The following is a 106887-nucleotide window of genomic DNA, read 5'->3' as shown; positions in this document are numbered from 1 at the left end:
GTCCCGTGCCACTTGAGAAACCTTGGCGTTGGTGTGCGGGCTCAGGTATGTCCTTTATATAAGGATATACTGGCTAATGTCTCAATTTTACATCAGTTTTGAGGGTTAGCCAATGTCATTGTTTACATCTACCACAGTAGTGCACCTAAATTCCTTCATAGATTATTTTAATATCTGATACTGGTCAGTTGTGGTGGCCCAGTATGGGAGTTGTTACCCCGTGCCCTTGCTGTACTGTCTGGCAGCCTCCCTTCAATGTCCCCATGTCCCCCCATGTAAATATGTTTACCATGTATTATACTGTGTAATGTGTTCAGAAAGCGTTGTCACTTTAAGACTGTTTGACATGTGAGTTGTCATGTAATTGTTACCCAAGAGGTATCGGTGACCAGGTGACCTGGGGGTGACCAATGGGACCCCACCAGGGTCTCCCCTATATAAGCCCTGGGTGGAGCCTTTGCTCAGACACTTGGAGCTTAGAGCTTTTGTTGCTGAGGTCCAGTGCAGTCGAGTCTAAGAGTGTGTCTGTAGTCATAAGAGGCCTCAAGTCAAGTCTGCAGCCACAAGCTACAAGTCTACAAGTAAGATAAAGTCACAGCATTGTCAGTCACAAGTCAGTCAAGTCAAAGTCATCTGCCAAGTCAGCGTGGTCTGCACTAAGTTGTCCCGTTCTACTACAAGTCCCAGCAAGCCTCATAAGGTCTCTGAAGTCACTGGTCACCTGCTTGGACCCTGGCTGAACTGTATAGACTTTTCCACCTGTCTAAGCTCAGTAAAGCCCCCGTTGTCTGTAACTTAGCGTCAAAGTCACTATTGCCCCCGTGCCTAGCCAGGATCCAGCGGTATACCTTCAAGTGGTATTGAGGATAAACCACGCCCAGGCATCACGAATACAAGGGGTTAAAGCCATCTGCCCTGCATCACATCCCATACCACACAGTGATGAATAAGGCACCCAGTGTGTATGGAGCAGGCTCAGCTCCTGAGCCTGCTCCATAGATTATTAGCAGGTTAGCCTACTTTGCATCCAATTAAGAGGCAGCATACACCTTCCCCTTCAGTTTTGTAGAGATCAAGTAAGACATTGTTTGCATAATAAAACTCCCGACCAGGAGCCTCAAAATCAGGAGGCCTCCTACTGTGGAACTGACCCTGTGACATGAAGTACGCACTGTGGTCATTGGTTATTTTCCTCTGTAACATAATAGTGACTATAGTGAAATTAACCATAGGAGACTGCAGGGGAAACTACTGTGGGGGTCGTGACGTCACGGTCACTCCCCCTCAATGCGAGTCTATGGGAGGGGGCACGCCTCCTCCCATAGACTTGAATTGAGGGAGCGTGGCATGATGTCAAGAAGGGAGTGGCTGTAACGTTATGACCCCCCGCTGCCCGCACCTAGAGACCGCGGGGGTCCTGCAGCTGGATAGAGGATAGGATGTCTAGGGATGAAGTACCCCTTTAAGGAACACTGGTGAGAACAATAATATGCACCAACTGACCTCAGCATTATATATTCAATAAATAATAAGAAGTAGAAATTATCAGATGGCACTCACCACTTCAGTAAAAACGTATTTATTGGGACAGAGTCCTGGGATAAAATTCCTGGCCAACGGGATGGTTTTGAGCTACACAGAGCGCTTAATCTTGACCTATCATGATGGCCAGAAATTGTATCTTTGTTCAGTCTGTCCCAATAAATTAACGTTTCTGCTGAAGTGGTGAGTGCCATCTGATAATTTCTACATATTCTCTATAAGATGTCTGGATTTCGAGTTGTGGAGCACCACCAACATAAACAGCAAGGATTAACCAGAGAGGATTGCTCAGGTTGCATTGCGCTGCTCTTCAGGGGAAGTAGTGCCGTCTGTGCTTATTTTTTATACTTGTACATTCATATATGCAGTAAACTTTTACCCAATGGCTTATTGATGGTGCTCATCCAATTTTTTCACCATTAATATTTGCCAGTCAGATAAGTCACTCAAAACAAAACAAAACAAAAATACAACAAAGAAAAAAAAGTGGAAAAAATCCAGGTTCTGTATCTTCAGGGATCAGACATACACACCCCAATAGGTGTATCTACCTTTCCCTATGGAACTGGAACTTACCTGAGTGCCAGGGGTATTAGGGCCATGGGGTGTTGTGCCACCTGCCCCAGGGGCATAGAAGGGATATCTACAGTGAGAGTCCAAAATCACACACCCCTCTAAACCTCAGCTTCCTAAACACCTGTGGATGTGAATGTAGAATGTTTGGTTTTCACTGCAGTCACCCCTGAGTTATAAGGTATTGAGTAAAGTTAGACATTCATAAAACCTGCATATCATGTCTGAAACGTTACCGTTTACACAGCACTACATTTCGTAGAATTTTTTAAATAGGTTTTAGGGGTGGTAAGTTCTGGGAACTATTAAAAAATAAAATATTTTCCTACATGTTAATTCATCCATAGAAGCCTTTACTAGTGACGTGTATGAAGGCCAAGTAATTTCTAGGACTAGGTTTGCTGTGTCACTGACCTGATTTCTAAGATTGCAACATGCAAATTCTGTGGTTCTAGTTCTAGGGATCACATCATATGTGGTTAAATAGAGAATTGTACCTTCCTTTGATGTTGCATGAGTACAGTATCCTATATTCACCAGATTGCAAGTTAACCCTTTACATCATCTTGTATATAGTGCATGTTGGTAGAACATGTGTGTCATCTGTATATAGTTATATATGTACAGCTGGTATAAGTAATATATCTCCTCTATATCGGGATATGGACCCTGCTGGTATAACCTGGGTATATACTGTATATAATTACATATGTGTGGCGGCCATTGGGTGTTCGTAGACGTACCTTGTTCACTTTGTGACGCCAGGGCAGTGTTTATCTGAACCACGCTCTGAAGGTGTATATTTATATATGTACAGCTGATATAAGTATATATCTCCTTAAAAATCATGATATGGACCCTGCTGGTATAACCTAGTTATATGCTGTATATATTAATATATGTGTGGCGGCCACTGGGTGTCGGTAAACGTACCTTGATCACTTTGTGACGCCAGGGCACCGTTTATCCGAGCCATGGTCCGAAGGTGGGAAGCAGTCTTCCTGGGCCAGACACGATGAGCAAATAAACACACCAATGTAAGGTTATGGTCCTATGCAGAGCTTGTGAAGTTGGCATAACACAAACAGCTGGCTTTAGTGTGAGAGTGCAGCGTAACCTTTGTGAACCTTGTTGCCGTTCTGAGACTTGCGGTGCTTTTCACCGGACGGAATTGTGTGGTTCTGGTAGCTAGGGTCCTTTCAAAGCACTGTAAATGATTGTAGGATGACCAGTAGAAAGATTAGAGCTGGAGTAGTCCTCTTAGGACACACAACTCAGCACACCTGAGCTTAGCTGTTGCTCAGGACTCGGAGTACACACCGGGTGACCTGACCGCGTACGGACTTCTCCCATACAGAGGGGACTTGTGGGGTCTCATTGGCTCACATAGTCACATGGGGTTTGCTGCTCACAATTTTAAAGGAACAGTAGTATATTAATGTACATTCATGTAACAATAATATTTATTAAAAGAAAATATATTATTCTCATTTTACAATATACACATAATTAATATTTATAAGAACATCAGTGGGCCAAGCACTCTATGCTGCCAAGCTGCCCAAGTCAGTGCTCAATCACAGGACAGCCATTTGTGCTGGGACACCACATATGTATAGCTGGCATAAGTTATACATCTCCTGTATATAGTGATATGGACCATGCTGGTATTACCTTGGTATATACTGTATATAATTTATATATGTACAGCTGGTATAAGTTATATATCTCCTGTATATAGTGATATGGACCATGCTGGTATAACCTGGGTATATACTGTATATAATTTATATATGTACAGCTGGTATAAGTTATATATCTCCTGTATATAGTGATATGGACCATGCTGGTACAACCTGGGTATATACTGTATATAATTTATATATGTACAGCTGGTATAAGTTATATATCTCCTGTATATAGTGATATGGACCATGCTGGTATAACCTGGGTATATACTGTATATAATTATATATGTACAGCTGGTATAAGTTATATATCTCCTGTATATAGTGATATGGACCATGCTGGTATAACCTGGGTATATACTGTATATAATTATATATGTACAGCTGGTATAAGTTATATATCTCCTGTATATAGTTATATGGACCATGCTGGTATAACCTGGGTATATACTGTATATAATATGTACAGCTGGTATAAGTTATTTCCTGTACGTCCTTAAGGTGGCACCGAATGGGTAAATGCTTCCCAGCTTAGGGTGGGTTCACGCTACGTTTTCTCCCATACGGGAGCGCATACGGCAGGGGGGAGCTAAAACCTCGCGATCCCGTATGTCCCCGTATGCGCTCCCGTATGTCATTCATTTCAATGAGCCGGCCGGAGTGAAACGTTCGGTCCGGTCGGCTCATTTTTGTGCCTTATGCGCTTTTACGACCGGACCTCAAACCGTGGTTGACCACAGTTTTAGGTCCGGTTGTAAAAGCGCATACGGCGCAAAAATGAGCCGACCGGACCGAACGTTTCACCCCTGCCAGCTCATTGAAATGAATGACATACGGGAGCGCATACGAAGGCATACAGGAGCGCGAGGTTTTAGCTCCCCCCTGCCGTATGCGCTCCCATATGGGAGAAAACGTAGTGTGAACCCAGCCTTACCCGGAATGAGAGCAGTTGCTAGCAATACAATCAAGACAAGTTAATCACTTTAGCTACACCCTAAGTGCCTCTATAAGTACATCCAATAAACACACAAACCACGTATTTTTTTCTCTCTCACTCGGAAGAGGATCAGGACAAGTACCTCATACTCGGGGCTTCCTGAGTTCTGAGGCCGGGTCAGCCGTATACCGGATGCTACTGTCGGTCCCTCAGCTGTTCCCTCCGCTGCCTCTCCGAAGAAGGCAGCGGTAAAATTTCCCCCAGTGTGTCCTACCCTTCATCCGCGAACCGTCAGCTGCCATACCCAGACGGTGAAGTTCCGGTCGGTGAGCGGGGCCTGCGACTTCCGTTCCTAACGCTGCTAGGAAAGCAGGTTAGTTCTGGGGGACTCCAAGATGGCACTGCGACTCGAATGCCTCTGAGGCCCATTGCGCATGAGCCAGGAGCGTCGCGCGCATGTCCGGATGAGACATCCAGGGCGCGACTATTTAAACAGGGCCCGATCTCTGTCTGGTTGCGTTCAGCCAAGGCAGCAGATCTCTTGGGCCCTGTAAGGTATCAGAGAACGCTGTTTTTTTCTGGCTTTCCTTCCATTAGCATATGTTATTTTTTATATATACTAATTATATGGCATTTTTTTCCTCAGAATGTCTTCTCATAGAGGCAAAGCAAAGAGGAAGACTAAGCACAATGTGTGTGCAGAATGGCAGCAACCTTTGCCTGAGGATTGTGAGCGGGGCATATGTGATTCTTGTCAGAATACAAAGGACATGCAACCAGGTGCCTTCCTAAAATGGTTTAAAGGCGAGATGACCAATACCTTTAAAGAGCTAAAAGAGTCACTTGTACCAGCCAGAAAGGAAAAGGCAACTAAGTGCACTTCTCCTATATCCTCACAGTCGGATTCAGGAGCTTCTTCGTCGGATGGGTCTTCTTTGGACGTTATCATGGATGAATTAGATGAGGACTTATACCTTCTTCCTAAGGAGAAGTTTCCGAAATTGTTGTCTGCGGTGAAGGAAAGGGTTGAATCTGAGAAAGATATTTCTCACAAATCAAAGAAAGATCAACTTTATTATTTTCCTCCGGTCTCAGCTAAGTTGTTTCCCTCACATCCAGTTCTTTCGGATTGGGTTAAGAAAGACTGGAACAAGCCAGAGAAGAAAACCGATGCGGGTGCCAGATTCAAATCTACTTACAGGCTAGATCCCAAAGTCTGTGCAGAGTGGCAGGAGCCCCCTAAGCTAGACCTGGTGGCTGCCAGGCTGGAAAAGAAGTCATTATTCCCGTCGGAGGAATCCATTAGGCTTTCAGATCCATTGGATAGAAGGGCGGACAGTCTTGCGAAGAAGGTGTACTTATCAGCATCCTCCTCAGCAAAAATAGCTTCAGCATCTGTTCCTGTAGCCAGAGCGTTAAGAGTGTGGCTTAGCCAACTGTCACAGGATATTGAGGACGGTGTTTTCAGAGAACGTCTCTGGAAGAGAGTAGAGACCATGAAACTGGCCTCGGAGTTTCTCTGTGATGCCCCCATTGATGTGTTGAAGTTTTCATCAAGGATCCTAGTCCTGTCAAATGCCACAAGACGAGCTATGTGGATTAAACAGTGGGGTGGAGATGTCTCTTCAAAAGTCAGATTTGTGGGTCTACCTTTCCAACCTTCTTCTATCTTTGGTCCCCAGCTAAAGGAGATATTAAAATCTTTCAATGAAGAGAAAGATGCCCATTTTCCCTTTAACAAGAAGAAACCGACTAGACCGTATTATGGCAGGTCTAGAGCCTCTCCCAAGAGGAGTTATTCCTTTCATAGGAATAAGAAACCGGACTTCAGAAAGAAGTCTGACGCCGGAGCTTTCAATAAAGACAAACAATAACGCCATAAGTACCGTGGAAGAGCCAGTAGGCGGCAGATTGAGGCACTTTTCAGACACCTGGAGGAAGACGTCATCGGACGCCTGGGTAACAGACATTGTTACCAAAGGCTATTCGCTGGAACTAAGATCTTTTCCACCGGAAAGATTCCTTGTGAACAAAGGCTCCGATTCTGTGATAAGGAGTCTCGTGCATCAGTTTATCTTGAAGAACGCACTGGAGGAGGTTCCTGTAGAGGAAAGGTTCAAAGGCCTATATTCTCCAATCTTTGCAGTTCCCAAGTCATCGGGGGATTGGAGACTGGTAGTTACATAGTTACATAGTTAGTATGGTTGAAAAAAGACATACGTCCATCAAGTCCAACCAGGGGATTGAAGGGAAGGATGTAAGGGGATAAGGGAAAGGGATGTAGTTTTATAATTCTGCATAAGCATTAATGTTATTTTGTTCCAGGAATGTATCTAACCCTGCTTTAAAGCTGTTAATTGTTCCTGCTGTGACCAGTTCCTGAGGTAGACCGTTCCATAAATTCACAGTCCTCACGGTAAAGAAGGCGTGCCGCCCCTTTAGACTAAACCTTTTCTTCTCCAGACGGAGGGAGTGCCCCCTCGTCCTTTGGGGGGGTTTAACCTGGAACAGTTTTTCTCCATATTTTTTGTATGGGCCATTTATATACTTATATACGTTTATCATATCCCCCCTTAAACGTCTCTTCTCAAGACTAAACAATTGTAACTCCTTTAATCGCTCCTCATAGCTAAGATGTTCCATGCCCCATATTAGTTTAGTCGCGCGTCTCTGCACCCTTTCCAACTCCGCAGTGTCCCTTTTATGAACAGGCGACCAAAACTGAACAGCATATTCCAGGTGAGGCCGTACCAATGCTTTATAAAGGGGGAGTATTATGTCCCTGCCCCTCGAGTCCATGCCTCTTTTTATACATGACAATATCCTGCCGGCTTTGGAAGCAGCAGCCTGACATTGCATGCTATTTTGTAGTCTGTGATCTACAAGTACACCCAGATCCTTCTCTACCAGTGACTCTGACAGTTTAATCCCCCCTAAGACATACGATGCATGCAGGTTATTAGTACCCAGATGCATAACTTTACATTTATCCACATTGAACCTCATTTGCCAAGTGGATGCCCAGACACTTAGTCTATCCAAGTCATCTTGTAACTTATGCACATCCTCTATAGACTGTACCGTGCTACAAAGCTTGGTGTCATCTGCAAAGATAGAAACAGAGCTGTTAATACCATTCTCTATATCATTGATAAATAAATTAAACAGCAGCGGGCCCAGTACTGAACCTTGGGGTACACCACTAATAACCGGGGACCAATCAGAGTAGTGGATCTTTCATTCTTGAACAAGTTCTTCCTGAAAAAGAAGTTCAGGATGGAGTCGATTCGATCTGCCATTTTGAACATTCAGAAAGGGGATTTCTCCTCCATAGATCTTCAGGATGCCTATTTGCACATCCCCATCCTTCCAGCGCACAGAAAATTCCTCAGGGTTGCAATCTCCCATCAGCATCACATCCAGCACCTTCAGTTCACCTGTCTACTGTTCGGCATTACTTCAGCCCCACGCGTGTTCACAAAGGTGGTGGTAGTCCTGACTGCAGCTCTCCGTCTTCAAGGGATTTCTGTCACCCCGTATCTAGACGACTGGTTAATCCAAGCTCCTTCGGAACAACTTCTCACTCACCATCTCAGCATCACTCTTCACTTTCTGAAAGCCCATGGTTTTCTGGTCAACCAGAAAAAGTCATCTCTGGTCCCATCCACAGTAATTCAGTACCTGGGCTTTATCATAGACACTCGGAAGAAGCGCCCATTTCTCTCTCATCAGAGAGTGGAGAATTTGAAAAAAGTGGTCCAAAATCTAATATCATCCAGGGCTTGTTCATTGAGGGAAGCCATGAAGGTACTAGGGATGATGACTTCATCTATAGAGGCAGTCCCGTGGGCTAGGATGCACTTCAGACAGCTTCAAGACCACTTTCTAAGTCATTGGAACAAGTCACAAGACTCTCTGGATACAGTGGTCAATGTTCCGGCATCCCTCAAACAGAATCTCAAGTGGTGGCTTCTTCCGAAACATCTTCTCCAGGGCAGCTCTCTCCAGAGTCTAGATCAAATAGTCCTCACTACGGATGCCTCAGGCTGGGGTGCTCATGTGGGGGACGCATGGGTACAGAAATCCTGGACGCCGCAAGAATTAACGATGTCATCGAATCTGAAGGAACTTACCGCGGTCAGGAAGGCCCTGATGCATTTCAAGTCTCAAATTCACCACAGGGCAGTCTTGGTTAAGTCAGACAACATGTCCTCAGTTTTCTATCTAAACAAGCAGGGCGGGACCAGGAGTCACCGGATGCAAGCAGAATGCACTCGCATCATGGGCTGGGCCGAATCTCATCTCCTATCCATCAGAGCGGTCCATATAAGAGGAGTGAACAATGTTCAAGCAGACTGGCTCAGCAGGGACAGGGTGAACCCTGGAGAGTGGGAGCTGAATCCCAGAATTTTCAGCAGATTGACAGAAATGTGGGGCTCTCCAACCCTGGATGTGATGGCCACATGCTACAACAAGAAGACACAACACTTTTGTTCCCTATCGAGGACAGGCGGTCCAGTGGCAGTGGACGGTCTGTCGCTCAACTGGAATCGGACTTTCATTTATGTCTATCCCCCAATGCCGTTAATACCAAGAGTTCTCCAGAAAATCAGACCAATCGCAATTCTTCCGTTCTGGCCAAGAAGGGCCTGGTTTCCCATTGCATTGAGGTTATCGAAGGGTCATTATTGGAAGCTCCCGGAGATCAAGGACCTGCTCGTCCAAGGAGCAATGTTTTATCCGGATCTTCACCGACTCCAGCTGACGGCCTGGATTTTGAACAAAGAGCTTTAACAACCAGGGTCTTTCTCAGGAAGTGATTGATACCCTGCTGGCATCCAGAAAACCTGCTACCCTAAAAACCAATGCTAGGATATGGTCTCTGTTTCTGGCCTGGTGTCAGCGGAAAGAATGTTCCTTTGAAGAGATTTCGTTGGTGCTACAGTTTCTCCAGGAGGGGTTCCAGAAAGTGTTAAAACCCAATACCCTGAAGGTTCACTTCACGGTAATTAATTCATATCTGAATGGAGCCTTCTCTAGATCAGCATTGATTTCCAGATTTTTTAAGGCCATTAATAAGCTTAGACCTACGTTCCATAATCCTATTCCCTCCTGGGATCTCCCGCTAGTCCTAAGATGTTTGTTTGGTCATTCTTTCGAGCCATTAGAGGAAGCAACCTGGAAATGGCTGTCTTTCAAGTGTCTGTTCTTAGTGGCTATTGCATCCGCCAGAAGGCTTAGTGAGCTTCAAGCTTTGTCGTCTAAGGAGCCGTATTTAAGAATTGTCTCTGACGCTGTGATTCTGAGAACCATGCCGGGATTTCTGCCCAAGGTTTCTTCAGTAGTTAACCTCAACCAAGAGATTATTCTTCCAGTTCTAAAGAATGAGCACGACACGCTTCATCCTCTAGATGTCAAGAGGGCTCTGATGACATACATTGATAAAACATCTACGTTCAGACAGTCGGAAGGTCTATTCCTTCAGTTCCAAGGGCCCAACAGAGGAAAGAAGGCGTGCAAATCGTCATTGGCGAGGTGGATCAGGGATACAATTAAACATTGTTACGAGTTAGATGACAAGCAATCTCCTCTTTTGTTAAGAGCCCACTCAACTAGATCAACAGCCACATCTTGGGCAGAAAGGTACCATGTACCCATGGATCAAATTTGTAAAGCGGCTACCTGGTCTTCACCAAATACCTTTGTCAAGCACTACAGACTGGATGTAACATCGTCCGAGGGGTCAGCCTTCGGTTTGAGCGTTCTTCAAAGTGCCATGAGTTGCTGATTCCCTCCCTTTATTATTTTTGGTTTACTGCTTTGCAAATCCCATTCGGTGCCGCCTTAAGGACGTATAGGAAGTAGAAAATTTGTTCCTTACCTGAAATTTTCTTTTCCTGAAGTCCGTAGGCGGCACAACTTACCCACCCATTAAATATTATTGCTGTATACGATACATGGTTTGTGTGTTTATTGGATGTACTTATAGAGGCACTTAGGGTGTAGCTAAAGTGATTAACTTGTCTTTATTATATTGCTAGCAACTGCTCTCATTCTGGGTAAGCTGGGAAGCATTAACCCATTCGGTGCCTCCGACGGACTTCAGGAAAAGAATATTTCAGGTAAGGGAACATTTTCTACATATCTCCTGTATATAGTGATATGGACCTTGCTGGTATAACCTGGATATATACTGCATATAATTATATATGTACAGCTGGTATAAGTTATATATCTCCTGTATATAGTGATATGGACCATGCTGGTATAACCTGGGTATGTACTGTACATAATTATATATGTACAGCTGGTATAAGTTATATATCTGCTATATATAGTGATATGGACAATGCTCGTATGACCTGGGTATATACTGTATATAATGATATATGTACAGCTGATATAAGTTATATATCTCCTGTATATAGTGATATGGACCATGCTGGTATGACCTGGGTATATACTGTATATAATTATATATGTACAGCTGGTATTAGTTATATATCTCCTGTATATAGTGATATGGACCATGCTGGCATAACCTGGGTATATACTGTATATAATTATATATGTACAGATGGTATAAGTTATATATCTCCTGTATATAGTGATATGGACCATGCTGGTATAACCTGGGTTTATACTGTATATAATTATATATGTACAGCTGGTATTAGTTATATACCTCCTGTATATAGTGATATGGACCATGCTGGTATAACCTGGGTACATACTGTATATAATTATATATGTACAGCTGGTATAAGTTATATATCTCCTGTATATAGTGATATGGACCATGCTGGTATAACCTGGGTATATACTGTATATAATATATATGTACAGCTGGTATAAGTTATATATCTCCTGTGTATAGTAATATGGACAATGCTGGTATACCCTGTGCATCTTTGAAATCCATGAATTTAATCATATCTTAAGAAAGGAAAAGCCTATACAGAGAGCAAACATTGTCCTGTCTTATCACTAATTATTTACCTGGACGGCTGCCAGAAGCCTTATATCTACTCCTTGTATTTTTATTGAGACATTATGTCCTGAAATATAGGTCACAAACTCACATGTAATAATCTTTAACTTTCTCAATGACCTGGTTTAACCCAGTTCTTAATCTCCATTTTGGTCTCTATCAATACAATTATGCTTTACAATCTATAGACACTTGTTGGCTTTGAGCTTAGGCTACTGGGTTATATCAGGTTAATAAGAATATTAAGAGAACTATCTGATCTGCTTCACAAGAATCGTCCAAGAGACGGGCAATACCAGGACTTCTGTAGAATAGAAGGAGGCCAAATTCTGTTGGGGCATAGGCCCATGTGATGGGGTCTGCCAAGTTGGCCAAGGTATATGGATACAAGGGTAGATTAGGGAACCTTGTACAACTCTGGTATGAAGCTCAAACAATGTCACATCCAATGTCAGACTGGATTTACCTAAAACCAACCAATGGACCTTATTCTTGGGACCCAACCTACAGCTACATAGAGGAATTAACTGTTCCTTTTTTAGCTTGATGTACATGTGCAACACCATTCCCTATTATATATAGTCTTTTTTATCAGTCATTACGATAGCATTAATATATTCCAAATTGTTCATATAAACTATGAAAATAATTGTTGAATAATTGAAAATAAAAATCTAAACCGACTATAACTCCATACAGTGACTATATAGGAGTCAGTGTATATATAACTTATTTCTAGGTGTTTTGTAGAGTATATCACTCTGCAAACTAAACAAGACAATACAGTATTGATAAAACTTTTTCTGATGACCAACCAGTTTGCTGCCAAGTCATTTTTCGACTTCTCATTTCTGCAGCCCATTCCAAAACTTTAACCCCCCATCCTTTATTACTTCCATCCTGTGCTATCACCACTATCTTGCCTGCTAGTGCCTATGGTTCCCCCATTACTATTCCTAGAGTGTACTACACTGTCCCGCTGTAAACAAGGGCAAACATAGAAAATGCTGCAACTCGTAGCAAACTATCAGACTTCTAACTTAATTTAGACCCCAGACCAGTTGCCTAAATTCAGACACAAGATCTCACAATGAACCAGACCCCAGACCATAAACTAATTCAGACCTCAGACCAGACATCTGAATTAATCCAACTTACAGGTCAGATCCTGAAATGTATGAAGACACCCGACCTATAAATTCATTAGCTACCACAACAGACTTCTAGATTAATTCATAACCCAGGTAAATCCTCTACATTATTTTGTACCCAGACCAGACCCCAGACCAGACTACTGAATTAATGAGAACCCAGGCCAGAAGAAAAATTAAATATTACAACAGACCAAACTCCTTCTTATACTCATTATATTCTGTCCCAAGTCTTTTCTGCCTCAGATGTAGCCCACCACTGGGTCCTTATAACAAGCATCTGTATGTTTTGGGCACCACTGGACAACATCAAGACTCTGGAAGAGGCTCTGGAAGCAGTGGGCTAGTGTGGCAGCACTAACCACTCCCAAAGCCCAATATTGGTTCATTGGCCCTCCAGGGTATTCTCCAGCTCCCCTCTGGGTCAGTCTGTGCCTGGTCAGAACTGGCCCACGTTAGCTGGTCCATAGCTGTTTAACCTCCTTTGGACCCATTGCTTAAAAAGGTTGTCTCATGAAGACAACATCTGTTAACATACTCTATTAGGACGTACTTTAATTCTGATTGACTGCCAGGGAGATTTAACAGAGGGATTAGAGAAGATCCGCTGTTTGGCCAGGTGACTGAGAAATTAGCACAGTAAGATAATATGGCTGACAGGAAGTAGCTGTCACAAACTTCTTGTTCTAGGGCCCTATTACATTGACTGACATTGCTGTAAATGGGCACTGATCTTCTAGATAGGTCATGGTTTAAAGAGTCTATTACAAAGCTCAACTATCATTTCTTTGTATCTGTAATTTGTCGGGGAGATGTGTGGTCGACGAACAATGGTTTTTTTAACCTATCAAAAAGAAGCATTTGCTGGTTTGTCGCTGATCCCTGTCCCTAAAACATGGGGGCCATATTGGCCTGTTCAGCCAATAATTGTCCTGTGTTTTAGGGCCCTTATAAGCCATAGACACCAATGACTGGTTGTACAAAAGAAAGACTACACGTAGTTACCGCTCATCAGGAGGTGTACAAGGAAGTTTTTATATTTAGTTGGGGGTCCGACCCTTTGACCCGTGTTTAAAAGAACCAACATAAGAATGTGTGCAGTTCTCCTTGTTTTGGAAACATAATAAAAGCTCTTATTAGACGTTGTGGTCATGTGTCTTAATATAAAGTCTGGTAATCAAAATTAACCACCAAAGTTTCCGCTCTGCAGAAATCAGAGTCGAAAGAAGTTTTTTTGGTACCAGCAGCAATTTCAGCATTAGAACTTCATAGCGTTCATTGCATCCACAGAAAAACTTCAGGGGCATCTAATAGTAAGCGGATCCGCTGATGACCGTCTCTAGAGTGAGCTCCCTGCTTGTGCCCGTGTGGAGCAGCAATGAGCTACGAGCACACACAGGGATCTGCGCAGAGAGCGGCTGAAATTTCCGGGAGTTAACGGCGCATGCGTGCGCACTTTACTACAGTCGCGCAGATCCCTGAGTGTGTGCTTGTAGTGGCGGATTGCTGCTACGAGCGGGCACAGGCAGGGGGATCACTCTAGGGTCGGTCATCGGCGGATCCATTACGTGTGACCCTACCCTAATACTTTATTTTTCTTGGACATATGATTTCCACAAAAAAATCGGAGACAAGTGAATGTTGGAGTTTTCGGGGGTAATATGTTTCAACTTTCAAAAAAATCATGTTACTATTCCATCTAGTCATAGGGATGGGGCTAAATTCTCAAATTAGGCTGGCTGACTCATTTATAAAAAAAAAACAAATAAAAAAACACTTCCCACATATATTTACGTCCTGGGCAAGAGGAGGTTTACGTGGTTGGACATATATTTATGTCATGAATTGCGTGGTACCTTATGCTGCTGCTATGTGAAGCAGTAGATCAAGAAACATGTTGGAGGACCAATTAGAGCAGTTCTGTCCCTGTGAAACTCAGATTGGTCAGTTAGTGCTGACTGACCAATCACAGCATATGTAATGTGGCCTGGCTCCATCATCTACAGCATTCTGCCCTCTGACCTCCATTTCTGCCTTGGGAAAATGGGTGTTGCTTGCAGTCTTAAAGGAAATCTGTCATCAGTGTCACCTGCACTAACCTGTCAGTACAGAGAGGTAGTGCAGGTGAGACTGACGACAATGGTACTTACCTTTTCCTATTCCGTGCTGTGGTTCTCCGGATATCCTCTTCAGTATCTTCAGCTCCGGGCCCGACTTGGAGCATGGGCGGAGCTTAGTGACATCACCGCTGCTGTTTGCCAACAGTGGGTCCCAGCAGAGATCAGCAGCAGTGAAATGATGGGGTTTCGATCATTTTTACACTTCTAAGCCTCTATAATGGAAGCACGATGCAGTAAATGAAGCCAAAGTAGAACTGACATTTGGGTTGGAGCTATGTCTCTCCTGAGCCTTGCCGACTGCCCATTTAGGTGATAACATGTCACATATGGGATGCGTTCAGGAAAAATTGCCTAACAAAGTTTGGGGTGGTATTTTTCCAGTGTTTATTGTAAAAGCGAGGAAATTGGTGCTAACAGTGCAATTTATGCATTTAAAAAAATTATGCTAAAAACTTTTGTAAACATCTGTGGGGTCCAAATTCTTGCTACGCCCCTAGATGAATTGTATGAGGTGCTTCATCATGTCCTAGGCCTGTATGTACATCAGGTAGCATACAAGGGTAACATATGAGATACTTCTAAAAACTAAAGAATTGGGGAAATAAATATTGATTAGAATGTTTCTGTTCATACCTATTATGTTACAGTAAAATGTAATAAAAATTGAAAATTTGCAAAAACATTTATGAAAATGTATAAAATGTCCCCTTAATATTGCTTTATCTCTTGTGAACCTTGTGAAGCTTTGTGAATGTTATTTTGAATATTTCCATTGAAATGCTTATCATATTACAGTATAAGGCTTAGAATGCCCCCCAAAAGTAAAAGAATATTTTAGATATGATGCCACATAAAGTAGACGAGAATGAATAACTAATTTATTTGGTATGACTATTTCTCTTACATGTAGAGAATTTAAAATCTAGAAAATTCTCGCAAAAACCTCTGAATGTATCAACCAAAATTTACCTCTTATATAAAGTACAATATGTCATGAAAAATCAGTAAAAGCATTTCAAAGTTATTACCACATAAAGGGACACATGTCAGATTTGGAAAATGGGGCCGTCCATTAAAGGGGTACTCTGCCCCTGGACATCTTATCCCCTATCCAAAGGATAGGGGATAAGATGTCAGATTGCCGGGATCCCGCCGCTAGGGACCCCCACAATATAGCAAGCAGCACCCACCTGTAACTGCTTCCAGAAGCGCTGGAGGTTCTCTGGCTAATTCCTCCCGACCACAGGGACGGAAGATCATGATGTCACATCCCGCCCCCTCAATGCCCCGCCCCTCAATGCAAAACAGGCAGTGACCTTAAAGGGGTACTTTGTTGCTAGACATTGGATAGGGGATAAGATGTCTGATTGAAGAGGTCCTGGCAGCAATCTCCGTGCAGACACATGGTATTGTGAACTCTATGTTCAGGTGGCCAAGGTTGTGACTTCCTGCCATGCCCCATCGTGATGTCAAAGCTGTCACCCCCCTCCCATAAAAAATGAATGGGGGGGGGGGCGTGGCGTGACATCTTTGGATAGGTAATAAGATGTCTAATGAAGTACCCCTTTAAGGGGTTCAAATCAATGGGTTATTTGTATAGCGCATAAAATATTTAGGGTCCTCCAGAGACAAAATCTTTCTAGTTGCTCCGGCCAACAGATAAAGGTTCTGAATAGGGGACCACCTCCTTCCTATAAGCTAGATTCCCTTATAGGGTCCATTAAATGGGTTTTCTTAGCAAGACAGCTCTGTTACGAGGTTAAACTGTGGTTACTCTATAAATAAATAGACTACAGTTCTTATCTATAAAGGCAATGACTATAATTCAGTATACTTGGATGTGTGACAAGTAAAAGCTGTCTAGGCCTTTGTGTATTTCTTTGCTTTATTACCAGAGAATGACCGCATGTATTTTTAGATGGTGCCCTGATATGACTTATTTGTCATAACTTTGTTAGCATTAGGTGGCATATTACACTATTATATAGACAAAAGTGAATATCTAAAAGGTGAAAGTCAGAGACCTGACCGTGCAGAATGATGGCAGCAGCTCTGGGCACAATGATAATACAAAGTATCATGAAAAGGTATAGCAAACATGATCCCAACTATATAAACAGTTATAAAAACTAATGCCAAAAAATGCATTAAACACACAAAAAACATTAAAGAAATTGACAGATGGCTACAAACTGAGTTTGAGGACATGAACTGTTCATTGATACTTCTATAGACTGATTTCCATAGAGATTCTTAATGTCCTAAACACATGATGGGACCCCCGCCATCTCTGCACAGCCCCTGGCGTTAGTTTAGAACACCGGGTGCAAGCGGCGGGGGTTGTGATGTCACAACAAGTGCTCGGAATAAAATGTTCCAAATGCTGGGGCAGCGGAGTACCCATTTAAAGAAATGAAGTGTCTATATAGGGCACGGTCATGCTGGGTCCCCCAGAATAAGAGGTGCTCTCTGATGGGGACCTAACCTTGATCAACACTGCAGACCGAGAACAGAACCTGGGGCTTTAACCACCATCCGACCCATTTATGTCATGGGGAGGGTGAGGCACAGGTGAGATAGCCGGGCACATGTCTTAATAACTGAAATCAGTCACTTCCTATAACCATCAATAAGCTCCTTACACCTCTTAGACAGAATGTTGGACCACTCTTCCTTTGCAAACTGCTCCAGGTCTCTCTTATTGGAAGGCGCCTTTTCCCAACAGCAATTTTAAGATCTCTCCACAGGTGTTCAATGGGATCTAGATCTGGACTCATTGCTTCCTCTTCAGAACTCTCCAGCACTTTGTTGCCATCCATTTCTGGGGGCTTTTTGACATATGTTTGGGGTCATTGTCCTGCGGGAAGACCGAAGATCTCGGACGCAAACCCAGCTTTCTGACACTGGGCTGTACAGTACAACCCAAAATTCATTGGTAATCCTCAGATTTCATGAGGCCTTGTACACATTCAAGGCACCCAGTGCCAGAGGCAGCAAAACAACCCCAAAACATCATTGACCCGCCACCATATTTCACTGTAGGTACTGTGTTCTTTTATTTGTTGGCCTCATTCTGTTTTCGGTAAATCCAGGTAGAAAAAACAGACATGGCCGCACATCCACAATTTTGTATTATGATCTAATTGCTTCTCAGCATAATTTCAAAAACTAACAGGTTGTTAGTATATACGTTTTGATCAAAAAGTACAAGCCCACTCGCCACGTCAAGGCCACCTATTGAGAGTGGGTCCCTAAGGTCCCCAGCATAAAATGGCGTAGCACTGGGCGGCGCCCACCACCGCCGCGACACCAGTGCCCACAGGGGGAACGACCCACTGGCAGAGCGGCCCCAATGCCACCCAAACCAGTCTCCGGGCCGCACCCCCCGCATACACGGCGCCGCGGCAGCAACGGATGCCGCACAGCACCACACCAGTGTGAACAAGGTGTAACAGCACACTTACCATGTGCTCCCAGTCAGACTGGGAGACTGCTAGAGAATGAAAGGGCCCAGGTGTAGCTACCTGCCACTTATATAGGGTTGGGCTGAGGGGGTGGGGAGGAGTGCAGGCCAAGTGGAACAAAAAAAAGGAAAGGGATAGAATACACAATGTGAATCCAGGTAGAAAAAACAGACATGGCCGCACATCCACAATTTTGTATTATGATCTAATTGATTCTCAGCATAATTTCAAAAACAGGTTGTTAGTAAACATTTTGATCAAAAAGTACAAAGCCCACTCGCCACGTATTCTCCTTTCCATTTTTTTGTTTTTGCTTGGTCTGCACTTCACCCCTCCCCCCAAAGGCCTTGCACATATAAGTTGAGCAGGAAGTGCTCTAGGGCCCCTCCCTTCCTGGCTAGGCTTCCAGTCTCTGGCTGGAGGCACATGGTAAGTGAACTATTACACCCTGTTCACACTGGTGTGGTACTGCGTGGCGGCTGCTCCCGCCGTGGCACCATGTCTGCGTGGGGGGGGGGCATCCCGTGGGCTTGTTCGAGTGGCATTTGGGGCTGCTCGGCTGAGAAGTGTTAGATCATTTGTGCATATTGTGGATGTGCGACCGTGTCTTTTTTTTGTCTCTGTATCCCCATTTCTGTTTTTGGTAAACAGTAGAATGATGTGCTTTACCAAAAAGCTCTATCTTGGTCTCATGTGTCCACAAGATGTTTTCCCAGAAGGATTTTGGTTACTCAAGTTCATTTTGGCAAATGTAGTCTTGCTTTTTTATGTCTCTGTGTCAGCAGTGGGGTCCTCCTGGGTCTCCTCCATAGCGTTTCATTTCATTTAAATGTCAACAGATAGTTCGCGCTGACACTGATGCTCCTTGCGCCTGCAGGACAGCTTGAATATCTTTGGAACTTGTTTGGGGCTGCTTATCCCCCCATCCGGACTATCCTGCGTTGACACATTTCATCAATTTTTCTCTTCCGTCCATGCCCAGGGAGATTAGCTACAGTGCCATGGGTTGCAAACTTCTTGATAATGTTGCGCACTGTGGACAAAGGCAAATCTAGATCTCTGGAGGTGGACTTGTAACCTTGAGATTGTTGCTATTTTTCCACAATTTTGGTTCTCAAGTCCTCAGACAGTTCTCTTCTCTTCTTTCTGTTGTCCATGCTTAGTGTGGTACACACAGACACACAATGCAAATACTAACTGAACTTCTCTCCTTTTCATCTGCTTTCAGGTGTGATTTTTATATTGCCCACATCTGTTACTTGTCCCAGGTGAGTTTAAAGGAGCATCACATGCTTGAAACAATCTTAGTTTTTTCACAATTTTGAAAGGGTGCCAATAATTTTGTCCAGCCCATTTTTGGAGTTTGGTGACATTATGTCCAATTTGCTTTTTTTCCCCTCCTTTTTTTGGTTTAGTTCCAATAAACACAAAGGGAATAAACATGTGTATAGCAAAACGTGTTACTGCAATCCTTTTCTGTGAGAAATACTTCTAATTCTTGAAAAATTTCAGGGTGCCAACATTTACGGCCGTGACTGTACATATTTGGCATTGCTGAATGCTATTAAATGATCAAATTCCTGATCCAACGCGGCCAAAGACATAAACATAAAAAGAAATAAATAAAATATTCCAGAATTGCAAATTTTTGATCACATCTCATAATCATTTTTTAAATAAAAAGTGATCAAAAAGACAATGGGGGAGATTTATCAAAACCGTGTAGAGGAAGAGTGGTGCAGTTGCCCATAGCAACCAATCAGATCGCTTCTTTCAATTCTCAGAGGCCTCTTTAAAAATGAAAGAAGCGATCTGATTGGTTGCTATGGGCAACTGAACCACTTTTCCTCTACACAGGTTCTGATAAATCTCCCCTAATACCACTAAGTTTTGCCCTACCAACTGGAAATCCCTTTAAAGATGTGTAGAGGCAGAGATCTAGGTGACCTTAAGGAAAATCAGGTCGCGAGCCCTGCGGACATGGACTGATGTCAGTGAATATGTTCTGTTTGTAAGATCTATGTCTATGACACAACCATAGAGCGCTGAGATTTACACATGCCACTGCCAAAGGTCTAATAATAGCTATAAGTCATTCAACACGACACTATGGCCCTATAAATAGAAAGTTTAGGTGTTTTGGTGGTGCGCTGCCATTTATCTCAAATTCAGGTCTCTCACTTATGCTTTTAACCACTGAGGCTTCCTTGACTGAACTTTCCGGTAAGTATTCAGAAATCATGACATAAACAGTAGGTTTGTCTGGTCCCCTGCTGTACGGTAATGGAAAAAATAATGCAAATTCAGCACATGGTACAAAAAAAAAAACTTTAAAATGTATGGCTTGGTGGCCTTATTGTATATCTACTGCGCAGTTCTTCAAGTAGAATATATCTTACAACTTTTTGTTGTCCTGTAGATTGTAGAGGGTTCAAAATGTCCCAATAGAAAGGGACTTTGAAGCCTCCAGTCCATTGACCCACCAACATTGAAGACCACAACTCCCTCCTTCTGGACAATGTGAAACCTGATAGTAATCTCACAATTTTTTGTACAAATTAGCAGCCACCATTGAGTTGGGTTCTATCAGGCCACGTGTTTAAGCTAAGGGGGTCCGTGGACTTCTTGGTTGACCACTGTATGTACAGTAGCATTGACATGGTGAGAACATGGCAGATATATGAACATGTTGGCTTCAGTGAGTTCCATGAGCCCCATGCTGCGCATGATAGAAGAGTATATGCCAAACAATGGTTCACATATACTAAGACTAGAGTTTTTTATTTATGCCAGTCTAGGTAAAGGAGTTTTCTATTTATTCCACTAATCTTATCTAAACTTTGTCCCCTTTGAGGAACACATACATTTTTCCAGTCACATTTCACATTAAGCAAGTGAGAAAATACTCAACTTTGCTCCCTAAAGGAAATTTGTCATCAGTATCACCTGCACTAACATGTAGGTACAGACAGGTAGTAGCGGTGACACTGAAAACAACCATACTTACCTGGTCCCATTCCGTGCTGTGGTTCTCCTGCTGTCTTCCTCAGTTGTTTTTGTTCCGGGGCCGACTTGGAGCATGGATGGAGCTTCCTGATGTTATCGCTGCTGTTACTAGCAGCGGGAAATAGCAGAGATGCAGCAGCGGTGGCATCAGGAAACTCCACCCATGCTCCATGTTGGCCCTGGGATGAAAACAAGGAAGGAAGATAGCAGGAGAATGGGGGTCAAGGAACGGGACCAGGTAAGTATGTTTGTCATCAGTGTCACCTGCACTACCTTTCTTTACTGACAGGTTAGTGCAGGGGACACTAATGACAGATTTCCTTCAAATGTCATATGACTATTGTGACATTTTATCAACGTAGTTTAAGACAAAAACTTGTGAAAATCACTTTATAAATGAAGTGACTTATACTTAAATGGGCACTGTCAGATACACAAACATTTTATATGTTGTACATCTTGGCAAAACATTAACCTTTGTAAAATACTTCATATTCTTATAAAATCATGGCTTTGTGCAAGCTGAAGCACAGGCATGGACAAAGTCCAATAAGTGAGAGGGGGCTAGCACTGCTCTGTGTCTGATAGAACAGGAGAAAGCACGGAGGAGTACTATCAGACAGTAGTGAGCACAGAGGAGTACTATCAGACAGGAGAGAGCACAGAGGAGTACTAGCAGACTGGAGAGAGCACAGAGGAGTCCTATCAGACAGGATAGAGCACAGAGGAGTCCTCTCAGACAGGAGTGAGCACAGAGGAGTCCTATCAGACAGGAGAGGGCACAGAGGAGTACTCTCAGACAGGAGTGAGCACAGAGGAGTCCTATCAGACAAGAGAGCACACAGAGGAGTACTATCAGACAGGAGGGAGCACAGAGGAGTCCTATCAGACCGCCGAGAGCACAGAGGAGTACTATCAGACAGGAGTGAGCACAGAGAAGTGCTACCAGACAGGAGAGAGCACAGATGAGTACTATCAGACCGGAAAGAGCACAGAGGAGTGCTATCAGACAAGAGATAGCACAGACAAGTTCTATCAGACAGGAGAGAGCACAGAGGAGTGGTATCAGACAGGAGAGAGCACAGAGGAGTCCTATCAGACAGAAGAGAGCACAGAGGAGTGCTATCAGACAGGAGAGAGCACAGAGGAGTCCTATCAGACAGGAGAGAGCACAGAGGAGTACTATCAGACAGGAGTGAGCACAGAGGAGTGCAATCAGACAAGAGAGAGCACAGAGGAGTCCTATCAGACAGGAGAGAGCACAGAGGAGTCCTATCAGACAGGAGAGAGCACAGAAGAGTACTATCAGGCAGGAGAGAGGACAGAGGAGTACTATCAGACAGGAGTGAGCACAGAGGAGTGCTATCAGACAAGAGAGAGCACAGAGGAGTCCTATCAGACAGGAGAGAGCACAGAAGAGTACTATCAGGCAGGAGAGAGGACAGAGGAGTACGATCAGACAGGAGTGAGCACAGAGGAGTGCTATCAGACAAGAGAGAGCACAGAGGAGTGCTATCAGACAGGAGAGAGCACAGAGGAGTGCTTTCAGACAGGAGAGAGCACAGAGGAGTGCTATCAGGCAGGAGTGAGCTAAGAGGAGTGCTATCAGACAGGAGAGAGCACAGAGGAGTACTATCAGACAAGAGAGAGCACAGAGGAGTACTATCAGACAAGAGAAAGCACAGGGGAGTGCTATCAGACTGGAGAGAGCACAGAGGAGTGCTATCAGACAGGAGAGAGCACAGAGGAGTGCTATCAGGCAGGAGTGAGCAAAGAGGAGTGCTATCAGACAGGAGAGAGCACAGAGGAGTGCTATCAGGCAGGAGTGAGCAAAGAGGAGTGCTATCAGACAGGAGAGAGGAGTACTATCAGTCAGGAGAGAGCACAGAGTGCTATCAGACAGAAGAGAGCACAGAGGAGAACTATCAGACAGGAGAGAGCAGGAGGAGTGCTTGCGCACCCTCACTTACTACTGTATATACAGTGGTCAACCAAGAAGTCCACAGACCCTTTAGCTTGAACACATGACCTGATAGAATCCAGTACAATAGTGTCACCTAATCTGTACAAAAAATTGTGAATTTACAATCAGGCTCCACAAAGTCCAGAAGGAGGGAGTTGGGGTCTTCATTGTTGGTGGGTCAATGTACTGAATGCTTCAAAGTCATTTTCTATTCTGACATTTTGTACACTATACAATCTACAGAACAACACAAAGTTGTAACATACAGTGGGGCAAACAAGTATTTAGTCAGCCACCAATTGTGCAAGTTCTCCCACTTAAAAAGATGAGAGAGACCTGTAATTTTCAGACAGAATGAGAAAAAAATCCATAAAATCACATTGTCTGATTTTTAAAGAATTGATTTGCAAATTATGGTGGAAAATAAGTATTTGGTCACCTACAAACAAGCAAGATTTCTGAATCTCACAGACCTGTAACTACCTCTTTAAGAGTCTCCTCTGTCCTACACTCATTACCTGTATTAATGGCTCCTGTTTGAACTTGTTATCAGTATAAAAGACACCTGTCCACAGCCTCAAACAGTCACACTCCAAACTCCATTATGGCCAAGACCAATGAGCTGTCGAAGGACACCAGAAACAAAATTGTAGACCTTAACCATGCTAGGAAGACTGCATCTGCAATAGGCAAGCAGCTGGTGTGAAGAAATCAACTGTGGGAGCAATTATTAGAAAATGGAAGGCATACAAGACCACTGATCAGGGCTGCCATCAGAAATTTCGGGGCCCCTCACACAGCTCAAGGCCAAAGCCCCCCCCCCCCCGTTCCATGTAGAGATACATGGAGGGGGTGTGCTGGCCGCAGCTTCCTGCAGGGTACAGACGTCAGTTCCAGCAAACTGACGGGGCCTGTGCAGGAGATCGCAGGGGGGTCCCAGCGCTTGGACCCCCCCTGCAATCTATAACTTATCCCCTATCCTTAGGGGATAGGGGATAAGTTATTTTTCACAAGACTACCCCTTTTAAAGAGGGGCCTACCCAAACTATATGGAAGCAACTATTAACAGAGGGGCCTACCCAAACTATATAGGGGGCTCCATATAGTTTGCGTAGGCCCTTCTGTTAATAGTTGCCCCTATAGTTGTTGTAGGCCCCTCTGTTAATAGTTGCCCCCATAGTTGTGGTAGGCCTGGGCCCCTCTCAGAGAGGCCTACAACTATATGGGGGAAAACTATTAGCAAAGAGGGGCCTACAACAACTATATGGGCCGGGGCACAATTTGCAACTATATAGTTGTTGTACGCCCCTATCTGCTGTTAACCATTGCCCCCAATGCTGCATCAATGCGCAGTGGCCGCGCGCAGGGGTGTAGCTTGAAACCACAGGGCCCCGATGCAAAAAATTACCTCGGAGTTCCCTACCCCTCCCCCCTGACCCCCCCGGCCATTTTATAATAAGCAGCCCTTTTTTGGTGGGGGTCCGACTGCTGAGACCCCCACCGATCACCTTGGTTGAAGTGGTTCTCCAGCTGTTGGAAAGCTAAAACTCCCATCATGTCTGGAGAGCCTCTGGTAATGGGAGTTGTAGTTTTGTAACAGCTGGAGAGACACAGATAATCCTGCCACACACTGTACCCTGAATATAATTCTGCCACACACTGTACCCTGAATATAATTCTGCCACACACTCTACCCTGAATATAATACTGCCACACACTGTACCCCTCAATATAATACTGCCACACACTGTACCCTTCAATATAATACTGCCACACACTGTACCCCTCAATATTATCCTGCCATACATGCATACACATCATATATACATGTAAACCCCCTCTTATCCTCTGTGTCCTCATCACTCCTCATAACCCCCATAACCCCCTGCCAAACCTCTCCTCATCACCCCCATAACCCCTCCTGCACCTCTTATCACCCCCATAACCCTCCTGCACTTCTCATCACCCCCATAACCCCCCTGCACCTCTCATCACCCCCCTTGCACCTCTTATCAACCCCATCACCCCCCATGCACTTCTCATCACCCCCATAACCCCCTGCACCTCTCATCAACCCGCCTGCATCTCTTATCATCCCCATAACCCCCTGCACCTCTTATCACCCCCATAACCCCCCTGCACCTCTCATCACTCCCATAACCGCCCTGTACCACTCATCACCCCCATAACCCCCTGCACCTCTCATCACCCCCCTTGCACCTCTTATCACCCCCTATGCACCTCTCATCACCCCCATAACCCCCTGCACCTCTCATCACCCCTCTTGCACCTCTTATCACCCCCATCACCCCCTATGCACCTCTCATCACCCCCATAACCCCCTGCACCTCTCATCACCCCGCTTGCACCTCTTATCACCCCCATAACCCCCTGCACCTCTTATCACCCCCATAACCCCCCTGCACCTCTCATCACTCCCATAACCACCCTGTACCACTCATCACCCCCATAACCCCCTGCACCTCTCATCACCCCGCCTGCACCTCTTATCACCCCCATAACCCCCCTGCACCTCTTATCGCCCTCATAACCCTCCCGCACCTCTTATCACCCCCATAACCCCCCGCACCTCTTATTACCCCCATACCCCCCCCTGCACCTCTCATCACCCCCCTGCAGCTCTTATCACCCCCATAACCCTCTGCACCTCTCATCACCCCCCTCTGCCTCTTATCACCCCCATAACCCCCCTGCACCTCTCATCACCTCCATAATCCCCCCACCAACTCTCATAACCCCCCCTGCATCTCTCATCACCCCCCCTGCACCTTTTATCACCCCCATCACCACCCTGCACCTCTCATCACCCCCATAACCCCCCCCTGCATCTCTTATCACCCCCATAACTCCCTCTGCACCTCTCATCACCCCCCTGCACCACTAATTACCTCCATAACCCCCCACCACCTCTCTTCACCCCCCCTGCACCACTCATCACCTCCAACTCTCATAACCCCCCTGCATCTCTCATCACCCCCCTGCACCTTTTATCACCCCCATCACCCCCATAACCCCCCTGCACCTCTCATCACCCCCCTGCACCACTAATCACCTCCATAACCCCCCACCACCTCTCATCACCCCCCCCTGCACCACTCATCACCTCCATAAACCCCCCACCACCTCTTGTCACCCCCACTGCACCACTCATCACCTCTTATCACTCCCATAACACAACCCCCAGACCGACCCCCCCCCCCCCCCCGGCGCAAGTTCACCTACCCTGTCGGGGATCGGCGAAACCACGTGAGGCTTCTGCTGCTCCTTTCACTGCACGGGGAGGATGCTGGAGATTGCACGGATACATAGGCAGGGACAGGGAAAGTGATTGGAGTAGACGTGCGTGCCTGCGCGGGGCACGTGACGTCTCTACTCCAATCAGCCCTTGGCCTGTCCGGCCCTGCCATAATTCTTAAGGGGCCCACGCCCTAGAGATAGGTAATTTAATAGAAATTTGCAGGCCCCCCGGACTATGAGGCTCGGTCATAGTCCTTGCGGGCACCCAGCGGTCAGTGAGTGACAGTCGCAGTCACTTACTGACAAGCAGGGCCGCCATCAGGGGGGTACAAGTGACAAGCCAGTAAAAAAAAAAAAAAAAAGGTCCAGGGACGTGCGGGCCTCCTGAAGCTCCGGGCCCCCATACAGGTGTATGGGTTGTACCCCGTGATGTCAAAATGATCACAAGAACGGTGAGCAAAAATCCCAGAACCACATGGGGGGGACCTAGTGAGTGACCTGCAGAGAGCTGGGACCAAAGTAACAAAGGCTACCATCAGTAACACACTACGCAACCAGGGACTCAAATCATGCAGTGCCAGAAGTGTACCCCTGCTTAAGATAGTACATGTCCGGACCTGTCTGAAGTTTGCTACAGAGCATTTGGATGAGCCAAAAGAGGATTGGGAAAATGTTATATGGTCAGATGAAACCAAAGTAGAACTTTTTAGTAAAAACTCAAGTCGTCGTTGTAATGTCAGCGCTCCAGCCAGACACGCTTTCCTCTCATGTTCCTGCTGCCAGCGGGGCTGGGATGCGCATGACGGGATGTGCCCGCATGTGAGTCCCAGCCCCTGCCCTGGGCCGGATCTTTGTTGCCCTAGTGCCTGAGAGAAAGCTACTGTGTACCTGTGATTATGTCTATCCGTGTACCTGATCCTTGTTCCGTGACCTGACCCTGCTACTGTGTTGCCTGCCCAGGCCTTCAGCTATCCTGACCTCATCTTGTCCTTATCCTCCTGTATCACGCTGAACTCCAGATACCTGTGTGGCCGAGTCGTGACGGGGGTAGCGATCTGGATGCCGCCTGCCGCAGCAAGACAATCCCGCTTTACGGTGGGCTCTGGTGAACACCAGAGGCACCTTAGACTCCTCTCCCTGGCACGGCTCACATCATCATCCACACAGGCCCAGAGGATCCACCACCTGACGTGGCCATTACAGTAAGATGTGGCCATGGATCTCGCTGGGGTGCCTCTGCCAGATGTGTCGGATCTCTCCACCATGGCTCAACAGTCGCAAAAGTTAGCTCGTCAAGCTCAACAGATGAATGGTACAACATCTTCTTGCCACTCAGCAGCAACAACAGCAACAGCAGCAGCAGCAACCTGTTCATGAGCCTCCTCCTGTGTCAGCTGTTTCTTCCGGGTCCAAGCTTCACTTATCCTTGCCCTCAAAGTTTGACAGAGATCCCAAGCTGTGTAGAGGCTTTGTGACACAGTGTTCTATGCATCTAGAACTCATGGCAAATCAGATGCCGACGGGGCGTGCTAAAGTGGCGTTTGTGGTCAGTCTACTGTCAGGCAAAGCCCTGGCCTGGGCTATACCTCTCTGGGATCGTAATGATCCGGTCTCCTCAAACTTTTCTTGTAGAATTCCGCAAAGTATTTGAAAAACCCTCGCTAGCCTCCTCTGCCGAGACGGCTCTCCTGACTCTTTGTCAAGGTAACTCCTCTGTGGGCGACTACGCTGTTCAATTCCGCTCACTAGCTTCTGAACTGGCTTGGAACGATGAAGCCTTGTGTTCCACCTTTAAAAATGGACTCTCCAGTAGAATCAAGGATGTGCATTTTGCCGAGAGGCAGGAAGAACTTCATTTGGAAAGAGAACCTGCCTGAACACGGCGATTACCCTGACTGGCTCCTGTGTTCAAACCTCCACTTCCATCTTCTTTGCCTCCAGCCGAATAGGCTATGGAGGTGGATCACTTTAGCCTAATGCATCAGGAAAGATCCCGTTGACACAACAAGAATTTGTGCCTATATTGTGCTAGTCCGGAGCACTTTCTTAAAGACTGTTCTATACGTCCTCCACGTCCGGGAGAATGCTTGCATCTTGGACAAGTAAGAGTGGCGTCTCCAGATGTGAATATTACCTCTCCTCGTTTGACCATTCCAGTTCAGGTATTTTCTCCTGCCAAGACATCTTTCAATGCTTCTGCACATTTGGCTTCTTGTCTTGCCAAGCCCTTGTACATTTCCTCTGTTAATGGACAAAATCTGAATTGTAAGGCGCTATACCGCACTGAACCTTTCTTCATGCAAGTAGGAGATTTGCATAAAGAAAACATTGAGTTCTATGTGCTACCACATTGTACTTCAGAGCTTCTTCTTGGTCTTCCTTGGCTTCAACATCATTCTACTCAATTAGACTGGACATCTGGTGAAATCACATGGGCACAGTTTTTCCAAAATCATTGTCTTGTGCTGATCCAGTCGAAAACTCTTTCTTCACCTCCTCCTAGGCCTGCTAACAAAAACTTCAGAGCTAATGCTTTTTCCAGGTCCTCCGATGTCGCAGGTTTGGACTCCATGCTAGGGCATAATATTCCTCCTGAGCCTTTGATTCCTTCATGTCCTGCAGATGTTCAGCATCTTCCTCCAGGGAAATCCTTTTTTTCCCACCAAACTGAGACGTAGTCCTGAATTGGGGACATTATTCTTTGCTGCCTGTTCACCCTGGAAAATGGAAGACTATTCAACTGATCTCCCAGCATTACTGGTGGCCGCACCTTGAAAACGATGTCGCAGATTTTGTTCATTCCTGCATTACCTGTGCCTGCAACAAAGCTATTTTACAGAAACCTGCAGACCACTTACAGCCTTTGCACACTCCTGAAACCCTCCAAGAAGAGGGGGATACCAAAGGGGGGGGGGGGTTCTGTAACTTCAGCGCTCCGGCAAGAGTCGCTGGTCATGAGCGCTCTCCTCTCATGTCCCCACTGCTGGCGGGGCTGGGATTCGCATCGTGGGATGAGCCCGCATGTGAGTCCCAGCTCGTCACTCAACTCCCTTGTCTTTGCTGCCCTAGTGCTGGAGAGAAAGCTACTGTGTTCCTGTAATCATGTCTCTCCGTGTACCTGATCCTTGTTCCATGACCTGACCCTTCTACTGTGCCGCCTGCCCTGCCCTTCAGCTATCCTGACCTCTTCTTGTCCTTATCCTCCTGTATCACGCTTCACCCCAGCTACCTGTATGGACGAGTCGTGACGGGGGTAGTGACCTGGGTGCCGCCTGCTGCAGCAAGACCATCCCGCTTTGCGGCGGGCTGTGGTGAAACCAGCGGCACCTTAGACTCCGCTCCCTGGCGCGGCTCAATTCATCATCCACACAGGCTCAGAGGATCCACCACCTGCCGTGACCCTTACAGCCATGTTTGGAGGAGAAAGAATGCTGAGTTGCATCCAAAGAACACCATACCTTGCCATACCTTGCCATACCTTACCAGTGCCCATTTAAGTGTTTCTAAGCCCTTGCAGGACTTTACCAATAATTATTATTTTTCCTTAATATTTTGGTGAAATCACAAAACTTAAAGGGGTATTTTGGCTTTATACATCTTATCCCCTATCTAAAGGATAGGGGATAAGATGTATGATCACATGGGTTCCGCCGCTGGGGACCCCCGCGATCTCGGTGCAGTCCCTGGCATTGTGCCAGGTGCTGCCTCCGAGACAGGGATGTGATGTCATGGCCACGCCCCCTAGTTATGTCATGCCATGCCCCCTCCATTCATGTCTATGAGGGTTGTATCATGGTTCTTTTTCTTAAGGAAGAGTGACCTCCAAGGGGTTCAACAGACTTAGAGGCCACCTTGTATGAGAATCCCCACCTGGAAATAGACATGGGGCCAGAAAACACTGAGGCTGCTAGTGAATGTAGTAGCCAAGGTTACTATTATTGATTAGGAATTACGCTACCTGACCTATGGCAGGACCGGTTGATCGGATTGTTATGTAACTGCTCATACTGATAACATAGTCATGATGGGGAAGTATTTGGTTATGTTTATAGTAGCAGTAACATATACATAGCACAGATATTTAGTGGTACAATTCAACAGATTTAAAGAGTTTATCTTGTCGAAAAATTATGGTTATTAAAGTACCAAATAAATTAATATAGTACTTAATAAAGGGTAACTCTCATTAAAATTTATTTTTGCTATAGCACTCCTTATGGTAAATAAAAAATATTTCTAATATACTTTGCTTAAAAAAAATTAAGTTTTCTATGTTTTATTTGTGCTTAAAAAAGCTCAAGAGCACATTTCCCCCATCTTATACACAGACTTGGGACCGAGGTTCAAATACAGAAAGTGCAGTGTGCTGGGGGAGGGGGGGGGGTTTCAACCTCATCCAATCATAGCTCCTCTCACACTTGTTGGTTGGACACACCCCCCTCAGCCCTCCAGGCGGCACTTCCTGTGTTTGGGCTTCGGTCCTAAGTCTGTGTATAAGATGGGGGAAAATGTGCTCTTGAGCTTTTTTAAGCACAAATAAAACATAGAAAACTTCTTTTTTTTTTCCACCAAAGTATATTAGAAATCTTTTTTATTTACCATAGGAGTGCAATAGCAAAAAATTTTTTTATGAGAGTGCCCATTTAAGATCATTTAAATACCCAGTAAAGAAATAAGATGTTCACTCACATAGTAATGTGTATGTCCACCTAATGTGCTGAAAACTGGAGGACACAACCGCTCAGTCACTCTGCTCACTGCCAGGTCTCTATTTAGTGATTTAATAGAAAAAAACTTTATGCCCTGCTTGTGTTAGACTGAAAAGATCCTGTTCAGTAACATAACAGGATAGGTTAAAAGATTACTTTTGTAAATTAGGCAAGAAGGGGCATTAATATTAGCTGCCAGAGGAAGAAGGAGACTTACTTTATCTAGAGTTTGCCCCTAGTGGCGAAGATTAGCAACAGCACCATGGAGAACGCATGGAAGCCAAAAATGATGAAAAATTTTTGTTTGAATTATTTTACAACAGCTATTCAGGATTGTTTATGTGAAAATGGTTCATGGTAGCAATTCACCAAAAAGTAATAATAGCGTAGAAGAAAGGAGGGATACCCAAAGTTTTTATACGGATTCAATGGTCTATTTTAAATCTAAATGTAAAGGTATTAACACTTGTAGATCAATATTGAATCAATTTCTTCCCAGTTAAAATGCTGTTTGAAATACCTTCAGCGATTTTCTTAACTAGAATGATATTAATCTGATTAAAATTCCAAGTATGATGATATATGCCCTAAAAAGTTATGTGCACTGTATCTGTGTCACGCTGTTCCTGTAAGGTTCTTTTCACACCAAGTTTTTGGTGTTGGTTTGGTGTATGCTTCAGGTAATTTCTTGGCTCATACAGCAAGTGTATCCAATCCATGATCGGAACAGAAATTAGTCATCTTGGCATCCTTTCATATAGTTTCTGATAGGGTTTGCATTTTTCTGCTGGATGGAATGGCGCAGACCTCTGAGCAAGATCCAGTGAAAAAAGTATGCTATATTTACATAGATGGGAGACACAGCACAACAGTCTCGGCTGTTTCCGTAATCTCTGTCCTGCCTTTGCTTAGATGTGATTGTAATGGCGCACTAGTGCATCTGTCTGTGGTGCAGGGTTGTGGCTCAGGGTAATTAGATATATCACTTCAAGACGCCAGGGCCTACACGGTCCGAGGATGGGACAGCTTCTCCTGGGCCAGGTGCGGGATAATAAATACATTGATGCCAGGTTATGGATAACTGTCTTTACTGAGGCAGAAGATGTTAAAATCCTAACTGAGCAGATTAGAGTAGACGAGATGCAGAGTAACCCTTGGGAGCCCTGTAAACTTGCTGTGACTTGTAGTAATTTACTTGGGACTTTACACTTAAAGCGAACCCGTCAGATCCAACAAAAAAAATGTTTTTCTAAATATATCACTTAGTACCTAATCCTGACCATGTACATCTAATTTTTATGTGTCTAGCACATTTATTTATTTTTTCATTACACTTTTAATTTAGCTCACTAGTCTGAATTCTTCTCAAAGGGAGGGGGCGTGGCCTCACTGTGCAGGTCTCCGCCCCCTCCCTCAGTATGCTGTCTGTTCACATCTCCCCTAGCATTAGCAAAACTACAACTCTCAGCTTGTCCTCACTGACAGTAGCCGGACACAAGCTGACAGTGGGAGGATTTTTCCTCCAGCTGTGAGCCCTGCACTCACAGCTGTCAATCAAGGAAGTGTGTCCATGACATAGGTAATGACACATGGACACAGGAGGACTAGTAAGTGTCCAAGCAGACAGGGGGGCAGTTTTTTGACTGGCTTTTTCAGTATGAAATACTGAAAATGTTCTAATGAAAGCAATTGCCAATCCTATTGGTTTTGCATGTGTGATAGCCTGGGGGGTGTAGAGTATGGGGAGTGTAGCTGTGCGGGTAATCAGAGTGTGCTTGATAACCCTTGCTATTCGTGACGCCAGGGTGAGGGCCCCTCAATAAAGCTTTTCCTACCGCCTCCCTTCCCAGGAACGATAAGGAGGTAGATGATAATATGTTTGAGGTAGATAAAAATAATGGATTGTCCACAACCGGAGAGCCTCTGTAAACAGCGTTAACTTTTACTGAAGATTTTCTGTAAACTTCATTAACACAACAGTCTCTTAGCATAACAACTGCTTCCTTTGGAGATTGACAATGGTTGGGACGTTAGCATTAAGAGTCTTTTAGTCTATTGAGCTGTTCCACCTGATTTAGGGGAATAAGTTGAGGTCCATCAGTCACGCTAGCATTAGCAGGAATTTAGATTTGAACTCACGATTTTGGTTCTGCTGAGGCCGTAGGTTTTGAGGCCTAGCGTGTCTTTGAAAGTTGCGTAGCACACCATCCTGTTAGTCCGGCATACACGAGAGCAGCAACCTAAGAGAGACATAATTGGACGCAGCTCCCTTATATGGGCAGGGGCAGGACTAACGCTGATTGGTCCATACAGATGTCAATCAACATTACAGATATTTGTGGGTAACACGTGACCCAAGGACCTCCTAAGGTCCTGCAACATACCATAGAGGTTACTAGCATGGTCACATGACCGAAGGTCCTGCGACGCTGAACAAGGTAAGTACTATACATTACTATAAAAGATAGATATAATTATTAAATATAGACATTTATTAACATTAAAGTTATACTTAAGGAGAGGCGACTAGGGGCTGTCCCACCTGAGGAACCCTACCTGAACGTAGTTACTCTGACTTTGGGACCTCTACACTAGGTACTGGATTCAATACTGTACCGGGACACCACACATGCTTTACAACATATTAAAAGCTTTTGTATCTGACAGTGCCCATTTAATGTTAAGGCCTCCCATGCTGACTAGGATCCAATTAACGCTACACCACCAGGGTATGAACAATCACTGTGTGGCCCATCGACTCACCGGGTTTTATGCTCACAGTTAGGAATTTCCAACTCCACCTGGGCGGGGAACACTCGCCGAATGGTGTGGTCGCTTGCTTGAAGATTTTATTTAGGCTTCCCTTGAATCATCTCACACTCCTGCTGTATCTTCTCCAAACTGCAGCTCACACTTAGCTCTGCACTCACACTAGCCTGGAGATAGGCTAAACTTAAACTAAAACTCTCACTGAACTGAATAGCTCCTCCCCCTACACTACATATAGCCTAGCTAGGGAGCCCCCCATTGGGCAATCAGGGTCATATGGGTATTCTGCATCATGCCTCCTCACAAATATCCTGTATATTTCTTAAAGGTACAGTGCAAAATAATATAAATTAACAGACAAAGATTACAATAAATATCACAGCATCACCTAAGCAACAGGGCCTATCGCATGCACCTGAAGCAATGTTTACCTGACAGGACGCACTCCGGTGCTGGGATACCACACGGTCACCACAATATTGTGTCACCTTTTTACTCACCCCATGTTAGCATACAAATTATTTGAACCTATATAATAAGTCTTTTATATTCTGCTGTGTGCCAGGATATTTTAGGGAGTGTTTGATCTTCTGAATGTGAGTTATGATTGTTTAGGGACCATTTTTTTATCAGGGCCGGGTCTCTCAATAGAATGTATCAAAGTTTCTGGAGGACGATATACAGAATTACCCAGTCAGCAGAAGTTTACACAGTGATGACATTTAATTTGTGATTCCCTTAATTATCATGTTTCCTTTTTCTTTTCTTGTCAGATTGTTGCAGAAGTAAGATCTTAATAGTCCCCTAGGGTAGCCTTTTTCTATGAAGCACCAGTCTACAATTTTGACTAAGATAGAACTGGTAATCTAATTGTAGTCTCTCCATTGGCTTACACATTTCTGTTTGTTTAAAAATATATATGTACATACAGTGGGGCAAAAAAGTATTTAGTCCACCACCAATTGTGCAAGTTTTCCCACTTAAAAAGATGAGAGAGGCCTGTAATTTTCATCATAGGTATACCTCAACTATGAGAGACATAATGAGAAAAAAGATCCATAAAATCACATTGTCTGATTTTTAAAGAATTTATTTGCAAATTATGGTGGAAAATAAGTATTTGGTCACCTACAAACAATCAAGATTTCTGGCTCTCACAGACCTGTAATTTCTTCTTTAAGAGTCTCCTTTGTCCTCCACTCGTTACCTGTATTAATGGCACCTGTTTGAACTTGTTATCAGTATAAAAGACACCTGTCCACAACCTCAAACAGTCACACTCCAAACTCCATTATGGCCAAGAGACCAAAGAGCTGTTGAAGGACACCAGAAACAAAATTGTAGACCTGCACCAGGCTGGCAAGACTGAATCTGCAATAGGCAAGCAACTTGGTGTGAAGAAATCAACTGTGGGAGTAATTATTAGAAAATGGAAAACATACAAGACCACTGATAATCTCCCTCGATCTGGGGCTCCATGCAAGATCTCACCCCGTGGTGTCAAAATGATCACAAGAACGTTGAGCAAAAATCCCAGAACCACACAGGGGGACCTACCTGCAGAGAGCTGGGACCAAAGTAACAAAGGCTACCATCAGTAACACACTACGCCGCCAGGGACTCAAATTCTGTAATGCCAAATGTGTCCCCCTGCTTAAGCCAGTATATGTCTGGGCCCATCTGAAGTTTGCTAGAGAGCATTTGGATGATCCAGAAGACGATTGAGAGAATGTCATATGGTCAGATGAAAACATTTTCATCTTTTCAAACTTTTTGGTAAAAAATCAATTTGTTGTGTTTGGAGGAGAAAGAATGCTGAGTTGCATCCAAAGAACACCATACCTTCTGTGAAGCATGAGGTTGGAAACATCATGCTTTGGGGCTTTTTTTCTGCTAAGGGACCAGGACGACTGATCCGTGTAAAGAATTAACGGGGCCATGTATCGTGAGAGTTTGAGTGAAAACCTCCTCCCATGAGCAAGGGCTTTGAAGATGAAACATGGCTGGGTCTTTGAGCATGACAATGATCCCAAGCACACCGCTTGGGCAACGTAGGAGTGGCTTCATAAGAAGTATTTCAAGGTCCTGGAGTGGCCTAGCCAGTCTCCAGATCTCAACCCCATGGAAAACCTTTGGAGGGAGTTGAAAGTCTGTATTGCCCAGCGACAGCCCCAAAACATCACTGCTCTACAGGAGATCTGCATGGACAAATGGGCTAAAATACCAGAAACAGTGTGTGAAAACCTTGTGAAGACTTACAGAAAATGTTTGACCTCTGCCATTGCCAACAAAGGGTATATAACGAAGTATTGAGATGAACTTTTGTTATTGACCAAATACTTATTTTCCATCATAATTTGCAAATAAATTCTTATTCTGATTAAATAAAAAATCAGACATTGTTTTTTTTTTTAATTATTTTTTCTCATTCTGTCTCTCATAGTTGAGGTACACCTATGATGAAAATTACAGGCCTCTCTCATCTTTTTAACTTAAGGACTCAGGGCGTACCTGTATGTCTTGAGTCCCGCTGACGGGGTTTAAACCATTCTCACGAGCGGAGAACGGGTTAAACCCTGTGGGTCCCGGTTGCTACAAGTGCAAGTGCAATGTTTCAGCAGCAGTAGCCTTTGTCAAGCAATTGCTTGACAAAGGCAACTGCTGCCGAAACGTTGCTCTTGTATTTTGGGGATAATAAAGAATTCCAGCTTTTCTTCACAAGATCCGCTGGCTGCCTGGTTGATCACCTGCATGGAGGCCTCTGCTTGATGCTGTTTTACCTTTGTTCTATCTATCTAAAAAGCAGTGTGCTGCTGTAATTCTTTTGCTTGTGTTTGTAGTGCAGCCTCAACAGCGTGCACCTGTATGCCTGGTCCATACAATGGTTGTGTATCAGATGTGCAGGTCAACTTTTTTTTGTATTGGTCTACCTTTTTTTGTATTGCACATGTGGGGGAGTTGGTACCTCCATGTTGGTTCGTGCACCCCTCCCATTTTATAAGGTGCTGGATGTTTCAGACCTTACAAGCCTGGTAACTGACTGCTCAGAGGCATGTTCATAGTGTAGGGTCCATCCCAATGAGGTCACCTTATCGTGGTGGGATGGTACACACTATTTGGCCAAATGGTAAGCTAAGAACCTCTATCTTTCATATTTCATATCATATTTCATATATAGCTTTCAGTGTGCTGCTGTAATTCTTTTGCTTGTATCTATCTATCTATCTATCTATCACATATCTATCAATTTATCTTTCTATCTGATATCTATCTCATATCTATCGATCTATCTATCATAGCCGTCGTGCCCCTTCCCATAGACTTGCATTGAGGGGGCAAGGCATGACGTCATGAGGGGGCAGGGCTATGAAGTCACGAGCTCCCGGTGCTGGCTCCAGCATTTGGAACAGTTTGTTCCAAATGCTGAGCAGCGGAGTACTCCTTTAAGGCCTTGGCCAGGAAGCCCAAAAGACCAGACAGCTTTTTTTTTTTTGCAGTACTCCCAGATTGCTGAAAAAATAAAACCGTGTTCTTTATTTCATGCAGAAAATGTTGTCCATAACAGAGCGACCATAGTATTGGTTGTTCTGGGCAAAGGGGGAGATTTTTCAAAACCTGTACTTTTCTACTTTATAACACTGATATGTTAAAGAGATTTATCAAAACCTGTGCAGAGGAAAAGTTGACCAGTTTTCCATAGCAACCAATCAGATCGCTTCTTTCATTTCCCAGAGGTGTTTTAAAAATGAAAGAAATGATCTGATTGGTTGTTATGGACAACTGGTCAACTTTTCCTCTTCCAAGGTTTTCGATAAATCACCCCACATTATTTTCTTGCATGGAATAAAGAACACAGTTCCATTTTTTACCTATCTGGGAGTGCTGCAAGTATTTTTGTTTATCTATCTATCTATCATCTATTTATTTCTCTATCTATCTCTCATATCTATCTATCTATCTATCTCATATCTATCTATTTCATATCTATCTATCTCATATTTATCTATCTATCTATCTATTTCATATCTATCTATCTATCTATCTATCTATCTATCTATCTCATATCTATCTATCTACAGTGAGGATCAAAAGTTTGGGCACCCCAGGTAAAAATTTGTATTAATGTGCATAAAGAAGTCAAGGAAAGATGGAAAAATCTCCAAAAGGCATCAAATTACAGATTAGACATTCTCTAACAAAAGTTAGATTTTATTTCCATCATTTACACTTTCAAAATAACAGAAAACAAAAAAAATGGTGTCTGCCAAAGTTTGGGCACCCTGCAGAATTTAAAGCATGCATTGCCCCCTTTGGGCAAAGCTGAGACCTGCCAGTGTAATGGACTGTTCTCAATCATCATCTGGGAAGACCAGGTGATGTCAATCTCAAAGGATTTAAATGCCCAGACTCATCTGACCTTGCCCCAACAATCAGCACCATGGGTTCTTCTAAGCAGTTGTCTTGAAATCTGAAACTGAAAATAGTTGATGCTCAAAAAGCTGGAGAAGGCTATAAGAAGATAGCAATATGTTTTCAGATGTCAATATCCTCTGTTCATAATGTAATTAAGAAATGGCAGTCATCAGGAACAGTGGAAGTTAAAGCAAGATCTGGAAAACCAAGAAAAATATCAGACAGAAAAGCTCACAGGATTGTGAGAAAAACAATTCAAAACCCACATATGGTCTTCATGGAAGAGTCATCAGAAGAAAACCACAAAAATCAGCATTTGAACTTTGCAAATGAACATATAGACAAGCCTGATGCATTTTGGAAACAAGTTCTGTGGACCAATGAGTTTAAAATGGAACTTTTTGGCCGGAATGAGCAAAGGTACGTTTGGAGAAGAAGGGGAACAGAATTTAATGAAAAGAACCAGGATAAATCATGCTTTGAGGTTGTATTGCAGCCCGTGGCAAAGGGAACACCTCATGAGTAGAAGGAAAAATGGATTCAATAAAATTTCGGAAAATTTTGGATGCTAACTTGATGCCATCTGTGAAAAAGCTGAAGTTAAAGAAAGGATGGCCTCTCCAAATGGATAATGATACTAAACACCTCAAAATCCACGGGGAATTACATCAAGAGGCGTAAACTAAAGGTTTTGCCATGGCCTTCACAATCTCCTGACCTCAACATAATTGAAAATCTATGGATAGACCTTAAAAGAGCAGTGTGTGACAGGCAGCCCAGAAATCTCAAAGAACTGGAAGACTTTTGTAAGGAAGAATGGGCAGAGATACCTCAAACAAGAATTAAAAGACTCTTGGCTGGCTACAAAAAGTGATACTTGCCAAAGGGGGCAGTACAAGATATTAACTCTGCAGGGTGACCAAACTTTTGCAGACTCCATTTTTTTGTTTTCTGTTATTTTGAAAATGGAAATTATGGAAATAAAATGTAACTTTTGTTGACATATTATAAGAATGTCTAATCTGTAATTTGATGCCTTTTGGAGATTTTTCCATCTTTCCTTGGCTTCTTTATGCACATTAATAGTGTTGAGCGGCATAGGCCATATTCGAATTCGTGATATTTTGCGAATATATGGACGAATATTTGTGTTATATTTGCTAAATTAGCATATTCGTAATATTCGCGTTATATTTTCGCTTATGCGAAAATTAGCATATGCGAAAATTGGCATAAGCAAAAATTCGCAAATGCGAAAATTAGCATATGCAAATTTTCACATGTGAAAATTCGTACGCCAGTCTCACACAGTAGTATTGGAGCCTTCTTTACACCACACAAGCTGGAAGCAGAAAGGGATGATCACTGTGATGTGTACTGTGAAAAAAAACAAAACAATATTCGTAATTGCGAATATATAGTGATATATTCGCGAATATTCGCGAATAAAATTCGCATTGGGAATATTCACGAGCAACACTACACATTAATACAAATTTTTTACCTGGGGTGCCCAAACGTTAGATCCCCACTGTATCTATGTATCATCTATCCATCTCATATCTATCTATCTATCTCATATCTATCTATCTATCTATCTATCTATCTATCTATCCAGCTCATATCTATCTATCTATCTATCTCTCTATCTGTTTGTCTAGCTCATATCTATCTATCTATCTATCTCATATCTATCTATCTACTATCTATCTCATATCTATCTCATATCTATCTATCATCTATTTATCTATCTAGATCTAACTGCTTGAAAATGATTTCGTGAGCAGGTTGAAATGTCGCTTGCTGTGATTTTTCCCTTTTTTTGATGGAATAAAAAAGCACTTTTATATGGACTTTGTAGGGTGCAGAAAGATCCTTTTTGCTATCTATCTATCTATCTATCTCATATTTATCTATCTATCTATTTATCTATCTATCTATCGGTCTCATGTAATGTCCCAGTACAGGACATGGTCCTTTACTACCCTTAGGCCCTGTCAGGTTGAGACCCACAGTGACCTGGGGGCTCCCCTGCATGTTCTTCCCCTGTTGTTTCCAGAATGTTGTGTATGACACTTTAATGCCTAGACAGTATCTTTATGTATAATTAGTGTAAAGGACCTGTTAGTTGCTGTGGGAGGTCTCAAGAACCTGTGAGATTGTTACATGTTATCTCATGTTGTCACATGATTTGTTGTCACATGTTCTCCTAGAGAGCACCAGCTTAACCCATGACCGGCAGCTTAACCAATGGGCTTTAGTCCAGCCCCCCACTATATAAAGGGGCGGCCATTATAATTTGCTCTCTTCTCTTATCTCTGACCATCTGCTACTGAGACAGCAAACACCAGAGATCTCAGTGCATGTGATCAGCATCTGGAAGACCCCAAAAGCTACAGTCATTCCAGTAAGTCTCAAGTCTATGTCTGCTGTCACTGAAACTAGTCAAGTCCTGCACATAGTCAAGTCCAATCTGAAGTCAAGTAAATTACAAGTATATTGGTCCAGCAAGCTGCGAGGTCCTTCTGGGTCCTGGCCACCTCTCTGGGAAATCTGACCTTAGCTGTGAAGATAATTCCATCTGTCTTCTACTCAGTAAAGCCTCCGTTTGACCATAACTGGTTGTGGACTCTCATTTCACTACTAGCAACTGGGATAGCGGAGAAACGGGCGTGTGGTGTTTCGGAACCCCAAAACCACACTGGCGTCACGAACACTAGGGGTTAATACCATCTGATCCCACTACTCACACCGCTACACCCGTGGTCCCACCATACACCTGTGGGTCACTACACTCATATCTATCAATCTAACTGAAAGTTTCAGAAATATCTACAACAAATATAACACAAATATAATAAATTCACCCGTATGGAGACCTGGTAGGTCACGTAATTACCTGCCATTGTAATATTAACCTGTTTTCTCCTTTGTGTTTCTTTTTGCAATTCAGTTCTTACAAAAAGTTTAAACCCTGGACTTTTTTTTTATATTTTTACGATAGCGTGTAGAGAGAATAAAAAGTATGTATCAGTAATGCTGATACCTAGAAACACCTAATGTAAGACATAAATCAACGAGTAAAAAACCTTGTTACAGAAAACCACAACCTGGTTCCATTGTGACGTATCGTCTATTAATATGCAAATCTATTACTGAATCCTCGGCCCCGGCTCCTGACTGGTTAGTTATTAGCAGATTCCAGCTCAGGAAGCCTATGGCCGCTGTCACTTATCAGATAAGATTTTCCTATTTGACAAAACCTGGGGTTAGTGCTGAAATGTCAAAGGAAACCGCTCCACACTAAAACCACAGGATGAACCAGATAGCAATGGTGTGCGCTCTATATAATGGGAGGTCTAGACCTGAGCACCTCACAGCATTCACCTGCCCAAGACTAACAGAGACCAATACAGCAAATACAGCAGCACCATGGAAGTCCTGACAGCACCCGGCAAGGTGAGAGGCCGACTGAATGCAACTAATATATAGGAATCCTATAGGTGATAGGGGTGCAATGAACGTTACATATATGTATATATATATACATATATATATATATATATAATATTTTTATTATTTTTGCTTTATCTGATTTAAAATTTGTATTAATTATATTAGTTATTATTATATTTCCCTATAATTTTACAGTTGTTTTTATTTATTATTGCCGATTTGTTTGTTTTATTTGACTTTTATTATTTTATATATTATTTTATTGTCATGTTATTATATTGTATATTGTATATTGTAAATATCATTTATATCTATATTTGATTACTACTTTATTATGTATTAATTTTCAGATTTTTATAATATTATTAGGCACATGACAAAGTTTCTATTTAAATACATTTAGATAGGTATTTGGATTTTATCTTGCTTGGGGGGACGCTCTATGACAAAAAGTACTGTCTCTCCAATGCTACCATTGGTTCATATCTATCTATCTATCTAGCAAAGAAAAAATTGCAGCACTCCAAATTCAAATGCAAAAAAGTGTAGGATTTATTAGCCTATGAGATAGATAGATCTATCTATCTATCTATCTATCTATCTATCTATCTATCTCATATCTATCTATCTATCTATCTATCTATCTATCTCATATCTATCTATCTATCTATCTATCTCATATCTATCTCTCTCTCTCATATCTATCTATCTCATATCTATCTATCTCATATCTATCTATCTATCTATCTATCTCATCTCATATCTATCTATCTATCTCTCTCATATCTATCTATCTATCTATCTCATAGCTATCTATCTCATATCTATCTATCTCTCTCTCTCTATCTCATATCTATCTATCTATCTATCTATCTCATATCTATCTATCTCATATCTATCTATCTCATATCTATCTATTATCTATCTATCTGTTGATATAATCTAGACTTGTCATATACAGCTCTTTTTATGATCAATACACTGAATGTGAAGGAGATAAATATACCGTATTCCCTAATATTCTTCTCCCATTCAGTTGACAGCAGTGCTGCTTTTCCTTGGAGTTACCGCTTTCATGTCTGTCCATTGTGTGGATCTTCATCATTTAAAGAAAGCAGCATGTCCACCCCTCGCTAGATTACCCCCCACAGTGAAAGTCAGCCTGAACATAAGCGGACACGACTCCCTTCTCCTGACTGGTGATGTGAATAAGCGCTCCACCTCTCCATGGGAGTACAGGTAACGTCATTCACCTATATAATCATATATAATCCTTATGCAGTGCTTTATGAAAGCCTCCTGACATTGAGCTGTAAGTAAGTCATCCCATAATACAGATTACTGGACTTGGCTACAGAATATACAATTCAGATTTAATTAAACATGTCTTCTTTCTTTCAATATCAGCGCCACTCCTGTCTTGAGGTTGTTTTTGGTATTACAACTCGGCCCCATTCACTTCAATGGAACAGAGCTGCAATACCACACAAAAACTACAAGAGGTTCGCTTTTTCTGGAAGAAAACAGCTATGCCTTTCTAATTCTTGATAAGGCTTTTCTACCCTAATATTACTTATACATTAATGCAATCAGCAACCTGTAAGATGTTACAATAAGCAGGGGCGTCACTAGAATTAATACAGCCCAAGAGGAATTATAGAAAGCCCCGCCCCCGAGCAAGTTTGTAATAAACAGAACTGTAGTAATGCAAGCAGCCGCAGAACTACATATACTTGAGCAGGAATGGAATGGTAGTAATGCTATGTATAAGATGGATGGACATATAGTAGGATGACTAGGACATCAAGGCTTCATGCCGCATCACTAACTCCATAGGACCCTTTACAGCCACCTGGTAATTCATTATTGATCATATATAGCTATAGGAGTTATAGTCAAAATTGAAGAAATATCCTAATGTGACTTTCTCTATTTGTCTCCAGCTATGACAGAAACATGAACCGATACCCTGAAATAATTGCCGAGGCCAAGTGTAATATGGCCGCGTGTGTGGATGCCCAGGGAAACGTGGATAACAACTTAAATTCCGTCCCCATCAGACAAGAGATCCTGGTCCTTTACCGTGAGACGAATAAATGTGCCCCCAGCTCCAAACTAGAGAAAAAGCTTGTGACCGTGGGCTGCACCTGCGTACGACCCATCATCAAAGAGCAGCAATAGATAGAGAATGAAAGATCCCGCTCCGGCACTAGAGAAACCACCATGTTTTACGTTTATCAGACGTTTATCTGTTGTAGTCTTTTTTTTTTTTTTAATAAGGAGCATTGGATAAGTGCGAGTCTTCTGGTATAATGTAAATAGCAAAATTCTCAAACAGTATTTAGTATTTACATTATTTTTATTTATATATTTATCTTAGAAATTTAACTCATTGTATTTATTCTTATATGAAAAAATATATAAATTAAAGACATAAAGAACAAATGTTGACCGGTATGTGATTTTATTATGTCTAGGGGTTGTGAACAAAAAATAAAAATAAAAAAGAATTACATGTAATATACACAAATGCAAATGAATGCAAAACTAAGGAATTCATGCAAAATCTGTATCAGGCAGCATTCACACCACGTTTTGGAAATACAGTTCCCGTATACGTTTTCAATGTGAAAACCGTACGGAACCGTATTGAAAACCGTATGCATTGACTCTCCATTGAAAACTGTATGCCAAAAGATGTAAAAAAAGAAAATGGCAGCAGCACACTTGGTCAACAAAATGGAGGCTCTTAGCACACTTTTTGATCAAAACGTGTCCCCCATCCACCACGCGGAGGTGGCCTCTTATCGGATGGGTCCCTAAACACTCACCTACCTCAGGCTGGGTGACATGTTGGATCCACTAACGATCCAAACCACCTCCTGTGAAAATAGGGGAGGGGATGCACGGCTACAGAGGGAGCCACTCCCCCCAAATTTGCACAGCAAAGAAAAAAAAACTGAAAATGTAGCCAGCACCTAAACCCAATACACGGGTGCACGCTGCTGTGGCAAGTACAAAACATGTAAAAAAAAAAAAAAAAAAAGAAAATGGCAGCAGCACACTTGGTCAACAAAATGGAGGCTCTTAGCGCACTTTTTGATCAAAACGTGTCCCCCATCCACCACGCGGAAGTGGCCTCTTATCGGATGGGTCCCTAAACACTCACCTACCTCAGGCTGGGTGACATGTTGGATCCACTAACGATCCAAACCACCTCCTGTGAAAATAGGGTAGGGGATGCACGGCTACAGAGGGAGCCACTCCCCCCAAATTGCCAAAAGATGCCAAAAGATGCATCAGGTTGTGTCCATTTTGCATCCTGTACGGTTTTGTCAGTTTTTTTTCCCGTACCCAAAACCTAGCCTACTACGGTTTTTGGTCCAGGTGAAAAACTGTATTAAACTGTATCCGTTTTTTTTTTAAACATGGGAGTCAATGGGAACCGTACAGAACCGTATGTGCGTACAGTTCCATCCGGTTTTCACCATACGTTTTTTGACTTTGCACAGTTTTTTTTTCTTGGAATTTCAATCAAACAAGTGAAACTTTATTCAAAAAGGAGTGAAAAGTTAAAAACGTATACTTTTTTTCTTAAAAAACGGATGCAACCGGACATAATTTTTCAAACCGTATACGGTTTTTAACCGTATACGGGTTGAAATTTGTATACACGTTTCGATACAGTTTAGTCAGGTTTTGAGGAATCTGTTTTTCGTCAAAAACCTGATACGGGAATTGCAAAAACGTGGTGTGAATGCACCCTTAGTTCCCACCATGGGCCATTACTATTGATAATATTGGTGTCTTCTTATGTGGTTTTGATGTATTTGGGCACTCTCATATCCCTTCCTCGTATCTTGTCCTCAAATCCCATCCTCATATCCCAACCTCATATCTCGTCCTGATATCCAGACCTCATTTTCCGAACTATTCTCTAAATCTGTCTGCCGGACAGTCAGCAGGATGTTTAAAACTCCTGGGCAATGTGATCAAGAGATGTACCAGAAGTTCCATAGATTTGTATGAGACTTCAGACAAAATTCCATCCTCTCAAATGGGGGTGGGTTAGGGTTTAATTAACTATCATATATTTTTAGTTGGCATAAAAGTAGTTTATGTAATTCTGATATAAAAATGTATTTTATTGGGTTTTTCAGTGTTATCAGCATACTGTCACTTTAACTGCTGTGCAAGGGTTAACGGTTTTTAACTTTTTTTTAACGGTAAGAGCTGGTGAATAGCTGTCACGATGCCGGCTGGCAGGAGGTGGATCCTCTGTGCCAGAGAGGGATTGGCGTGGACCGTGCTAGTGGACCGGTTCTAAGTTACTACTGGTGTTCACCAGAGCCCGCCGCAAAGCGGGATGGTCTTGCTGCGGCGGTAGTAACCAGGTCGTATCCACTAGCAACGGCTCAACCTCTCTGACTGCTGAAGATAGGCGCGGTACAAGGGAGAAGACAAAGGCAAGGTCGGACGTAGCAGAAGGTCGGGGCAGGCAGCAAGGATCGTAGTCAGGGGCAACGGCAGGAGGTCTGGAACACAGGCTAGGAACACACAAGGGAACGCTTTCACTAGGCACAAGGGCAACAAGATCCGGCGAGGGAGTGCAGGGGAAGTGAGGTATACATAGGGAGTGCACAGGTGAACACACTAATTAGAACCACTGCGCCAATCAGCGGCGCAGTGGCCCTTTAAATCGCAGAGACCCGGCGCGCGCGCGCCCTAGGGAGCGGGGCCGCGCGCGCCGGGACAGGACCGACGGAGAGCGAGTCAGGTACGGGAGCCGGGGTGCGCATCGCGAGCGGGCGCCACCCGCATCACGAATCGCATCCCGGCTGGAGGCGGTATCACAGCGCACCCGGTCAGTGGATCTGACCGGGGCGCTGCAGTAGCGAGGGTGTAGCGAGCGCTCCGGGGAGGAGCGGGGACCCGGAGCGCTCGGCGTAACAGTACCCCCCCCCTTGGGTCTCCCCCTCCTCTTGGAGCCTGAGAACCTGAGGACCAGACTTTTATCTAGGATATTGTCCTCAGGTTCCCAGGATCTCTCTTCAGGACCACAGCCCTCCCAGTCAACCAAAAAAAAGGTTTTTCCTCTGACCTTTTTGGAGGCCAGTATCTCCTTTACGGGAAAGATGTCCGAAGAACCGGAGACAGGAGTGGGAGAAATAAGTTTAGGAGAGAAACGGTTGATGATGAGTGGTTTAAGAAGAGAGACATGAAAGGCATTAGGAATACGAAGAGAAGGAGGAAGAAGAAGTTTGTAAGAGACAGGATTAATTTGGCACAAGATTTTGAAAGGACCAAGATAGCGTGGTCCCAATTTGTAGCTGGGAACACGGAAGCGGACATATTTAGCGGAGAGCCATACCTTGTCTCCGGGAGAAAAAATGGGGGGAGCTCTTCTTTTCTTATCAGCAAACTTCTTCATGCGTGATGAAGCCTGTAAGAGAGAATTTTGGGTCTCTTTCCATATGGTGGAAAGATCACGAGTTATTTCATCCACAGCGGGCAAACCAGAGGGCAAGGGAGTAGGGAGGGGGGGAAGAGGGTGACGGCCGTACACCACGAAAAATGGGGATTTGGAAGAAGATTCAGAGACTCTGAAGTTGTACGAGAATTCGGCCCATGGAAGAAGATCTGCCCAGTCATCCTGGTGGGAGGAAACAAAATGCCGTAAATAATCACCCAGGACCTGGTTAATTCTTTCTACTTGCCCATTGGATTGAGGATGATAAGCAGAAGAGAAGTTTAATTTAATCTTGAGTTGTTTACAGAGAGCCCTCCAGAATTTTGACACGAATTGGACGCCTCTATCCGAGACGATCTGCGTGGGCAACCAGTGAAGACGAAAAATGTGTACAAAAAATTGTTTTGCCAACTGAGGCGCTGAAGGAAGACCAGGAAGAGGAATAAAATGTGCCATCTTGGAAAATCGATCAACGACCACCCAAACAACAGTGTTGCCACGGGATGGGGGTAAGTCTGTAATAAAGTCCATACCAATCAGAGACCAAGGCTGTTCGGGGACAGGCAGAGGATGAAGAAGACCAGCAGGCTTCTGGCGAGGAGTCTTATCCCGGGCACAGACAGTGCAGGCCCGCACAAAATCACCAACATCCGTCTCCAGAGTCGGCCACCAATAGAAACGAGAGATGAGTTGCACGGATTTCTTGATGCCCGCATGGCCTGCGAGATGGGAGGAGTGACCCCATTTGAGGATTCCGAGGCGTTGGCGTGGAGAGACGAAGGTCTTCCCTGGAGGAGTTTGCCTGATGGAGGCTGGAGAAGTGGAGATCAGGCAGTCAGGAGGAATGATGTGTTGCGGAGAGAGCTCTACTTCCGAGGCATCCGAGGAACGAGAGAGAGCATCGGCCCTAATGTTCTTATCGGCAGGGCGAAAGTGAATTTCAAAATTAAACCGGGCAAAGAACAGAGACCACCTGGCCTGGCGAGGATTCAGCCGTTGGGCAGACTGGAGATAGGAGAGATTCTTGTGATCGGTGTAAATAATAACTGGAAATTTTGATCCCTCCAGCAGATGCCTCCATTCCTCAAGTGCTAATTTAATGGCCAGTAGCTCTCGATCCCCGATGGAGTAGTTCCTCTCCGCCGGAGAGAAGGTCCTAGAAAAAAAACCACAAGTAACAGCATGCCCGGAAGAATTTTTTTGTAGAAGAACCGCTCCAGCTCCTACTGAGGAGGCATCAACCTCCAATAGGAAGGGTTTAGATGGGTCAGGTCTGGAGAGCACGGGAGCAGAAGAAAAGGCAGACTTGAGCCGTTTAAAGGCGTCTTCCGCTTGAGGAGGCCATGACTTAGGATTGGCATTCTTCTTGGTTAAAGCCACGATAGGAGCCACAATGGTGGAAAAATGTGGAATAAATTGTCTGTAATAATTGGCGAACCCCAAAAAACGTTGGATAGCACGGAGTCCGGAGGGGCGTGGCCAATCTAAGACGGCAGAGAGTTTGTCTGGATCCATTTGTAGTCCCTGGCCAGAGACCAAGTACCCTAGGAAAGGAAGAGATTGACATTCAAACAGACATTTCTCCATTTTGGCATAAAGTTGATTGTCACGAAGTCTCTGAAGAACCATGCGGACATGCTGGCGGTGTTCTTCTAGGTTGGCAGAAAAAATCAGAATATCGTCCAGATACACAACAACACAGGAATATAAGAGATCACGAAAAATTTCATTAACAAAGTCTTGGAAGACGGCAGGGGCGTTGCACAGGCCAAAGGGCATGACCAGATACTCAAAGTGTCCATCTCTAGTGTTAAATGCCGTTTTCCATTCATCCCCCTCCCTGATGCGGATGAGATTATAAGCACCTCTTAAGTCCAGTTTGGTAAAGATGTGGGCACCTTGGAGGCGATCAAAGAGTTCAGAGATAAGAGGTAGGGGGTAGCGGTTCTTTACCGTGATTTTATTAAGACCGCGGTAGTCAATGCAAGGACGTAGGGAGCCATCCTTTTTGGACACAAAGAAAAAACCAGCTCTGGCAGGAGAGGAGGATTTGCGGATAAACCCCTTTTTTAAATTTTCCTGGATGTATTCAGACATAGCAAGAGTCTCAGGGGCGGACAGAGGATAAATTCTGCCCCGGGGTGGAGTAGTGCCCGGGAGGAGGTCAATAGGACAGTCATAAGGCCTGTGAGGAGGTAAAGTCTCAGCTTGTTTTTTGAAAAATACGTCAGCATAGTCCATATAGGCCTTAGGGAGACCGGTTACAGGAGGAACCACAGGGTCACGGCAGGGAGTACTGGGAACCAGTTTAAGGCAGTCATTGAAACAAGAGGTACCCCAGCTCTTGATCTCCCCTGTGGACCAATCCAGGGTTGGGGAATGGCGTTGAAGCCACAGTAGTCCAAGGAGAATTTCGGAAGTGCAATTGGGGAGGACCAAAAACTCAATTTTTTCATGATGAGGTCCGATGCACATTAGGAGGGGCTCCGTGCGGTAACGTATGGTACAGTCCAATCTTTCATTGTTAACACAATTGATGTAGAGGGGTCTGGCGAGACTGGTCACCGGGATGTTGAACCTGTTGATGAGAGAGGCCAAAACAAAGTTTCCTGCAGATCCGGAATCCAAGAAGGCCATAGTAGAGAAGGAGAAGGTAGATGCAGATATCCGCACAGGCACAGCAAGACGTGGAGAAGCAGAGTTGACATCAAGGACTGTCTCACCTTTGTGCGGAGTAAGCGTGCGTCTTTCCAGGCGGGGAGGACGGATAGGACAATCCTTCAGGAAGTGTTCGGTACCGGCACAGTACAGGCAGAGATTCTCCATGCGGCGTCGTGTCCTCTCTTGAGGTGTCAGGCGAGACCGGTCAACTTGCATAGCCTCCACGGGGGGAGGCACAGGAACGGATTGCAGAGGACCAGAGGAGAGAGGAGCCGGGGAGAAAAAACGCCTCGTGCGAACAAAGTCCATATCCTGGCGGAGCTCCTGACGCCTTTCGGAAAAACGCATGTCAATGCGAGTGGCCAGATGAATGAGTTCATGTAGGTTAGCAGGAATTTCTCGTGCGGCCAGAACATCTTTAATGTTGCTGGATAGGCCTTTTTTAAAGGTCGTGCAGAGGGCCTCATTATTCCAGGATAGTTCAGAAGCAAGAGTACGGAATTGTATGGCGTACACGCCAACGGAAGAATTACCCTGGACCAGGTTCAGCAGGGCAGTCTCAGCAGAAGAGGCTCGGGCAGGTTCCTCAAAGACACTACGAATTTTCGAGAAGAAGGAGTGTACAGAGGCAGTGACGGGGTCATTGCGGTCCCAGAGCGGTGTGGCCCATGACAGAGCTTTCCCAGAGAGCAGGCTGACTACGAAAGCCACCTTAGACCTTTCAGTAGGAAACTGGTCCGACATCATCTCCAAGTGTAGGGAACATTGTGAAAGAAAGCCACAGCAAAACTTAGAGTCCCCATCAAATTTATCCGGCAAGGATAGTCGTAGGCCGGAAGCGGCCACTCGCTGCGGAGGAGATGCAGGAGCTGGCGGAGGAGATGATTGCTGAAGCTGTGGTAGTAGCTGCTGTAGCATCACGGTCAGTTGAGACAGCTGATGGCCTTGTTGCGCTATCTGTTGTGACTGCTGGGCGACCACCGTGGTGAGGTCGGCAACAACTGGCAAAGGAACTTCAGCGGGATCCATGGCCGGATCTACTGTCACGATGCCGGCTGGCAGGAGGTGGATCCTCTGTGCCAGAGAGGGATTGGCGTGGACCGTGCTAGTGGACCGGTTCTAAGTTACTACTGGTGTTCACCAGAGCCCGCCGCAAAGCGGGATGGTCTTGCTGCGGCGGTAGTAACCAGGTCGTATCCACTAGCAACGGCTCAACCTCTCTGACTGCTGAAGATAGGCGCGGTACAAGGGAGAAGACAAAGGCAAGGTCGGACGTAGCAGAAGGTCGGGGCAGGCAGCAAGGATCGTAGTCAGGGGCAACGGCAGGAGGTCTGGAACACAGGCTAGGAACACACAAGGGAACGCTTTCACTAGGCACAAGGGCAACAAGATCCGGCGAGGGAGTGCAGGGGAATTGAGGTATACATAGGGAGTGCACAGGTGAACACACTAATTAGAACCACTGCGCCAATCAGCGGCGCAGTGGCCCTTTAAATCGCAGAGACCCGGCGCGCGCGCCCTAGGGAGCGGGGCCGCGCGCGCCGGGACAGGACCGACGGAGAGCGAGTCAGGTACGGGAGCCGGGGTGCGCATCGCGAGCGGGCGCCACCCGCATCGCGAATCGCATCCCGGCTGGAGGCGGTATCGCAGCGCACCCGGTCAGTGGATCTGACCAGGGCGCTGCAGTAGCGAGGGTGTAGCGAGCGCTCCGGGGAGGAGCGGGGACCCGGAGCGCTCGGCGTAACAATAGCTGCATGTCTCCTGCAGCCAATCAGATAAGTCATCCTTGTTGCCACCTTATCCCTCTGAGATAGGGAAGAAAATCCCAACTGTCAGTTAGTCACATGTTCTCTGCAGCCAATCAGAGAAGCCATCCTTGTTGCCACCTTATCCCTCTGGGATAGGGAAGAAAATCTCACCTGTCAGTTAGTCACATGTTCTCTGCAGCCAATCAGAGAAGCCATCCTTGTTGCCGCCCTCCCGCTCTGGGACAGGGAAGAAATCCTAGGAGGCAGTGTAGAGTCTGGCTCTGGCCAGTAAAGATGCAGCAGCTCCTGTGTCCTCTCCTCTTACCTCACTGAGGGGTTTGTATTTCCACACCCTGTTCTCATACCTTAAATGAGGATAGTCCCCAAATAACACTATTGCTGATCTAGAACAAGCTGAAGTCCTCTCTGTCTGATGCGGCCGAGCTGGTACCACAACTCAAGCTGTGCTTTAGAAACAAAAAAGTATTACTGAAGGGGCCCTATAGATTTTGGATGAGGGTACGGGTTATTCCAGTGAGGGACTTGAGTCTGGGGTCCCTCTGTTGAGGGACTTTTCTTGATGTCACGGGCTGTCCCCATGAGGATCTCAGCGGTACACACTTAAAATGAAAGCCCACAAGATAGAGCCAAGTCTAGATTCGGAAGTTCCCAGTAACCATTAGTCAGTCAAAACAAAATTCAGTCTAAGGGTACGTTCAGATGAGCGGATTCACAGTGTATTTTACGCTGCGGATCCTCCGCTGAAGGACCACTACATGGTGCCTTTAGATGTGCCTGCTCGGAGCAGCAATACGCCGATATGAGCAGACACACTGTGTGCATGTGCAGTATACTCGCACATCGCAGCAGCTCTAGGGCTAGCTCATGGAGCAGGGAGAGTGGCTGCGATGTGTGCGAGTACACCGCGCATGCACAATGACTCGCACATCCCTTCAGTGTGTCCGCTCGTAGCGGCGTATTGCCTTATGTCCTTCAGCGGTGGATCCACAGTGTAAAATACGCTATGGATCCGCTCGTCTGAATGTACCCTAAGTCTTCAGTCAGCTTCAGCAAAAGACAAGTCAAATCTGTAACCAAGTCAGTCTCAAGTCTAAAGTAACGTAACAAGCATACTACAAGTCCCACAATTGCCCAAAGTCTGCTGACCTACAAAGTTCACCTGCTCCTGTGTAACTTTTACTTACAGGGGTACTCCGGTGGAAAACATATTTTTAAATCAACTGGTGCCAGAAAGTTATACAGATTTGTAAATTACTTCTATTAAAAAAACGTAATCCTTCCACTACTTATCAGCTGCTGTATGCTACACAATTATTTTCCGTTTGACCACAGTGCTCTCTGCTGACACCTCTGTCCATTTCAGGAACTGTCCAGAGCAGGAACAAAGCCCCATAGCAAACCTCTCCTGCTCTGGAAAGTTCCTGAAATGGACAGAGGTGTCAGCAGAGAGCACTGTGGTCAGAAAGAAAAATTCAAAGAGAAAAGAACTTCCTGTGGAGCATACAGCAGTTGATAAGTACTGAAAGGATTAAGATTTTTAAAAATAAGTAATTTACAAATCTGTATAACTTTCTGGCACCGGTTGATTTAAAAAAAATGTTTTCCACTGGAGCACCCCTTTAAAGTTTGCAACAAGTGAATTGTCTATCGTATATTACGGATCTGCAACCAGTTCAGTAAAATTTAAGCTGTTATCCAATGTCTTGGCATTTGAGTGTTTAATTCCTAGTTGCACAGCAAAAACAAAACAAAAAAAAATGTAGCCAGCACCTAAACCCAATACACGGGTGTAGGCTGCTGTGGCAAGTACAAAACATGTAAAAAAACAAAACGGCAGCAGCACACTTGGTCAACAAAATGGAGGCTCTTAGCGCACTTTTTGATCAAAACGTGTCCCCCCATCCACCACCGGAGGTGGCCTCATATCGGATGGGACCCTAACATTCACTCACCTCAGGCTGGGTGACATGCTGGATCCACTAACAACCCAAAACCACCTCCTGTGAAATAGGGAAGGGGATGCATGGCTACAGAGGGAGCCACTCCTCCCAAATTGCTCAGCAATTTTTTTGTTTCTTTTGTTTTTGATGTGCAATTTGGGGGAGTGCCTCCCTCTGTTGCCATGCATCCCCTCCCCTATTTCACAGGAGGTGGTTTGGGGTTGTTAGTGGATCCAGCATGTCACCCAGCCTGAGGTGAGTGAATGTTAGGGTCTCATCCGATATGAGGCCACCTCCGCGTGGTGGATGGGGGGGGGGGGGACACATTTTGATCAAAAAGTGCTCTAAGAGCCTCCAATTTGTTGACCAAGTGTGCTGCTGCCATTTTCTTTTTTTTACATGTATTGTACTTGCCACAGCAGTGTGCACCCGTGTATTGGGTTTAGGTGCTGGCTAAATTTTTGTTTTTGTTTTTGCTGTGCAATTTGGGGGGAGTGGCTCCCTCTGTAGCCGTGCATCCCCTCCCCTATTTCACAGGAGGTGGCTTTGGGTTGTTAATGGATCCAGCATGTCACCCAGCCTGAGGTGAGTGAATATTAGGGTCTCATCCGATATGAGGCCACCTCCACGTGGGTGGGGGAACACATTTTGATCAAAAAGTGCGCTAAGGACCTCCATTTTGTTGACCAAGTGTGCTGCTGCCATTTTCTTTTTTGGTATTGGGTTTAGGTGCTGGCTACATTTTTTTTTTTTTTATTCCTAGTGCCCTGATACAGATGACTACTTCACAGTTACACAGTACTACAAACACCACCATCACCACAGATCCACACCGCTGCCACACTTCTGATGTGAGATAGGGGATAAGTTATATGCAGCTGCAGATCTCTTTTAACCCCTTCCCGCAGAATGCCATATATAAACGCCGGGTTGTGCAGTGCGTTCGCGCATCCCGGCGTTTATAAATGACATTCAGTTAACCCGGCGATGCGCAGCATTGCACCGGTTAACTGGCAGAAGTCCCGCTGTTTCCAGCAGGGGACAACTTCTGCTTCACCCCCAGGACCATCCATTGATGGTCCTGGTCAGCGATCACTGTGATTGGTCCCTGTGGACCAATCACAGTGATCTGGGGTGAAAGTTCAGATCCCCCGCACTGCCCGCCCCTGGAAGTCGGGCAGAACGGGGGACGATGGCTGCGGGGGCTCGTGGGGACCTGCGGCATAGGGGGGGGAACACGAGGGGACGGGCGGCCTTACCTGGCGGGACCGAGGAGAAGCGGCAGGACCGGCCACGTGGAGGAGCAGCGACGGGACCGGCAGGTGAGTGTATGGTCCTCAGAAGCAGCAGTGAAGATCTTCACTGCTGCTTCTAGGAGTCTGAAAACTACAACTCCCAGCATGCCTAGACAGCCTTTGGCGGTCTGGGCATGCTGGGAGTTGTAGTTTTGCAACATCTGGAGGGCCCCAGTTTGGAGACCATTGTATAATGGTCTCCAATCTGTGCTCTTCCAGCTGTTGCAAAACTACAACTCCCAGCATGCACTGACTGTCCAGGCATGCTGGGAGTTTTAGTTCAGCAACATCTGGCCCTTCAGATGTTGCCGAACTACAACTCCCAGCATGCCCTTCAGCTGTCTGGGCATGCTGGGAGTTGTAGTTTTGCAACAACTGGAGACACACTGGTTGGGAAACATTGTCTGTTTCTAACTCAGTGTTTCCTAACCTGTGTGCCTCCAGCTGTTGCAAAACTATAACTCCCAGCATGCACTAACAGACCATGCATGCTGGGAGTTGTGGTTTTGCAACAGCTGGTGCACCCCCCCCCCCCCCCCCCTGTGAATGTACAGGGTACATTCACATGGGCGAGGCTTTTACAGTTGGTTTCTCGCATCTTGAGATGCAGCAAATTTTGCGCCGGGAAACTCGCTGTAATCCCCCGCCCATGTGACTGTACCCTAAAAACACTACACTACACTAACACAAAATAAAATAAAAAGTTAAAAACACTTCATATACACATACCCCTACACAGCCCCCCTCCCCCAATAAGAACGTCCGGTACACCACTGTTTCCAAAGCAGAGCCTCCAGCTGTTGAAAAACAACAACTCCCAGTATTGCCGGACAGCCGTTGACTGTCCACGCATGCTGGGAGTTTTGCAACAGCTGGAGGCACCCTGTTTGGGAATCACTGGCGTAGAATACCCCTATGTCCACCCCTATGCAAATCCCTAATTTAGGCCTCAAATGCACATGGCGCTCTCACTTTGGAGCCCTGTCGTATTTCAAGGCAACAGTTTAGGGCGACATATGGGGTATCGCCGTACTCGGGAGAAATTGCGTTACAAGGTTTGGGGGGCTTTTTCTTCTTTAACCCTTCATGAAAAGGAAATGTTGGGGTCTACACCAGAATGTTAGTGTAAAAATATTACATTTTTTACACTAACATGCTGATGTTGCCCTATACTTTACATTTTCACAAGAGGTAAAAGGGAAAAAAGCCCCCCAAAATTTGTAACGCAATTTCTCCCGACTACAGAGATACCCCATATGTGAGCGCAAAGTGCTCTGGGGGCGCACAACAAGGCCCAGAAGGGAGAGTGCACCATGTACATTTGAGGTGATTTGCACAGGGGTGGCTGATTGTTACAGCGGTTTTGACAAACGCAAAAAAAACAAAACCCCACATGTGACCCCATTTCGGAAACGACACCCCTCACGGAATGTAATGAGGGGTGCAGTGAGAATTAACCCCCCACAGGTGTCTGACGGATCTTTGGAACAGTGGTCCGTGAAAATGAAAACTTGTACAGCCCACTGTTCCAAAGATCTGTCAGACACCAGTGGGGGGCAAATGCTCACTGTACCCCTTGTTACGTTCCTCAAGGGGTCTCGTTTCCAAAATGGTATGCCATGTGGTTTTTTTTTGCTGTTCTGGCACCAGAGGGGCTTCCTAAATGCGATATGCCCCCCGAGCAGAATTTGCTCTCAAAAAGCCAAATATGACTCCTTCTCTTCTGAGCATTGTAGTTCGCCCATAGTGCACTTCAGGTCAACTTATGGGGTACCTCCATACTCAGAAGAGAAGGGGTTACAAATATTGGGGGGTATTTCCTGCTATTAACCCTTGCAAAAATGTGAAATTTGGGGGGAAACACACATTTTAGTGGAATTTTTTTTTTTTTTTTTACATATGCAAAAGTCGTGAAACACCTGTGGGGTAATAAGGCTCACTTTATTCCTTATTACATTCCTCAAGGGGTCTAGTTTCCAAAATAGTATGCCATGTGTTTTTTTTTTGCTGTTCTGGCACCATAGGGGCTTCCTAAATGCGACATGCCCCCCGAGCAAAATTTGCTCTCAAAAAGCCAAATATGACTCCTTCTCTTCTGAGCATTGTAGTTCGCCCATAGTGCACTTCAGGTCAACTTATGGGATACCTCCATACTCAGAAGAGAAGGGGTTACAAATATTAGGGGGTATATCCTGCTATTAACCCTTGGAAATATGTGAAATTTGGGGGGAAACACACATTTTAGTGGAAATTTTTTTTTTTTTTTTACATATGCAAAAGTCGTGAAACACCTGTGGGGTATTAAGGCTCACTTTATTCCTTGTTATGTTCCTCAAGGGGTCTAGTTTCCAAAATGGTATGCCATGTGAGCGTTTTTTGCTGTTCTGGCACCATAGGGGCTTCCTAAATGCAACATGCCCCCCAAAAACCATTTCAGAAAAACGTACTCTCCAAAATTCCCATATCGCTCTTTCCCTTCTGAGCCCTCTACTGCGCCCGCCGAACACTTTACATAGACATATGAGGTATGTACTTACTCGAGAGAAATCGGGCTACAAATATAAGTATACATTTTCTCCTTTTACCCCTTGTAAAAATTCTAAAATTGGGTCTACAAGAACATGCGAGTGTAAAAAATGAAGATTGTGAATTTTCTCCTTCACTTTGCTTCTATTCCTGTGAAACACCTAAAGGGTTAAAATGATGACTGAATGTCATTTTGAATACTTTGGGGAGTGCAGTTTTTATAATGGGGTCTTTTGTGGGGTATTTTAATATGAAGACCCTTCAAATCCACTTCAAACCTGAACTGGTCCCTGAAAAATAGTGAGTTTGAAAATTTTGTGAAAAATTGGAAAATTGCTGCTGAACTTTGAAGCTCTATGGTGTCTTCCAAAAGTAAAAACTCGTCACTTTTATGATGCAGACATAAGGTAGACATATTGTATATGTGAATAAAAAATTTTTTTATTTGTAATATACATTTTCCTTACAAGCAGAGAGCTTCAAAGTTAGAAAAATGCAAAATTTTAAAATTTTTCATCAAATTTTAGGATTTTTCACAAGGAAAGGATGCAAGTTACCACAAAAATTTACCACCATGTTAAAGTAGAATATGTCACGAAAAAACAATCTCGGAATCAGAATGATAACTAAAAGCATTCCAGAGTTATTAATGTTTAAAGTGACAGTGGTCAGAATTGCAAAAAATGGCCGAGTCCTTAAGGCCAAAATGGGCTTGGTCCTGAAGGGGTTAAGGGATTCATGCAGAGTGAACCAAGTGATCATGTTGCTCCTTAATCCTTATAAAGTGTAGGGGGGGAGGAGCTGTTCAGTCTAGTTCCAGCTAGAGTGTGTTTCAGGAAGTCTAGCTGAGGTACAGTGTGGAGAAGTGTGAGGTGAAGTCTGTGTTGATCTGAGGAGGCCTAAAGTAAAGAAACCCCAAACCTGCAGCCACACAATTCTCAGGAACCCCATTGCACAGGAGGTCAAACCTATCAGTAGGCTACAAGCTCCGGAGGAGTCAGTCTATGGTCTAAAAGTCAGCGTGGATTGCAATCAATTCCAAGTCAGGCACAATACAGCTCAGTTCAAGCAACTACAAGTCCCAGCAAGGCAAAGGCTCCACAGGGTTACTCTGCACTTCCCCTGCTCTAATCTGCACTGTCATGGATTTAACATCATTCCTGCCTCAGTAAAGACAGTTTTCCGTAACCCTACATTGTGGTCACTATTGTCCCCAGCGCTTGGCCCAGGAGAACTGTCTAAACTTTGGAATGTGGTTGGTTAACTATACCCTGGCATCACAAACTGTACATTACAGCTCCCTTTAAACAGTTGTCCACCACACCAGCACATGTTAAAGCAGCAATCTGAGTTACAAAGAACCAATCAGCTGCCTGCTCACAACCTCCAGCCTAAGAAGCTGTTTTCTCATTGGTAAGGAGTGAGAGCACAGAAGACCAAAAAAAAAAAACTCATCTTCTATGCCATAAGGTTATCTGCACCTATCCAGCCATTTTATGCCTTTGCTGTTTCCATAGCTCAATTTACAAGTGTTATAATCACATATTAGAGTCATTATCACTCACAATAAGGCTCGGCCTGTACAGAGCTATTGGATTTGATCCCAGTTTTCGCAACGAAGATAAAGCCTGCAGCAGTTGGTTTGTGAACTGTGAAGTATGACTTTAGTTATAAGGGTTATAATAGTCACAGTTACCAGCGTCTGTCTGCAGTTACCTTCTAGCATGAACAACATCACAAAACAACCCCAAAATGGGTTGTTTCCAATTTGTAAATAAAATGATAGCAAGCAGTAGTAAAGTCTATCCTATAACAAGCAGCCAATCCTAAAATCAACCACTGACATAAACACAAAATAACATAGTGCTCGCCCCAAGGCACCATCAGAGGGGTAAGGATTGTAATTGCGCTTACCAGACGAAGTTGGAGCACAAGATCCAAAAGAGCCTAAAGAATTCTCAATAGGGTCAGCAGCCTTGGATCTTCAGAGTTTCTCAGTGGGGTTGGTAGTGATAGCAGCAATAGCGGACGTAACAAAATAAATCCAATCCTGGGGCTTCTCTCAAATATAGAATTTTTATTCATAGTAACAAAACAGGTAATAAAAGTACTTACAGTACGACGCATTTCTGGTTCGAACTTAAAACTTTCTTAAGTACACATGTGGTGGCCCAGTACAGGAGTTGCACCCCTGTACCCTTTCTGTACTGTGTGGCGGACTCTATCTCAGTGTCCCCTGAGTCCATCCTTATTGTATATATATCAAATGGTTAATAAGTACCTTATGATATGTATGAGATTGTCTTTATAATGTTCATATGCCTTTATATGTTGTTACCAAGTCATGTAACCAGGGAAGGTGTCAGTGACCAGGTGACTTGTGTGGTGACCTATGGGACCCCTCTAAAACACTCCCTTATAAACCCAGGCAGTCTAATCTAGTCAGGCAGTCTAATCTATCCTGAGGGACAGTCAAGACCTGAGAGTGTCTGGTGTCCTGAGAAGACCCAAGGCCTAGTCATGCAGCCATGCTTCCATCACCAAGTGCCCCACAGGTGAACGTCAAAGCCTGGCAAGCTACACAAGGTGTGATGTCTAGTCAATCCTAGTCAAGTCTGTCTAAATTCAGCATGGGTCTGCAGCATTCAATCCTAGTCCACTACAAGTCCCAGTGAGCCCGCAAGTCTCTGAAGTCACTGTTCACCTCCTTGGACCTAACTGAGCTGTAAAGACTATTCCATCTGTCTGGATCTAATCACATGTTCAATGGCTGAATCTACCGGCATAGACAGAGCACAGAAAGCCGCCAACCTGTTTGCAGGACCGGGATCGGGGACTACTGATACGTCCATGGTGAATTTGAAGGTACTCATGCACAACCTAGAAAAGTTGCAATTGCAGGAGACTCGAATATGGTGGGACTGTACCACTCTGACAAATTATGTGTCTAAAGAAATCATACCAAGAGGTCTCTGGATCAAAAAGATTCCAACTACAATCTTCTGTGAAGAAATGCTAGCAGAATGGAATGAGGCCATTACAATATGCTCCAACCGCTTCATGGACATCATTATTAAATTTGAATCCAGGAAGTTGGAAACGCTGACTGAGGACATCAGTAAATTGCAACTAGAACTGGAGCCATATAAAGGTGTGAACACTTCTATTGAACTGCTAAATGTAACAAATGAACGTATTGCCAAGTTAGAAGAACAAATTATGGAAACAAAGAGAATTAAATTACAAAGGGATATTAGAGACTTTGAGCTGAAACAACAATATGAGTGGGGAAGGTGGGAATCATATGAACATACACCTAAATCTATTTTGAAGAAAAATAAATTCCAGAAAAAACGTACACTTACCCATAAGGTTACATTCAGCTAATCAGAAATGGAATCGGATGGAGAGTCAGATAATCCAACTACTTCTCATTCCACTCCTGGCAAAAGCCTCATACTATAAAAAGTCAAAAATCATCAAACGCAAGGCAAAAAACCCAGGAGGGGGGGGGGAGAGAAAACATTCAAGAAATGGACACTCCCCGATTGAGAAGTCAAGCTCAGAAGCAAGTGGTGTCATGAATATGTCTAGTAGGATTTTGACCAACGATCAGATTTCTTTATTATCCAAAGGGCTACATTTTTCACCAGTTACTGAATTGAACATTTTTGTGACTTTGTGTGAGATACATAAATTTATTCGCAGCATAACTGTAAAAAAGCATTTTTTTGATAGTGCATCGAATGATACTACTGAGGTTATATCTAATGATAATGTTTACAAAGTACATAATACATTTCGCAAACTTTCCTTTTCTGATCAAATTGTTTTGAATGAGTTGCAGGAATTGGAAAGTAAAAATCCTTATGAACCCAGTGTTTCAACCAATATATGGCATGTGAATAAAAATCCTGGATTTTATCCATTGTCCTCCCGCACTGAGGGCATGGATAAATTCCAAAACGAGGTGGAGAAAGATCTTGTTGCCCTTAGCAACAGCATTGGGACAGGACACCCGAAATCAGACAACCTGACTAAAAAAGAACGCCAGGCGTTCAAAGAACTTGCATCGTATGATGACATCATAGTCAGGATGTCTGATAAAGGGGGTCTTGTCACAGTGATGGACAAAGAGATGTATATTTCACAAATCAATGTGTTATTAACAGATGAAAAAACGTATAAAAAAATGGATCAGGATCCCACCGTGAAATTTCAACAGGTATTAAGTAAATTACTGGGCGAAGGTGTAGCACTAGGGGTTATCACAGAAAGGGATAGAGATTATTTTTATGTAGAACAACCTATTATTCCAGTATTATCTACTCTCCCCAAAACACAAAAGGGTGTCATCCCTCAGCCCACGAGGCCCATCGTGTCCGGCAACAGTTCACTGCTGGATCGATTATCCACATGGGTTGATCGATTATTACAACCACTAGTACAAAGAGTCCCAGGGTATTTAACCCCGTAAGGACCAATACACATAAACCTGTACGCCCCTGAAAGACCAGGCCTGTTTTTTCAAATCGGGGATGTCTGTCTTTATTAAAGAATAACTCTGGTAACGTTTAGCCAATCACAATAATTCTGACATTGTTTTTTTGTCACAAGTTGTCTTTCATGTACATAGTAAAAGTAGCCGATATCATTTGTAGTTTTCTTTTACAATGCAAAAAATCATGCCATTTTTACCAAAAATTATGATTTTTTGCTATTTTAACACTAATAGGTTGCATATATTTATACTTACTGACCAAATAGTTTATGAAACTTATACTTTATGTCTACTTTATTTTGACGTCATTTATTTTGTTTTTAATTAACATTTTAAATTAGTTAGAAGCCTAACAATTTAACTTGAAATTTAGAAAATTTTGATAATTTGAAAAGTACTTATTTTTTTTATGTGCTATGCAAGGTTTGCAGAAATTTGAAGGTGGTAGAACATAGGAACACCCCCCCCCCCCAAATGACCTCATTTTAAAAACTAGACCCCTTAAGGTATTCGCTAGGGGGTACAGTGAGTATTTTAACACCATAGTTTTTTGGCAGGAATTATTACAAAGTCAGTGTTAAAAATTCGAAATTTACAATTTTTCACAAATGCATCATTTGGGGGGCATATATTTTGTACATCAAACCAGATATTGCAAGAAATGCACCCTATATTTTATTAAGCTGCTCGGCCCATGTTTGGAAATACCCCCAATTAGGACATATTTGGTTCCTTGGCTGGTGGTAGGACCCCAAAGGAGAGGAGTGCCATTTGGCTTTCAGGGCATCATTATATGAATAGTCCCCATTCGTACTGCGTTTCTGCAGTATCGGTGTCCGTACAGTATATGTCAGCATCACTTTTTTAGACATGATGCTGACGGATACCTCAAACACTGCGGAAACGCAGTATGAATGGGACGCAGTATAGGTCACATAGAGTGCATCCGCAGCATATTCCATACTGCAGATGCCCCCCAGCAGTCACAAGGGCGAGATCACTGCTGTGGCTGGGTAGCTCAGTGTGTCCGCTCATGACTGCTGGCGGCGGAGTGGACACACAAAGCTACCAAGCCGCAGCAGGGAGCTCATTATTGTGACTGTTGGCGGGCATCTGCAGCACGTAATATGCTGCGGATGTGTGCCATGTGATCCTACACATTTTACATTTTTATTTTTCATTATATTTATTAAATGTATTTTTTTTTTGCACTTTTTTTACACTTTTTTTTTTATACTTAATGGGGGAGATTTATCAAAATCTGTCAAGAGTAAAAGTTGCCCAGTTGCCCATAGCAACCAATCAGATCGCTTCTTTCATTTTTAACAAGGCCTGTGCAAAATGAAAGAAGCAATCTGATTGGTTGCTATGGGCAACTGGGCAACTTTTCCTTTGCACAGTTGTTGATAAATCTCCCCCAATGTTTTTACACTAGCAGGCAGCATACCAGGCCTCAGGCACGTCCTGTCAAGCAATAACCAGGGCAGACCTGGGGGTCCTTGTAAAGACCCCCGGCTGCCCAGGTAAGCAGCAGCACCCCGCGATCATTGTGGGGTGCTACAGGAGAGACAGAGGGAGCCCCCTCCCTCTGTCAAAACTCCTTACAGCTCGCGGTCGCTTCCGACCGCGGCTGTAAGGGTTAAACTGCCGGGACCAAAGTTTTCTTCAGTCCCAGCAGTGCGGCAGGTCCCAGCCCACCGGGGATTAGACACAGCACCCCGCGATCGCGCTGCGGGGTGCTGCAGGGGTGACAGAGGGAGCTCCCTCCCTCTGTCATAACACTTACAGCCCGCGGTCACTTCCGACTGCGGCTTTAAGGGTTAAACTGCTGGGACTGAAGTTTACTTCGCTCCCGGCAGTGCGGCAGGGTCCCGGCTGTGTGTTAGAGCCGAGTCCCTGCCGTGATCTTGTGGGTGCACTGGGCAGCACCCATGAGAACCAAGGACGAGTATAGATGTCCTGGTGCCGGAACGGCCTCCAAACTGGACGTCTATACTCATCCTTGGTCGTTATCAGGTTAAAAGATTCCAGAGATGTTCTAAAAGCGTTCGAAAATACAAAGTTGGGTCCAGGGTTCACATGGCTCTCCTGTGATGTGGTGTCATTGTACACCAGCATCCCATGGACAGTTGCCATGCGGGCCCTGGATTACCATTTGGTCACATATAGTGATTATTCTTTGGATTTATGTGAATATATCAAAATGGTCATTTGGTTTTTAATGTCCAGGAATTATTTCATTTTTGATAAGACTTTTTTCGTTCAAGTAAGCGTCGTTTCAATGGAGGCTAGGCACTCACCTTGCCTAGCTAACTTAACCATGTCCTGGGAGTCACAATTTATTTACACTACTGAGAATCCTTTCAGGGAAAACATATAGTGGTATGGTCGATTTATTGATGACCTCCTCCTAATTTGGAGGGGGGACATCATGACCGTACCACTGTTTGTGGATTACCTAAATAATAATATGTTTAATTTTAAATTTACTCACCATGTGGACTCCACTAATATTACATTCTTGGATCTAGTGTTGAGAGGCTCCCAGGACCAAATAATTGAAACTTCAACATACAGAAAACCTATATCTGGCAATGCGGTCCTGAGAGCCAACAGCAATCACCCCAATCACATTGTACATGCGATCCCAGTTGGGGAATTGACCAGGCTAAAACGAAATTGGACAAATCCCGAAGTATATAATACAAAAGCTAGTGAATTAAAACAAAGATTAAAACAGAGGGGGTACTCTTCATATACTCTTAAAAAAGCCGAACAAAAAGTATCTAAAAAAGAAAGAATTAATTTATTAAACCCAAATAATTTTAATCAGGTGGTAACTAAAGTTAATAAACCCGTTCTTGCCATTACCTACTCGCCATATTTCAATCAGATCAAAAGCATAGTGCACAGACACATGCAATATTTAAAACAGGATGAAACCCTGGCAAAAATATTGGGAGCAGGATGTCAAATAGTCTGTAAGCGGGCACCTACACTTGGGGATACATTATCTCCAATTGTAGTTGGTACACAAAACAGGAAAAACTGCAATTGGCTAGAGAGAAAAGGTTTCTTCAAGTGTGGGCATAAGGTATGCCGCACATGTCAGTATGTTAAACAGACTACCCAGTTTGAAAACTCTGATGGCACAAAAAGGTATTCTACCAATAAGTACATAAACTGTAATTACAGCAATGTAGTTTATATGATCGAATGCACAGAGTGCAATTTAAAATATGTGGGTTGTACCACAAGAAAACTAAAAATTAGAGCACTTGAGCACCTAAACGATAGCGCACTTACCGCAGTGAGACAGCGATCCGCGGCATCTGTATACTTCCATTCCGTACATGCTGGTAAATGAAATACCTTTAGAATTTTCGCCATTGAGCATGTTAAAAGGGGAACGAGAGGGGGTTGCATTAGGAAAAAACTTGCAGATCGTGAGGCTTATTGGCAGTTCACATTGGGGACTCATTCCCCGATGGGACTTAATGTCCGTCATGAACTACTATTTCACTATTAAAAGATTAAAGTACAATCTTTGCAAACCCCACTGTTCCATTTCGATCCCACAATTGTATGAACAATAATGTAGTATTTATTTCGTGTATGTTCCATTTGGATTTTATGTATCTTAAATGTTTGTTTTTACTAATGTGAACCATGTCACAGATTTCCAGTGAGAGGTGGGGATATGGGAATTTCCCCCTCCCCTTGATGAAGGGTATTTAACTTCACCTGGACTTACCTGTGACATCACCGAGAAAGAGCGCATGCGCTCGAAACGCATCTGATGTATTGGCTGATTTTATCCGAGTGCTGTGTTTCTGAATAAAGCCACAAAGAATAGTGCTGGATCTCTTGCTCTTTTGTTCCATTCCATCTGTCTGCCTCAGTAGAGCTGACGTTGCTCCGTAACTTTGCATCGTAGTGATAATTTGCCCTGCGCGGAGCCCAGGAACCAGCGGCCATACCTCGGGTGGTGTAGGGGATAACCAATGCCTGGCGTCACGAACACAAGGGATTAATGCCATCTGCCCCTAGGGTAATTACATCTGCACTTACATCGCACCCTCACCACACATGCATAAGATCTGAAGCTTTGGAGCGCGTGGTGAATCTGGGCTCGCTTTGAAGGGCCCAGAGGTCATACCCTCCCCCTCCCTTACAATCAGACACTTAGTTGTTAGTGCGTTAGCTGCTTCACCTTCCCGCTGCCCTCATACATTCAATGGGGGTAGGCCTCAAACACCAAGATCAAATTGCAGACCTAACTGCAATCTTTACTGGTGGATCCTGCTGCCACGGTGGAACCATAACTCTAGTGGTGTTTTAGTGCAAGAGCCCTCTAGCAACTGGACGAAGGTGCAAGAATCCTCAGGGCCTTATCTGTCCTCGTGACTATTGTCTGGGGCCTTTCTCCCGGATGCCCTCAAGTCAATGCTGTCTTTGCCACCACAAGTCAAGACCATCTACAATCTAGAGTAGTCTTAGTCAAGTCTGTACCAAGTCAGCTAGAGTCAAAGTCAATAGAAGTACTACATGTCTTAAAATTTCTACATGACTGCGACAGTGGCTGCTCATCAAGCTCCCCTACTCTAGTGTAACCAAACTACTGCAACTCTGTCTATGACATCTGAACTATAACCTGTATTCTTTGGACCTGCAATGCTTCCGTATAGTTAAAGGGTTACTACGGGCATCAGGTGTCAGCAGAGAGCACTGTGGTCAAGACAAAAAATTAATTAAAAAATCAAAGAATTTCCTCTGTAGCATACAGCTGTTAAACAGTACTGGAAGGGTAAAGATTTTTTAATTGAAGTCATTTACAAATCTGTTTCACTTTCTGGCACCAATTCATTTAAATAAATAAAAATTCCACCGGAGTACCCCTTCAATGACTTGGACAAAATCCCTCCTGAGATGTCTGCAAACCTGGTGGGGACTACAAGAAACACCAGCAAGGGTTTTGCCACCAAGTACAGTGGTCCCTCAAGATACGATGGTAATCCGTTCCAAACAGACCATCGTTTGTTGAAACCATCGTATGTTGAGGGATCCGTGCAATGTAAAGTATAGGACAGTGGTCTACAACCTGCGCACCTCCAGATGTTGCAAAACTACAACACCCAGCATGCCCGGACAGCCGTTGGCTGTCCGGGCATGCTGGGTGTTGTAGTTTTGCAACATCTGGAGGTCCGCAGGTTGAAGACCACTGGTATAGGAAGTTGTACTCACCTGTCCTCGCCGCTCCGGACCGTCACCGCTCGTCACCGCTGCCCTGGATGTCACCTTCCATCGCTGTTGCTGCGTCCCCGGGGTGTCCCCGACGCTGCGGCAAGGCCTCTGCTTCCCCGACATCCTCGCTCTCCGTCGTCGCCATCACGTCGCTACGCACGCCGCTCCTATTGGATGACGGGACGGCGTGCGCAGCGACGTGATGATGACGATGGAGAGCGCCGACGATGCAGGGGATCCCGAAGAGGACGCGCCGGACCCCCGAGGACAGGTAAGTGATCGTCAGCGGACCACACGGGGCACCGTAAACGGCTATCCGGTGGCAGCTGAAGCAGTCTGCGCTGCCGGATAGCCGTTTATGCGATGGCCCCGACATACAAAAGCATCGTATGTTGATGCTGCCTCTGAGAGGCCATCGTATGTTGAAATGATGGTATGTAGGGGCCATCGTAGGTCGGGGGGGTCACGTCTAAGTTATATTTTGCAAAGTGGTGAATTGCAAATCAATTCACAGCTTATCTGATGTGCATCTTTCTAGATTTTTCAGTTTTTAATCTTTCTCTCATTGTCCAAATAAACCGACCATTAAAATAATTCAGTGGGCAAATGTACAAAATCAGCCGGGGATCAAATAATTATTTCCTCCACTGTATCTATGTCTCTATCTATCTATATAAATGAATAAAGGTGCAGACATTTCTGCAACAAATATAACAAAATATAATAAATTTACCCTTAATGGAGACTTGGTGGGTCACGTTATTACCTGCCATTGTAATATTTACCTAATTTCTTCTCTTTTTCTTTTTGCAATTCCTGGACTTTTTTATTTTATTTTTATATTTCCCGCTCTTGTGTAGAGAGAATAAAAAGTATATATCAGTAATGCTGATACCTAGAAACACCTAATGTAAGACAAGAGTAAAAAAACTCATTACAGAAAACCACAACCTGGTTCCATTGTGACGTATCGTCTATTAATATGCAAATCTATTACTGAATCCTCGGCCCCGGCTCCTGACTGGTTAGTTATTAGCAGATTCCAGCTCAGGAAGCCTATGGCCGCTGTCACTTATCAGATAAGATTTTCCTATTTGACAAAACCTGGGGTTAGTGCTGAAATGTCAAAGGAAACCGCTCCACACTAAAACCACAGGATGAACCAGATAGCAATGGTGTGCGCTCTATATAATGGGAGGTCTAGACCTGAGCACCTCACAGCATTCACCTGCCCAAGACTAACAGAGACCAATACAGCAAATACAGCAGCACCATGGAAGTCCTGACAGCACCCGGCAAGGTGAGAGGCCGACTGACTGCATCTAATATGTAGGAATCCTATAGGTGATAGGGGTGAAGTAAATGCTATGAATGATTTATATATTTTTCAGATTTTATTATTTGTGTTTTATTTTTTTATCTTTTTTTTTTATTATTAGTATTAATTATTATATCTCTTTCTATCATAGTTGTTTTTATTTATAATTGCTGTTTTGTTTGTTTTATTTGACTTTTTTATTTTATATTTTACTTCATTGTTATTTTATTGTATTACTGTACGCATTATTTATTTCTATTGTATTACTACTTTTTAAATTTTTATGTATTATCTATTTTTTTAATTTGTTTTTTATTATAGAATTTTCATAATTTTATAATATTATCTGGTACATAACATAGTTTTAATATAAATATATCTGGATACGTATTTAGACTTTCATCTTGCTCTCACCCATTTATTATATTATATCTATTGGTCCATTATCTATCTATTTATTTATCTCTCTCTCTCTCATCTCATATATCTATCTCATATCTATATATCTCATATCTATCTATCTATCTATCTATCTATCCCATATCTATCTATCTCATATCTATCTATCTATCTATCTATCTATCTATCTATCTCATATCTATCTATCTATCTCATATCTATCTATCTATCTCATATCTATCTATCTATCTAACTCATATCTATCTATCTCATATCTACCTCATATTTATTTATTTATCTATCTATCTCCTATCTATCTATTTCATATCTATCTCATATCTATCTCTATCTATCTATCTATCTATCTATCTATCTCATATCTATCAATCTCTATCTATCTATCTCATATCTATCTATCTATCTATCTCTCTCATATCTATATATCTATCTATCTCATATCTATCTATATATCTATCTCATATCTATCTATCTATCTATCTATCTCCTATCTATCTATTTCATATCTATCTCATATCTATCTCTATCTATCTATCTCATATCTATCTCTATCTATCTATCTCATATCTATCTCTATCTATCTATCTCATATCTATCTCTATCTATCTCATATCTATCTTTATATCTATCTATCTATCTATCTATCTATCTATCTATCTATCTAATATCTATCCATCTCATATCTATCTATCTATCTATCTATCTATCTATCTATCTATCTATCTAACTATCTATCTCCTATCTATCTCATATCTATACATCTCATATCTATCTATCTATCTCATATCTATACATCTAAAATCCCAGAAGGTAGGCAGCACAACCGTAGTATGGATATTAGCAGAAAACGGGGTGCAAGTGGAAGAAACGCGGTCCCAGTCACAGACCGCATACATAGATTCCAAGGAGCAAACAATCCAGCAGCACACCCAAGGTCGTTCAGTGAAAACACAACAGAGCTTTTTGACCCATGTCTTTATCAAGCATGTGTGATACCGTCGAAACGTTGTGTCTGAACATCTGTCAATAAAGTACCATTGTGTTTTCACTGAAAGACCTTGGGTGTGCTCCTGGATTCTTTGCTCCTTGGTATCTATCTATCTATCTCATATCTATCTATCTCATATCTATCTATCTCATATCAATCTTATATCTATCTCATATCTATCTATCTATCTATCTCATATCTATCTATCTCATATCTATCTATCTCATATCTATCTATCTCATATCTATCTATCTCATATCTATCTATCTCATATCTATCCTCTATCTATCTCATATCTATCTATCTATCTCATATCTATCTATCTCATATCTATCTATCTATCTCATATCTATCTATCTCATATCTATCTATCTCATATCTATCCTCTATCTATCTCATATCTATCTATCTCATATCTATCCTCTATCTATCTCATATCTATCTATCTATCTCATATCTATCTATCTCATATCTATCTCATATCTATCTAATCTATCGCATATCTATCTATCTCATACCTATACCTATCTATCTATCTCATATCTATCTATCTATCTCATACCTATCTATCTAATGGCGGCGAGAGGCCGCGGAAAAGTTGCTTCTGTCATTTGGTGATGCAATAAACAACCACTTTTTTCACCAAGCCTGTGTGCTGTTGGAGTCTGGATTTTCTATTTCAAGTGAAGACCCCTCACCAAGGTCTTTTCCAGCGTGCACCACCTTCTTTATTGGAACATCATTAATTGTGCTGCTCTCCTGGTTATTTTATCTATCTATCTATCTATCTATCTATCTATCTATCTATCTATCTATCTATCTACAGTAGACAGAATTCCAAAGGAAGCAGCACACCAAGTAGTAAGATGTCGGGGTGCAGTCTGTATTAGGATCTAGGTAAAGGATCCCAAACTTCATACAGCATACATGGAACAGCAGCACTCCCAAGTAGTGAGAAAAATCTGGTCTTTATTCAGAAAAGTGCAGGCGACGTTTCAGCTGGCTCACCCCACCACTTTTAAGCCATGCTGAAAAGACGCCTGCACTTTTCTGAATAAAGACCAGATTTTTCTCACTACTTGGGAGTGCTGCTGTTCCATGTATGCTGTATTTCTCTATCTATCGATCTATCTATCTATCTATCTATCTATCTATTTATCTATTATCTATCTCATATCTATCTATCTATTATCTTTCTCATATCTATCTATCTCATATCTATCTATCTATCTATCTCATATCTATCTATCTATCTATCTCATATATATCTATCTCATATCTATCTATCTATCTATCTATCTATCTATCTCCTATCTATCGATCGATCTATCTATCTCATATCTATCTATCTATCTATCTATTATCTTCCTCATATCTATCTATCTTGAGAACGGCGACGAGAGGTCGCTGAAACGTCGCTTCTTTTGTACACTGGGATAATGCAATAAATTTTTCACCTTTTTTGCACCTAATTTTCTGTGTGCTGCTGGTCTCTTGTTTTTTTCTAGTACATGTGAACCTCTCACCAAGGTTCACACCCAGCGTGCACCATTGCATTGTTTTTTCTTAAATTTGTTGTGCTGCTCTTCTGGAATTTTTTTTAATCTATCTATCTCATTTCTATCTATCTATCTATCTATCTATCTATCTATATGTTCTATCTCATATCTATCTATCTCATATCTATCTATCTATCTGTTGATATAATCTAGGCTTATCATATACAGCTCTTTTTATGATCAATACACTGAATGTGAAGGAGATAAATATACCGTATTCCCTAATATTCTTCTCCCATTCAGTTGACAGCAGTGCTGCTTTTCCTTGGAGTTACCGCTTTCATGTCTGTCCATTGTGTGGATCTTCATCATTTAAAGAAAGCAGCGTGTCCACCCCTCGCTAGATTACCCCCCACAGTGAAAGTCAGCCTGAACATAAGCGGACACGACTCCCTTCTCCTGACTGGTGATGTGAATAAGCGCTCCACCTCTCCATGGGAGTACAGGTAATGTCATTCACCTATATAATCATTATGCAGTGCTTTAAGAAAGCCTCCTGACATTGAGCTGTAAGTAAGTCATCCCATAAAACAGATTACTGGACTTGACTCTAGAACATTCAGAATTCATAAAAAAAACTACATCTTATTTTTTCCAAAAACAGCGCTACACCTGTCTTGAAGTGGTGACTGGTATGACAACTAGGCTGTAATAACTTCAGAAGAACAGAGCTGTAATACCACACACAAACTGAGGACAAGAGTGGTGCTGTTTTTATAAGGAAACAGCTATGTCTTTCTAATCCTTAATAATGTTTTTAAGGCTTTTCGACCCTAATATTACTTATACATTAATGCAATTAGCAACCATGTAAAATTTTGCACTAAGCAGGGGCATCACTAGAATTTATACAAATGATAGAAAGCCCCGCCCCCGAGCATATTTGTAATAAACAGAACTGTAGTAATGCAAGCAGCCGCAGAACTATATATACTTGGGCAGGAATGGGATGGTAGTAATGCTATATATTAGATGGATATATAGTAGGATGAATAGGACTCATGACTCTCAAGGCTTCATGCTGCCCCTATCTTCAGAGGACCCATTACAGCCACATGACACATAATTATTAGTCATATATAGCTATAGGAGCTATAGTCAAAATTTTAAAAATTATTCTAATGTGACTTTTTTCTATTTGTCTCCAGCTATGACAGAAACGTGTACCGATACCCTGTGGTTATTGCCGAGGCCAAGTGTAATATGGCCGTGTGTGTGGATGCCCAGGGAGAGGTGGATAACAACGTAATTTCCGTCCCCATCAGACAAGAGATCCTGGTCCTTTACCATGAGATGAATAAATGCGTCCCCAGCTTCAAACTGGAGAAAAAGCTTGTGACCGTGGGCTGCACCTGCGTACGAGCCATCATCAAAGAGCAGCAATAGGACGTTTACATTTTGTATTTTTATTATGTGGAGCAAAAGTCTATTAGGAGAAAAATTAAGAATGTAGCATTGGATAAGTGCGAGTCTTCTGGTAGCAATGTACATTGCAAAATTCTCAACCAATATCTAGTATTTACATTATTTGTATTTATATATTTATCTTAGAAATTTTACACATTGTATTTATTCTTTAATCTAAAAAAAATAAAATTAAAGCTGTAAAGAACAATTGTTGACCGGTGTAAAGATGTTTTTGGGCACTGTCATAGCTATACTCCTGGGGCCAACTTACTCTCCTGCCAAGGGGGTAGGGGTGTCAGGGATCGTCCGGGGGGAGGGTTTCAAATGTGATTGACTGTGCTGATATATACTGCCAAGTGTTGACATAAAAAAATATACACCACACAGGATGTTGGTATAACTCTCTCTTAGCAGGAAACTCAGCTGTTCCCCAAAAGAGTTCTGTTTAATCCGGGAAGTACATTTAGTTTTTACATTTGACAAAGAAGGAGGTTTAGTTATGAGGTCAGAATCAGCATGTTACATTTTGATTGGTTGTTTGATTATTGTGTCCGTATATATTAGCATATCTAGTGTCCATTAATTTCTTGGCAGAAGTTTCTCTACTGGGAAATTCCAGAGCTCTCTGTTCATCAGATATTTTGTCTTTCTACTCCTTATCTCAGTTGCATCAGCATCATGGCTAGGCCTCCATCATAGTCACGAGCATATTGCAAGCTGATGTATATGGGTTAAGGAGTAGGTAACAGATATATTTTTCCAGCAGCAATGGCGTATTAGTATTAGTATATTGATCAGTCATTAGAAACATAAGGGTCATCCCTATCAGGGGCATCACAATATTAAAGGGGTACTCCATGGCCACCCCTCTCATGACATCATATAATGCCACGCCCCCTACATTCATGTCTATGGGAGGGGTGTGTTGACCGACACGCCCCCTCCCATAGACATGAATGGTGTGGTGTGACATGACGTCACAAGGGGGCGTGAATGTGAAAGCCAGGTGCTGAAAGAGATTGCGAGGGGCCCCGGCAGCGGGACCCTGGCGATCAGACATCTTATCCCCTATCCTTTGGATAGGGGATAAGATGTCTAGAAGCGGAGTACCCCTTTAAATCATCTTGAATAGAACACATACACTACATCTTCCTGATAATGTAACACAATGCTGTCACTGGGCACTGGTTTTTAGTTGGACACTAACATGGGTCCAAATATGGTCTGAAAGGGTTTATCCGGGTTTACACAATTGATAGCCTATTCTGAGAAGTTGGACCCCTGTCGATCATGTGATGAAATGGGACAATGATGAATTACTTGGCATAGACTCTACAAATAGAACTTTGGCGGGGTTGTGGAAGTCGGACCCCTGCCAATCTAATTTGACAGCCTATCCTGAGGATAAGCCATGCATTTTTAAGCCTGGATAACCCTATGAAGGTTTAATAGTATCAGGCACTATTGTATGTCATTGGTGCAAGTGTTTGCTTACTACAGTATCACAGTTAAGGATGTTTGTATTCAACAGCTCAGGTATATATGAAATATTTATATACTCGCAAAGTGCCTGGAGTTGCCCAGTCTTCCTACCTAAACCTTGTGGGAAAGAAACAATAATGCTCTAATCCTCATATCACATCCTCATATGCCAACCTAATATTCCATCCTTATATCCCAGCCACATATCCCAAATTTATATCCTTACCTCATATCCCGTCCTCATATCTTGTCCTCATATCTCAACCTCATATCCAGTCTTCATATCCTGACCTCATATCCTTTTCTCATCTTCTGTCGTTACATTCCGTCCTCATATCCCATCCCTAATTATTCTCTGCACCTTCCTGCCGGACAATCGTCTGAATGTTTAAAAGTCCCGGGAAATTAGTTACGCCATCAGGAGATGTACTGGAAGTCCCATGGGACTTAAGACAAAAAACCTATCCTCACAAATGGGAGTGGGTTAGGAATAATTTAAAGGGGCACTCTACTGCCCCAAGGTATGCCACGCCCACTCAATGCAAGTCTATGGGAGGGGGCGTGGCATCTGCCACGCCCTCTTCCATGGACTTGCATTGAGGGGGCGTGGTGTGATGTCACAAGAGGTGTGGCTGTGACATCATGACCCCCGCAGCCCAAAATGTTCCGAAAGCTGGGGCAAAGGAGTACCCCTTTAACTCTACTACAGACAATATTCCCAGCACATGTTGTAGCAGCAATCTGAGTTGCAAGGAACCAATCAGCTGCCTGTTCACAGACTCCAGTCTAAGAAGCCGTGTTCTCATTGGTAGGGGGTGAAAGCACAGGAGACAAAAAACATTTTCACCTTTCTACCTTATTAGGCTATCTGCACGTATCCAGCCACTTTATGCCTTTGTTGTTTACATAGCTCATTTTACAAGTGTTATAATCACATATTAGATTTGATATCACTCACAATAAGGCTCAGCCTGTACAGAGCTGTTGGATTTGTTCCCAGTTTTAGCAAAGAAGATAAAGCCTGCAGCAGTCTGTGTCATCTCCCCACTACATATACAGCTCACACCCTGACCCATGCCAGCTTATGTACCTATCAGGATACCTGGAAAGTTGGAGCCAATTGATTACTGTAGGACATGAAGATGATGGTCCACAGTGGTGAGGTAGGTAGGTTGCTGTGGTCACATCCTGCTGATAGTTTAAACATATGTGTGGTTCCTTGCTTCTTACCATTTGTAAGTAATGCCCATCCCAAATCCAGGGAAAGCAAAATTTGATGTCCATATCTGCGATGAATAGTATGCAATATACAAAAACCGCAACAGCGGAGATAAAAGCAGGTGCGATTGGCGCTCTTCGCAGGATAGGAAGTCCCCCACTCAGTCAAATGGAGCGGACCCGGTGGAGTAGGATTAAGATTGTTTCTTATATAACATAATAAAAACCAAGGTAAATATAAACGGACAACGCGTTTCAAGGAGTGGGCCTCCCTCTTCGTCAGGTCCAGCCTGGACCTGACGAAGAGGGGGTCCCGCCCCTTGAAACGCGTTGTCCGTTTGTTTATCATATAAAATAATAAAACCCAAAATAAATACAAACGGACAATGTGTTTCAAGGGGCGGGACCCCCTCTTTGTGAGGTCCAGGCTGGTATTTGCCTTGGTTTTTTGGGGGACTTTCTATCCGGAGAAGAGCGCCAATCGCACCTGCTTCCATCTCCGCTGTTGCGGTTTTTGTATCCTGCATTCCAGACCATCCAGGAGGCTTCCAGGACGGAGTGGTGCCGGCAGCACTCCCGGTTTTCTGCACACTGCTTCGGCTACATGCGCTACATGGTGTTGTGCTCAAAGTACAACACCAGAAGGTGAGCATAACCTTTAATCTCTTACAATCTTGTTGGTTGCTAAGGGTAATGGCACATTGTTGCGCCTTGTATCTCTGTTTCTTTTTTTCATATTCTGCTTACACGATGAATAGTATGGGCACACTTCGGCAACAAGCACCAACAGACGTGACATCACTTCCATAAAATACAGATGCCAAGTCAGTATCTCAAGTCAGTATAATTCTGTCCGGTGAAAACACCACAAGTCTCAGCAAGGTAACAAGGCTCTCAAGGGGTTAGGCTGCACTATCACACCAAGGCCAGCTGTTTGTGTATTACCATTTGCACCCAGCTCAGTAAAGACTGTTATCCATAACCTGACGGTGTGTTCATTTACTCCCCGTGTCTGGCCCAGGAGAAGCTGTTCCCAACCTTGGGCCGTGTATACGGTGCCCTGGCGTCACAAAGTGAGCAGGTATTTCCACCAACACAACCCTGTGTCACCACAAAATTTGGCGTCATGAACAGGATAATTTCTCAGCATGTGCCGATGCCACATGGTGACAAAACAATTGTGATATGACGTTCACAATGGAATGCATTATATCACCTCTAACAAAAGTCTATGGGGCATTCCTTATTTGCTTGACACAAATCGCCTTTCTCCCTTACAGTTCCTAAAATTGTGAGTTAGTTGTAAGTTTGTGGTGCAATCTTACATTGCATGCGTTATGTCTCTGTGGAGCCCCAGCCCATAATAAAAGTCTGTATACTCCAGTATTGCTTTATGGCGCAAATATGGGGTTGATAGTAATAATAGTTGTAAAGTAGTTATCTTCCACTTGTATTGGCTTTGACTCTGAGGTTTCATCAGTGGCCAATAAGAGGTTGCAGTCTTGTTGTTCTTCAGTCACCTATTGGCTGAGCACTCAGGTCCTGTGGGGATGGGCAATGCCAAACCTGGAAGAAGTGGAGACCAGCAGAGAACTGATTTGGGAGCATCAGTGCAGCAGCTTCTGGGACCTTGAGGAGTATAGATTGTTTTGTTAATTTTATACAACTATCGTCTATAGCGAAAATATTTGTTTTGGCCGTATAACCCTTTTAAGAGTTAAAGACCCATATAACTTCTTTATTTTCTTCTATGGAGCTGTGTGGGGGCTTGCTTTTGGTTCTGTAGTTTCTACTGGCTCCATGTTAGTGTAGATGGGACATTTTAAGTACTTTTTAATTCCAGTTTTCCGTGGAGGGGCAGTGGCCTCCCCTACATCATGCTTTTGCCCCCCCCCCATGTGCCCACCCAATTTAACTCCCCCAGGGCCGTACTGTCCGTCTGCCTACCTATTTTTTTTTTTCATTCTATTTAAGTTTGCGGCTGTGGCCGCTTTGTCCCTTCTCTGACCGTGGCACATCATTGTTCAAATGGGACTGGGACACTGACCTTTTAAAAGTAGAGGGGTTGCTGGAAATAGACGTGCCCTGTGTAGGCATGCACGTCTGCTCCTAGCCAGTGAGGTGTCCCTACCTAAATTTTCCCATGCCAGGGGAAGAGGAAGTGAAGAAAAAGCTATCCTGCAGCAGATTGGAGCGCTGCATCCAACCCCTCATCCCCGGCAACTTATCAGCAGGAGGCTGCCACACTGATCTCCATGGAAGCCTCATGGGAGGATGGTGAGTGGACAGGGGATTGAGGAGACAGAGGATGGCGGGGCAGGGGGGCGACAGGGGGGCGTCTGGTCTTTGTGAGGGGGGTTGTATTTATTATTATAGATGGATGTACATATGATGTGTGTGTATGTATGTATATATGTATAATAAATGTGCATGCATTATGATAGAAGTGTGTATGATAGATGTGTGTGTATGTATGATTTATGTATGATAAATGTGTGTATGTATGATAGATGTGTGTGAATGTATGATGTATGTATGATTGATGTGTGTATGTATGAGAGATGTGTGTGTGTGTGTTTGTATGTGTGATATATGTATGAATAAAATGTATGTGTATGATGTGTATTAGGCAAAGAAAGGAATATCCAGTAGACATGCATGAAGGGAACACCTCCAGCTTCATGTTACAAGGAATAGAAAGAGTGAATAAACCACTACGGGGAGGAGATTTGAGACAAAAGGTCCTTGATAGAGAGATTTTTTGGATCCTAACGCTTCAAACACGCATGCCGCAAGGTCTGAATAGACGACTAGACACCATATTGCATTATTAGTGGAAAGTCTATTAAACTCAATGTACGTTTCTTTACATATATTTTTTTTTTATTATTTCATACATATAGATTTACTTCTACTTTACATGCAATTATATGGTCTCTAAGTCTAGAAGTAATAAACTTTTTCCTTCATTTTCTATCGTGTATTTTTGCATTATACCATATTGATTATTCATGTTTATTAACAATAATTTTTAATACCTCAAGTGTGGTGTTCGAGATTACCCAAGTCAAGATATTAAATCTACATGTTCTCCCATCTAGTTTTATGGATATTATCATGTCTGCTTTTATTTTTCTCATTTTTTCTCTTTTTGTGACTGCTCACGATTGTACAATGAAAGGTTTTGTCATCTATTTTATAAATTTTCTATATGATAAATCCTGAGTGTCCAAGTAGAGTTAAAGGCATTGCCAATGTATTATGCTCCATTTGTAGTGTATATATTTAACACTGGATGGTGATGCTAATTATGTATGCAGGTGTAGCAGAGGCGTCACCTGTTGTGTCGTCACTTCCACCTAGCATATATAAGCAGACTCACATAAAAAATGTTTTAAGTGTATGACTAAGGCCCTGCGGGCTGAAACGCGTCACACTGCATGAATCCTTGCTGTATCCCTTAGCAACATGCATTCTAACCAATAAAGAAGTTCCTTTGCATGAGAGTCTGCGCTGGATATTCCTTTCTTTGCCTACTACTTACCTGGATTAGTCCAAATCCAATCCGGGCGCTTACAGGAGTGAGCTGGTATCTTCGCTTCTTGTATGATGTGTATATATGAATTATGTGTGTATATATGATGTATGTATGGTGTGTGTATATATGTATGTTTGTATGTATGATCTGTGTATATGTGATGTGTGTTAGGCTGGGTTCACACCACGTTTTTCAAATACGGTTACCGTATACGGTTTTCCGCTAAAAAAACGTATGGCAAAAACCGTAATACAACCGTATGACTCCAAATTAAAACGTATACGTTTTTTCCCCGTACGGTTCTATCCGTTTGCATCAGTTTTTGCCAACGGTTTTGCTATTTTGTTGGAATTAGTTTTCCAGCAATTTAATAAAGTTACTATTGTTCTATTGAAATTCCTTCTGCGCTTGTGTCAACTCTAAAAACGGATTAGAAAAACCGTGTGCAACCGTATTCTGAAATTCTGTGTACGGTTCTCATAGACAACAATGTTAAAAGAACCTCATACGGTTCGCATACGGTTTTCCAACCGGAGGCAAAAACGTGGTCGACAGCGTTTTTGCCTACGGTTGAAAAATCGGCAAAACCGTATCCGAGGCAAAACGGATGCAACCGTACACAACATTTGGAATATGGTTTACAATGCATTCTCTATGCATACGGTGTCGGATACGGTCGGATACGTTTTTTTTGCGGAACACCATATACAGTTACCGTATTTTAAAAACGTGGTGTGAACCCAGCCTTATCCTGTACCTTTATTCTTATCTGTTCGTGTTTTGTATTCCTCCATCAGATCCATAGCTAGTAGCTTTGCCCCTAACCTGGAGTCTGGTTTTGTTCCTGTGTTTATTCTTGCATGAATTAGTACTAGTGAATCCTGATCTGTTTAGAATCTTGATTCGCAGTCAGACCAATTTGTCTGACTACTTGGTGTGTTTTTGTGTTTAGTCTTGAGATCCGGTTCCTTTCAATCCTGAGCTCCTAGTATCTTGTTTCGTTCAAATTCTAATACCTGTCATTTATTGCTTAGGTTCTGAAGCAATTGTTTGTACGCTATATACCTGCCTCTATGATATCTATTTGTTACTCTTTTACATTCCCGTTGTTATATAGTATCCTGATTCCTTGTCTGTTTGTTTATGCCTGTACCTTTCATATCCTGACCTGTATTCCCAACCTGAGAACAGTTCTGTGTACAGTGTTCCCTCAACATACGATGGTAATCCGCTCCAAACGGACCATCGTTTGTTGAAACCATCGTATGTTGAGGGATCCGTGCAATGTAAAGTATAGGACAGTGGTCTAGAACCTGCGGACCTCCAGATGTTGCAAAACTACAACACCCAGCATGCCCGGACAGCCGTTGGCTGTCCGGGCATGCTGGGTGTTGTAGTTTTGCAACTTCTGGAGGTCTGCAGGTTGTAGACCACTGTTAGAGGAAGTTTTACTCACCTGTTCCCGCCACTCCGGACTGTCACCGCTGCCCGGGATGTCGCCATCCATCGCTGTTGCCGCGTCCCCGAGGTGTCCCCGACGCTCCGACAAGGCCTCTGCTTCCCCGGCATCCTCGCTCTCCGTCGCCGCCATCACGTCGTTACGCACGCCGCTCCTATTAGATGACGGGACGGCGTGCGCAGCAACGTGATGACGACGATGATGAGCGCCGACGATGCAGGGGTTCCCGAAGAGGACGCGCCGGAGCCCCGAGGACAGGTAAGTGATCGTCAGCGGAGCACACGGGGCACCGTAAACAGCTATCCGGTGGCAGCTGAAGCAGTCTGCGCTGCCGGATAGCCGTTTATGCGATGGCCCCGACATACAAAAGCATCGTATGTTGATGCTGCCTCTGAGAGGCCATCGCATGTTGAAATTATCGTATGTCGGGGCCATCGTAGGTCGGGGGGTCACTGTATTGTCTTGACTCATGTCGCCCCTGCACTTTAGTCTAGTGGAGGCACTGTCGCCCAGCTGTGGAATTGTCGCCTAACAAGTTAATTCAAATTTATCTGATTGGTCCTTCGGAAGGTTAGAGATTATTTTACATGTTACTTCTTAGCCAATCCGTTTATTCCTTTTGATCCTTACTGTTTTCCAGGCTTTTAGTTGTTGGAGATCCTGTGAGAGTTCGCCTGGTGGCACCTGCAGAAATGGACACTTCTCCTGAGGAATATTCTCCTCTGACACAGAGACAACTTCAAAAACAGGTGTTAGCAAGAAGCCAAAGCTAACGACTGCTCTTTTTACTGGATCAGCAAGGCCTGCAGTAAAGTCTGTTCCTTTTTCTAGTGGCCGTACTTATAAGCAGCTAAACAGAGTAATTTTTAAAGGGGTACTCCGATGTAAAACTTTTTTTTTTTTTTTTTTAAATCAACTGGTATCAGAAAGTTAAACAGATTTGTAAATTACTTCTATTAAAAAAAATCTTAATCCTTCCAGTACTTATTAGCTGCTGAATACTACAGAGGAAATTATTTTCTTTTTGGAACACAGTGCTCTCTGCTGACATCACAAGCACAGTGCTCTCTGCTGACATCTCTGTCCATTTTAGGAACTGTCCAGAGCAGCATATTTTTTCTATGGGGATTTTCTCCCAAATGTGACTCCTTCTCTTCTGAGCATTGTAGTGCGCCCGCAGTGCACTCTATGTCCACACATGGGGTATTTCCATACTCAGAAGAGATGGGGTTACAAATTTTGGGGGACATTTTCTCCTATTACCCTTTGAAAGTATTCAAAATGACATTCAGTAAGTGTGTTAACCCTTCAGTTGTTTCACAGGAATAGCAGCAAAGTGAAGGAGAAAATTCAAAATCTTCATTTTTTACACTCGCATGTTCTTGTAGACCCAGTTTTTGAATTTTTACAAGGGGTAAAAGAAGAGAAATCACCCTAAAATTTGTAACCCAATTTCTCTCAAGTAAAAAAAAAATACTCATAAAATGCTTTGCAGGCACACTAGAGGGCTCAGAAGAGAAGGAGCGACAATAGGATTTTGGAAAGTGAGTTTTTTTTAAATGTTTTTTGGGGGGGCATTTCACATTTAGGAAGCCCCTATGGTGCCAGAACAACAACAAAAAAGTGACATGGCATACTATTTTTGAAACTACACCCCTCAAGGCATGTAACAAGGGGTCCAGTGAGCCTTAACACCCCACATGTGTTGGATGACTTTTCGTTAAAGTTGGATGTGTAAATGAAAAATGCTGTTTTTTACCCAAATTTTTAATTTTTACAAGGGGTAATAGGAGAAAATGCCCCCCAAAATACCCCATGTGTGGATGTAAAGTGCTCTGCGGGTAAACTACAATGCTCAGAAGAGAAGGAGCGCCATTGATCTTTTGGAGAGAGAATTTGGTTGGAATAGAAGTCAGGGGACTTGTGCGTTTACAAAGCCCCCCGTGGTGCCAGAAAAGTGTACCCCCCCCCCCACATGTGACCCCATTTTGGAAACGAAACCCCTCACAGAATTTGATAAGGGGTGCAGTGAGCATTTGCATCCCACTGGCGTTTGGCAGGTCTTAGGAACAGTTGGATGAGCAAATGAAAAATTAAATTTTTCATTTTCACGGACCACTGTTCCAAAAATCTGTCAGACACCTGTGGGGCATAAATGCTCACTGCACCCCTTATAACATTCTGTGAAAGGTGTAGTTTCCAAAATGGGGTCACATGTGGGGGGTCCATTGTTCTGGCCCCATGGGGGCTTTGTAAATACACGTGGGCAAATTTTCTCGCCAAAAGCCCAATGGCGGTCCCTCTCTTCTGAGCATTGTAGTTCGCCTGCAGAGCACTTTACATCCACATATGGGGTATTTTCTTACTCTGAAGAAATGGTGTTACAAATTTTGGAGGCCTTTTTTTCTATTTTCCCTTCTAAAAATGAAAAATTTAGGGTAGCACCAGCATTTTAGTAAAAAAAAAAAATGTTACGCCTACATATGGGGTATTTTCGTACTCAGGAGAAATTGCATTATTTATCTCTTGTGAAAATAAAAAGTATGGGGCAACACCAGCATATTAGTGTAAAATATTTATTTTTATTCTTTTCATAAGGGGTAAAAGGAGAAAAAGCCCCCCAAAATGTGTAACACAATTTCTCCCAAGTATGGAAATACCCCATATGTGGCCCTAAACTGTTTCCTTGAAGTATGACAGGGCTCCAAAGTGAGAGAGCACCATATGAATTTGAGGACTAAATTAGGGATTGCATAGGGGTGGACATAGGGGTATTCTACGCCAGTGATTCCCAAACAGGGAGCCTCCAGCTGTTGCTAAACTCCCAGCATGCCTTGACGGTCAGTGGCTGTCCGGAAATGCTGGGAGTTGTTGTTTTACAATAGCTGTAGGCTCCATTTTGGAAACACTGCCGTTCAATAAGTTTTTCATTTTTATTGGAGGGGGACAGTGTAAGGGGGTGTATATGTTGTGTTTTACCCTTTATTATGTGTTATTGTAGTGTAGTGTAGTGTTTTTAGGGTACAATCACACTGGCGGGGGTTTACGGTGAGTTTCCTGCTAGGAGTTTGCGCTGCGGTGGAAAATTTGCCACAGCTCAAACTTGAAGCAGGAAACTCACTGTAAACCCGCCTGTGTGAATGTACCCTGTACATTCACATGGGGGGCAAACCTCCAGCTGTTGCAAAACTACAACTCCCAGCATGTATTGACAGACCGTGCATACTGGGAGTTGTACTTTTGCAACAGCTGGAGGCACACTGGTTGGAAAACATTCAGTTAAGTTCTGTTATCTAACTCAGTATTTTCCAACCAGTGTGCCTCCAGCTGTTGCAAAACTACAACTCCCAGCATGTACTGATCACCGAAGGGCATGCTGGGAGATGTAGTTATACAACAGCTGGAGGTACGCAACTACAACTCCCAGCATGGAGAGACATGCCATTTGCTTTTCATGCATGCTGGGAGTTGCAGTTTTGCAAGATTTAGAGGGCCACGGTTTAGAAACCACCGCACAGTGATCTCCAAACTGGCCCTCCAGATGTAGCAAAACTACAAATCCCAGCATGCCCAGGCAGCAAACTGCTGTGTGGGCATGCTGGGAGTTGTAGTTTGCAAGATCGAGAAGGCCACAGTTTAGAGATCACTGCACAGTGATCTCAAAACTGTAGCCTTCCAGCTGTTGCAAAACTGCAAATCCCAGCATGACGTGTGCTATTAACCCTTTAGATGCGGCGTTCAAAGTTGAACACCGCGTCTAAAATGAAAGTTAAACAATGCCGGTTAGCTCAGAGAGCTGTTCGGGATCGCCGCGGTGAAATTTCACCGCGGCATCCAGAACAGCTTACAGGACAGCTGGAGGGTCCCTACCTGCCTCCCTACCTGTCCGATCACCGAATGACTGCTCAGTGCCTGAGATCCAGGCATGAGCAGTCAAGCGGCAGAATCATCAATCAATGGTTTCCTATGAGAAACCACTGATCAATGTAATAGATCAGTGTGTGCAATGTTATAGCTCCCTATGGGAGCTATAAAACTGGAAAAAAAAGTGGAAAAAAAAAAGTGAATAAAGATCATTTAACCCCTTCCCTAATAAAATTTTGAATCACCCCCTTTTCCCATATATATAAAAAAAAAAACTGTGTAAATAAAAATAAACATATGTGGTATCGCCGCGTGCGAAATGTCCGAATTATAAAAATATATCCTTAATTAAACCGCACGGTCAATGGCGTACGCGCAAAAAAATTCCAAAGTCCAAAATAGTGCATTTTTGGTCACTTTTTAAATCATGAAAAAATTAATAAAAAGCGATCAATAAGTCCGATCAAAACAAAACTGGTACTGCTAAAAACTTCAGATCATGTTGCAAAAAATTAACCCTCATACCACCCCATACGCAGAAAAATAAAAAAGTTATAGGGTTCAGAAGATGACAAATTTAAACATGTGAATTTTCCTGCATGTAGTTATGATTTTTTCCAGAAGTACGACAAAATCAAACCTATATAAGTAGGGTATCATTTTAACCATATAGACTGTAGAGAAGGTGTCATTTTTACCGAAAAATGTACTGTGTAGAAACAGATGCCCCCAAAAATGACAAAATGGCGGGGGTTTTTTTTTCAATTTTGTCTCACAATGATTGTTTTTCTGTTTCGCCGTAGATTTTTGGGTAAAAGACTGATGTCATTACAAAGTAGAATTGGTGTCGCAAAAAATAAGCCATCATATGGATTTTTTGAAAGAGTTATGAATTTTTAAAGGTAAGGAGGAAAAAACGAAAATGCAAAAATGGAAAACCCCCGGGTCCTTAAGGGGTTAAAAGAGTAGTTAGAGCGCAAGAGAGTAGACACAGTTAAGGGAAGCTTGAGAGGGAGAGCTTCTGATTTAAAGAGGTTAACTTTATATCCGGAGACCACACAATAGTCATGCAGAGCTCTGTAGTGATTAGGAAGGGAAAGTGAAGGACGAGTGTGAGGAGGACATCATCAGCAAATAAACAAATCTTGAAGTCCCTGCCATGTATAGGAATGCCAGTGATGTCCGGGTCACTCCTGATCATGGCCGCAAGGGTTTAAATGCACAGAACGAAAACCAAGGGGGACAACGGACATCTCTGTCTAGTGCCGTTAAACAGGGGAAAAGTTGGAGAGGGAGAATGAGGAAGTTTGAGGGAAGCAGTAGGGGAGGAGTAGAGACCCCGCAAGGCAGTTAAAAAATTCCCAGTGATACCAAACTTTTGGAGGGTGGCGAAAAGAAATGGCTACCCCAGTCTATTAGAGGCCTTTTCCGCATCCAAGCTAAGAATCAGCGCCTGCTCATACCGCCGATTTATTAAGTCAATCAGGCCCACCACCTAGTATTATCACCACCCTGACGGCAGGGAATAAACCCAACCTGATCCTTATTAATAAGGGAGGGAAGGAAGGAGCTCAGTCTGAGTGCTAAAACCTTGGAAAAAAGCTTCAAGTCAGAATTAAGGAGGACAATGGACCTATAACTGGAGCAATCATGGGGATCCTTGCCAGGTTTGCGTACCAGGGTAATCAAAGAGTGCAAGAAAGACTGCGGGATCTCATTACCCCCCATAAAGGAATTGAAAAGAGCGACAAGCTTAGGCACAAGAATGGAAGAGTAAGTCTTGTAGTTCAAGTAAGTGAATCCTTCAGGACCCGGGGAGCGACAGACTGGAAGAGTTTTAAGAACTTCAAGGAGTTCATCTCCAGTTACAGGTGCGTTGAGAATCTCACGATCAGCTCCCGACAAGGTGGGGAAGCCGCATCGGGACAAATAAGAATCGAGAGCAGCAGCACGCTCCCCCGGGTCTGACGAAAGCTGTGAAGGAAGAGAATAAAGACCAGAATAGTAATTAACAAAGAGACGGGAGATGTCAGCTGGTTGATAGTGGAGGACATCCGAAGAGTCCTTCAGGGCCAAGGGAGATTGAGCGGCTGCCCGATCACGTAGTGTGGGCCTTATTGCCTTTCTCATAAAAGAGCTGCTTAGTGTTTATTAACTGATGCTCCTCCCTATGGAGGGCCAGGTCGCCTTATTGTGCACGGGCAGAGACCAAGCACCTCAAGATTGACACAGAAGGAGAGGAGAGTAAAAGAGCTTCCAGATGGGGGATTTGTGTGCAAAGTTCCCAGGAGCGAGTCAGAGCATTCCTTTTAAGTCGAGCCCATAAGACAATGCAGTACCCCCTTACCACCGATTTATGGGCTTTCCAAAGAATAGCCTGCGAGGAAACTGTGCCCTCATTAACAGCAAAGTAATCAGTGAGACACTGCTGAATCGACTCCCGGGAAGGCAACGATTTAAGGAGAGAATAATTAAGGCGCCAATGGCAGCTCCTTGTTACGCCGAGCGTTCCGGGTCCCTGCTCCTACCCGGAGCGCTCACGGCGTCTCTCTCCCTGCAGCGTCCCGGTCGGTCCCGCTGACCGGGAGCGCTGCACTGATATGGCTGTCGGGGATGCGATTCGCACAGCGGGACGCGCCCGCTCGCGAGTCGCATCCCAAGTCACTTACCCGTCCCGGTCCCCTGCTGTCATGTGCTGGCGCGCGCGGCTCCGCTCTCTAGGGCGCGCGCGCGCCAGCTCTCTGAGACTTAAAGGGCCAGTGCACCAATGATTGGTGCCTGGCCCAATTAGCTTAATTGGCTTCCACCTGCTCCCTGGCTATATCTGATCACTTCCCCTGCACTCCCTTGCCGGATCTTGTTGCCTTGTGCCAGTGAAAGCGTTTAGTGTTGTCCAAAGCCTGTGTTACCTGAACTCCTGCTATCCATCTTGACTACGAACCTTGCCGCCTGCCCCGACCTTCTGCTACGTCTGACCTTGCCTCTGCCTAGTCCTTCTGTCCCACGCCTTCTCAGCAGTCAGCGAGGTTGAGCCGTTGCTAGTGGATACGACCTGGTTGCTACTGCCGCAGCAAGACCATCCCGCTTTGCGGCGGGCTCTGGTGAACACCAGCAGCCTCTTAGAACCGGTCCACCAGCACGGTCCACGCCAATCCCTCGCTGACACAGAGGATCCACAACCTGTAAGCCGAATCGTGACACTCCTAAGGGAAGAGGGAGAGTGAGAGAAGGAAAGAAGGACTGGAGAGTGGTCAGACCAAGAAATAGGTTCAAGGGTAGCTTTAGAGAACATGCGCACCATGGGGAGGTTGCCAAAAAATGCGAGAAAAAGCTAAAAGAGTGATCCGTCGGATGGTTTAACCGCCAAAGGTCCTACAGCAAGTAGGCACGGATAGTCCGTCGAAAAAAGGTAGCCAGGCGCAATTGGGCAGGAGAGGGAGGAGTAATGGATAGGGAGTGACTGTCCATAGAAGGAGAGAAAATAAGATTAAAGTCCCCCCCCCTAGCAACCAAGCAGAAGAAGGGTATTTATGGAGCTTAGAGATGATCCTACGTAAAAATGGGATTTACGAGGTGTTAGGGGCATAAATATTACAGAGCAGGAGCGGGACCCCAATCAGACATCAGGAGAACCCCGATCACAGGCCCGAAAAAGAAGAAAAAGGTACCTGAAAAAGAGAAGAGCGGAGGGAAGGAGGAAACAGGAGACAACAACAAGACAGACAAACAAATGGGGGACAAACAAGACCGCACGGGACAAACCACAAAGAATACAGATCAAATAAACAAACCATTGACCAGAAAGCCAATGCAGAGGCCAAGACCACCATGGTGGACCTGTAACCAAGGCATGGGCGGTCCATTACTACAGCCCCAAGAGGGGAAATGGAAGAACACCACCAAGGGACTACCACCAATGAGGCAAACACCCCACTCCGAATCCACAGCAAAGGGAAAAAAAAACAAAAAAAAATAAAACAAACTACAGGTGACCAAAAACGCAATAGTAAGGCTTAGTTTCCACTTGGTTTTTTTTCTGGCAGTTTTTGGAATACCGCCACTGCAGTTTTTGAACCAAAATTAGAAGTGGATCCATAAGGAAGGAGAAGTGTAAGTTCTTCCTTTATATGTCCTATTCCTTTTGAATACACTTCTGGCTTTGGCTCAAAAACTGCAGTGGCAGATATCCAAAAACTGCTAGAAAAAAAAACAAGTGGAAACTTCGCCTAAGACATCAGGATAAACAATGCAATAACAATTGAGTTCATCAGGCACAAAAAAGTGCAGTAGCAGCCAGGGCAGGACCCAAGTGCAAAAGAAACCCCTAGCCAGGGGTAACAGGGAGAGGGCAGAGGACTAACCACCGGTGTTCAGGGGGGAACCCGCAGGGGGTCCCCGGGGCCATGAGAAGGAGATCTTTTCTGAGTTCCAGACTGGCGGGGTCGGACGGGCTGCCACACAGGAAAGAGGGGAGGAGGGAGGACATGAGGTCCCAGTCCATAATCTGGGGCATTGCCACGTCCAAGGAAGAACAGAAGGCAGTGAGGTCAGTGAAGGAACGCAAAACAGCAGAACGTCCATCCTTGCGAGCTTGTAGAGCAAATGGAAAGTTCCATCGATAGGGTATCTGGTGGGAGCGAAGGACAGTGAGGAGGGGATGGAGCATCCAACGCTTCCGTAGTGTCAGCCAGGACAGGTCTTGGTGCAGCTGGAGAGAAGCTCCATCAAAGTCGAAATTTCTCAAGGAGTGAGCTTTAGCCATGATGGCCTCCTTCACTTGAAAATTGTGTACGCAGCAAATAACATCCCTAGGAGCACCCGTGGTAGACTTAGGGTGGAGGGCCTGATGATCGTTTGAGAAGGTGGCTCACCCAGAATGGTGTTGAAAATGGCTTCCAAAGTAGCAAACAGGTCCTCCTCACAAATCTCCTCCGGTAGCCCATGAACCCAGATGTTGCTGCGTCGACCCCTATTATTCAAGTACTCAACATGTGCATGGAGGTCGCAGAGAAAGTCAGTTTGGGATGCAATGGTGGATTGGAGCTGGGCGATGTACTCCCTGGTAGTATCATTGGAATCCTCTAGGTCCTCCACTTGGCCAGACACATGCTGTAGATCCTGGCGGATGGACGCAATTTCTGCTCTGCACGCATCCTTCACCTCAGCAATAAGGGAACGAAAGTCCTCCTTTGTTGGAATTTGGGAAAGTAGCAAGCTGAGGTCTAGTAGAGTGGAAGAAGAGCGGGTGAACCAGAGCGAGTCAGATCAGAGTCCGCCAGAGCATCCCAAGATCCCAAGCATCCCAAGCCTGTCCAGGCACGGAAGGCATCCAGAGCCCGGAAGAGTGAGGTGGCGACCCCTGGGGTGACAGGCGTGGGGCACTGGAGGCCATTTTGCTTGACCTAGGGGTCCTCTGTGGTTGAGGAGAGGCCTGAGGAAAATGTCCGGCAGCAGAGGGGGCCAGAGGAGCAGCAAGCGGAGGAGCAGAAGGCACAGGTCCCGAGCCCTCTGGAGTATTCAGCAGAGGAGAAGGTACCCCAAGACCCCCAGCAGAGCAGCGGGGTGAGGGAGGGCAGGATGGGCTACAGGAGCTGCAGGAGGCCGAGGACAGGAGGGGGGACTTCACACCCCTCGCTACAGTCGCCCAGGAGTGCAGGCCAAGATGCAGGCAGGGAGGACCCGGCTCTAAACCCACAGGCAGGGGGAGCAGATGAGGGGTACTGGGGTCACAGTTCCCGGCAGGTTGAGGACAGGCCTCCCTCACTCCGGGGTCCGGACACTTCAGGAGAGCAGCAGACTGTGCAGGGGAGCAGGAGAGAGAGAGGGTTCCGACGGCGACACTGCAGCGCTGCCCAGCCGAGCCCAAGGAGGACTACAGAGCCCGCGCTGAACAGGCAGAATCCAGGCAGTGCGGGAGTGTAGGCCCTGGGCTGGTCCCGTAATGGCGGGCAGCCATGAAGGAGCTGAGGTCGGAGGTGCCTGAAAGTAGCGGAGGAGACCACCAGGCAAAGTAACAGGTAACCTGGCGGCAGCTGAGGATGTCCGGGCTTTTTGGGAGGTCCTCCCCATGAATCAGAGCTGGGTCACCTGTAATTAGGTGCTAGTGTAGGGCCACTGGAGCGGGAGCCATCTCAGCAAGCAGCCATCCTTGTCGGCGCCAAGCCACGCCCCCCCTTCCCCAAATTTTACATTTTTACAAGGGGTAATAGGAGAAAATACCCCCCAAAAGTTGTAACCCCATTTCTTCTGAGTATGGAAATACCCCATATAAGGACGTAAAATGCTCTGTAGGCCCACTACAATGCTCAGAAGAAAAAAGTCACATTTGGCTTTTGGAAAGCAAATTTTGCTGAAATGGTTTTTAGGGGGCATGTTGCATTTAGGAAGCCCCTATGGTGACAGAACAGCAAAGAAAACCCACATGGCCTACTATTTTGGAAACTACACCCCTCAAGGAACGTAACAAGGGGTACAGTGAGCCTTAACACCCCACAGGTGTTTGATGACTTTTTGTTAAAGTTGGATGTGCAAATGAATATTTTTCACTAAAATGCTGGCTTTTCACCAAATGTTACATTTTTACAAGGGGTAATAGGAGAAAATGCCCCCCCCAAATGCCCCATGTGTGGATGTCAAGTGCTCTGCTGGCGCACTACAATGCTCAGAAGAGGAGGAGTACCATTGGGCTTTTGGAGACAGAATTTGTTTGGAATGGAAGTCAGGGTCCATGTGTGTTTACAAAGCCCCCATGGGGCCAGAACAGTGGACCCCCCCTCCACATGTGACCCCATTTTGGAAACCATACACCTCACAGAATTTAATAAGGGGTGCAGTGAGCATTTACACCCCACTGGTGTTTGACAGATCTTTGGAGCAGTGGGCTGTGCAAATGAAAAATGTATGTTTTTTATTTTCACGGACCACTGTTCCAAAAATCTGTCAGACACCTGTGGGCGTAAATGCTCACTGCACCCCTTATGACATTTCGTGAGGGGTGTAGTTTCCAAAATGGGGTCACATGTGGGGGGGTCCATTGTTCTAGCACAATGGGGGCTTTGTAAACACACGTGGCCTTCAATTCCGGACAAATTTTCTCTCCAAAATCCCAATGGTGCTCCTTCTCTTCTGAGCATTGTAGTTTGCCACAGAGCACTTTACATACACAAATTTTGGGGGGCTTTTTTCCTATTTTACCTTGTGAAAATAAAAAATTTAGGGTAACACCAGCATTTTATTTAAAAAAAAAAGTTCTCTTTATTTTCCCATCCAACTGTAATGAAAATTCGTCAAACACCTGTGGGGTGTTAAGGCTCACTATACCCATTATTACATTCCATGAGGGGTGTAGTTTCCAAAATCGGGTCACATATGGGTATTTATTTTTTTGTGTTTATGTCAGAACCGCTGTAAAATCAGCCACCCCTGTGCAAATCACCAATTTAGGCCTCAACTGTACATAGTGCGCTCTCACTCCTGAGCCTTGTTGTGCGCCCGCAGAGCATTTTACTCCCACATATGGGGTATTTCCGTACTCAGGAGAAATTGTATTACAAATTTTGGGGGTCTTTTTCTCCTTTTACCTTTTTCCTTTTATTGTGAAAATAAAAAGCATGGGGCAACGCCAGCATGTTAATGTAATTATTATTATTTTTTTTACACTAACAGGCTGGTGTAGACCCCAACTTTTCTTTTTCGTAAGGGGTAAAAGGAGAAAAAGCCCCCCAAAATTTGTAGTGCAATTTCTCTCGAGTACGGAAATACCCCATATGTGGCACTAAACCTTGAAATACGACAGGGCTCCGAAGTGAGAGAGCACCATGCGCATTTGAGGACTAAATTAAGGATTGCATAGGGGTGGACATAGGGGTATTCTATGCCAGTGATTTCCAAACAGGGTGCCTCCAGCTGTTGCTAAACTCCCAGCATGCCTGGGAAGTCAGTGGCTGTCCAGAAATGCTGGAAGTTGTTGTTTTGCAACAGCTGGAGGCTCCATTTTGGAAAGACTGCCGTACCAGACGTTTTGATTTTTATTGGGGGGGACAGTGTAAGGGGGTGTAAATGTAGTGTTTTACCCTTTATTATGTGTTATTGTAGTGTAGTGTAGTGTTTTTAGGGTACATTCACACGGGCAGGTTTACAGTGAGTTCCCCGCTAGGAGCTTGTGCTGCGGTGGAAAATTTGCCGCAGCTCAAACTTGAAGCACCCTGTACATTCACATGAGGGGGGGGGAACCTCCAGCTGTTTCAAAACTACAACTCCCAGCATGTACTGACAGACCGTGCATGCTGGGAGTTGTACTTTTGCAACAGCTGGAGGTACCCAACTACAACTTTCAACATGCTGAGACAGCTGTTTGGGCATGCCGGGAGTTGTAGGTTTGCAAGATCTGAAGGGCCACGGTTTAGAAACCACTGCACAGTGATCTCTAAACTGTGGCCCTCCAGCTGTTGCAAAACTACAAATCCCAGCATGCACTGACAGATCGTGCATGCTGGGAGTTGTACTTTTGCAACAGCTGGAGGCACACTGGTTGAAAAACCTTCAGTTAGGTTCTGTTACCTTACTCAGTATTTTCCAACCGGTGTGCCTCCAGCTGTTGCAAAACTACAACTCCCAGCATGTACTGATCGCCGAAGGGCATGCTGGGAGATGTAGTTATGCAACAGCTGAAGGTACATAACTACAACTCCCAGCATGCCGACAGCATGCACAGTGATCTCCAAACTTTGGCCCTCCAGATGTTTCAAAACTACAAATCCCAGCATGCCCAGGCAGAAAACTGCTGTGGGGGCATGCTGGGAGTTGTAGTTTTGCAAGATCTAGAGGGCAACAGTTTAGAGACCACTGCACAGTGATCTCCAAACTGTAGCCCTCCAGCTGTTGCAAAACTACAAATCCCAGCATGCCCACACAGCAAACAGCTGTCTGGGTATGCTGGGAGTTGTAGTTTTGCAACATCTGGAGGGCTACAGTTTAGAGACCACTATATAGTGGTCTCAAACTGTAGCCCTCCAGATGTTGCTAGGCAACTCACTGGCTTCAGTAGGATCCAGGGAGCCGCATCGCCGTCCTCTTCTGTGAACAATCCCAGCCAAAAATTGTCGCCTCTGCCGCCGTCGATGGGTAAGTGGATCTTCGGCACCAGTCCCCTTCGGTTTACCCGTTCTGTCCGCCTATTGTGGGTGGGCAGAATGGGGATGTCGAAAGATAACCCCCCCCCATCACCGATCTGCTATTGGTTGTCGCTTCTAGACGACCAATAGCAGGGATAGGAGGGGTGGCACCACTGCCACCTCACTCCTATCCCTTCAGGGGGATCGTGAGTGTCTTGGACAACCCCGATCCCCCTTATTTTCCGGGTCACCGTAGACCCGTGTGATCCGGAATAGCCGCAAATCGCCGGTGTGAATTCACCGGCGATTGACGGCGATCACCGACATGGGGGGCTCTCAGGACCCCTCTGGACATTGGCACAGGATGCCTGCAGAATGATATTAGCATTCATCCTGGTCCGATCACAGCCCGGTGAGCGGCAGTGATCGGAAATGCGAAGGGCGTATCGGTATGCGCTTCGTCCTTAAGTACCGGGACGCGAGGGCGTATCCATATGACCTCCGTCCCCAACAGGTTAAGGGCTTACTTACTGTGAAAGGCCACACTTTGAGTGTAGTGGAGCGTATTGTACTCCCCTCATAAGTGCATAAGTTGTAGTCCTGAAGTTGTGGAAAATCCTGAACAAACAAAAAACACCTCATTCTTAATGTTCTCATCAGTCTGCTGCTCTGCCATCTCCTCCCCCTCCTTATCAGTCACATTGTGAGCACTTACAGGGTCTGCAGTCACTTAATGTAGGATCAGGGCAGATAGGAAGGGGTTAATCTCCTCCCTCTGTGCTGAGTTCTGTGCAGGCAGATGACAGGCCTGTGTGTGTAAGGGAGAAGTCTCCACCAATCAGAGCTCATCTGACAGAGGGAGGGGGCGGGGTTAGCTCTCTCCTTTCCCTCACACAGCGCAGGAGGCTTAGATAAATACCGCTCATTGAATTGAATATACACTTAGGCAAGAGCAGCACTTTGGAGACCTTTACACAAATTCAAATAAACTTCATGGATAACAATCTATCCAGTTAGGAAGCATAATATCTCAGCTTTATCATAGTCACAAGATGGTTTGCCGTATCTACCAGGTAGACGGCACACGCTCCATTCATTTCTATGGGAGCGCCGATGATGCCCAAGTGCTGTACTCGGGTCTTTTTGGCGAGGCCATAGAAAATAATGGAGCGAGTGCTGTCTGCAGCGCGCACTTCTCCTTCTCACTGAGCGCTGGGTCTTATAGTAGAGATCGCAGTGGGGCCCCAGCGGTCGGACTCATCGCGATCCGCTACTAATCCCCTATCCTTGCCAAACCTTCCTCAGCATCCTGCCATTTCTCCCAGCTGCTCTTTTTCTACCTGCCTGTAAGGCACACTCCCTTCCTAATTCCTTAAAGGGGTACTTTGCCCCAGACATCTTATCCAATATCCTTTAGATAGGTGATAAGATGTCTAGGGGCAGAGTACCCCTTTAAGAGCCAGTGCATGTACCCAAAAGTTGATCCTTTGCAACCGTATGACCCCTAGCAAGTTCCCTGCATGAGTCCCATTCATCAGAAAAAGGCTCGTGCACAGAACTTGCTGAGTGACCTACGGTTGCCTCGGCAACTTTACCACCCAGCATCAGCTGACTCTCTAGCACCGCATTGTGCAGCTCACACAGGAGAGCAGCTTTGGACACTTAAAAAAAAGCTTATTTAATTCATATTTTGCTATCACTATTTTTCACACAAAGAAATAAAATAACTCAAACAAGTCAAAGAGCGTTTTTTAAAAAAAGGGGAACTTTATTTATTATTTATTAAAATGTTTGTGTAGGGATTTTTTTGTAACCTCCCATCACTCACAAAGAGCGTACAGTAACTAACTCAGGACAGGAAAAACCTCCAGAGGGGAGGAAACCTGTAGGGAATCCATGGCTACTGTATTGCCCTTCCTCTGGGCATACTAAAGGAGGTTACCTCTAGAATTTGGGCAAAGTGTCTGTGTATGTGCGTGATTCCTGGGGCTGGGCCTTCATCCAACGTCTTGCTGTAAGTCCGGAAATGCGACTCCACATCCTGGAAATACTGCATCGAAAATAGGAAAAGAAAAGAAAGATTATTTATTATGTTTATTATAGAAATGTACATGGAAAATGCACTTATCAGTCATGTGTATGTACTTACCAGTCATCTTACTGTAAGTCCGGAAATGCGACTCCACATCCTGGAAATACTGCATCTAAAATAGACAAAGAAAAGAAAAGAAAGGAAAAGAAAGATTATTTAGTATGTGTTTATTATAGAAATGTATATAGAAAGTGTACTTACCAGTCATGTGTATACACCTATATTCCAGGGTCCCTACAGTGTCCAACATCAGCCCCTCACTGATGAAGAATGAGCAGGAGCAGTGTTATTTCTGCTCAGTGCTGCTCTCTGGTGGACAATGGTTATGACATCACATGTGTGACACGCTGCTCCTCCTGGGAGTTCTATTTCAGTAGTGCTGCTCTCTGATTGGCTGAAAAAAAAAAAGCTTTTTAACATATTCTGCATGACTGTTATCTAAGGGATTTTTGGTAATTTTTAATAAAATGGCGCTACTCCACGTGGGTGCTTTATATTTGTTTCTCCTAACCAGACACTCAGTATTTGTAATATCATTTGGTGGCCCCAACATCCTGGCCCATAGGTTTCTTCCCAGCAGGCTCAATGAGCATCGCTGGCTGCTGGGATGTCTGACTAGTGACGCCCCTGACGTTGCGGTGTGGAGTGGAAGGACGTCACTCAGCAGACGTCCCGGCAGTCAGCGCTGCTCATTGTGTAAAGTGGTTGTGGCTCCTGCTGCCGGTTCAAGATCCGGCAACATGGGCCGAGATTGACATACAACATCAGTGATCCCCTGTGGCTGTCCAGCTGTTTCAAAACTACAACTCCCAGCATGCCCTAACACCCTTCGGCTTTCATTGGATGCTGGGAGTTGTAGTTTTGAAACATCTGGACGGACGTCTGTCAGAAGGAGGAAAAAACGCCAAAGATGAAAACAATGCGGATTTTGAAAAATGCCACAAATAAATTGTGTTTAATCCCAGCCCAAGACTAGGAACAGACGCAATTATTGTTTGAGGTTTATTTGGCCAAAAATTAAAAAGCACCACACAAAACTGCTCCCTCATTTATTTTCTCCTATGATGCCATCTTTGCCAAAAACACTGGGGGAGATTTATCAAAACCTGTGAAGAGAAAAAGTTGCCCATAACAACCAATCAGATTACTTCTTTCATTTTTAAAAAGCCTCTGAAATGTGAAAGAAGCGATCTGATTGGTTGCTATGGGCAACTTTTCCTCTGCACAGGTCTTCATACTTCTCCCTCAATGTGTATTATTATTATTATTATTATTATTATTATTATAAAAGGCGTTTTTTTTTTTATTGGCGCTTTTCTACACCACTCGGCTTTTCTCATTACAAGTCATGTGATTCTATCATCATGTGACTCAAGGATTTCTATTGAAACATTGGGAAGAAAAACGCCAAAACTTCATAAAAAATAAAAATGAAAAAAACTCTACTCTTGGCATCCCACAAATTTCATAGATTTGCCTACAAATGCCATAAAAGAATGAAGAAAATCCCATTAGTGTCTGGCGTTTCATATTACCCTAATGATTCCAACATAACATGTGCCCGCAGCGAGCAGGGTGTTTTTGTGACAAACACGCCAAGTGTAATCCCGGCCTAAATGAATGTTTTCACAATAGCTTGGAACAGGCTGCAGGCTGTCTATATATTTGCATAGTCGTGGCGTACAGCATGTGCTGCATTTATGTGATGGCTTTCCGCTGGCATATATGGCTTTCTGTGCTGGGGGAGCAGATCCTGCCCTTGTGGTCTGTTGCTAAGGGCGATCCCCAGCATAAAATGCATACAATGGGGGATGCCTGCAGCGGACTACAAGTGCCACGAATTTATGAATTAAAAAAGAGTTGTCCAAACACTGTACCACTGTAACACTGTATGTTTAGCACTATACCTTTGCACTAATTTAGGAATATGTAAGTTATACACTTACCATGTTGTCTTTGGTGGTAAAGTACATGCAGTCTCCAATAATCATAGTGTGTGTGTGTGTGTGTGTGTACAGCATAAAACCAGAGAGAAAAGGGTTACAGAGCAGAGCTGGCATGCTCACTCCCGAGAGCAGTGAGTTAGCAGAGTGAGGGAGGAAGAGGAGTCATCACAGTGCAGGCAAGGGAAGGACACGCCCCTTCCCTCTGGAAAAATGAAAAAGACATTGAGCAGCTGTAATATGCAATTTTTTTTTTTTTGTGAAATATCAGTGATAGATACATAAAAATGACATGTACATGATCAGGATTAGGTACGAGTAACCCAACAGTTTTTTGTTTTGTGTGGGATCAGACAAGTACACTTTAAATTAATAAAAGACTTTATATACATCAATAAAGACATTATTAATAAAAAAGTAAACTATAAAATAGAAGAATACATTTTATTTAAAAATCACATTGTCCCTTTAGCCATTTTTATATTGTCGGGTGCATTTTTTAGTCCCTGTCCACTCACGTAAATGGTTCCCTGCTCGGAAATAAAAACAATTTTGTTCTAAAAAATATAAAAATCTGTTCCTTGCAATTTTTCCTATATCTCTTTTCCTATCCTATATCTCTTTTCCTATCCGTACTATATTTCTTTTCACTACCATAGATTTCTTTGGGAGAAAAACGTCAAGATTTTCCTGAAAAAAATGCCAAAGTCTAAACAAGAGGTACCGTATATACTCGAGTATAAGCCGATTTTTTCAGCACGATTTTTGTGCTGAAAACACCCCCGTCGGCTTATATTCGAGTGAACTCTCCGCCCTCAGTGGTCTTCAACCTGAGGACCTCCAGATGTTTCAAAACTACAACTCCCAGCAAGCCCGGCTGTCCGGGCTTGCTGGGAGTTGTAGTTTTGAAACCTCTGGAGGTCCACAGGTTGAAGACCACTGCGGCCTTCGACATCATCCAGCCCCTCTCACCCCCTTTAGTTTTGTACTCACCTCCGCTCGGCGGGACGTTAGGGTGCGCTGGTCCGGTGCTGCAGGACTGTCCGGTGGGGAGGTCGTCCGGTGGTCCGGTGGGATAGTGGTTCCGGGTTGCCATCTTCACCCGGGGGCCTCTTCTCCGCGCTTCGGGCCCAGCCCCGGAATAATCACGTTGCCTTAACGACGACAAAGAGGGACGTTCATTATCAAAGTCCCTCTGCATCGTCGTCAAGGCAACGCCTCTATTTCGGGCCCGAAGCGCAGAGAAGAGGCCCCCCCCCGGTGAAGAGGGCAGCCCGGAACCACTATCCCACCGGATGACCTCCCCACCGGACAGTCCTGCAGCACCGGACCAGCGCACCCTAACGTCCCGCCGAGCGGAGGTGAGTACAAAACTAAAGGGGGTGAGAGGGAGGGAGGGGGGGGGGCTGGATGATGTCGAAGGCCGCAGTGGTCTTCAACCTGCGGACCTCCAGAGGTTTCAAAACTACAACTCCCAACAAGCCCAGACAGCCGATGGCTGCCCGGGCTTGCTGGGAGTTGTAGTTTTGAAACATCTGGAGGTCCGCAGGTTGAAGACCACTGTATCAGACATTGACAAGCGGTGATGATGAAGGTGGGGCTGATGACATGTGGTGACGATGACAAGGGGATGATGAAGGGGGGGTGTGGGATGATGACAAGGGGATGATGAAGGGGGGGGTGGGATGATGACAAGGGCATAATGACAGGCGGTGATGATGAAGGTGGGATGATGACAGGCGGTGATGATGAAGGGGGGGATGATGACAGGCGGTGATGATGAAGGGGGGATGATGACAGGCGGTGATGATGAAGGGGGGGATGATGACAGGGTGATGATGACGGGGGTGTTAATGTCGGGGGTCTGGATGATGACAGGGGGGATGATGTATTTCTCACCCTAGGCTTATACTCGAGTCAATAACTTTTCCTGGGATTTTGGGGTGAAATTAGGGGCCTCGGCTTATATTCGGGTCGGCTTATACTCGAATATATACTGTAGTTTTTGAAAATTGCCCACTGAGCCCAAAATAGCAGAAAACGCCAACATGATTAATAGAATGCCAAACTAAAAATGCCAAGTGGATAAGTTCCCTATTGACTTGCAGCTAACATCTGGCCACGGTGTTTTTTCAAGCAAAAATTTCCACAAATCAAAAATTCCCACTATGCCAAATTCCAGAAACTGTAATGTAAAGGAGCTTCATGGAACGTTTCATTGATGACCTCTTATTGAACTCTTACTTCTCTTGATATTTCTGTGGAAATTAAAGCTTTCTGATTGAAAAAATGATTTTACTTGAAAATATGCTTTATTTTTCGTGATTACATCAGTTCAAGGGTTTTTGTTATGTGATGAGGCGGAAATCTGTGATTACTAGTCAGCGTTTTATCGTTTCGTCTGTGTAAAGTCTGAATAACTGTGGCATAAAAGCAAATAAACATTTTTTTTTTTAAATCAAATAATTAAATAAATAAGATACATTCAAAGAGAACCAGTCACCAGCAGTTTCAAATGATGAAATATCATACTAGAAAAAAAATCATGTACTAAATACCGAGGCTCCAGTGCAGCATAACAACCTGTACAGCAATGCCAAATACCAGAATGCAGCACAAAATACCTCTCTGCTGGTGCTAAAAGAAAAAACACAGTGCAGCACAAAATACCTCTCCAGCAATGCCAAATACTAGACTGCATTGTAAATTACATTTCTACTAATGCCAAAATAAATATCTCGGTGCAGCACAACATCAGTGGCGTCTCCAGCATTCATATTTAGGGGGGGCACATGGGGGGCCAGTGACAAAAGTGGGGGGGGGCAATTTTAAAACATGCGTGTGTATGTGTATATATACATACAGTGATCCCTCAACTTGCCTCAACATACAATAGTTTCAACATACAATGGTCTTTTCTGTACCATTGTAAGTTGAAACCAGACTCAACATACAATGTACAGACAGTCCAGATCTGTGAAACGTGTCAATGGCCGGAAGAACTGACCAATCAGAATGGGCATTCACTGGTAAAACCCCTGTATTACTGAAGTGTATGCACTGACTGATGTCTAGTAGCGCCCCCTACAGTACAGGGAGGTGTTACATGTTCTGTACTCTTTACCTGTGCCAGGGTTAGCTGCTCCTTTGGACACCAGGTGAGGGCGACTCCATGTTACTTTTTAGGACATTGCGTGTACTGTACAGGACCTCGAAGAAGATCCTGTCCTCTACATAGACCAGTGTTTCCCAAGCAGGGTGCTCCAAGCTGTTGCAAAACTACAACTCCCAGCATGCCCGAACAACCTTTTTTTTTAAAAAAATCAACTGGTGCCAGAAAGTTAAACAGATTTGTAAATTACTTATATTAAAAAATCTTAATCCTTCCAGTTCTTATTAGCTGCTGAATACTACAGAAGAAATTATTTTCTTTTTGGAACACAGAGCTCTCTGCTGACATCTCTGTCCATTTTAAGAACTGTCCAGAGTAGGAGAAAATCCCCATAGCAAACATATGCTGCTCTGGACAGTTCCTAAAATGGACAGAGATGTCAGCAGAGAGCACTGTGCTCATGATGTCAGCAGAGAGCACTGTGTTCCAAAAAGAAAAGAATTTCCTCTGTAGTATACAGCTGCTAATAAGCACTGGAAGGATTATGATTTTTTAATAGAAGTAATTTACAAATCTGTTTAGATGTTAGTTTTCTGTGATTCCTGGCTCTTTTGATACATTGCAGTATTCAATCCAATGGGTGGTGCTAGCTATTTTCTTAATTCTTGCTACCCCAAATACCAGAATACAGCACAAATTACCTCTCAGCTAGTGCTTAAACAAATCCAACAGTGCAGCACAAAATACCGTATTTATCGGCATATAACACGCACTTTTAAAACTTAAATTTAAGGCAAAAAGTCTGCCTGCGTGTTATACGCCGATAAATCTTCTGGTCACTGATTTAAAGCGGCTGCAGCAGCTTCTGCTTGTTAAGTATTAGCAGCACGGCCGCGGCCACTTTAAATCAGTGACCAGCGGTGTCTCCTCCCCGCTCACTTGTTTTCTCCCGCACTATCCACAGGTACTGGTGTGGTGGATAGTGCGGGAGACGCTGATTAAAATGAGCCTTACCGTGTCCGGATCTTCCCTTCCACCAGTACCTGTGTATAGTGCGGGAGAAAACAAGTGACAGTTTTACTTTTAATTTTTCTTACCTCCCCCCTCCCCCCCCCCTGCTCATCATTCCCCCTTTCCCCACGCTTTTCATAGCTTTGTTTATTTTCCTTACCTGGCTGCGCTTCCGTAGGTCAGGTCAGGCAGGGGGGGGTCTTGCGGGCTGCTGTCAGTGAAGCAGATGAGTGACGTCCTCTCCTGGCTTCTCTGTGCGGCATCAGTGACGTCACTTTTCATTTCCTGTAGTCGCCGCCAAAAAGTGACATTCCTGATGCCGCGCAAGGACCCGGGAGAGGACGTCACTCATCTGCTTCACTGACCGAAGCGCAGCCAGGTAAGGAAAGGAGAAGAGTGGTCTTCAACCTGCGGACCTCCAGATGTTGCAAAACTACAACTCCCAGCATGCCCGGACAGTAGTTGGCTGTCCGGGCATGCTGGGAGATGTAGTTTTGCAACATCTGGATGTCCGCAGGTTGAAGACCACTCATAGGAGGAACATGTTGGAGGGATGATAAGACAGGGGGAAATGATGAGGGGGGGGGGATGATGAGACAGGGGAAATTATGAGGGGGGGAATGATAGGGGGATGATGACACAGGTTGGGGGGGATGATGAGACAGGGTGGGGGGATGATGAGGGGGGAATGATGGGGGACATGATGAGACAGGCTGGGGGGATGATGAGGGGGGATGATGAGGGGGGAATGATGGGGACATGATGAGACAGGGTGGGGGATGATGAGACAGGGGGAAATGATGGTTGGGGAGGCTCTAAATGCTTAAAGGGGTATTCCAGGCAAAAAAAACTTTTTTTTATATATCAACTGGCTCCGGAAAGTTAAACAGATTTGTAAATGACTTCTATTAAAAAATCTTAATCCTTTCAATAGTTATTAGCTTCTGAAGTTTTCTGTCTAACTGCTCAATGATGATGTCACGTCCCGGGAGCTGTGCATGATGGGAGAATATCCCCATAGGAACTGCACAGCTCCCGAGACGTGAGTCATCAGAAAGCAGTTAGACAGAAAACAGCAACTCAACTTCAGAAGCTAATAACTATTGGAAGGATTAAGATTTTTTAATAGAAGTCATTTACAAATCTGTTTAACTTTCCGGAGCCAGTTGATATATATATATATATATAAAAGTTTTGGCCTGGAATACCCCTTTAATGTCTGTATGGCTATTGGTGGTCTATGACAGGGGGAAATGATGAGACATGGGGGGATGATGAGACATGGGGGGTGGCGATGAGAGGGGTAAATGTGGCACAGGGACTGATAAAAGGGAAGGAATGATGTAGCACTGGAGGGGACGGGACCAAACTGAGGTGCAGAAGAAAACGAAGTTGGGGGGATGATGTGGCATTTAGTCCAAGTCATTTATTTTACATTTTATTTTTTTTTACTTAAATTTCCCTGTTAAAATGGGGGTGCATGTTATACGCCAGTGCGTGTTATACACCGATAAATACGGTACCCCTCCAGTGGTGCCCAATACTAGAATGCAGCACAAAATACCTCTCTAATGACTTCAAATGCCACTACAACATGGATAATCTCACCATACTGTTACTGAGTGAAAACCACTCAACAATATCAAGAATATCAGTATACAAGGGCCAAATAATACCAATGCATCAGGACCACACATTTCCATCACACTGTGCACCATACTGTTACATAATAAAACCATTGTACACAGACCAGTGTTTTCCTCATATCAGTGGCTCGTCGATTGCATTATACAGTGAATGCAATGTAATGATTGCATATAAAAGTCCTCCATGAGGGCCCTAAAAATATATTAAACTCATTCCCCTAATAAAAAGTAAATTTACCCTTATTTTATTACTTATTTTACAATTTAAAAAAATGTACTCATTTGGTACTGCCGTGTGTGTAATTGTCCAAACTAGTAAAATATAATGTTTATGATCCCACATGGTAAATGGTGTAAACATAAAAAAAAATACTAAACACAGAAAAACTAACTTTTAATCACATCAAATATCAGAAAAAAATTATAAAAAATGGAGCTTAGTGACATCACCACTGCTGTTCTCTGCTGGGTCCGGCTGCTAGAGAACAGCAGCGGTGATGTACCTAAGTTCCGCCCATGCCCCAAGCTAGGCCCAGAGCTTAAATGGGCACTGTCAGATACAAAAACTTTTGATATGTTGTAAAGCATGTATAACCAATAGGTTTTGCAATTGCTTTCATTAGAAAATGTTCAGAATTTCATACTGAAAAAAACAGTCAAACAACTGACCCCCCTGCCTTCTTGGACACATACTAGCCCTGCTGTGTCCATGAGTCATCACCTATGTCATGGACACACTTCCTTGATTGACAGCTGTGAGTGCAGGGCTCAGAGCTGGAGGAAAAATCCTCCCACTGTCAGCTTGTGTCCCGCTACTGTCAGTGAGGACAAGCTGGGAGTTGTAGTTTTGCTAATGCTAGGGAAGATGTGAGCAGACAGCATACTGAGGGAGGGGGCGGAGACCTGCACAGTGAGGCCACGCCTCCTCCATTTGAGAGGAATTCAGACTAGTGAGCTAAATTAAAAGTGTAATAAAAAATAAATAAAGGTGCTAGACACATAAAAATTAGATGTACATGGTCAGGATTAGGTACTGAGTGATATATAAAAAGATGTTTTTTTGTTGGATCTAACGGGTACGCTTTAAAGGGGTATTCCAGGAAAAAACTTTTTTTTTTTTTATATCAACTGGCTCCAGAAAGTTAAACAGATTTGTAAATTACTTCTATTAAAAAATCTTAATCCTTTCAATAATTATCAGCTGCTGAAGTTGAGTTGTTCTTTTCTGTCTGGCAACAGTGCTCTCTGCTGACATCTCTGCTTGTCTGGGGAACTACACAGAGTAGAATAGGTTTGCTATGGGGATTTGCTTCTAAACTGGGTGGTTCCCGAGACACGTGTCATCTGAGAGCACTTAGACAGAAAAGAACAACTCAACTTCAGAAGCTCATAAGTACTGAAAGGATGAAAATTCTTTAATAGAAGTCATTTACAAATCTGTTTAACTTTCTGGAGCCAGTTGATATATAAAAAAAAAGTTTTTTTCCTGGATAACCCCTTTAAGCTAATGGAGAAGTTTACTGGAGATCCCCTGCACGGAACGAGACAAGGTAAGAACCATTGTCATCAGTGTCACCTGCACTACCTGTCGTGCTGGGTAGGTCTTTTAGCCGGTGTAGGTGGGTACCCAGATGGGGGTAGCGTATTCCTTGCCGGTGATGGTAGCTTGGTATGCAGGCCAGCAGCGTGAGGAGAGAGCCCAGAGGAGAGTCCGTAGAGTAAGGCAGAGGTATAGGGAAAAAAGCTGCGATGGCACTCCCAAGGAAATAACCCCAAGTCGTGGGTATTGGTGAAAAATAAATAAATAATTTATTCTTGTAGCATAAGAAATCAAAGAAAATAATAAATATAAAGCAACCACCTGCTATTGATAAAGGGAGCTGTGACTCCCGAAACGCGTCTTGCTTTATATTTATTATTTTCTTTGATTTCTTATGCTGTAAGAATAAATTATTTATTTATTTTTCACCAATACCCACGACTTCAGGTTATTTCCTTGGGAGCGCCATCGCAGCTTTTTTTCCTATACCTCTGCAGGTTAGTGCAGGTGACACTGGTGACAGATTTCCTTTAACCCTGTAGATGCTGCGATCAAAGTTCATTGCAGCATCTAAAATAAAACTGAAAGCATCCTGGCAGCTCAGCGGAGCTAATCGGGACTATCACAATGAAATCGTGATGTCCTGATCAGCTGAGAGGATGGCGGGAGGGTCCTTACCTGCCTCCTCGCCGTTTGATGGGTGTTCTATTGCTCAAAGCCTGCCATGCAGACTGGAGGAGCAGAGCACCGGTAACACTAATCAATGCTATGCTATGGCCCCCCTATGGGGGCAAAAAAAAAAAAAACTAAAAAGTTAATAAATGTGAATAAGCCCCTCCCCTAATAAAAGTTTGAATCACCCCCCATTTCCCATTTATGAAATAAAATAATGTAATAAAATATAAAAATAATCATATGCTGTACCACCGTGTGCGTAAATGCCCGAACTATTAAAATATAAGATTGGCCTAACCGCACGATCGATTGCATACATGTAAAAAAATATCAAAGTCCAAGATTGTGCAAAAATACTAAATAGGCCCTCATACATCCCTGTGTGCTGAAAAATAAAAAAAGTTATAGGGGTCAGAAGATGACAATTTTAAACATACTAATCTTGGTGCATGTAGTTATAATTTGTTTAAGTGGTAAAATAAAATAAAACCTACATAAATTGGGCAACCATATGGACCTACAGAATAAAGATAAAAAGTTGCAAAATGGCGCTTTTTTTAATTTTCACCCCACAAATAAGTTTTTTCTTCATTTCACAGCAGATTTTGTTATAAAATAAGTGGTGACACAAAAAACAAGCCCTTTTACAGGTCTGTAGGTGCAAAATTGAAAGTGTTATGATTTTTAGAAGGGGAGGAGGAAAAAACGAAAGTGCAAAAATGAAAAAGGTGTTAATCGCATAGGCCTACAGAATAAAGCTAACATGTCAATCGGGAGTCCTTCTGGATTCATAAACTGTCCATGTTAACCCCTCAAGGACTCAATGAGACCATTGAGAACGTACGTTAAGTACTCAACCATGGTGCTTCATTCACACACAGCGTTTCTTTTTATTTTTATATATATTTATTTTTATTTTTATTTATCATGTATTTTTCTATATATAGATTTTTTCCCATGTTTTTATTTTCTCATTAATTGTGGTTTTATTGTTCTAATTATGATTATTTTTCCATCATTTATTTTATTTTATTATTATTATAATATTTCACAACTTTT

At 44.0% G+C, this 106887-nt stretch overlaps 2 protein-coding genes and 1 long non-coding RNA gene across 6 annotated transcripts; 2 read left to right on the top strand and 1 right to left on the bottom strand.

The window, feature by feature from the left end:
* Positions 1-20312: 20312 nt before the first annotated feature.
* On the top strand, positions 20313-44329 carry LOC130360529 (interleukin-17F-like). 3 transcript variants are annotated; one of them, XM_056563046.1, is made up of 3 exons: positions 20313-20456; positions 43077-43279; positions 43984-44328. In XM_056563046.1, exons 2-3 carry the CDS (start codon positions 43116-43118, stop codon positions 44219-44221), a joined length of 402 nt encoding a protein of 133 aa, XP_056419021.1. In that variant the 5' UTR covers positions 20313-20456; positions 43077-43115; the 3' UTR covers positions 44222-44328. The 3 variants fall into 3 exon arrangements, with proteins under 3 accessions (XP_056419021.1, XP_056419022.1, XP_056419020.1); XM_056563047.1 differs by lacking the exon at positions 20313-20456 and adding an exon at positions 20475-20689 and having other exon boundaries at positions 43984-44329; XM_056563045.1 differs by lacking the exon at positions 20313-20456 and adding an exon at positions 41689-42043 and having other exon boundaries at positions 43984-44325.
* Positions 44330-52101: 7772 nt separating this feature from the next.
* On the top strand, positions 52102-73335 carry LOC130361249 (interleukin-17F-like). 2 transcript variants are annotated; one of them, XM_056564015.1, is made up of 4 exons: positions 52112-52255; positions 68307-68746; positions 71972-72174; positions 72877-73335. In XM_056564015.1, exons 2-4 carry the CDS (start codon positions 68720-68722, stop codon positions 73112-73114), a joined length of 468 nt encoding a protein of 155 aa, XP_056419990.1. In that variant the 5' UTR covers positions 52112-52255; positions 68307-68719; the 3' UTR covers positions 73115-73335. The 2 variants fall into 2 exon arrangements, with proteins under 2 accessions (XP_056419991.1, XP_056419990.1); XM_056564016.1 differs by lacking the exon at positions 68307-68746 and having other exon boundaries at positions 52102-52255.
* Positions 73336-95556: 22221 nt separating this feature from the next.
* LOC130360528 (uncharacterized) lies at positions 95557-96728 on the bottom strand. The gene is made up of 2 exons (XR_008890693.1): positions 95959-96728; positions 95557-95859 (listed from the first exon to the last, which is right to left on the bottom strand). It is a non-coding gene; the product is annotated as an uncharacterized LOC130360528 (long non-coding RNA).
* Positions 96729-106887: the final 10159 nt, after the last annotated feature.

Source organism: Hyla sarda, chromosome 3 (genome assembly GCF_029499605.1).
Source record: "Hyla sarda isolate aHylSar1 chromosome 3, aHylSar1.hap1, whole genome shotgun sequence".
NCBI lineage: Eukaryota > Metazoa > Chordata > Amphibia > Anura > Hylidae > Hyla > Hyla sarda.
The sequence above is the reverse complement of the archived record's forward strand: the minus strand, read 5'-3'. Positions and strand labels throughout refer to the sequence as shown.

What these genes read in the sequence shown, in the direction of transcription:
- LOC130361249 (XM_056564015.1), top strand. Translation starts at nt 68,720, where the DNA reads ATGGAAGTCCTGACAGCACCCGGCAAG. An exon ending in TCCTGACAGCACCCGGCAAG is followed by an intron (nt 68,747 to 71,971) that starts GTGAGAGGCCGA and finishes TCTCCCATTCAG; the next exon opens with TTGACAGCAGTGCTGCTTTT. An exon ending in ACCTCTCCATGGGAGTACAG is followed by an intron (nt 72,175 to 72,876) that starts GTAATGTCATTC and finishes ATTTGTCTCCAG; the next exon opens with CTATGACAGAAACGTGTACC.
- LOC130360529 (XM_056563045.1), top strand. Translation starts at nt 42,017, where the DNA reads ATGGAAGTCCTGACAGCACCCGGCAAG. An exon ending in TCCTGACAGCACCCGGCAAG is followed by an intron (nt 42,044 to 43,076) that starts GTGAGAGGCCGA and finishes TCTCCCATTCAG; the next exon opens with TTGACAGCAGTGCTGCTTTT. An exon ending in ACCTCTCCATGGGAGTACAG is followed by an intron (nt 43,280 to 43,983) that starts GTAACGTCATTC and finishes ATTTGTCTCCAG; the next exon opens with CTATGACAGAAACATGAACC.